The sequence below is a fragment of the Manis pentadactyla genome, chromosome 1 (assembly GCF_030020395.1).
Source record: "Manis pentadactyla isolate mManPen7 chromosome 1, mManPen7.hap1, whole genome shotgun sequence".
NCBI lineage: Eukaryota > Metazoa > Chordata > Mammalia > Pholidota > Manidae > Manis > Manis pentadactyla.
Window position 1 is genome coordinate 234,045,292 of NC_080019.1, and position 110,279 is coordinate 234,155,570.

The 110,279-nt window shown below is 56.9% G+C and overlaps 3 protein-coding genes across 13 annotated transcripts; 2 read left to right on the forward strand and 1 right to left on the reverse strand.

Moving 5' to 3' along the window:
* Positions 1-2,774: 2,774 nt before the first annotated feature.
* LOC118908461 (twinfilin-2) lies at positions 2,775-22,603 on the forward strand. Of its 3 annotated transcripts, none has more exons than XM_036877916.2 (9): positions 2,775-2,972; positions 6,324-6,401; positions 8,535-8,713; positions 9,081-9,176; positions 9,358-9,462; positions 9,541-9,666; positions 10,359-10,509; positions 10,606-10,727; positions 15,265-22,603. In XM_036877916.2, exons 1-9 carry the CDS (start codon positions 2,948-2,950, stop codon positions 18,355-18,357), a joined length of 3,975 nt encoding a protein of 1,324 aa, XP_036733811.2. In that variant the 5' UTR covers positions 2,775-2,947; the 3' UTR covers positions 18,358-22,603. The 3 variants fall into 3 exon arrangements, with proteins under 3 accessions (XP_036733811.2, XP_036733809.1, XP_036733808.2); XM_036877914.2 differs by lacking the exon at positions 15,265-22,603 and adding an exon at positions 11,126-11,685 and having other exon boundaries at positions 2,804-2,972; XM_036877913.2 differs by lacking the exons at positions 2,775-2,972; positions 6,324-6,401; positions 8,535-8,713; ... (3 more) ...; positions 10,359-10,509; positions 10,606-10,727 and adding an exon at positions 13,956-14,388.
* A 714-nt stretch (positions 22,604-23,317) lies between these two features.
* Positions 23,318-35,562, reverse strand: ALAS1 (5'-aminolevulinate synthase 1). 2 transcript variants are annotated; one of them, XM_036877917.2, is made up of 11 exons: positions 35,410-35,562; positions 34,252-34,469; positions 31,909-32,136; positions 30,973-31,122; positions 30,353-30,575; positions 29,267-29,451; positions 28,444-28,623; positions 27,937-28,101; positions 25,448-25,716; positions 24,676-24,838; positions 23,318-23,628 (listed from the first exon to the last, which is right to left on the reverse strand). In XM_036877917.2, the coding sequence occupies exons 2-11, from the start codon at positions 34,448-34,450 to the stop codon at positions 23,468-23,470; spliced, it is 1,923 nt and encodes a 640-aa protein (XP_036733812.2). In that variant the 5' UTR covers positions 34,451-34,469; positions 35,410-35,562; the 3' UTR covers positions 23,318-23,467. The 2 variants fall into 2 exon arrangements, with proteins under 2 accessions (XP_036733812.2, XP_036733813.2); XM_036877918.2 differs by lacking the exon at positions 35,410-35,562 and adding an exon at positions 32,559-32,652 and having other exon boundaries at positions 34,252-34,367.
* A 48-nt stretch (positions 35,563-35,610) lies between these two features.
* On the forward strand, positions 35,611-108,520 carry POC1A (POC1 centriolar protein A). 8 transcript variants are annotated; one of them, XM_057486869.1, is made up of 13 exons: positions 35,611-35,947; positions 37,063-37,154; positions 56,726-56,810; positions 57,774-57,945; positions 58,339-58,518; positions 59,689-59,796; positions 60,619-60,734; positions 68,888-69,021; positions 75,691-75,759; positions 77,942-78,037; positions 94,132-94,275; positions 107,872-107,961; positions 108,133-108,520. In XM_057486869.1, the coding sequence occupies exons 2-13, from the start codon at positions 37,140-37,142 to the stop codon at positions 108,328-108,330; spliced, it is 1,407 nt and encodes a 468-aa protein (XP_057342852.1). In that variant the 5' UTR covers positions 35,611-35,947; positions 37,063-37,139; the 3' UTR covers positions 108,331-108,520. The 8 variants fall into 8 exon arrangements, with proteins under 8 accessions (XP_057342852.1, XP_057342851.1, XP_057342857.1 ...); XM_057486868.1 differs by having other exon boundaries at positions 35,611-35,911; XM_057486874.1 differs by lacking the exon at positions 35,611-35,947 and adding an exon at positions 36,136-36,428.
* Positions 108,521-110,279: the final 1,759 nt, after the last annotated feature.

A 110,279-nucleotide genomic window follows, 5' to 3' on the forward strand; every position in this document is an offset into this window, starting at 1 on the left:
ATGAATGAATACAGAGTTTTATTTTGGAGTGATGAAAATGTTTTGGAACTAGATGAAGGTGTTAGTTGCAAAACAATGTATCGAATTGTCCACTTTAAAATGACTAACTTTATGTTATGTGCATTTCTCCTCAATTTTCAAAAGGGGGGCGTACACATTCATAATTTTGTAGATATTGTCCTACGTGAAGGTTGTACCAATTTACTCTCCTATCAGCCTATTTCCCCACTTCTTGACTATCAGTTTCTTATTAAAGCTTTAAATTTTTACTAACAGGACAAAAATAAATGCAAGTTTACCTTGATTTCCATTCATCTTAGTAAGAGAGGAAAGTCAATTTTTTTTACAGATTTGAGAGTATGTCCTTTTCTACGGATGGTTTGTTTACACCCTTTCCGAGTTTTCTAGTGGATCATTGTTTTTTTTCTTATTGATTTATGAGAGCTCTTTATATATAAGGGAAATCACCTCTTTATTTTGAAGTTGCAAGTATGTTGTTTGTAGCCAGGTGCAGTTTGTTGTTCATGTTTTGGCTTTGACAGTGTTTTTTTTCCATATAGACTTTTTATTTTTAATGTAAATGAATTTATTGATTTTTTTTTATGGTTTCTGGGTTTGGTGACATACTCAAAAGGTTTCCTCCACTCCAAGATTCTACAAACTCCTTCCTTTGTATCTTTAGTATTTTTATAGTATTCCAGTATTTTCATTTTTTTAACATTTAAATTCTTTGATCCACTAGGGGGTTAAAAAAAAAGGGGATGTTTTAATAACTTCAATGGCTCTTCGTGTTAATAAACATCAGAAAGAAAGGAGGACACAAACTGCTCCTGGGGACTCCGTTCCTCCCTGGATTCATTGGAGGAGCTGTGAGCTGCCTTCTCATCTTTCTGCCTGAAACCAGATCTTAGCTGGAGATGGAGTCTGTTTTGGGACCCTGCTGGCCCTTGGGCTCCTTGCCCGCATACCAGGCTCTGAAGCTGAGCAGGACTGGGCTTTAACCTCAGTCTCCTGAGAGGTTTTCTTCCCTGGTGAGCCCTTATCACTGAGGTGTGAGATACTGACGGAGGGACGAAGGCCACTGCAAGGCACTTTTAGAAAAAAGAAAAAGATTCTTATGCTGCATTTTTTTTCACTCCCAATGAAAATAGCTTTTGTTGAGTTCTGTATCTGTTCTTAACAAGATTTATTTAGATTTTTAAAATTGAATACTTTTGCACAACTCAAAATTCAAAAGGTATAAAGTATCTAGCAACAAGTCTCCCCTACAACCGTCCCTGGCCACCCAGTTCCCTTCTCATCCTCTGACAGTTCCAACGTTTTGAGTAAAGGAAACTAAGGTTCTTGGGGATAGTCACTACCTTGTGACCTTGATCAAATCACTTACCTCTCTGAACCTCACGTTCTTCATCTGTAAAATGGAGACAATAACACAATCCTCATAGACTGTCATGAGGATTAAATAAGTGTGCGCAGCATGCATAAGTGTGCAATGCAGACTGTTCATATATTTATTTGGCAAATATTACTGAACACCTACCAATGCTGGGCACTGTTTTAGGGGTTGGAGATACAGCAGGGTCAACACTTAGCTACTGGTGGAGGGAAGAAAATAAATAAATAAGCAGGTAAATTTATGCATCAGAAAGCAATAAAAAGAAAAAGAATGATAGAGGGAGGGGTCAGCCAAACAGCAGGGAGACCCTGAAGTTAAGGTAGTCACAATTTTTCCAGTGATGGGCACTTTTACAGGGAATGAACGTAACACTATCATTACTCATTAATCTGTTTTCTTGAGTAATTCCTGTTTCCAAGAGGTCGAGGATTTTATGGCTCCGTGGAATGCCAAGTGCCCCCACGGAGGTGGCCAGGTCTGAGAGCTGATGTAGCTGTGGCTGTGTCTCTGGCCTCATCTGGCTTCTAACAGGGCTTAGAGCAGAGGGGGCTCACCTAGGAGCTGTTCTCCCGAAGGCAGGGGAGGAGCACGTGAACAGGGTGCTCAGGCTGGGGGCAGGCACCAGGTAGGCCACACACTCGGTCATCAACCTCAGCAACTCCAGCCTCCAAAGCTGGCCTCCTTGCCAATCTCCTCAACCAAAGTCCCGAGACAGACTCTGACTGGACCAACTGGGTCATGTGCTCATCCCTGCTGCAGTCACAGTAGGGGGCTGATGCCAGTTGGTAAGGCTGTTGGGTTACAGAGCCAGAAGTTCATTAGGAGTTGGGAAGTTCCCCAGACTTAACAAACTCTAGCCCGCCTTCATTCAACCTCTGGGCCTTTGCACATGGCAGCTCCGACACTGACCTCCAGGTGTTCACTCAGATTTCATCTCCTATTGGCCCTTAGTCTGCGCAGCGCCCTTGCCACCACACTGTTCATTTTTGCAGGCTGCCTGCTAGATGGTCAGTCTGGTCTCCCGCCGTTGGTCAGGGACTGTGTGCCAGCACTGCTTTGGGGTACCGGGTGCCTCGCAGAGGGCGTTCAGGAACCGTGCCTCCGGAAAGGGGTGCCCCGCACGCGCGCGCGCGCACGCACACACACACACACACACACATATGCCGGCCACAAATGGGGGTCCGCGCCGATCCCACCGCCCTCGCAAACCCACCTGGGGAGCGCACAGACTCCCCACAGCACGCGCGCAACCCCCACAGACCCCGCTCCCCGTCACGGAAGGGCGCGCACCCGCGCCGCCCCACTCCCGGCCCCTGGCCCAGCCGGCCTCGGGCGCACGCTGCGCGCACGCGCGGCCCGAGTCCCGCCCCGCCGGCCTCGCCCGACGGGGGCGGGGCGCGCCGGCCTGGGTCCTGCGGCACCGCCCGGGAAGCTGCGCGAGGCTGGCCGGCCGCCGCCACATCCTCCGCCTCCTCCGGGTCCAGACGAGCCAAGCCGGGCCGGGGCCGAGCCGAGGGCTCCGAGGGCGCGGACGGAGCGCGGTGCGGAGCCATGGCGCACCAGACGGGCATCCACGGTGAGGGCGGCGGGCGGGTGGGCAGGGGGCCGAGGGTCTCCGCTCGCGGCGGCGCCCACTCCTCGGCGCTCGGCCCCGGTCTCGTCCCCGGCACCATCCTGGGGAAGCTTCCTGTTCCCTTTTGCCGCCGCGGGTCGCTGGGAGTGGGCACATCTGGGGGCGTGCAGACTTACTGTGCACAGTTGGGAGTGGGTGTACGCGTATATACGCAGCTGGGGCGGAAGTATCTGTGTACCCATCGGGGTGGATGTTCCCGTGTGTGCCCATCTACGTAGTTTGTGCCTTCCGGGGGTGGGGGTACCCGGATGTGCACATCTGGAGGAGTGTGCACCTCTGGATGTGACTGTACGTCTAGGGTCATTTATGCACATGCACTAATGGCTGACGGACGCGGGCGTGTGGAACCATCTTTAGACATCTGTGCTTCGTGACTGTGCACACATCTGTGGGTGTTTGTGTGTATGTGCACAATTTTGGTACATCTCAGTGTGCATTTGTTACCATGGAAGCATGTACCAGATGTGTCTGTGTGGGGTGTGTCTGTGTGAAGAGGGGGCCGTGACCTTTGGCTCTTCCCAAGACCCTCACACACTCTCAGACTGAGGAAAACCTGGGACAGGGCCCTCAAGGAGATATATAGAGTTACCAATCTGACCTTGACCTTTGATCTTCCTGCCATTTTCCACTCTGACGACCTGAGTCTGCCCCAGCCTGGGTTGGAAGGTCTCAGCTCCAGGCTGGAGGCAGAGAAGAGGGTCCAGACATGGGGTTTGTGGTGGGGATCCTGGTCCTACTGGCTCCCGGCCAGCCTCCTCACCCCAAGCATCTTCAGCCTTCTCCCCCAAGGGCCTGGTGTCCTCCTCACACAGGCTGGGAGAGAAGCACCGGCCAGGAGCCAGGTGTCCTGATCCCACCTCGGTTCCAGCATCCCCTCTGTCATTACCCTGATAGGGCTACCTGGCCTGTGGGGAAGACCCAGGCTGCTTGCGGAGACAGCGCTGTGGTTTGGCCATCAGCCACTCCTCCCAGCACACGAGGATCCCCCACCCTAGACTGCCACTATCGACCAGCCGGGAGGCCTGGGTCTCGGCCTGTGGTTGTGGCCACTTGGTGGCTGGACCAGCCTGAGAGAGTTCCCTGGCCCCGCCTCACAAGACCAGAAAAGGCAGGAGCCTGGGTCAGGGCCAGCCTCACCCCAGCAGGAGCTGGACGGAGAGCTTTGTGACTCAGCCCCACACAAGGGAAGAGCTGCCCACTGGACCTGCCCCTTCCTTCCCCTCTGTCTGGTCATTGCTGCTGCCTCCAACTGGCAGGGATCGGAAGTTAGTCCCCCACCCCTCTTCCCCCACCATGCTGACAGGCCCTGTGGCCTGTGGCTGAGCCCTGACTCGCTCCTTCATTTTCCACACGGTGAACAAGCCTGCCTCACGGATCGGCAGAGGCTGCCCCCCACTCCCAGCCCTCCTGCCTGTGAGCAGCCCACTTCTTCCCATTTCTGGACTGGGGAGGTGGCAGGAGAGGTGCCCTGTCCTGGCCTAGGCGTGGGTCTGCTGAACTCCCAGTACGTGTGGGGAGGGGCCTGTAACCTGAGGCTTACAGGGGGTGGCATGAATCTTTGATGATAGAGGCTCTGATGTCTGAGGCCTGGCCTCTGGATTATTGATGGTGGCAGAGAAGGCATGGAGGGAGATGTCTCTACCACTACTGGGGTGTCACTTTGTCCTGGTAACGCTAGAAGGCACATGTCAGCCTTTCCCTTAAGGAAGCTTCTTGGCTTCCCCTCCCCGGTCTGAGCATGTCCCAACGCCTGCCTGCTGCCATAGCGGGAGTGAAGCCTGATAGCTGTTATCAGTAGAAGCCCCCCATTACCAAGCAGCCACTCCCATTTACTCCTCACCACAGCCCTCTGCAGTTGGGAGTATTAGCTACAGCTGGGTTTGAGGTTCCGTGAGGTTAGAGGTCAGGAGAGGTGGGGCCCCAGAGGTCAGGCCCGGTGGGGCTGTGTCTCCATGCCATAGCCCTCTGTGCCTGTCATCCTCGGGTGGGACCCTGCCTGCCCCAGAGGGTGGCACGCAGCCTGAGGTCTCAGGCTCAGGGTTACCCCTCCCATGAGGGACACCTGAGGACATGAGCAGAGTTTGTTTTCCTAAAGTGCCCCCCACCCCCTACCCTGAGCTGCCCAGTCTGGGCCCTATAAATATTCTCTGACCTCAGCCCTCCAGCTGTGTTCCTGCAGGATTCTCCTGACCCCTGGGCAGCCTCAAGGTCGTGCTGGCCTGGCACTGCACACGCAGAGACCCAAGTCGGACCCTCCCCCATTTGGGCCTTGGTTTCCCCGTGGAACTACTAGTGGATGTGGGACTTCACTGGTTCTCCAGCTCTGACCATGACCCTCACCCCTGTACCTGGTGGTTAGTCCCCACCTACTGGCTCTGTAGCCGAGGGACCAAGCCAAGGTTTGTTTTGGGGAGTTCCTGAGAGCCGCTCCAAGCCTTCCCAGCTGCCTGGGGCTGTGAGCTTGTCGCTGCTGGCAGGGCTGTGCCCGGGCTGGGTTCACGCGTGGGCCTCTTGGGGTTAGGCAGCCAGCCAGGCTCGTGGGCTGGGGCTGGGGCTTGCGCGTGTGTGTCAGTGTGTTTCAGTGTGTACTTTGCACACCCTGTTGCCTGTACATGGGTCTTAGCCAAGCTCTGCACTTTGCCTGTGTGTGTGTGTGTGTGTGTGTGTGTGTGTGTGTGTGTGTGTGTGAGCACCCTGCGGACTGAATCCATGTGTGTTTGCATGTCTACATGTGCGTGTCTGTTTACATTGGACCAGGTCAGCATGTGTTCATGCCTAAGGGTGTTTGCATGTCCACTTCTGTTCGTCACATGCATGTGTTGATGTGTTTACACATGCTGGATGGAGCATGTACCTGTTGGCACATGCAGCATGAGACACGTGTGCATGTGTGCTAACGGACTTGGTGGTCTGTGCTCATGGGGCATTTATTTGTGTATTTTTGTCTGTGGATATGGCAGTGTTGACAGTGTCCCAGGCCAGCTCAGCGCTGGGCCTTCCTGGGGGTAGGGGACAGGTGGGGGCCATTCCCTCTGGTTAGCCTGGCCTGGCCCAGAGCCCACCCCATCGTTTCATCCCCACCCGCCCTGTCCCCACCCGCCTACCACCTCTCCGGGCTAAATTTGGGAGCTTGTGCTCAGCAGGCGGCTCAGGTTCCTAGTCACGTGGGGGGTCGTATTTAACCCGGCTCCCAGTTCCGCTGCCAGACCCACGGGACGAGCGGGCACTAAGTGTGTCCCTGCGCACACTGCTTACTCTGCCTGCTCACTCCCACCATGTTTCTTGTTCTTGTAGCCACCAAGGAGCTGAAGGAATTCTTTGCCAAGGCTCGGGCTGGCACCATTCGGCTTATCAAAGTTGTCATTGAGGATGGTGAGTGCCCCTGACAGGCTAGGGCATCGGCTGGGGGCTGGACCCAGCTGCTCCTCTGGGAGCTGTGGGAGCGTTGGCCTCCAGCCCCCTCAGGACCTCAGTTTCCCCATCTAGGAACAGGAGGTGCCTTGCAGGGGAGCATGGGAGCAGGCATGACATTACCCTTGTTACACCGAGCAGGACACCAAAGTTAGGGGGACAGCAAGGAGAGCCCTGCCTGGGGTCCTGCCCAGTGTGCCCAGGGGCTATGTAGGTATCAGATGGGCCTGGTCAGGGTGTGGTAAGGGGGCAGGGAGGCAGGCGCAAGCGGGCCAGGCACTGTGCTGTGTGGCTAGTGCCACCTGCCTCCCTCTGGGATCGACAGGCCTGGCTGGGGGGATTCCTAAAGAGAAGCTGGGTCCTGTCTTTGGGAAGTGCCCCCATAGTGGGGAGAAGTAGGACTGGGGGATTCCAGGTTTGGCTGGGCTTTGGGCCTGGACCCTGGGCACCTGGGCCTTAGGCAGGGGGCAGGGCTGGGAGTACAGGAGAGGTGAGCCTGAGCTGAGGCCGGACGTGGGGAGGGCTTGAAGAGGCAGAGGGTTAGACTGAGGCCCAAGGGGCTGGGGTAGAGGACTTCTATGGGCTGAGGGCCTGTCCTTGAAGGTGAGGGGCACAGACTCTGGGACTGGGGGTGGGCCGGGCTGCCCAGGTATCCTTCCAGCCCCTCCTGGTAGCTGTGCCGTAGCAGACCCTTCGGGGGGCTTCCAGAATGGGCTTGGTGCCGGGCTCAGTTCTCACGCATTCGATTAACTGGCTCACAGCAGGGTCTGTCCAGACCCAGGGTTCACCCCAAGCTTTAGGGCCAGAGCAGTGCTGGGCTATGTCCGGGGTCTCCAAATTCCAGGGCCCTCAGCCCTCCTGCTCACCTCCCAGACAACATATCCCTGCAGGAGTTTAGCAGGGGACCCTGGAGGTGTGCTCTCGGCTCTGTGCTGTTCCTGGAGGGGCCAGGCCCCTGACAGGCAGCCACCACCCATCTCTTACTGAGTGTGGCTTGAGCTTGGTTTTTCTAGAGAAGCCATGAATTCCCACTTCTTAACTAAACTTCTCAGTTTGAAAATGTTGGCGACAAATTAAATAACATTTGACTGCTGCTGGCGCTGACTTAGCCTGTGATGCTGGGAACCTGGGGTAAATGGGCTGTCAGAAGCCCACTGAGCACCCCAGCTCGCAGTCCCCGGACCTCCTGGCTTCCCCACTCATCCCCAAGCCTGGCGCCCACTTGCGCTGTGACCCTGCCTCACATCCCACCCTCTGTGGGCCCGTGTGGGTCCCGGCCTGCGGGTGCTACCTTCACAGTCCCGAAGGTTCCCAGCCTTGATCCCATCTGAGATCTGGGACGGTAGGTGAGGAGGCTGAGGCCCGCAGAGAGACGGCTGTGCTGGTGGCCTGGTGTGTTGGGGCACCTGGACAGCTGGGCCCCTTGCCCGCATCAGGAGGGCATGATGGGCAGGGCATCCCTGGCCAAGTGGCCATTGTCCCCTTGCCCCTGGTCTTCCTCCAGCCTGGGCCTGTGCACCCCTGGGCTGGTGCTTGCTGCCAAGCTAAGGCTAAGGCCCTGCGAGCTGATAGGTCAAGTGTGTGTCCAGCCTCCCTGCCCCATTCAGCCACTGTGTACCAGCTAGGGAGGCAGCAGGGACCTGTTCATACCATGTCTCTCTGTGTCTGTGGGTCCCTCAGGTCCCTGTGGCCTGAGCACATTTGTTCTGAGAAGGTGGGTGGGGCTTGAGAGCCGGGGCTGGCGGAGGAGGGGAGCCGAAGGCGCAGCAGGGGCCGTGCCCGAGCAGCTGTGCTGGTGGGTGGGCTCCGAGTGTGCGGGTGTCCAAGAGGGGGCTGCGCTGCTGGCGGCTGTGGCCCACCGGGCCTGTCTGTGTTAGGTCACCCGTGGGCATATTCGAGGCCATTTCTGTGCATGTATGTGCGGGGAGTGACCCCTCGCTGGCAGCTCTGTGCCCCCTGTCACAGGCACTGATTCACACATCTTGGTCTGTCAGGGCCCTGGGGTCCAGGGGCAGGTCGGGGGGTGGCCGGCAGGCCCACAGCCGGAGGGGGTGTGGGAGATGGCTGCTGGGCTCACCCGGCCTCTGCCCCCAGAGCAGCTCGTGCTGGGTGCCTCTCGGGAGCTGGTGGGTCCCTGGGACCAGGACTACGACAGAGTCGTCCTGCCCCTGCTCGATGCCCAGCAGCCCTGCTATCTGCTCTATCGCCTGGACTCGCAGAACGCCCAGGGCTTCGAGTGGCTCTTCCTCGCCTGGTCACCTGATAATTCCCCCGTGAGTCCTAGGGACCCCTGCCCAGCCCCAAGATCGGGGTGGGGAAGCTGGGTCTGAGCGAGGCAACAAGGCCCGGTCCTGGGGCATCTGAGTGGAGAGACATCAGGTCCTGCCCCGGGGACTCTGAGAGAGGGGCAGGCCCTGTGCCTGGCAGTCTGGGGTCCCCTGCAGGCCTCCCCTCAAGGGCCTGGCTCTGGGAGCCTGAGAGGTTGGATCTGGGAGGGGCTGGCTCACTGCACCCTTGCCTCTGTGCTGTGCTCTCTGCTGGGCACAGTGAGGTGACTGGGTCCCACCCAGAGCCCCCTGCCTGCTCCTGGAGAGGCAGCCCTGCCAAGAGGGGCCTCACGGCATGGCCCCTGCCCTTTAGGTGCGGCTGAAGATGCTGTATGCTGCCACACGGGCCACAGTGAAGAAGGAGTTTGGGGGCGGCCACATCAAGGATGAGCTCTTCGGGACTGTGAAGGTAGCACCCCCAGGCCAGGACCCACACGGGCCCACAAAGGGTGGGATGTGAGGCAGTTTCACAGCGCAAGTGGGTGCCAGGCTTGGGGATGAGTGGGGAAGCCGGGAGGTCCGGGGACTGCAAGCTGGGGCGCTCAGTGGGCTTCTGACAGCCCATTTACCCCTCTGCATCCCCTTGCCAGGATGACCTCTCCTTTGCTGGGTACCAGAAGCACCTGTCATCCTGTGCAGCGCCCGCCCCACTGACCTCGGCAGAGAGAGAGCTTCAGCAGATCCGCATTAACGAGGTGGGCGTGCCGAGCCGGCGGAACGTGGGCTGAGGTTTGGGCGGGTGAGGGCCTCGTTCACTCTTCACCTGTCTGCAGGTGAAGACAGAGATCAGTGTGGAGAGCAAGCACCAGACCCTGCAGGGCCTTGCCTTTCCACTGCAGTCCGAGGCCCAGCGGGCGCTGCAGCAGCTAAAACAGAAGACCGTCAACTACATCCAGCTGGTGGGTGCCTGCTCCCCACCCTGGGCTACCCAGGGTGCACACACCCCTAGGCTGCCCCCACAGGTCCCCTGTGTGCTTGTGGGCACGCACTGTCCCCCGACCCTTGCCTGTTGCTGCTGTGGGCACAGTCACCATGTGCAGTGGTGTACTCTGGTCCCCTGCTTCTGCACAGTGGCACCCGTGACGCTGTCCGTCATTCCACCCACCATGTGATACCCACTCACCCACTCACCCCTGGGTTCAGACCCCCTCTGCCCTGAGCCCCTTCCTGTCATGGGCTCCCCCTGCAGCCCCCATCACCCCTTCCCCAGGCAGGGTGCCCTGCCCCCGTGGTCCTCGCTGCCCCTTTCAAGCAGAGTGGCTCCTCCCTTCCAGAAGGGCCCCTCTGGTTCCAAGAGGATGGGCAGCCCACTCATGGCACCTCCCTGAGGCTGAGACCTGCCGCCCTCTCCCTGCGCCGCTGTCCTGACCCCACCCCACCCTTCGTGGGTCCTTCCTCTTCCAGAGCCTTCCTAGGACAGAATTAGGGCTTGGTCCAGAGGGGGGCTCCCAGGGCACCATGGCCACCGGGGAGGGGAGTCCTGGGAGAGGGAGACCCTGCCTGCCAGCCGATACCACCTCAGGGACCCCGTGTTGGCAGGGTGGGCCTGGCCCCCTCTGCCCTTGCCCTATACCTCCCTGCTGCTCGGCAGAAGCTGGACCTGGAGCGGGAGACGATCGAGCTTGTGCACACAGAGCCCACAGACGTGGCCCAGCTGCCCTCCAGGGTGCCCCGAGATGCCGCCCGCTACCACTTCTTCCTCTACAAGCACACCCATGAGGGTGACCCCCTCGAGTCTGTGGGTGAGTGGCCCGTGGGTGGGCAGGAGCAGCCCTCGCCTAGAGCTGGGTGGCCCTGCAGCAGGGGCCGGCCCGGGCTCACCTCCATGTCCCCGGCAGTGTTCATCTACTCGATGCCGGGCCACAGGTGCAGCATCAGGGAGCGCATGCTCTACTCCAGCTGCAAGAGCCGCCTCCTCGACTCTGCGGAGCAGGACTTCCTGCTGGACATCTCCAAGAAGGTGGGCGCTGCTCCCCCGGCCCCGCCTCCCAGGGCCCGGGAGTCCCGAGACAGTGGCAGAGCGGGGGCCCTGCTGCCTTGTTGAATGGATGGGGAAACAGACCTGAGGGCACGCGCATTGCGTGAGGCCACCCGGCTCGCTGGTGGCTGGACAGGCCCGAGCGCCAGCTGCCCGTGTCTCCCCTTTCCTGGTTCCAAAAGGAAGGTAGAGGGGGACCAGGATGAGCAGGGCAGCAGGCCCCAGGCTCAGTGTTCCCAGAGGTGGCATTCCAGGTGGGCGTCTGGGAGGAGACCAGGGCTGGGCTGTAAGAAGTCAAACAGGACGCCCCAGAGTCAGGGTGGCCGTGGGTGGTGCGCAGGGTCCCACCACTGGGGTGACTGCTGCCTTGCCCCGTGCAGATTGAAATTGGCGACGGGGCAGAGCTGACGGCCGAGTTCCTCTATGACGAGGTGCACCCCAAGCAACACGCCTTCAAGCAGGCCTTCGCCAAGCCCAAGGGCCCGGGGGGCAAGCGGGGCCACAAGCGCCTCATCCGAGGCCCTGGCGAGAACGGGGATGACAGCTAGGTGGCGCCAAGCCCTGCTGGCGGGTGGATTGGTGCCCTGCTGCGCCCAGCCCGGGCTCCCAGTCTGGGTTGCTTCCCGTGGGGCAGGGGGCCCGGCCACTGGGCCCTTACACCTTCTGAGGGCCACTGGGGTGGCACTTTGTGACCCTCCCCCATTGCTGTCACCACCTCATCTGTGTGCTCGTGGCCCTGGGGACCCTAACTGGCTGGCTGAAGGAAGCTGGCCACCCCCACCCCCACCCCCACCCCCACAAACTGAGACCGCAGTCCCAGCACAGCCAGGAAGCTTTGGCCACAAGGGGGTGGGGTTAGTCAGGGCTGGGGCAGGGGCTCCCTCTGGGACGAGATGGTTGAATGCTGTATTTTTTAAAGAATAAAATATTTTTAAATCAATACCTGAGTCTGGCCCTGGGGGCCTACTTCTTGCACTGGAGTTGGGAGGCGCTGTGTACGTAACAGCCTCCCCACAACTCAGACAGGGCCTGCCAGGCCGCCGGGTGGAGCCGCAGCCCTCCTGGCTGTGGCGGCCGTATGAGGGCACGAGCCACACTGGCCCGAAAGGCAGGACCGCCTCCACTGTGATGTGGGAATCTGGGTGTATTAATTTCTCACAGCTGCTGTAACAAAGTACCACGAGCTTGATGGCTTAAAGCCACACAAAATTTATCCTCTGAGAGTTCTTGTAAGTCTAACATGGCTGCAGTCTAGGCTAAAATCAAGGGGTCGCAGGCCTGGTGCCTCCCAGAACCCAGAGGAGAGCCCGCCAGCTTGCCCGTCCCGGCCTCTGCAGGCTGCCTGCCTGCCTCGGCTTGCAGCCCTGACCCGTCTGCACAGCCGGCCGTGTAGCACCTCATCTCAGACTCTGCCTCCCTATGCGGCCGTGGTCACGTGGCCTTCTGGGGTCAAATCTCCCTCTGCCTGTCTTGTAAGGACATGTGATTATATTCACCTCTTCCCCACAACATACTCTCCCATGTCAAGATCCCTAACTAGTCCTCCCTGCACAGCCCCTTCTGTTGTGTAAAGGAGCATATTCATAGGTTCTGGGGGTGAGGACCTGGGCCTCCTTGGGAGCATCCTCAGCTCACCACACTGGGTTTTCCTGCCTGGATTTTCCAGTCTTGATGGGGCTCATGCTTGGCAGGTGTTTCTGTGGACATCTGGATCTTGTGTCTCCAAGCGTGTGCGTGCTGTGTGTGTGTGTCCTACAGTTCTGCCCCTGAGAAGTGGGTGGAAGGTGAGGTGTGCAGGGATGGTTCCATGTCAGGTTGGTGACGATTCAGCTGCTGAATGGGCACTGTCCTTTCTGGAGGGTGTGTCTTGAGCTGGGGCTCAGGGCAGTGTCCCCTCCCTGGGGCCTATCTTAGCCCCTACTAAAGCCCCTAGGATTGTGGGGAAGAGAGCTGGCCCCCTACCCAGAACCCAGGGAAAGAAGCCTGACCTTACCTCCCTGCAAATGCTGGTTCCCAGGTGGGCAGGAAGACAGAGCCATCACCCCCAAACTGCTGAACCACCCAGACCTGTGTGCCGGCTGAATGCAGGCAGCTTGGAGCCTGTGTGCATGACACCCACCTGGGGGTAACATGGTGAACCAAGGTGGCAGATGTCCAGCCTGGCCTCCCAGCAGAAGCCCTTTTTATTTCTTCATTTACTAATTCATTCACCGTCACTCAGACACTCTGTGTGCCTGCCCAGAGCACAGATTCATCAAATACCAGGCACTTGGGGTGTGTGGAGCACTGTGCTAGGCCCTGGGGTTACAGAAAAAGACCCAGGCCCTCAAGACACTGACATTCCAGCAGGGGACTATGATGAGGTACAATGAACCATGAAAAATCAGTGATAACGGGTGTTAGCGGGTAAAAACTGCTACAAGAACAAAAAACAGCAGGTAAAGGATCTCAGGAGTGCCAGATCCGGTGTAGGATGTTTGAGGTCAGGGAAGGGAAGGCCTCCGAGGGTGACTGTGAACAGAAACGAATGGATGTGAGTGGCTGGAAAAAGAGCTTCCAGACAGTAAGTTCAAAAGGCAGGTTTGTACGCAGGTATGTTCCAGCCACAGCAAGGCCAGTGTGGCTGGAGACTGGTCAGGGGGGCAACGGGAGGGCAGATCCCACAGGACCTTGTTGGCCGTCATGTGATCTGTGGCTTTGACTCGGAAAGGCCCGTGGAGGGGTTGGAGCAGAGGCCGGGCCTACGTGACTTAGTGGTCAGGTGCAGATAACGCAGATAACCTGAGGGGCACGAGAGCAGGAAGCACAAGGCGTGAGGAAGCAGCCGCTGCAGCTGTCTAGGGGAGAGGTGACGGTGGCTCAGCCCGGGCTGCCCCATTTGAAGGTGGGGGCCCTGGGCAGATTCTGAGGTGGAGCCAGCAGGACTTGCTGAGGGTCCTGGGGCACCCCGAGGCTTTGGGCCTGAACAATTTGTTGTGATGGGAAGAGCCTCGGAGCAGTATGAGCCTCGGGGTCCCAGCAGGCCAGCCTCCTGGACCAGAGGGGAGGCCTGCTCCTGGACAGAGCAGCTGCCGTGGTGACTGGTGCAGACCTACAAGGCCAGCCGCAGAGCTCCAGGGCTGGCGCTGCAGGGACAGGGCAGGGCAGACACAGGGCGGCTGGCCTGAGAGGCTGCCTGCGGTGGGAGCCACTCGGGGGTGAAAGAGTCCTCTTGGCACCGGGAGGGCACTGGCATGGGCGTCAGTATCTGGGTCTGGCACAGCCCCTAATTCCAGTCTCCCGCTGACCCTAGACTGGGCTCTGGGCCTTCGTCTCTCCCCAGACTTCCCAGAGGACAGGTGTGGGGCCCCCAGAGGATGTGGTGGCGCGTTAAGCTAGGCTGTGGGGAGGCGGGGGCAGTGGAAAGAGGAAGCAGCCAGGCTGTCAGTCTTCTGACTATGCAAATGGCCTCTGACTCACTGTGCCCCCCAGGGCCGGTGGGCAGGACAGGGTGAGGGGGGCGCTGCTGGGCTGTTGTGAAGTTCTCACTTCCTCCGTTTTCCCAGCTGCTGCAGGAAGGGACCAGGAGCTCGAAGCATCCTTGTCTACAGAGGCTGCCCGGTCTGTCAGCCGAACGCCAGGAGAACCCCCACTCCCTGCCATGGTAGGACAGCAGCCTTCCGTGCCCCAGGGAGGGGGATAGTACCAGGTGGTGGGGAGAGAGATGCGTTTGGCGACTGCAGACAATAGTGAAAGGGGCTGCCACCCACATGGCCCTAGGGACTGTCACTGCCCCTGAAGACTGAGGCGTAGAAAGCCATCTCTGAGCAGTGAGCCCCAAACCCCTTGTGTGGATGAGGAGGCTGACCCTGGGCTGCACTCAGTGGGGCACAGGGCTGCAAGTGAGGTAGGTGCCCAGGACTGGGCTCTGTCTCCCCTCTGCTGCTCACCCACCTCCCATCCTATATGAGCCCTGAAGGGTGGCATGCTTGGGCTGGGTGAGGTGGGCAGAGAGGGAAAGAGCTGAAGGGTGCCCAGACTCACTGGGGCCCTGGGTGGTACCTTCCTGGACACGCTGTCCCCCAGGAGACCCTCATTTTGCCTAGGTCTTGGCAAAAGGGACAAGGTGGGGCTGGGGGTGCTTGGTGGAGGGCAGAGGGGGCTATTCAGAGTGGTAGAGCCAGATGCCCCCTTGCCCTGCAGGAAAGAGAAACAGCCTGAGGACAAGTGGGAGTGCGGGAGTGACCGCCCGACTCCCTGTCCAGCTGGGGTCTGGTTATGCGTCCAAGCTCTGGAGCATCAGTTTGGTCCCAGCTCTCAGAAGCAGTTCTAGTTCCAGTTTTGAGTTAAAGGCTGGGTCTGAGGCCACGTCCAAGCTCCCCATGCACCTCGGAGGTGGGGTGGGTGCTGGGCAGAGAGGCAGGAGACTCCCCGGAGAGGGCTTGGGCGGCAGGGGTTGGGAGCCCTGCTGGGGGACCCCAGGGAGTGGGTCCCAGGGAGGTGGGCCTGGGCTGTACACTCAGCAGCCCCCACCCCACAGGGCCCCCACCACAGTGCCCTGCACTGCCTGTCCCTCCTGGTCCTGGCTGCGGTGCTGGCCACGGCCCTGGCCCAGGGCGCCCTGCCTGCCTTCCTGCCCTGTGAGCTCCAGCCACACGGCCTGGTGAACTGCAACTGGCTGTTCCTCAAGGCCGTGCCCCACTTCTCTGCGGCCGCACCCCGGGAGAACATCACCAGTCTCTCCCTGCTCTCCAACCGCATCCACCACCTGCACGACTCTGACTTTGCCCATCTGTCCAGCCTACGGGACCTCAACCTCAAGTGGAACTGCCCGCCCGCCAGCCTCAGCCCCATGCACTTCCCCTGTCACATGACCATAGAGCACAACACTTTCCTGGCCGTGCCCACCCTGGAGGTGCTGAACCTGAGCTACAATGGCATCTCCACTGTGCCCGCCCTGCCCAGTTCCCTGGTGTCCCTGTCCCTGAGCCACACCCACATCCTGGCGCTGGACGCCCCTGCCCTCATGGGCCTGCGTGCCCTGCGTGTCCTCTACATGGACGGCAACTGCTACTACAAGAACCCCTGCAGCCGTGCAGTGCACGTGGCCCCAGGCGCCCTCCTGGGCCTGGGCAACCTCACGCACCTGTCACTCAAGTACAACAACCTCACAGCGGTGCCCCGCAGCCTGCCCCCCGGCCTTCAGACCCTGCTGTTGTCCTACAACCGCATCATCACCCTGGCCCCTGAGGACCTGGCCAACCTGGCCGCCTTGCGGGTGCTCGATGTGGGTGGTAACTGCCGCCGCTGCGACCATGCCCGCAACCCCTGCGTGGAGTGCCCGCGGGGCTTCCCCCAGCTGCACCCAGACACCTTCAGCCACCTGAGCCACCTCGAGGGCCTAGTGTTGAAGGACAACTCTCTCCACCGCCTGAGCTCCCAGTGGTTCTGGGGCCTGGACAGCCTCAGAGTGCTGGACCTGAGTGAGAACTTCCTATACGACTGCATCACCAGAACCAAGGCCTTCCGGGGCTTGGCCCGGCTGCGCCAGCTCAACCTGTCCTTCAATTACCACAAGAGGGTGTCCTTTGCCCACCTGCAGCTGGCACCCTCCTTCCGGAGCCTGCGCTCCCTGCAGAAGCTGGACATGCATGGCATCTTCTTCCGCTCGCTCAGCGAGACGACGCTGCAGCCCCTGGCCCGCCTGCCCGCGCTCCACACGCTGAGTCTGCAGATGAACTTCATCAGCCAGGCCCAGCTCAGCATCTTTGGGGCTTTTCCTGGCCTGCGTGTCGTGGACCTGTCGGACAACCGTATTAGCGGAGCTGCGGAGCCGCCGGCTGCCACGGGGGAGCTGGATGGGGGGCACGAGCTCTGGCTGCCGCCCAGGAACCTCGCTCCAGGCCCACGGGACAGCCCCTGCTCTGAGGACTTCATGCCAAGCTGCAGGACCCTCAGCTTCACCCTAGACCTGTCACGGAACAACCTGGTGGCAGTGCAGCCGGAGATGTTTGCCCGGCTCTCGCACCTGCAGTGCCTGCGCCTTAGCTACAACAGCATCTCACAGGCTGTCAACGGCTCCCAGTTCGTGCCACTGACCAGCCTGCGGGTGCTGGACCTGTCCCACAACAAGCTGGACCTGTACCATGGGCGCTCGTTCACCGAGCTGCCGCGACTGGAGGCTCTGGACCTCAGCTACAACAGTCAGCCCTTCAGCATGCAGGGCGTGGGCCACAACCTCAGCTTTGTGGCTCAGCTGCCCACCCTGCGCTACCTCAGCCTGGCGCACAACGACATCCACAGCCGCGTGTCCCAGCAGCTCCGCAGCGCCTCCCTGCGGGCTCTGGACTTCAGCGGCAATGCGCTGAGCCGGATGTGGGCAGAGGGGGACCTCTACCTCCGCTTCTTCCATGGCCTGAGAAGCCTGGTCCTCCTGGACCTGTCCCAGAACCGCCTGCACACCCTCCTGCCGCGCACGCTGGACAACCTCCCCAAGAGCCTGCAGCTGCTGCGCCTCCGGGACAATTACCTGGCCTTCTTCAACTGGAGTGGCCTTGCGCTCCTGCCCAAGCTGGAAGCGCTGGACCTGGCGGGAAACCAGCTGAAAGCCCTGAGCAACGGCAGCCTGCCCGGCGGCACCCAGCTCCAGAGGCTGGACCTCAGCGGTAACAGCATTGGCTTCGTGGACCCCGGCTTCTTCGCTCTGGCCACAAGACTGCGGGAGCTCAACCTCAGCGCCAATGCCCTCAAGACAGTGGAGCCCTCCTGGTTTGGCTCCCTGGCGGGCACCCTGAAAATCCTAGACGTGAGTGCCAACCCCCTGCACTGCGCCTGTGGGGCAGGCTTCGTGGACTTCCTGCTGGAGGTGCAGGCCGCCGTACCTGGGCTGCCCAGCCGCGTCAAGTGCGGCAGCCCGGGCCAGCTCCAGGGCCGCAGCATCTTTGCGCAGGACCTACGCCTCTGCCTGGACGAGGCGCTCTCCCGGGGCTGTTTCGGCCTCTCCCTGCTGGCTGTGGCCCTGGGCCTGGCCGTGCCTGTGCTGTACCACCTCTGCGGCTGGGACCTCTGGTACTGCTCCCACCTGTGCCTGGCCTGGCTGCCCCAGCGGGGGCGGCGGCGGGGCACAGACACCCTGCTCTACGATGCCTTTGTGGTGTTCGACAAGGCCCAGAGCGCAGTGGCCGACTGGGTGTACAACGAGCTGCGTGGGCGGCTGGAGGAGCGACGTGGGCGCCGGGCGCTCCGCCTGTGCCTGGAGGAGCGTGACTGGCTGCCCGGAAAAACACTCTTCGAGAACCTGTGGGCCTCGATCTACTGCAGCCGCAAGACGCTGTTTGTGCTGGCCCAGACGGACCGGGTCAGCGGCCTCCTGCGGGCCAGCTTCTTGTTGGCCCAACAGCGCCTGCTGGAGGACCGCAAGGACGTGGTGGTGCTGGTGATCCTCTGCCCCGACGCCCACCGCTCTCGCTATGTGCGGCTGCGTCAGCGCCTCTGCCGCCAGAGCGTCCTCCTCTGGCCCCACCAGCCCAGTGGCCAGCGTGGCTTCTGGGCCCAGCTGGGCATGGCCCTGACCAGGGACAACAGCCACTTCTACAACCGGAACTTCTGCCAGGGTCCCACGACGGCCGAGTAGCAGAGTGCCGTGGCCCCGATCTGTGTGCTTGCCCTGCCTCCCCACCCCAACCATGGCAGATAGAGGGCACTCAATAAATGCCACTGGCAGGTCAAACAGCTGGCCCTGAGTCACTGGAGGTGTGACAGGGAGGACAGAAGGGAGAATTGTCCTCAGGTGGGGAGTGCCAAGAGGTGATATGGGGGAAACTGCCCCGGAGCGAAAGGGAGCACCCGCAGCTGTGTCCATGGGCATCTCCTCAGGGACTTGGAGCAAGGGCACTAAACGGGGTCTCAGTCCTTCCCAGACTGCAGGCTGAGTGCCCTGCCCTCTCCACCTCCCCCTTGTGGCTCCAGGCAGCCCTGCTAAGGTGGGTGGGCTCCCCTGCATGGTGCACATTCTCAGCATCTGCCTCCCTTACCTGCTGGGCTGAAAGTGGCTTGAGGGCAGAGAACCTGCAGGCCCACTTCATTCCTGGCCCCTGGCACAGTCCTGAGTGGCAGCATCCCTGGGGAACGTCCATTCCCAAGCCCTGTGAGTTCCGAGGGGCGACTGTGCCCTCTGGTGGCCAACCTGTGCCATGCCCAGGAGGTCAGCCCAGGCTGGGGAGAGGAAGGCTTGTGGGTATAGCCCCACAGCAGGGTGCTGGGAGCCACTGAAGATTCTAGAGTGAGCTCCCATCCATCCCGTTCTATTTCTACCTAGCATGCATGTTGGATCTCTGTTCTGACAGCAAAGAGACACCTAGGGGAGCCGTCACCTGGCTGCGAAGGTGGGGCCTACCTTCTCTGTCCCTGCTTCTCACGGCTGTTTACACTTAGGTGGAAGACGCAGCCACCTCGGATGAGGATGGAGCATGTGTGTGTGTGTGTTTCTAGCTTTGATAGCCATTTAAACTTTGGGACATTGCTGGGAGCCCCTGAGGCCCATGTTTGGAGATAGCCTGTGCAGGTCTGCCCTCAGTGAGTGTGTGGAATTGGAGGGGTGAGCTCAGGCCTGGAGCCCCTGAGGTGCTTTGTCCTGAACTGGGTGCCTCACCATCCCCACAGCTAAATCTGCCCTTTGAGGAGCGGAAGAGACCAGTAAGGCCTGTGCAGCTGGGGCCTGGCGCTGCAAGAGAGTGGAACCGGCTTGGCTGGCCCAGGCCGGTCTAGGGCCAGCTCGGTGGGTCAGGGCCCCTGCGGCGGAAGGTCAGAGCTGGCTGCAGACTCGGCTTACTCTTGCCGCTGGAATGTGGACAGCCCTGTGGTGGGATGAGGCTGCTTTTGCCTTCCCGCCAGGGCACTGCTGGGAGAGAAGTACGGGCCACCCTCGCCTTTCTGACTTGGGCTTTAGGTGCTCCTGTGGCAGGCTGGTGTACTTGTTACCTGCTTGCCTGAAAGAAAGACAGAAGGACGGTTTCTGACCACCAGTCAGAAGCCCCACCGGGTCCTGTCTTGTCCTGCCGGAGGCATGGCTGGCCCTGTTTACTTCCTCAGCCTGTGACTGGGAAGAAAACAAGAACCATACTTCCTCTAGGCTGGAGTCTCCGGGGAGGCCCCTCAGTGAATCTGAGACTGTTGTGGTCACATCCAAGAGCAGGAACAGAGAGCAGGGCCCTGTGCAGGGCACCATGCTTTGCAAGTGGGAAGCAGTTGGCCTGATAGAACCTCCATGTACACAGCCGGCTGCTCATGCGCAGTCCTGGTTCATCTGGGACCTTGAATTCAGAAGATCATTTTGGAGGCCAAACCTGAGGCCTGAGGGAAGGGGGCTCCTGGGCTGGGTGGCAGTGAGTCTGGGGGGGTCCATGGTGCATGGTGTGACCCGCAGGGCAAAGCTCTGATGCTGTCTGCAGGATGGAAGGGGCAGTGCCCCATGACCTCAGGTCCTGAGGGAGGAGCAGGCCCGGGTAGGGTTGCAGAAGGTGGTGCTCAGGTCAGATAAGCAGGGTGATCACCAGCCCTGTCATTTCTGGTGTTTTGGGCCCGTGACTTCCCCTTTGGAGCCTCGGTTTGCTCATGGGTGAATGGGGATGGCCAGAGTTACTCTGCAGGCTGTCACAAGAACCGCGGAAAAGTGTGTAAAGGTCTGAGAAACCCACTGGTCCTCAGCTGTCGTCATTACCTAAGGGGCTGCTGCTGAGGCCCATCCACTGATGGGGCTTCGGTGTTTTGTCTCCCCTCCCAGAGGTGGATCCTCCCTAGCCAGGGGCCCTGCCCAGGGCGCTGAGCAGTGTTCGGAGGCAGATACGGTTGAATCAGAGGCACATGGAGCCAGGAGCAGGGCCAGGGGCCATCCGCCCCCAGTGTTGGCTCCTGTGATTTTTGCTGTCAGGGAGCCGTGAGTGCCAGACAAGCAGGGGTCTGGGCACAAGACTTTGGAAAACCTGGTAGGAGGAACACTATAATGTGAGGAAATCCTGCTGGCTGGGGTTTTAAATTACAACTCACCCATTTCCCTCTAGGACACTTTATTGAATGCCCTAATCTTCTAAATATTCTTGGAAAACTTCCAGGCCATCATACATTTTCACATGTGTTCTTATCAGAAACCACGCTTCTCATTTTTAAGCAGTTTGCAAACCCCATCCGCCTCCCCGCAGATCAGCGTGTCACCCCGGTGCGCGGTCCCCCAAGCTGCAGGAGCAAAGTGGAGCTGACCACCTGATGACCCTCTGCTCTGAGCTGCAGGAGAAGGAGGGGCTTGCCAAGTGCAGAGCAGCATTCCCCAGGCCAGAGGGAAGGCTGCCTGGGAGGAGGCGGAGGGCGGCAGGCAGGGGAAGGCCAGGACAATGGGGAACACCCGCCAGCTGGCGTGAGCGTGCCCAGCCGGGAGGGCTGAGGGAGGCCTTTCCCAGCAGATAGGAGCACCGTGACGTGACCTCCCTTGGGCGGCTGGTCTTATCCGACGGGACCAGGAGTCCGCTGAGTTCTCCCGGGTGCTGGGCCCGGAAGGGTGTGCGTGCCCATTCCCAGCCTGCTGGGTGGGGGGCCAGGACAACGCTCTCTCGAGTGCAGCACGCTGCCCCTTCTGGAGCTGAGGGAGGCTGCTGGTTTCTGTTCAGTTCACCTCTTTGACTTGGATGTTATCATTGGTCCCTGTTACGGGCTGGATGTGTGTGTCCCCCCCAAACTCCTGCGTCAAAGCCCCAGCCTCAGTGTGGTGATGTCTGGAGGTGAGGCCTTTGGAAGGTGACCAGGTTTAGATGAGCTCATGAGGCGAGTCCTCCTGGTGGGATTAGAGGTCTTACAGGTGAGAAAGGTCCTGTGGTTTTATAGCGAGAAGACAGCGGTCTAAAGCCAGGAAAAGGGGTCTCTCCAGGAACCCACTCTGCCAGCACCTTGGTATCAGCCTTCCTGGCCTCCACATCTGGGAGGAATCCGCGGGTGTTAGTTCAGCCACCCAGCCTGGGTGACTGGTTACAGAGCCCAAGCTGACTGCCCCTTTCCTTCATTGAACACACATTTGCTCGGTGCCTGGGCAGGTGGTGGGGATGCAGGAGTGAAGACAGGGCAAACCATGGACGGGGGGGCAGGGGGAGCACTGAAGTGACCCCTGGTGGTGACAGAGCTTTGAAGGGCACCGTGTTAGAGGCCAAGCAGTGGGGAGAAGGCAGGAGGGGCTGCTGTAGCCCCTGGGGCTCACGGACGGTCTCCTTAGGGACCCTTGTCCTACGTGAAGAGTGGTGGCTGTGCCATGATCCATGGTAGAAAAAATCCAGGAAAGGGACATGGTCTGGAAGCTGGAGAAGCCGGGGGATCTGAGGCCCAGGGGTGCGCACCAGCACGCGCCAGGATGGGTCCCTGAGCAGAGTGGTGTCCGCCTGTGCAAGGAATCTAGAGTTTAACCTGAGTGCCACTGGGAGACCCAGACGATTTCTGCATGGGACAGACATGATCTGATTTATATTTTTAAAAGCTCTCTTGGCTGCTGTGTGGGACTGAGGCGGGGGCAGGTGCCAGGATGAGGTGGCGTGATGGAGGAGGTGGAAAGTGGCCTGGATGCGTCTCATGAGAAGGACAGCTGACTTCCGTTTGAGAGGGCAGAGTTGCTGGGTGGATGATGGTAGGGCAAGGGTGCAAGCAGAACGGATGAGACACAGGGTGCCCTGTGCACCTGTGTGGCTCGAGGTGTGGGGCTGATGGCAGTCAGCAATGTCCAGCTCAAACTGAAAACCCAGGGCAGGGAGAGGCCACGTGGTGGGAGGGGAAAGGGTTATGTGCAGTTAGGAGATGAACCCAGTGGGCGCTCAACACTCACAGGAGGACCAGCTTGTGAAGGAGGAGGAAAATAACCAGAGGTTAGCAGCATGGAAGCTCAGAGAACGCCGTAATACAGACAAGGACAGCCTCCCGAGAACCGATGGAGGGAAAACAACCGGCCACTGGATCGGGTAAGAGCAGCAAGACGTGGCAGGACGCGTGGTCTGTCGGGAACAGAAGGAGCAAGGGGCGCTTAGCAGACAAGAGGCAGTATGGGGCGGCAGCAGCCAGAAGGGGCTGAGGGAAGGCTTGTCCACTTTTAGGATAGGTGGCCATGCCTGCTGCAGGCCCATGGGGGGAATTCACGGCAGGGAAGGCAAGAAATGGCTGCAGGGTGTGCAAGGAGCAACAGGACCCAGCACACAGGTGGGAGGAGCCAGGGTGAGGGGCACGGGCACACGGCGGCAGGCTGGGGGGTCCAGAGCCGGCCTCCCAGCTGCCCCTTTCCCAGGGAAGTGTATATAGGTCAAGGCCTCCGGAAAACAGAAACGGGAGAGAAACAGCCCAGCCTAGGTGAGAAATTTAAAGTGAAACTGGCGTGACTTCCTTCAGGACCGCACGGCTGCCGGCAGCCGGGTTCAAGCAGGGGGGATGTTCTGCTGCTGTGCCGGAGTCTGAAGCCACTACCAGGGACCAGTATGCGTTCACACATTTTATACACCTCAACAATACAGACCAAGTTTCCGGGGATGAAGAAAAAGGAGTTTTTGATTCAGTAGCCATTAACAGGACAACCATCACTTAAACAAGAATTTATTTTCTGGTTTATGCTTTTACCATAGCATATAAATTTAATATAATTTAATTCCCATATAAAGACACTTTTGGAGGCTATATGGACATGACATGGCCTGGGGTTAGGTGGAGCAACTGGGACCACAGGACGCTCAGGCCTGAGCAGACACCAGCTTGCTCAGGCCGGAGAAGTAGGATCTCTCTCTCTCACTCATCACCTCGAAGTGCAGCGGCCGCCTGCAGAAGTTGCACTCGGCGGAGGAATGCGGCTTGAGCTCCAGCCCCACGTGCTTCCACGTGGCCAGCAGATTCTCTGTGAGGAGAAACAGTTTGAGCAGGTTAAGGGAAGCCTGTCCCCAAAGCGGTGAAAACGTGCGCCCACACAGAGAGCCCGACATGAATGCCCACAGCAACACCGTTTTCATAATGTCAGATTGGAAATGCCTAAATGCCCATCAACTGGCAGATAAATAAAATGAGTGATCCACGCAGAAGAGGATTATTCCGTAAGAGGAATGCAGTTCTGACACACGCTGGACCATGGATGAACCTGGAGGCCCGTGCTGGAAATGCCAGGCAGCAAGGACCACATGTCACACGACCTTATTACATGATGTGCAAGTCCAGGCAAACCCACAGGGACGGGGCAGGGCAGGGGCAGGGCAAGTGTCTACTGATGGGTATGGGGTTTCTTCTGGCGTGAGAATATTCTAGAATCAGATAGTGGTGACAGCTGCACATTATGATGTACTTAAAAACCACTAAATTGTAGGCTTTGAAAGGGCAAAATTTGTGGTATGTAAATTATATCTCAATAAAGCTGTTTAAAACATGTTTTTAATTGCGGAACAAAACCCAACTCTGGCCTTATCTTACACGCCTACAGGGAAGAAGGTGCTCTCTGGCAGGGCTCAGAAGTGGAAACAGCATTCTTAGCCAACAGTCCTGAAGTCCGGCAGACGGTGGAACCCTCACGGGGCTGAGGAAGGGAATGCACCTGGGGCCCTGGGCCACACACAGCTGCAGAGCCCCACGGGACAGGCACTCTCACCGGGGAGCTGGGCGTGGGGCTGCTCAGGGAACCACACACGTCAGGGGGGAGGAGGAGCGTGACACTGAGCTTGGCAGGCCCAGGGCAGGCCCAGCCCCCAGAGGCCTCTCCCTGACCCCTGCCACAGCCATGCCATCTCCTTGTGCCACCCACCAAGGGGAAAGCGGGAGGATTAGCAGGCTCCCTCAACGCCCCCCACCCTCAAGTGAAGGGAACAACTAACGGCCCCCGCGGTCGGTGCCAGCACATTCCTGATCCCACGGGAAGAGAAGAAACCGATGGAAAGCCTCGCTGGCGGCGGGTGCTCACCCAGGAAATAGGCCATCATCTGTGGCGAGTGGTGTGGGGTGGGGGCGATGCGCAGGAGCTCCTCCCCGTGAGGCACCGTCGGGTAGTTGATAGCCTGCACGTAGATGTTATGTCTGCCCATCAGCTCGTCACACACGGCCGTGTTTTTAGCAGCATCTGCAACCTACGTTTGATGGAAACAGAAGGTCAGGCCAGAGCTCAGTGGGGGCACCGAGGGCCTCCTGTGGGGTTGGGGCTGCCTGGGCACGAGCAGCCTGGGCAGAGGTCACGTGCGGCTGAAAGGGCTTGGGGCTGATTGGTACGGAACGGAGAACCAGAACCACGCCAGAAGTCACCTTCACGTTCATCCCTCCCGGGCTTTGGGCGGGAAAGCACACGGCCGTCCCCACCAGCCAGGCCCCGTACCCAGGGATGTGCAGGCCTAGGGGAGGAAGGCAGCTTCAGCTCCAAGCTCTGCGAAGCTATTTCAGCATGACAGCAGGGCCACTGCTGCAGCAGGAAGGGCAAGACCCACTTTGGAATTAACCGAACAGAAAGCCACATTTCAAAGCTAACCAAGCTCAGGCTTCTGGGGCTCTCCAGATACAAGCTGTTCACCCTGCCAGGGCCAGTGCTGAGGAGGAGTCTCTGCTCCAGCCTGCTGGGTTCAAGAGCTCCGTTCTCAGCATGACACTACAGCCCGGCTCCAGCCCGTGCTCAGGGAGCCGTGAACCAGCAGCTCCGGCAGCGCAGAGGCCAGCCCCAGCGAGCGGAGCCCCAGGCAGGCCCTTACCCGCACGGGGATGATGTGGCTGGGGCAGTGGACCACGGGGAGGCCGGCGTCCATCAGCATCTGCCTCATGAGCTTGACATTGCGCTGGTGCTGGCGGCGAAGCGCCCGGCCCTCGGCGCTCTTCAGGATCCGCACAGACTCCAGGGCCCCGGCCAGCAGCATGGGCGGCAGGGAGGTGGTGAAGATGAAGCCGGCAGCGTAGGACCGCACAGTGTCGATCAGAGCGCTGGTGCTGGCGATGTACCCGCCGACACAGCCGAAGGCTTTGCCTGAAGGAGACAGCACTGTTCGCCACAGCCGCCACCCTGCGGCATCCCGGCGAGGCACCGCGGTGCTGAGAGCTTGCCGTGCCCGCGCCTGAAGTAAAGGGATGCCCGCCCATTTTGGAAAGGGAAGGCTAAGAACGTCATGGAAGCGGCTGGCCCAGTCACGTGGTGAAGGTGGAGGCCGGCGAGGTCCAGAGCGCAGGCCCCCCCGGCCAGGCCGGTCTGGGGTGCAGCGTATCAGCTGCTGCACCTCCCCGCCCGCCCTCCCACCGCCTTGCTGCTCTGCCAGTGGGCCAGGGGCCACCTGCACGCTCTGTGCCGTGGGAGCTCTGCGGGACAGGACCCGAGCTGCGGCGTTTGCACCATCCTCACTGAGAGCACCACCCCCGAGGCCCTGCTGAGACATTAATTGTTGTGGTGTGGCTGGTATTATTTCCTATTCCAGTAAACACAAAACTCTGACAAGCAGCAATTGCTGGATAAACATGAAAACTCAGAACCTGTTAGGGCTGATCTGGGGCCAGCCTCATTTTAAAATTCTTATTAAGTCGCTTTGTATAATCTGTATCTCCAGTTTCAGGATTAACGACTCCAGAAGAATCCTCCCAGATCTTAATGTTCTGTTCTGTAATTACCACTCCTGCTTGAACCCCATGCAGGGCTGGTTGGTACAAGATCTTTCAGCAGAAAAGTTCTCTCTCCAGCCTCTGCCATCTCACAGTGACCACACCTTCGAAGGGCCCCCATCATGAGAGCTCCTTAAAAAAGGGACTCTGGAATCAGAACACACAAGCACCAGCAAGGGTGCTCCTCTGGCAGGGCGCCGGCTGCAGGATCAGGGTCTGCATGGGGTTCTCCTGCCCCTCAGCGGGGCTCAGGGACACTCTGTGTCGCCTGCCCTGCCTTTACTAAGAGCAGGTTGGAAGCTGGCATTTTGGCTAACTGCTGTGTGGGCCCCCAACTGCCTCACTGGCTTCTGAAATCCTCCAATCTGTACAATTTGTACATTTCCTCTCTAGAGCCACCACAGGCAAAGAGAACATCCACTGAAGTTCTCTGCACACAGTTCATTCATTTCCTCCACCAGAGCGGAGGGAGGTTCTGTTACCCCATTACACATGCTTCCCCCGCTCGTGGGAAGTTCGTGTTACTCCCCTTGGCTTTCGTTAGTACCTGTTTTTGCGAACTGAAAGAAATCTGAGGATTTTCCCTCTTACGAAATAAGGCAAAAAGCAAAACGAGCATCCGGTGTTTGTTACAGAGGCCGCACATCCCAAGCAGCCAGAGCGGCCCCTCGAGGCCCCTTCCCCAGAAACACTCAGCATCGCAGCAGCACCCCGCCGGAGCTCCGACCTGCGACTGCGAGCATCTGTGAGCGTGTGTGCTGCGTCTGCCGTTATTTTGAACATCTGTTAGCAGGTTGTATCCTGAGGTATCAGAAAAGCCTGAGAGAGCTTATTTTTTGGGTCTGGGAATGCTCAAGAATTTTCTCATATAAATTAATGGTAACTTCTTTTTTGCTTTACTGCATTTCAGCTTATGAAAGGTTTCACAGGAACATGCTGCTTTTGGGGAGTGGGGAAACTTGTTGATGAGGAAGCTGAGGCACAGAGAGGTTCATTACTAGCCCGCGGTCACACAGCTACTAGTGGGCTATGCAGGCAGAGGTCACTCAGCAGGCGGTGTGGCTATGGAGTCCAAGGTGGGGCTCTGTGAGACCCTGCCTCTCAGTTCGGGGGAGCAGAGGAGATTCAAAGTAGCCGGGTGAACTGGAACAGTTCCTGTGAGGCAGGCACAGAGCTCAGCATCTCACAATGTTTGAACCCACAGGTCTTAACAACTGCTCTGGGAGAAATCACTAGAACTCCCTGCCCCATTTTTCCATATAAAGGCATAGTCTGAGGCATGGAGAGTAAAGGCTATGTCCGCGGCATGTAGCTAGAGCCACAGTTACGTATGTGATGAGCTCAGATGGCAACAGATGGTATTTCTGTCACGTCAGGCTGTGCGATTTGCTTTGATTCTGGGGGCTGTGCCTCCACAATTCAAGGGATTCTGCTAAGCTGTGCCACTATTCACGGAGAAAGTAAAAACTCACCCAGAACAGTGGCCCAGGCTTTATATGCTATCACACTGTCTCACCTGATCCCTCCCAGTGAGTCCTTGGTTTGTCAGGATAACGTGACGTCAGTGCAGCCAACAGAACGTATGAAGTACACATACCAAGTGTTCCAGAGATGATGTCCATTTTTGGCATAACTCCGTCCCGATCGCCAATTCCTCCACCTCGAGCCCCGTACAGCCCCACCGCGTGGACCTCGTCCACAAAGGTGATTGCTCCAAACTCATGGGCCACATCACACAGCTCTTCCAGTGGGCACACCGCGCCTGAGGAAAGACCACCGACCACTCTGAAAAGCTTGCTACTTCATAAATGTCTGTTCTGGCAGGAGTCAGTCAGAACAAAATAACTTATGTTCTAAGTAAGTTATTTTTAGTTTTGGGAAAAAAAAGGAACTTCCCCTAGTTTCTAGGTTATCTGTGGGCCTTAGAGCTTAATAAAAGCCAGAGTAGAAAATCGACATTCATCCAAATCTATACAAGGTCCACCAATCACAAAATCCTGGTAGAGTGTGTAAAGGAATTGCAAAAACAAAATAAACAGCACACTTAAAGAAAGAATTCAGGCCTAGTTTTTAAGGCTTCAGATGGGCCTCTATGTACACCTACCGTCCATGGAGTGGACAGTTTCAAATGCCACGATCTTAGGGACTGAGGGGTCTGATCTCTGCAGCAGCTCTCTGAGGTGCCCAACGTCATTGTGGCGGAAGATGTATTTCGGCACTCGGCTGTTCCGTATCCCTTGGATCATGGAGGCATGGTTCCCAGAATCAGAGTAAATCTCGCAGCCTGCCAGGATAAAGATGCTGGTTATTGCCATCTGCACCGAGGACAAACTATTTCCCAGACAGCAGGGACTGTACACTTTGCCCTGAAAAGGCAGCTCCGCCCAGCAGGGAGAAGAGGCCACAAGCTGGTTTCTTCTTGGCAGCGCAGCTGTACTTCTCCGTGGAGAAAGCTCCGAGGGGTAGGGTCACCCCAGGGTAGGCAACTCATCTGCTTTTAAATCTGGCTGCCTCACTCCAAACCCAGCCAAAAGATAACTACAAGTGGTGAAGAGAATTCTCCAAAGCACTTTCCTAAAACACAAAGCCATGTGAAGCAATAGGCCTATCGGCACTGATGATGAGCCTTTCAAATGTGATTCTTAACTGATGTCCTGCTCCTGCTCAATTTAAAAAGAAATACTCCCTGATGCTGTCAGAGGGAAAACAGCAACTTGATCATCACGATATACGCCCCTGGCTGCTCGCCCCACGAGTGTAGTCACTTCACTACCGCACAGAGTTGTTGCCACACTGTCGGTCATAGTCTCTCCGCCGCACTCGTTCCTCCTGACGGAGCGTTTCTGGCAGGCTTTCTGTGTTTTCAATGTCCCCGATGTTACTGAGACACCCCCAAAACCCTAAGGCGTCCCAGCGGGCTTCCTCACCTGGCATCATTTTGGCCAGAGTGAAGAGAGTCGAGTCGTTGGCCACGAAGCAGGAGGAGAACAGGAGGGCCGCGTCTTTCCCGTGGAGGTCGGCCAGCTCCTGCTCCAAGTCCACATGGAATTTACTAGTTCCGGAAATATTCCTAGTACCACCCGCTCCCGCACCATGCTGTTTCAAAGTGTCCCTTAAAAAACACAGGCAGACAGAGGATTAATCCCATGGTCTGAACACTATGCAAAAATCGATCCCTTCCAGCATCTGGGGGACTAAAAGCCTGCTGATCTGGCAACTCCCCAGCCAAGACCGGGGCCAGGAGTTCTAGAAGTTTCATCTGGAGACTAGGCAGGAGACAGACCCAGCACCTGAGCGAGGATACCCCTAGGGGGCACCAGGGACCCGTGTCCATTTAACAGTCACTAAGTTCTTGGCAGGAGCCGAGTTGACTGCCTAAGCCTTCTTCTCTCACATGAACATCACTCCCCAGTACCAACCTGTCTCTGGAGGGACCTTCCGGATAGTGGCTACCTAACCCTATACCCAGTCACATAACAACAGACCGCAGATCCATCTGCCAGCAAACCTCAGACTGCTCTTGTCCGAGTGCCTTGGAGAGGTGCTGAGCCTCCCTGGGGAGTCTGGCAGGTGACTCTCTCAAGTGTCCCCGGCCACGGCAAGCTTCAAGGACACGGGATGGGCTCTACCTCCTTTCTTAGTGTCCTTTCGAGGACGCTTTCTCTCCAGTGCTGCTAGATTTGTATTTCTCTGCCCACAGCCATGAGCGAGCATGCCTGTGAGCAAGACTGCTTGGTGTTCAGGCATGCTCATGTGTGGCGTGCCAGGCAGTGAATGGCCACGTGGCGCCAACGCGCCCATAAACTGGAACCCTCTCACACAAAGAGGCTCCACCAACTACTTGTGTATTACAGTTTCTTTAAAGTAATCTGTAGATATTTTAAAAGGCCAAACACAGTATTTTGCTATGGCACACTTTCAGCTACTGAGTATTCCAATAAAAGATCCAGTCCCTATAAATCACCAATGTTTTGCCGTATAGTGTCAGCATATGAGAGCTGAGGGCTACTCACATGACAGCCCCGCACACCCGCGGGTGGCGGCTCATCCCCAGGTAGTCGTTGCTGCACCACACGGACACCTGCTTTTTGGTGACGAGAGAGTCCGAATAGTCATCTGCCATGGGGAAGATGTGTGCCCTCCGGTTCACAGTTTTAAAAACCCGATAGGTGTGGTCATTTTTCTTCTCATCAATTTTCTTCTCAAAGAAACGATCATACTGAAAAGTGGAAACAGCTAAAAACCAAAGGACAGCACAGTCTGATGGTTAAGAAGCATCTGGGCTTTGGCAAAAGACCTCGGTTCCAAGCCCAGCTCGGTCGCTTAGTAGCAGGGAGATTCTGGACAAATTTTGGAGGTGCTCCTCCAGGCAAGTTACTTAAGGTCCGCATCTTGAGATGATGTACTTCTCAAACAGGATCATCAAGTGTTTAGCACAAGGCCCAGTGTGTGGAGGAAGAGAAGGCAGGCTGCCAACAGGACCTCCGTTCACTTTGACCAAGAGCACTGGCTTGCGTCCAGCAGGGGACATGGCTTTTGATCCATGACTCACCATGCAATTTTATGTTTACTCTCATGTACGTTTAAGTCATATATACTCTCTCTCACATCAACAGATACCAACACGACTTACATTTTGGCAAGTTATCTTGGAGAAGATGGGACACGCCTTCTGGCCTTTGCTTTCGCATGATATCCTGGAAATTCTTCAGCAACCCGCTCGGCTCCCTGCCTTCGGTCTTCACACCAATCATACTGGGGCTCACTGAGGTCTGGGCAACCTCTGTGGCAAAAGGGACAAGAGGCGAAGGAGACTTACATTCTACTCTGAGTTCACGATGCCTTCCAGACACACTGTCAAAAATGGCTTCCTGCCTCGTTCACAAAAGAGGCTGATCAAAACCAGTTAGCTGTAACTGAGTGTGTGAAGCTTCTCGTCTTCCGTGTAATTAGTTACTGTAATGGCCAATGTTTGGTATGGGTTTCAGAGCTACCAGCCAGCCTTAATGACTATTAAAGTCCAAAGCTCTCTAGCTGGTTGGTGCGCCTCCCCAGCCCCATGCCCCCAACCTAATCTCAATTTTCTTCACAGAAAACAATTCCAGCCACATGTGCCATTTCTGCTGGTGAGGACTTTTGGGGGACTTGGGTGCTCTCGTGGATACAGCCCCAACTGGAATGAAGGTTGCCACTCATTGACCTTCGGTAAGACACACAGCTTGGGAGGCCTAAGACCATCACTCACTAAGGTAACACTATTTTTTCCCTTTCAGTCACAAGACTCGGGGGAAGAAGCAAAGATCAGCTGCTAAGAGCTCATGCTTGCAGACCATCTTCAGAAATTAAGCAGTTACTGTAAAAGCTGGTCACCCTACACACGCACCAGAAAGTCCCATATTTTGCCAGACTACCCTCTGATTGTCTATCTTGGTGACCTTCCTCCTTGGCCCTAAAAGAGGAAGGTGTTTACACAAATGCTAGCCTAATAATAGCTCACACATAAATCTGAGGGTCCAAAGAGCCAAAAGGAGCTCTCCACTCTTCCTAATGGCCCACGTCGCCCACTTACCCTTCCTCACGGCATGCATTTCCTGCACGTCCTCCTGAAGCTCTAGGCTGGCTTTGCGGAAGACGCTGCTGCCCCTCTGGCTCATCTGGGCTGCCAGGAAAGGGCATTTGCTGGCAGTGCCCTGACTCGCGGCAAGGGAAGGGTGTCCAGATGGAAGCTGGGTGCCACCGGGAGCCTGCTGGGACCCACCGGGGGCCTGCTGGACCTCAGCCTTGGCAGTTTTGTCCTCTGAGAGGTAAACGGAAAAATTGAGGCATCAGATCTGGTTGCACAATTTACAAGAAAACCACTTGTTTCTTTTCCTCACTGCCTCAAACACAAACTTTATGTTTTTTTGACCCCACAATACAGACCCAAGTTAATTTTCATGAGGTTCTCCTAATTTCACTGGAAACAATGCCCCTGTGAAGAGTTAACGGGGCGCAGTCCAGCTACCTGTCAAGCCCATGGTATTTCTCATTTATAAATCCCCAAAGACATCTTCTCTTGTTCCGGACAGCCCGGAGTTCTTGAGTTGGATTATTTCCAGTATGTCCACCCCAAGTCCTCTTAGCAGACCTGATGAGAGGTAACTGCAAGTATTCGTACAATTTTTTCTCTGCTAGTATTTTCTAAACAGGTTCTTGACAAAGAAGCTTTCTGTTGCTTACCATGTAAACTACTGGTTTTCTTCTTAACAAGAGAAATTAGCCTGAAAGTGAGGTCTTTAGATTGTCATCTAGTAGGGTTCAAATTATTCATTTGCTAAGAGAAAAATCACAGGGATACCACCTTCAGATGCCTCATCTAAATGCACCAAAGAAGTTCACTGACAACACAGTTGGCTGCTAATTATGCTTCTGGTGACGATGATTCCCCGCCCCAATGCCCCCCAACCCCAGCAAATTCATTTCCCTTCCTACTAGAAGCCTTTCTTCATCCTTCTGGAATAGTCCTGAGTCATAGGCTAGCCTTTCCTGCCACTTGGGTAAGGTATTTCAATGCACTTTTTATTAAAACCTTCTGAAAAGGAAAGTAAAAAAAAATTGCTTTGAAGTTCATTTTATTCATTATAGAAGTAATACATAGTCACTGTAGGAAGTTTAGATAAAGAGTTTCATCATTCAAAACAAGCATTGCAGACATCGTGTATTATCTTTTCTCCCTGTGGACAGGTTTTTAAAAAGTTTTACTTATTCTGTATATCCTGGTTTATTCTGCCCTTTCCATTATAAAGATCTGCCTAAGATAGTCAGTTGTTTATGAACACCGTTTGTGATGGCTGCATGGTAGTCTATCTAGTGGATAAGTGACATTTTATGCAACCATTCCTCTACTCTAGTGACAGAAAGGTAAAAGAGGTAAGAAAACATAACTAACCCAAGTATGGTAAAGAGGAAAAGAAATCCTACAGAGGATTAAACCCTTTCTACTTAAAGAAAAAAAAAGTTATTTTCTTACAAGTCCACATCCAGAGAACACACCTAACAGGGACCGTAAGGTAAACTATTCTCCAGGACTAAGCGGAATCTGAAAAGCTGCATCTACTTTGGCATAGCCAGACCCAAAGGGAATTGAACTTTTATCTCTTTATGAAAAGCAAAATTTTTAAAATGCATATACAACATAACATACACATTTAAAAACATCACCCTCTTAACAAATTCCGTAGGATTTCACTTCTGTGAGGTTCCTATAAGCAGCCACACACATAGAAACAGAAAGTAGAATGGCGGGGGCTGGGAACTGGAGGGGGGAGATGGGAAGTTAGTGTTTAACGGGAAAGAGTGTCAGTTTGGGAAGATGAAAGAGTTCTAAAGATGGATGATGGTGGTGGCTGCACAAGAGTGTGAGGGGACTTACCACCACTGAACGGAACGCTCAAAACTGTTTGAGATGGTTAAGTTCTATGTTATGTGCATTTCACCACAAAAACTAATTTAAAGAAGAAAAATAAAATCACAACTTTTAAAGCCTAAAGCATCCACTCAGTTGTGCTGTGATCCTAAAACTGTGCTAAAAAATAAACTCTTAAAAAAAAAAAAGCCCAAGGGCCAAATATTTAATGAAGGAGAGGTTGACCTAGAACAATCTAACTTTTTATTTATATGAATGAGGCACTAACACTAAACTCCTAATAGACACTGACATGCAATCCAGGAACCTGTAATGCCAACACAGGCCAGTTTCACCTTCAAAGGTGGAAATGCCTGTCTTGTGGGGTTAGGATGACAATGACCAAGCCTGGCACGAAGTAGTCCCCCCGGGGTTAGCCCGACCCACATCACCACTGCGACCAGAACTGCTTCCAGTCTGCAATGGGTGCATCGCTGCTGCCCCTGCTTTTCTGTCGGTGACACTTACTCTCACTGGCCGGAGGGGTTTCTCTGACCTGCTGGCAGTGCCCTGTGGAAGTGGACAGGGCCCGAGGGGCTGGCCTGGCCCCCATTTCCATCATCTTAGGGCAGTTTTGGGCATAGAACAACAGAGATTTGCCTGCCTTCTGCAGAAATGCTTGAGGCACTCGAGATAAGAAGGGGCAGCGGCGAACAACAGTCTCCATTTCTGGGAGGCAACTGGTCCTGTAGAAAGATGAGTGACACCAATATTTATTATAATCAGGCAAAAACCATGCAGGGTCACTGGCTTCAGGGGTCACTTGCAGGGTATGGCAAGGGTACCCTGGGATACTAGTGTCACTTAAAAGTGTCTAAGGACAACACTGATTTGGGACTCGGCTGCAGACTGGTGACTGCACTCCACTCAAACCAGCAACATCTTCATTCCCCGCGTCTACACAAAAGCACCTGCAAAGCAACTTTACCAAATGAAGAAAATACCCATGATTAATAACCAAGGTGCTGGGACAGTGAGGGACACGTCAGGAACGGGTTTGGGAGGTCAGAGGCTCCTCCAGGCGACGCACAGTGCAGATAAGAACCTGGCACACACCCAGGTGGAGAAGTGAGGTGAGGGAAGAAGCCACTGTCACCCATCCAGACAGAGCCACTCTCAGGGATCCTGATCTCCTGGTCCCGGGAATACCCCCAAGCCCCAGGAAGGGATCCAGCCGGGCCCTGGGTCCCTGAGGCCGGGATTCGCCAGAGATGGTGCCCTCACAGGCCGGCGAACTGGGCGTAACTGGGAAAGCGGGGCATAAAGAGAGGAAAGGGTACGAGGGGAAGCGCTGTCGGTGCTCACTGGGGAGGGCAGGGGGCCACAACGCCCGAGGCGCTGGGCCTGGTGGTGGTCGGGGGCAGGGGGAGGCCAGAGGCGAACCGGGGGCCAGGGGCTCGAGAACGAGACGGGTATGAGAAAGGAACTTTAAGGGGGCCAGTTAAACGGGGAATGGCCGAGCGGGGACACTGGATGTCCCAGGGGTTAAGGGTCCTGGGATGAGGGCTGAGCCCGAGCGGCGGCGGGGGCGGTGGGGGATGGGGCCCCGGGCCGGGGCAGCGGGGCGCGGGCTGGCCGGGCACGCGGGGCTTCCCGGGCCGGGCCTACCAGAGCGCGGGCGCTCACCTGCGCGGGGACGGCGGCGGCACCCGGGCCAGCAGTTCGAACCACCCTGACGCCCTTGTCTGAGCAGAGCTGCAGGCCGCGGACGCCGTCGCCTTAATATATAGCGGGCAACCCCGCGCCTGCGCGCTGGGCGGGCCCTCCGCGCAGGCGCACCTCGTCGAGCTCGCGGGGCTGACCGGGCCAGCTGCTGGCATGGGGGCCGGCCGGGCGGCCCGAGCCTGCGCCCCCAGCGCTGGGGGTACCGCCAGGCCCCGGGGGGCTTTTAGGGCTGTAAAACACGTGCCGCGGACACAGGGGAGGGACGGCGGGCAAACGGCTTCGGGGCCGGGGTCTTGAGCAGGATCTGCCCCGTGGAGCTTGCTCTCGCGGCCGTGACGGAGGGCTTCCTGGAGGAGGTGGGGCTGGATGTGCCCAAGGATGGAGAGGTTCTGGGCTGACGCGCAGGGGGCTGGAGGGGTCCTCGGAGTGAAGAGGAGGAGCAGAAACGGATGGGCACTTTCCGGTACGGGATGAAGGGACTTAACCCGATGCCAAGAAGGTATAAGAATAGGGCTGGACGGAACCCATACACTCCGCAACTCTGCGCGCCCGGGGTCAGGGTTGTGGAGGCACAGCACTTACACATAGTTAGCGTTTGACACATACTGTTATTTTTATTTTAACTGGGGCTTGTCCAAAGTTCCCTGCTGGCCACGCTGGGCATGGGCCGAGTGGCTCAGTACCCCTTCCCAGAGTTCAGCTTGGGCTGTGCCCTCTTTGAGTCTTCTCCAGACCACACCTGCAGGGAAGGACTTGGCAAACCCCTCTCAGGAACGCAGGCTTGGCCTCTTTGCTCCACACCCTTTCCAGCCTAACTCAGGCCGGGCTGGGCTGGGCTGGCTGGGGCTGGCCGGGCCTGTGCCGTGCTCACAGCTGCCATCCTGCACTCTTAGGAAGGGGGCGCCCAGGTTGCTCCTTCCCCAGATGGGCATTAATAAGAGGGGCCAAGTCCAGAGTGATGGTGACCAAGGTGTGTCCAGGTACTTCCCAATTCCCTCTCTCTGAGTCTTCAGCCAGCTGCAAGGCAGGTGAAATGAGTCTCTACCTGCAGAGGAGGCACCTGGGTCCAGAGAGGCATGGGTACTTGGTCCAGAGGCCCAGGAGGAGGGCTCTCACCTGGCAGTCCAAGGCCCTGCTGTGCCCCCTCCTGCTGAGGGGCTCTTGGCAGTGCCCATTAGCTGTAGAGAGGCACGACAAGAGGTCAGCCCTTGGTCTCAGACCCCAGGGCAACTAGAAGTAGAAACGGTCAATGTTGTGTCGAGTGCTTTGCCCATCTGTGGGCCTCCCTTTCCTCATCCAGACAATGGGATCATAATTGCTGTTCTGCCTGCCTGCAGACAGCCCTGGGCCTGGGTTCCCACTCCAGCTCTGGATCTCTTGCCCTGGGGCAGGCCACAACCTCTACTGAGGCTCATTTTCCTCACTGTAAAGCTCTCCCAGGCCTGCCACTTGTAGTTGGCAGACGAGTCAGGTGAAGTCATGGATTTCAGATGCTTATTGTTTAAACCAACAAGTCTCCAGTCCTTTGGGAATTTCCTGTTTAACAGAGGGAAAGGTTGGGAAACAAAGCCGTATCACATGGAAAGTGAAAAAAAATGTTGTAAACAATTGCAGATGGAGGAGGAGGCCATTACTCCAACAGATGCTGAAGGCGGGATATCCCAGCCACCTGGAAGGCTTCCGGAAGACAGATGCTGGCCAGGAGAGTGAGTCTACATGGGGGTGGGAGGCTAGTGGCTGGAGCCCTGAGTGGGAAAGGCCCAGGCCTGTCCTGGGGGCAGTGTGAGTCAGCCCGAGTAGCCGGGCTGCAGGGGTGCAGCTTGGGCTTGGGGCCAGCTCAGACCAGAAAGGCCATAAAAGAGTCACAGAGCTTCGCAGCGTCAGTGCTCAGTAATACTGTCAGGGCACTGGTCAAAACGAACGCTCCTGGGCCGGGCCCCTTTGATTCTGACCCAGGAATCTGCATTTTGATCAGACTGTTGTCCTGGTAATGGGGGCCACATCTGGGGGCGCTGTGAGCAGGCCACAGCCTCTCTGAGGCTCAGTTTCCTCGCTGTAAAGCTCTCCCAAGCTTGCCGCCTGTGGTTGGCAGGAGAGGCAGGTGAAGTCATGGGTTTCACAGGCTTACTGTTTAAGCCCACAAGTCTCCAGCCCTTTGGGAGTTTCCTGTTTGATAGACGGAAAGGTTGGTATCTTGGGGGTTGGAATCCTGGGGTCACATTTTGGGAAATGCTCCCTGAACAGTTTCCAGTTTGAGACCTTGAAGGGCAAGGTCTACGGCCATGAGTTCTCATGCTGGCACTGCTACTTTCTGACCCTGAGCTCTTAGGCAAATGACCCCATGCCCTAAGGCTCAGTTATTGCATCTGTGATGTGGGAGTGCCTCACCTGCCTCATGGTGAGGTGGATGGGCCCCAGCGTTGCACAGTGGGGTCTCTCTCCTGGGTTCAGCCCTCTTGCTCCCCTTTTGATCCCCAATTCTTTTTCCTTCCTTCCCTCCACTCTTGCTTCCCTTTTCTCCCCACTCCTGTCTGCCTGCCTCACAGAGCTGCCGTACAGACTCATCTTATCACCCTTGGCCCTGAGAGCCAAGCTGCTGGAGTTCAGACAAGGTCAGGCCCCATTTTGGGGCTGACGCTGGGGCCTGGCCTCCTCCACTTCCTTCCTCCCGCCCAGTCTGCGTCACTGGTCATCGTCACGGTCAGGGGCTGCTGCGCACAGCACCCATTCAGTGGTCAAGGCTGAAGGACAGTGTCAACCCCAGCCCCACAAGATTCATCCTTTTCCACTCTGGGCCCCAGGAGCTGTTTTTAGCAGTGCCCCCCTGTGAGGGTCAAGTAGTGCACGGTCCTCGGGCAAGCTAACTGCTCTCCTGTGGGCTTCAGTCAGGCAGGCAAGAAATCCTACCGGCCTTCCCTTCAAGGAGACCTGGGTGGACATGGGACAGTTTGAAAGATGGTTAAAACTTTCAGCCTGTGCTGGTGCTTGGTGTGGGCTTGGCGCTGGCCTGGTGGCGCCCCTAGGGTGTCAGGCTCTGCCTGTCTAGTAGCGGGTGGGGGGCCAGCCTCCCACAGTGCAGGAAGTTCTGGAAACAGCTCCTCTCTGCCCTGGAGGGTTGGAAACATGAGCTCTGAGGTTTAGTTCACAGGGCCCAAGAATTGTCATGGAGATGGAATTTGGGGGTTGGGCAGGGCAGAAGGGATCTGGTCAACAACACCTGCCTTGTGCTGGCCCTGCCTTTGGAACCCTATCAGGCTCTGGCCCGCCTGGGGCAGGCTTGGACCTGGTTTTGTGAAGCCAGCTTCAGGGCAGGGGCTGGGCTCTGAGTAGCCAGGGGAGAAAGGGGCTGGCTGTGGTGGGGCAAAGCCATCAAACGTTCCAGGAGGCAGGTGGGGGGCTACACAGGGAAAAACATCCCCCTTTTAAAAGAGCAAACACTATCCTTCCCTCCTGAGAGCCCTGCAGGGCCTCTGAGCCTAGCCCTCCAGCCTAGAACCCACAAACTGTGGCCCAGACATGTTCTCTTTAACCCACATAGTGCTTTTTAAAAATATGCATTAATTGTCAACATTTAGCAGTCAGGAGATGGTTAAATTAAATTCAGATTTCCAGCTTTTCTGGAGGAGTCAGCAGGCCTGGGGCACCTGGGCTGGCCAGGCAGGATGTGCTCTCTCCCGTTCTCCCCCAGCCCTCTCTCAGTGTCCCCGACCCTGAGGACATGCGATGTCCAAGCAGTGGCACCTGGGTCCCACCTTGTAGGCATCTGGGGTGTGTCCTACCTGTCTTAGAGCCTGGGTGACTGAGAACCAGAAAGGGGAGAGGATTTGCTCAAGGCCACATGGCAAGTGAGGTTTGGGCCGCCACGGGATCGGAGTCACCAGCTCTTCTGCCCTCACAGCATGTGGAGGAGGGTTGGGCGGGGGGCCTAAGGCAGGGGTCAGCTGGGCTGTGAGGGGTTCTGCAAGGGACTGGGTTCCCCAGGGCTGGTTCTCATCCCCTCAGCTCCCAGCCCCTGTGTTTGGATCAGGCTTCTGTGGTGATGGGGGCTGATGATGGGGTGGTAGGATGACGGGGTGCTGGGGGCTGGTAGGGTGATGGACTGGAGCAGCCTAAGCCTGCCTCCTCTGGCCTGTGCCAGATGCACAGTGTGGAGGAGCCGTGTTCCCTGCCCTCCTGGGCTGCTGGGCCACAAACACCCTGCTGCGGGCAAGGGTGCTAGACAGAGAATGGCAGGGCAGGGGACCCACCCCAGAGCTGGCACCTGGTGTCAAGTTGATGCTGCATCAGAGCAGCCAGGCTGAGGGCCCCCGTGAAGGTCAGAGGAACCGGGGTGGAGGAGGGACATCAGGAGACCGGAGGGGCTGGAACTCCGAGGGAAGGAGGTGTGTGTGTGTGTTGGGGGGACGGTTAGAGTCCCAATCGCCTGCTGCCAGGACCCCACTGTTACCAACACTGTTGGCTGACCAACCAAGGTAGATGCCTTCATTTTTCTCTGGCCCTGGAGGTACTTAAATAGCCGCCCAGCTGTGGGGGAGCTGGGACAAAGGAGGTGGCGAGGCATGAAGAAGGCTCGGGGGCAGGGGCCCTGGCCGGACAGGAGCTGTGGAGAGAAAGAGGGGAGGACAGCACGGTGCGCAAGTATGGCCGCGAGAGCAGCTCTGCTCAGACATTGGCCTGGTGCTGTGCTCATGCTCACATGCAGTGTCAGGGGTCCTCAGGGCCACCCTGCAGGTCAAGGTAATGGTTTGGCCCACACACGGGAGAGAAGCTCCGAAAGGTTAAGTCAGTTGCCCAAGTTCACACTGCCCGCAAGTGGAGAGCATGGCTGAGCTTCTGGCCTTCACCTCTCGTCCGGTGCCCTCCGGGGAGGTTGGGGAAGCTGGGAGGACGGAGGCTGGCACTGTTGCGGGGGCTCAGGTCTCAGTGGAAGCTTTTCTGTACCTCTGGGTGATTGGCCCAGCTTGGGTAGGCGGATGGGGGCTCCCAGCCCAGGAGCCTGCCCGCCTGACTCTTAGTGGAAGACCCCACCTCCGGAAGCCTCTGGGCAGCCAGCCATGGCCTCGGGAGGCAAGACTCCCTCTGGCCACCCCCCACGCCGTGCACTCTGTCACTGTCCCCTGCGCCTGGTCGTCGGCTCTGGGCAGGGTGCATTGCAGCAGGGCTCACAGTCTGGTGGGTGCCTCCTGCCCTCTTCTCTCTCCTTGGGGTCCCTTGGGGCTGGGGGCTTTCTGCCCTGCGTTCTAGAGCTCATTGCAATGTGGAGGTAGGTGCATAACAGCCACTGCCTCACCGAATTCTGTCTCCACGGCAGGCATGGCCCCAGCACTTCTGCGTGGTTCCGCAGCTGATTCTCGCACATGCCCTGTGAGTAGCTGCCGTAGCCCCACTCCCCAGGGACGGAGGCAGGCTCCTGCTGGTGCTCAGCTCCCAGCTCCGTCCTCTGTGCCTGGGGGCCTTCAGCAGTTGGCACAGCCTCTCTGAGCTTCCACGGACATGTACGAAAAGAGGAATGCTCTCTGTCAGGCCTAAGTGTTACGTGTCACCTGTGTGGTTTGGTCAAACACCAGGTTGCTGTAAAGGTAGCCTGTACATGTGACTAAATCGACAGTCAGTTGAGCTTAAGGGAGATTCTCCTTGATAATGTGGATGAACCTCATGCAAACAGCTGAAGGCCGGAAGAGCAAAAAACCAGGGTTTCCCGGAGGGCTTGGCTGTAAGCTGTAACGCAAACCCTGCTGACTCCCCAGCCTGCTGCCTGCCCTGCTGAGGTCATACTTGCCAGCCTCTCCAGTCAGGTGAGCCAGTTCTTTAAAATAAAAATCTCTCTCTCCATATATACTGAATATATGTATGTATATATGTATTATATGTGATATGTATTACATATAAATGTGATATGTATATGCATACATATGTATAATGCACATATGTAGTTTATAATCTAAAGAGAGATAGAGACCTAGATGGGTCTTATTGGTTCTGTCTGTGGAGCGCCGTGGCAGACACTTTGTGGGCACAGAGTTGGCACAAGGCCTCACTGAGACCTGCCTCTGTGCTCAGGGGAGGCACAGCCCCCGGAAACAGCCTGTGTTGTGTTATCTGGTGGCTACAGGTGAGGGGGGATCTGAGGCTTGGGAAAGTGGCTTGTCTAGAGGTTCAGAGCTGGAGGCAGGCTTGGAGGTGGGACTGCCTTCCCACCCCTTTCAGCGTGTCCTTGCCTTGTCGGCCCCTCCTCGCCAGGACCCTAAGGCCAAGGTGCCCAAGGGGCCACTGGTGGCTCCCTCACTCCAGGGGTCCTCTGGGGCTTAACCAAAGCCCTCAAGCCCTGGCAGGGGTGATAAGACGGCAGGCAGTGTTGGGCCCTGGCTTGCACTGAGTTAACAGGTTCTTGTGCAAGACCGGGAGCCTCATGACATGCCAATGTTCACTGGCCCCAGAACTGTTATGGCCCTGCTGTGGCCTTCGGAGTCGTCGCAGTGAAGTCAGCGTAGGAGTGATGGCTGCAAATGACCCCTCACCTTAGGGAAGCCTCCTCAGCCCCACTCCCCACCCTGCCAATGTACAAGCTCAGCCCTCTGCAGCGCAGACGTGGTACCCAGATGGGGGAGGGCAGCGGGTGCCCTGGGCCCCCCGAGCTGAGGGGCAGCTACATCTCAGCTCCGGCCATCACCATCCTCAGAAACAGAGCCCGGTATGGCCAGGCCTCCTTCCCATTTTTAAAGAAAAGCCTCACATCTAGATTTTTATGTGTGCCCTTTGAATTCTTTGTGTTCTTTAATAACAAAAACATTTATTTGAGTAGATAATATTTGCAGATGGTCAAAATGCAAATAGTATGACATAGTAAGCAAAGAAATTCCCCTTACCCAGGCTTTTACTGGACACAACTACTGCTCCCAAGTTCTCATAGGTCCTTCCAGAAAGATTCCACCTGTCCATTCAACACTTACCAATTGATCAGATGTCCATCTACTACTAGATGTCCAGGCGGCACTTTTAAAATGCAGTCCTCCTCATTTGCTACTTGCTCTTGTATTTAACAGGATAGCTTGGCAAGGGCCCCATGAGTGAACAGGGCCTTCCCTTTTCTATGGCTGCATAGTACTCCACGGCTCCCGAGCTCCTGGCTAACTCACCTTGTCCCTTACCAGTTGCATGGTGGTTTCTAAGGGGTTTCTCCTATGAATATCCTTGAACTTGCCCCCTTGTATGGGGTGAGGACTTCTGTGGCATATTTAGAGATAGAGTCACTAAGTCAAAGGTGAGAATCTTTGATTCCAACTTTCTGGTTTTTCTCTTATATTAAATGTGTTTTTGTAAGCAGCCTCAGATCCATGTTGAAGTGGGGTGGCTCTTGGGAAACGGATAAATAGGTTTATTCACTCATCAGATACTTGCTATGCACCTATCATTTACCAAGCCCTGAACTAGGTTCTGGGAGGGCATCTGTGAGCAAGGCAGATGTGGTCCTGCTCTCAGGGGTGGACAGTCTAGTGGGGGGCAGTGCACAGCATGTGCAAGCACATGATCACAGTACAGTGAGAGTGCCCGTGGGTGCTCTGAGTGTCCAGGACAGGGACTACTTCTGGGGCTTGGAGAGGCCTCTGCGAGGAGGGGATGTTTGAGGTGGGTCCTGAAGGATGGGAAGGGGCCAACCAGGTGATGGTCGGGCGGGGAGCAGGCCAGGCTGGGGGTCCATGCTCTTGGCCGCCTCCAGCTGTATAACAGGAAAGTTGGGAGCGTCGGTCATGCCCAGTGCCAAGGGGGGATACGCATCATCATATCACCATTATTATTGACAAAATAGAGCCAGGAGGTGGGGATGGGGCACAGGGGGCGTGGGCAGCCCTTGGAAGGGGCTCTGGGGTCCTAGGCCTTTGAGGGCCCTGAGGAGGGAGGGTGGGAGGAGTCCCTGGAAGCCATGGGCCCGTGTAGCCGGTGGCAGGGGGCATGGGGGGCAGCAGAGGCAGGCTGGGCCTGACCCGGCGGCCCCGGGAGCCAGCCAAGATGGACTTTGTTCCTTGAGGTGTGGGTGGCACGGCTCTGAAGCCTTGGGGCTCAGCCCTGGCTGAGGCAGATTGGACTTTAGGCAGAGTGACAATGCCAGACCCCGCCAGGGGGCCTGAGGGGGCCGGGGGAGGGCAGCTGGGACATTTGCCCAACCCAGAGCCCATCCGGCTTGATGCAGCGTTTGGTTGTGACACCAGCTCAGAGCTTCCCTCCAGCTAACGGCCACCATCCCACCCAGGCCCCAGGTTCCTCTTCTGAGCAGCCCACGTGGAGATCCGTTGGGACTTTGCTGTCGTTGTTCTGACTTGAGAACCTGGGGGAGGGGTCAGCAGGGCCAGTGGCTTGCAGGAGGTACTTAACGAACATTTGTTGAATGAATGAATGAACAAATGGGTGCATGAGTGAATGAATGGATGGATTCCTCGTGGGCTGTGGGAATGCGTGTGTGGGGACAGACCTCAGGCCCCAGGTTCAGGGCAGTTTGTGTGCAGGTTGTTTCAGCAGAGAGGCAAGTGTGGAAAGTGGGAAGCAGGTGGCTGCTTGGCAGATTGCCCCGAGAGGGCAGGAGAGTCCACACGGGGTCATATCCCAGGCACCCGGTTGCATGGGCATCTTCAGAAGCCCGCCCAGGGGAGAGGTGTGAGTGCCTGTGTCCTGACACCCTGCCACGACCCTCCTCTCCTCCCTGTGCCAGCCCCCATGGGCCCCCAGGTGTCTGTGCAGGTGTCCGTGCCTGCCTCTGTGCTTTCCCTGGGCCTGGACCGTGGACTGTGCGTGTGGGAGCCCCAGCTGAGGCTCCATGGTGCTGACCCGACTTCAGGGTTCTGTAGGACGGACCACAGGGCAGGTGGCAAGTCTGCCCCATCCCAGACCCTAAGCCCCTCCTGGACCTTCTGCTGTGCTCTGTGGCCAGTACGCCACGTGGCTGTGGCTACACGCAGGAGGGCTTTCCCTTTATATCTGGGTAACTACGTTTCGAAAATGCTGTTCCCACAGCCTGCACATGTCCTGGCGGAAGGGAAACCGCTGCAGCTCTGAAGTGACAGTTCAGGTCTGGGACCTGTTAGGGCCAGGTTCCTGCCAGGCCGCCTGTTGGCCACATTCACAGGTGTACACGTCAGATATCTCCCAGATTCACATGCGGTCGCAGGCCCACAGGTGCCAGAGTCACTACCACCCCCTTGTGTGCGGCCACGTGCCCAGCCACTCTAATCACAGGGACAGTGACACCTGTACTGACAGCCACATGAAGCTGCAGGTGGACAGACAAGGCCGGCCGCAGTGACCGTGGTTGTGACACTGTCACACATGGTGTCACGCACACGCAGGTGGAGCCATGCGGTCACACGGCTATTCGCTCTGCACCCTGTCCCCCACCATGTGCTCGCTGGCTCCCTGGGACGTGACATCACCACCTCCTTCCTCACCCACACCCCGGATGAGGCCAGGGCTGTCACGAGCCCTGACTATCCCTCCCTCATCCTGCCTCCTGTGTGGCCATCCTGCCCAGGGATGCCCTGACCGCTCTGTGTACCTCCCCAAACTACCCAGTGTGGAGGCAGGGAGCCCCCTCAGGCATTACACTCAAGCTATGTGACTACAAGAGGCCCTTCTTTTCCTGCCTCAGTTTCTCCATCTGCTTAATGGGGGCACAGACCTGGTGGTTCCCAGTGTCTTCTGTCCCTCGTGATGGGGACAGCTGTGATCCTGTGGCCCCTCTGGCATTTCCTGGGCCATGGGCTCCTTGGAACACCCAAACGTGGCTCCCGAGTCTCTGTGTGAACCTCACGGCCAGATGCCTCCTGCCAATGAGGGGGCTGCCAGTGAGGTTTCCCCGGGAGCAGAGGAGACCCCCAGCTACACTTGAGGCCTCAGAGGGGCCCCTGAGGTGGGCCTGGTGCCCGACTTCCCCAAGGGCCAGAGGAGGTGCTGCCCGGCTTGGAGGCGGGGCTGGCGGGGCTGACTCCCCAGGCCCACCAAAGCCTTCTCCAAACAGAGCCTCCTACAGAAGCTGCTTTGTACCTCCCTGAGGCTCAGGCAGGGTGGGTGCTCAGACCAGAGCTGATTTTGCTCCGCAAAGGCCAAGGTGTAGCCCCTCCCTCTTCCCTTTCCCGTTCTGACCCTCCCAGAGCCCTGGGGTCCCAGGGCAGCCCAGGAATCAGTGTGTCCCCCCGGGGCTCCGGAAAGGTCAGTGGGTGTGTGAGTCACCCAAGTCCAGTCAGGGTCACCGCGGGGAGGTTCCAAAGGGCAGTTGTTGAGCAGTCACTGCGTGCCAGGTGCACCTGGAGCCCAGAGCAAATAACCGGCGAGCACCTGAAGTGACATGTCAGCGTGCAGAATGTTTAATAACATTCTCTGGAAAAAAAAGTTCTGTGGTCAACTAAGTTAGGAAAGCGCATTGTATAACTGCTGGGTTGGACAAAGGTGAAGCTTGTGGGTTTTGGCAGGCCTTTAGCAGGCTATGTCCTGGGCCGGCATTCAGGGCAGGTGGGGGCAAGGCTCGCCCTTCAGAGCCTCTGGGGTGGGAGCACTTGAACAGTGCCACCCGAGGGCCCCAGCACTCCCAGAAGGGCTCTGCGCCCTGCCCCAGGGAACCAGGTTCAGCAGGTGCCTGAGAATCTCTACTTCTCCAAGTTCCCAGGTGCTGCTGTGCGACCACACTCGGACAATGGCTGAGTCTTAGGGCAGCCAGCTGGGTGTCTCTCAAGCTAAAACTGCGTGGCGCTCCTCCTCTGCTCGAAGTCCTCCTGTGGCTCCCCTTACTTGTTAGAAGCCAAATCCTCTTGGGAGGCTGCAACGTCCACCTGCCTCAGCAGCCCTCCTGCCACCTGCCTGGTTTCCTGCCCCTCCAGTCCACCCAGCCAGTCCCCCGGCGGGCCTTCGACGTGGCCGACCCTTCTGTCCCATGGCGCTCTGTCCCCAGGCCATGGCACCTCCTCTTGCCTTGCGCTGCCGTGCCCGCCCTGAGCGCCGTCCTTGTACCCCTGCTCTTCCAAGAGGCCCCCCATGCGCTGCGGCTCACGCAGCCCTATGTGTGGGCTCCATGAGGGCAGGGCTGTGCATTCTCGCTTACTGCCCTGTTCCCACCTCCCAAGTGCTCGGCAAAGATGCGTGTGTGTGGGGAAGAGGGGTTGGGGTGCTGTTCCGTGAACGTCGCAGAGAGTTCAGGGCCCAGCAGAGCTGAAGCTGGCCTCAGCAGCTGGGAACTGCCCATGGGAGGGTGTGGGACAGGGCTCTCTGATCCGATGCCAGCTCTTATGCCCTGGGGGCGGACGGAGAAGAGGGCAGAGGTTTCCCCAGGCTGGGGCCGTGGGGAGCAGCCCTGTGGCAGCCAGGCTTTGTCCCTGGTTCTGAACCTTATCAGTGCCGACCTGTGTCCTGTCCTTGCACACTTGGTGTTCCTGACGCATCTCCCCAGAGGTCAGAGCAGTGCAGATGAACTGAGCTCACAGGGTGTCCTGTGGCAGAATCCAGGGGCTCTGAGGAGCTGGGGCTGGGCCGAGGGATCGACCCTGTGGGCAGCCGCAGGAAGGAGTGTTAGCCCAGGCCCGTGTGACAGGCAGGGGCACGGGAGTTAAGGGGACGCAGTGCCGGTGGCTGCCGAGAACCTTCGCTGGGGCCCATCTGATTCTGTGTCCTGCCTCTTCCCCAAAGTGCTGTGTTGGCTGTACCCCCACACCCCTCCCCTATCACGAGTGGCCCTGGTCGCGGGGGCTGTCCGTGAATTTGTGCATGGTGCCAGTGGAGACCCTGCTCAGGATTCCCAAGGACTCTTCTGGTGAGCAAGGCTTTGGCTTTGGGGTCCTTCTGTCCAGAAAGCTGACATTCGGCCCTGAGCTGGCTCTGAGTGGCCCTGGCTGGCAGGTGGGACACCTGTCCCAGCCCTCCTGGGTGTAACTCCATGAGCAGTGTTCTGGTTCCCACCCATTTGTGTCTGCCTGGACACACATCTATGTGCACATGTGAGTATGTGGGTGGGTACCTACAGATAAGTCTGCCCGTCTCAGTTCCCACCACTGCCCCCTGCCTGCCTTCTCTTCTAAACTACCATTTATTGAGAGTTTACTATATGCCAGGCTTGGGGTTTTATCCTTGCAGCAACCCTGTGTTTAAGTTCCAGCCCCCAGTTGCTGTGAATGTGACTTTATTTGGAAATAGGGTCTTTATAAATGTAAACAAGTTAAAATGAGGTCACACTGGAAGTAGGTAAGTCGTCCTCTCTGCCTCGTAGAGGGAGATTTGGGCACAGAGGTGTGGGGAGAAGGAGGGAGAGACTAGAGGGGTGCCGCCACCAGCCCGGGACTCAGGGCTCCCAGAAACAGAGAGGTGAAGAAGGGTCCTCCGTAGGGCCTTTGGAGGGAGAACGGCCCCACCCACACCTTGACTTGTGACTTTGGGCCACCAGAACTGTGATGACCTTCTGTGGTGTCAGGCCACCCACTTTGCGGCCCTGTGTTTTGGCAGCCCTAGGAAACTCACGCACCTGCCTTCTGTTCTGATCCCCATTTTAAACGAGGAAATAATGTTCAGAGAGGTTACACTCTTGTCCACAGTTACATAGCAAGTCAGTGTTGCACCCAGGATCGGAACCCAGGCCTGCACAACGCCAGCCTCTCCCCTAAGGATGCCCCGATCTGTCACCTTCTCCCTTGTCTCCATACCCTGACCTTCTGTAGCACACCCCCAGCAGCCTTAGGGGAGACCCCACCCCCTCCCTGCTGCCCCCCACAAGACCACAGCTGGCTTGCCATTGTGCTGACCTTTCCCTGGGCCCTCAGAAGCTTGCACAGAAGAGGTCCTTGGAGCACCTGCATCCATGAAGCATCACAGGGCACCAGCACACGCCCGCAGGCATGGGCACACAGCAGAGCGGCTTGGCACTCCGCCTGGTCCCCTCCCACTCAGCTCTTTGTGCACATAGCCTGATTTCCTCTGCCTGTACCCCTGGGCTGAGGGCTTACTTTGCCCCAGAAGCCCCTTGGCCTGGTGTAGGACAGGCTGGAAGTGCCAAGAACAGGTGGATAAACCCCTGCGTGCCCTCCCCCATCGGGCGGGATGTCCTTGAGGTGTGTTCTGTACTGCGTCCTAGGCTCTCCAGTGTGACGGTGACGGTTCCGGTCACCCACAGTACTAACTTGTCTAGTGACACAGCCTTCCCTGGCCACCTCCCTTCCCTGCCTCACTTCCCCTTCCCTGCTGCTGTGTCCTAGAACCACCTCCCAGATAATGAAGTACTGTGGAGCCCTTTCTCAGGGTCAGTATCTGGGGGAACCCAAATTAAGATACCCAAGTCCAGCTGCATACATAAAGTCTCTCATGGGCATGCACTTACGTGCAGCAGACACACACGGCCACAGAAGCTCTCAGAGGCACAGCCAGGCACGCACAGCCAGCCAAACCCAGACATGCACACGTGTACATGGAGACACACACACGTTTACTCTCAGTCATGATGCACACACACCTCCATCCATGCCATAGGCTCCAGAGAGGGAACTGGCGTGAACTGACACATGGGTGCTCAGGCAGAATGAGACCCAGCCCCTGTGGCCATACAGGGGGGAATCTGGCCTGAGGCAGTCTGAGCCCTGTGGGGTACAGTGGAGGGGCAGCCACCCCTTCTGTGTATGGAGGGTGTCTGAACAAAGTTAGAGGGCAGGGTTGCTCCCTGAGGAGCAGACCAGGCACAGTGCAGTGGAGTGGGGTGCAGGGTGAGGCTGGAGGGGAGCAGGGGCGGAGTGGATGGGCATGGGGACCTGCCTTCCCCCGAGGGCGTGGGGAGCCAGGAGGGGTTGGCAAGCCCCAGGGAGTAGAGACAAGTAGACACCCCCATGTCTAAGCCAAACCCCTTTCCTCCTCCAGGGCCAGAAGCCCAGCCTTGTCCCCTCTGGAGCCCAGTCTCCCCCTTGCATGTGGGGGTGCCACCCTGGCCCTGAGCATGTGAGTGATCTGTGGGCGCTGAGCCTACCTGGGACCCAAGGATGCCTCACTACAGGAGACCTTTGTCACCTGGACGGACTCTTGGCTCCTGGCAGCTGGGCTGGGAGGGGAGCAAGTGGGTAGGCAGGAGGCAGGGGAGGCAAGTCCACACCGGGCGGGCCTGTCACCGCCCCCCGCAGTGGGAGCAGCTGTGTCCTCTACCCCACACCTTCCTCCTCTGGGCCTTGGCTGCCCAGGGAACTCCCCTGGGGAGCTTTTAAGACACTGCTGCCTGGTCCTACCTGCAGAGGTTCTGAATGGCAGCCAGGACTGAGAACTGCTTCTCTGAAGCCCCATCACATCATCTACTGGGAAGGTCAGTAGCTTTTGGGTTCAGACCTCCTGTGAGCATTTGTCCCCCCTCCCCAGCCCATGTGTGCAAGGCCTCAGCTTTGTGCATCACAGTGGGGCTGCCCTGGACAATGTGAAATGGAGGCCCAGCTCTCACAGGGTTGCTGGGGACTATAGAAGGGAGAGCGTGGGTGGGGGGACTTGGCATACAGAGCCTTCCCATCGGACCTGGGTGCCTAGTGAGCACTGTGGTTACTGGCCAGCTCTTCACTCCTGGAAACTGGTCTCAGTCCATTGACATTACTGTCCCCAGGAATCGCCGTGGCAGCTCCAGTCATGCTGTCTACTCTTTGCAAGGGGGAGGACAGGTTTAAGCTGGATGCTTGCCCAGAGGAGCTCCCCGTTGTCCCCACCCAGGGTGGGCTTCCTACCAGCATGGCTGCCACTGTTGGATGGAGGAGCAGGGCTGGCCATGGTTGAAGCCTGTGTCTCCATTGGACCTCTTCCTGCCTTGGGGTGTGGCCTACCATTAGAGGAGGCTGATATGCAGGGGATGCCCATTCCCCAGTGGGCACTTCTGAGGCCCAGAATTGCAATGGGACTTGCTGGGTAGGATCCCCCAAATGGCAGACCTGCTACCATGGGAGTCTCTTGACTCACCTCAGCCCTAAGAAGAGACATGTGGCCCCCTGATCCTTTGAGACCAATGCCTGATTCTTGCCTACATTTGTGGCCTCATAATCAGGCCCTACTTCTGAGCCCCCCTACTTTGTCCCTGCTCCCCAGATACTCTACGCCCAGTCCTGTCCGCAGACCTTGGCCTGGTCTGCTGCCAGCACCAGAACTATCCTTCCTCTTCTCTCCTGCCTACATAGGCCCCCACTCGCTCCAAAGCTCCTGCCCCTCAGAGAAATTTCTCCTGATTACTCTGATCCCTGCCCTTTCTGTCCAGCTGAGAACAAGGCCTGCCCATCACAGACCCCATTACCATCAATGAGCAATCTTGTCATGAATCATTTATCTATCTGGCAATGTTCCCTGTGGCCGGGCCCTGTGTTGGGTTCAGGAGTATGGTTTTGTCTGTCTCCTGGAGCTGACTTCCTTGGAAAAAAGGGAACGAACCAACATGTCCCCTGGGTCAGATGGTGACAGAGTAAAGGGAGGGTGGCCTGGCATATTGAGGAGGATGGTCAGGAAAGGCCACACTGACATGATGACGTTTGAACAAAGTCCTGATGGAAGTGATGGGTCGAGGCAAGTGGACTCAGGGACAATAGCCAGTGCAAGAGTCCTGAGAAGGGAGCACACGGCTCCAGGAGCAGCAAGAAGGCCAGTGTGGCTGGAGCAGAGGCGGGGGGAGGTGGGAGGAGAAGTAGAGAGCTGTCGGCTGGTCGTCAGAGCAGAGGACACACGGGATGTGACTAAGGCCCTAGCAGAAAGCCAAATGTGTTAAGGGCTGCTCAGTGTCAAGTTCTGACACAATTTAATAGCTCATGGAATCCTTCCTTCCCTATTGTGGCAGGTATATTATAATTATTTTACAATTAAGGACACGAAGGCTTTGAGACATGGCGTGACTCCTGCTAGGTCAACCAACCTGGAAGTAGCAGAGCCAGATTCACCCCTAGATCTCCCCAACCCTGGGCTGAGCTCTGAGCTGTTCAGCTCAGAGGGTCAAGCCCAGGCCACAGTGCAGGCTGACTGCATTGACGGGGCTTTCCCGCGCAGGCTGGACTGGGCCATGTGGATGGGTGCGATTCCTGCCTTGCATCCTTTTTTCTCTGTGGTCTGGGAGCAGTGACAGGGTGAGAGGCTCTTGCAGGATGGACTGCCTCTGGGCTTTATACCAGGACAGAAACATCCCTGCCATAGGGGGGCTTCACAAAGTTCTATTCCAGCACCTCCCACCCCCATATGGAGGTCCTAGTCAGAAATGAAATTTGATCTGATAAGGGTGGCATGGGGTGGGGGCTGCTCAGTCAGAAAGCGGAGGCACCAATCTTGGTTTATGCAGGTTGGCCAGGGGGTGGGTCCTGGCTTGTCTGTGTGGTTGGAAGAATCGACCTCTTTGCATTTTTTTGAGAATTAATGGAAGAGGCAGTGGAGCATCCCCTGCTTCTCCTCCCTAATGGGTGTAGAGACAGTGGGATCTGGAAAGACTAAGAAAGATGAGTAAAATTTTCCAGCACCTCTCCCTTTGAACAAACCTGTTATTTGAAAATCATTTTACAGAAGGTTTATTCTAAATTCAGTTTTGTAGATTATGTGCTCCTGTCGACCAGGGGTATTCCATAACCAAAACTGACAAAACAGCAAAACAACAGAACAAAAAAACCCCACCATCCAACAACAATGAAAGAACCCTAATGGATATTTTTCTGTATTTAGTTTTTTCTTCCTTGGCTTTTTTTTCATTTATTTTATTTGTTTTATTTTGGTATCACTAATATACACTTACATGAGCAACATTGTGGTTACTAGATTCCCCCCATTATCAAGTCTCCACCACATACCCCATTACAGTCACTATCCACCAGCGTAGTAAGATGCTATAGAATCACTACTTGTCTTCTCTGTGCTTCTCTGCCTCCCCTGTGCCCCCCCACTATATTATGTGTACTAATTGTAATGCCCCTTTTTCCCCTTCTCCCTCCCTTCCCACCCATCCTCCCCAGTCCCTTTCCCTTTGGTAACTGTTAGTCCATTCTTGGGTTCCATGAGTCTGCTGCTGTTTTGTTCCTTCAGGTTTTGCTTTGTTCCTATACTCCGCATATGAGTGAAATCATTTGATACTTGTCTTTCTCTGTCCGGCTTATTTCACTGAGCATAATACCCTCTAGCTCCATCCATGTTGTTGCAAATGCTAAGATTTGTTTTCTTCTTATGGCTGAATAGTATTCCACTGTGTATATGTAACCACATCTTCTTTATCCATTCATTTACTGATAGACACTTAGGTTGCTTCCATATCTTGGCTATTGTAAATAGTGCTGCGATAAACATAGGGGTGCGTATGTCTTTTTGAAACTGGGATCCTGCATTCTTAGGGTAAATTCCTAGGAATGGATAGCTGAGTAAGGTGTGGATGTTGGTGAGGAGGCTTGAAAAGTGTCCTTTGAAAAGGGTTGAACAATTATGGGGTGTGTGTGATTGATACTATGCTTGTTGTTTTACAGAGAATTTCAGCATCTACGTTAAATGAGCCTGAACATTTCTATCATAAAGGAATTAATTCTATGCCAAATCACAATGAAGATGGGGTTAAATTTATCTTTATTTCTTGCGTCTAGCCCTAGACCTTCCAAGTCCAAAGGAGAGATCCACTGCTATACTTGCCAGCTCTCTGTATGTGCCAGTTTCTGAGTTTACTTAATTGGGTGCTGGTCTGCCGGTCCAGGTAAATCCCATCTTAGATCTCAGGTTGTAGTGAGAAACCTCTGGGCCTGGCCAGATCCTAATGAGTGTTGGAGTCTGGCCAACCTGGTTCACCCAGGGGAGGCGATGTAAGGTCCCTGAATCTTGCAAAACATCCGGTCCAGGTCAGTTCCAGGCTGGGAGGCCGCCTGGAGTGGGGTTGGGGGTGTGTGTGTGTAAAAAGGTCTAGGGACAGCCCCCTGACAGCAGAAAGTGAGCAGGGACGGCCTCTGGTGGCCAGGCCTCTGGAGTGCCTCCTCTTTTAAATATGTAATTCATAACGGTTGTGGGGCCGAAGGGTCCTGAGAGGGCCAGGCTGCATCACTCTCTTTCATATTACAAATGGGGAAACCGAGGCCCACGAAGCGGAGGTGTTTTTCCCGAGGTCATACAGTGAAGCAGGGTGACAGCTAGAATCGAACCTAGGTTTCTCCACTCCATAGATGTGACTAGAGTTCTGTTTTAAGCGCGTTCGGAGGAGCGAACCCTTTAAGCCATCCCCAAGGGGCGCACAGCTGGCGCCTATCGGTGTGTTGAGCTACAACCTGGCCCCCAGGGCGCTGCTGGCGGACACTCACGTGTGCCCCACTTCCGGGATGCTCCACTCTCCCCCGGGGCTGGTGAATCCGGACGTGCCCTCAGAGCATCTTGGGAAGTGTAGTTCTGCCGTCCTCCGGATCCCCGGAGGCGGTCGCCTAGAACTGCGTTTCCCAGAAGACTGTGCTCGCCGTCTCGTTCGCCGGGCTATGAGCTGGTGGGGCGAATCGCTCACCCTGGGCTATTTAGTTTCTCAGGGGATGAGCGACGGTGGGTGGAGGTCGTTGACGGTGCCGGTCGGACGTGGCCGGACCTGGCGGAGCCGGCCAGACCGCTCTGCTTCCGGTCCGGGGGACAAAAAACCGAGGCTCCGCGTCTCCTTTAACCGCAGTGGGCGGGGCGCGGCACCGCGACGGCGTTGCTATTGGCGGCGGTTGGGGGCGCGCAAACTGAACGGGCCGCGACTACAGCCGCTGACCGGTCGGCTCCCTCGCGCCGTGGGCCCGGTCCCGCCATGGCCGCGCCCTGCCCTGTAAGTTCCTGCTGGCAGTTGCCTCCCGCCTCGTTCCCTCGGGGGGACTGGGCGCCTGGCCCGGGTGGTGGGACGCCGGGTTCCGAGCCGGCCCTCTCCTCCGTGTGCCGTCTGAGCGGGCGCTGGGCCGGGGCCTCTGGTGAGCGCCTCCGGCGGGCCGGGCCCTCTTCGGGCCCCCAGGGGAACCATTCGGCCCCTGCCCACGGGCTGGCGTCCTAGTGGGGAGACGCTAGGTCGGTCTGACTGGAGGCGTGACCTGGGCCCGCGCTGGCCTCTCTGGCCTCCGCCCCGCCGTCCTGAGCAGCGGGGTGGCTGGGTGGGGGCTTGCTGAGGGTACACCCTGCCCCGACGGGTGGCAACACCAGGCCCCGGGGATGCCCTGGGTCCCAGGTTCCTCCAGAGGCCAGAGGGGAGCACTCCAAAGGCCCCCTCTGAGGGTTGTTTCGGACCTGATTGGCCTTCTGACTGGCTTGAGAGTTGGGCCCCTGCAGCCGTCTCTGGGGACTTGGACACCGAGACAGGGATGGGGCCTTTTGACCCCCGACTAGTGCTCTTCCGACAAGTACCACCTTCCCCTTTCCCCCATATGTAAACCATCGTTGGAGGAGATGAACCACAGAATCGGGGAGAGGGTGCTGGGAGATTTCAGGGGCCCTCTGGTCAGTGGTGGTCCTGAACTTGCTTCTGCCTAGGGAGCCTAGAGGTGAGCACTGTTCTACCCGTTCATCCGAAGGGCTCAGGGCCAGTTGCTGCTCTCTTGGGGACCCTCACCCAGCTGCCACTCCCTCTCCTGTTGAAAGGAGCGCTCTGGCAGGTGTGTTAGGGTGGAGCTGGGCCCAAGGCCAGGGGGCCTTTGTTCTTGCTGTGGATGTGGTGGCTTTTCTCTGCCCCAGTAACTTTTTTTCTCAAGAGGAGACTTTGCTGGGCTTCCTGGTGCACCCAAAATGCATCTTTGAGATTCTGATGTTTGGAGTAGGGGCTGATGTTTTCATAGCTGGGATATAACTCTTGCGAGTACTAAGACATGAGCTGCTGTTGTACGGCGGAGGGAATCACTGCAATATTAGCTACATGTTTTCCTGAGTGGTGTCCTGTAAGACTGCTCCTCTGACCCTGGGTGGAGTGGAGATGGTGGTGATGTCCCCCACCCCCACCCGGGGAGCTGTCCAGGGCTGATCTTGACCTTTGGGTTCCCTGTCCAGTCTGCAGTGGGGCTGAGGGTACAGGATCTGAGATGGGGGATGCCGAAAGGCCCCATTTTCTCTCATTGGTTCTTTTTAAAGAATGATTTTATTGAGGTATTCACACCATAAAGTTCACCCCTTTAAAATATAAAGTTCATTGGTTTTTAGTACATTCACAATGTTGTACAATCATCACCACTAATTCCAGAACATTTATGTCACCCTCAAAGGAACACCTATACCCATTAAGGAGTCACTCCCCTTCATCCCCATTTCTCCCCTTGCCCCAGGCTCTGGCACTGCTAATCTATTCTCTGTCTCTATAGACTTACCTATTCTGGACATTTCATATAAATGCAATCAGACAAAACGTGGCCTTTTGCATCTGACTTCTTTCATTTAGTGTCATGTCCTCAGTGTTCATCTACCATGTATCCTGTGTCAGTACTTTGTTCCTTTTTATTGCTGAATGCTATTATGTTGTGTGATTGTACTACATTTTATTTATCCGTTCATCTGTGATGGTTAATGTAGGTTTGTCTGCCTTTTGTATAGTATGGATAATGCTGCTATGAATATTTGTGTACAAGTTTTTCCTGAGAACATGATTTAATGGGGTATTTACCTAGAATTTCTGGGTCATTTGATAACTTTAACTTTTTGAGGATCTGCCAGACTTTCTCTACAGTGGCTGTTTTTTTGTGTGTTTTCAAAGATTTTTTTGTCTATTCTGGCTGTTTCACATTTTCCTATGAATTTTAGGATCAGTTTGTCAATTTCTGCAAAAATGGTACCTGAGATTTTGATAGCGACTCTGTTGAATCTGCAGATCAATTTGGAGAGTATTGTGTCTTAGCAGTATTGAGTTTTCCAAACTACGGATGTGGATGTCTTTCCATTCTGTCCTTTTCAATTTCTTTCAATGATGTGTAGTTTTTGCCGTGTTTTGCCCTTCTTTTGTTAAGTTATTCCTAAGTATTTATTATTTTTAGTGTGTGATAAATGTAATTATCTTACTTTTTTAGGGATTGTTCATTGACCTGGGGGTTCCAGTAGATTAAGAGGAAATTGAAGTCATTTTTGGTCTGTTTTGGGGACCTCCTCTAGGCTGGGGTACAGAAATAAAATTGATTTTGAATACTGATTTTGTATCCTGCAACATTGCTGAACTCATTTTAATAGTTTTTAGTGGCTTGCTGAGGGTTTTCTATGTACAAGATCTTGCCTTGAGCATTTTTAAACCCTCCTGGCTTTTATAGGAAGAGTCTTGGCCCTGGGGAAGCCCCTTCCTCATCCAAGCTTCACACATTTGACCCTGGCTCTCCCCCAGGAGGACCCCTCGCTGGAGAGGCATTTTAAGGGTCACCGAGATGCAGTTACCTGTGTGGACTTCAGCCTCAACATGAAGCAGCTTGGTAAGAGGAGGCATCTTGTCCTAGGCACTAGGTTATGAGTTGAGAAAGCTGTTTCTACCTGGGAGGTGTGGGGGTAGCAGGGCACAGTGAGGACCCAGGTGCTTTGTCTAGACTTGCATCTTGTTACACCTGGCCAGCTCTCTGGGCACTGGGCTTTGTGAGCTCCATTCTCCATGTAGAGTGTGAGGCTCAGAGAGGTTGGGGGCTTTGCCAACATTCCACAGCCTTTAAATTTAAAGGTTGAACTGGGTTCTGGGCTTTTCCCTGCACACCCCAGCCACCGCTTGGGTCTGGCCTGTGGAATGGGCCCCAAATAGTGGTTCCTTTTCCTTGTGTCTGCTTTGATTCTGTTGCCCCCGGTAATATGGGAGCAGCTTCTTATTGAAGATCCTACTAGTAACAGGCTGGGGACCAGACCCAGGTTCTCACCTCACCTGCTACCTGCATGCTGCAGCTGAGTACCACTGCTCCGTGGCTGCCTGGGGGTCAGACACAGCTATCATAGCTGTGGCTTTTTCATTTCTGTGGACGAGGTTCTCCTTCATCCTCCGGTCAAGGTCCCCTGCCAGAGGTTGCTGACCTGGGGGTTGCAGTAGATTAAGAGGAAATTGAAGTCGTTTTGGGGACCTCCTCTAGACATCTGATTGAGTTGGACCCTCTCAGTGCCTAATGTGGGAGGAGTATTCTCAGGGACCCCACTGGGATGAGTTTTCCCAGAGACCCCTGCGGTTGTAGCCCAGGGCTGGCATGTGAAGGGCATCTGTTGATCTGGTTCCCATGTGGGCTGCTGCTTGGAGGGTCGACAGCCCATAGACTTCCCTGCTCACAGTCACTGGAAGTGTGGCCTCTCCTCATGGGGAAGGATAAGGGAATGCTGCTCCCTTGACCCTGCCACCCCAGTGTCCTGGTGGAGGCCTGAGACCTGCTGGAGCTGAGGGTTATGGGGTCCCTACCTCTCCTCAGCCAGTGGCTCTATGGACTCATGCCTCATGGTCTGGCATATGAAGCCCCAGTCACGTGCTTACCGCTTTGTGGGCCACAAAGACGCTGTCACGTGTGTGAACTTCTCCCCTTCGGGACACCTGCTTGCCTCAGGCTCCCGAGACAAGACTGTCCGCATCTGGATACCCAACGTGTGAGTTGAAGACTGGGAGGGGCTTGTGTGTGTCTGAAGCCCTGGTGCCAGAGCTGTCCACACCTTCGCTCTGGACTGGTCGCAGTGGGAGGTGCTGTCAGAAGCTGGGGCTTCAGTGGGGGCCCTTCCCTCGGGGTTGGGGAGAGGCTTCTGGCTTGCCCCAGCCATCTGGAAAAGGATCCACCTGCCATCATCCACGTGGGTGGGGCAGGGGGTGGGGGGAAGGCCACGCTCTGCGCCTGCTGGGGAGGCTCTGGCTCCCTTTGTTGGGGCTTGTGCTCAGGTCTGCATTGACTTTGGGAGGGGCTCCTGAGGGGTGGGAAGAGCGTCCGTGTGCTTATGGGCCCTCGTGTCACTGTTCTGGGTTTGCTGACTGGATACTTGTGCCTGCAGCAAAGGCGAGTCAACCGTGTTCCGTGCACACACGGCCACAGTGAGAAGCGTCCATTTCTGCAGTGATGGCCAGTCCCTCGTGACAGCATCTGATGACAAGACAGTCAAGGTGTGGGCCACTCATCGCCAGAAATTCCTGTTTTCCCTGAGCCAGCACATCAACTGGGTCCGCTGTGCCAAGTGAGCATTGTCCTGCCTGGAGACCTCAGGGCGACGGGTTTGGGGGCACAGAGGCGCTGCCCCGGGCCACTGTTTAATATTCCTGAGCCTTGGCTTCCTTATCTGTGAAATGGGAACAGAGGCTCTTAGGTTGTAAGTTGTTGAGAAGCTCCACGAGCTGCTGCATGACTAGCTAGTTCATCCATCGCCAGGTACGGTCGGCTGCCTGACATCTGTTGCAGCCAGAGCTAGTCCAAGGGGCCACTGGTTAGCAGTGGGAACAGCGGCAGCAAGAAGCGTCACTGCCACCGCTGTCTGTTTCCCTCTGTCTCTTGTGGCGCTCCTGCAAGCTGGGGGTTATCGTTTCTGTTTCACAGTGAACAGTGCAGTATCTTGCCCCAGGGCACATGGTGACTTAGTGGCTGAGCTGGGATTTAGTCCACGTCAGCTTCTTAGAGGCGGGTTTTGCTATAGACCCTGATCAGGTGGGCACCCAGGCTTCTGAGGAGGGTCGACCCTTCATTGGTGTGGGAGCAGTGCCTTGGGGACCTTACAAGGTCCAAGAACTGTAGGCACCGATGTGCCTACTTCCAGCTTATTGTATTCTTTTCAGCAGAGATATCACATGTCAAGTGTCTGCCCCGGAGGAAGAGATTGGGGGGTGTCTGGGGATGCTGGGAATCCCTGGGGGTCAGACATCAGGCACTGTTGCAGTGTTGTTCTGGGGACCTGTGCAAGTTACTTGTTCTCTAGGGCACCCAATTCCTTTCTCCTGGGAGGCCCCTGATTACCTAGGAGGCCTCACTGTCAGACTCCAGAGAGCAGGTGTCTTATTGACTCATTCTCAGAGTCAGAAGTAGCCTTGGGGGGCCTGCGAACAGGATAATGATGCTAAAGGACAGGTTCCAGCTGCTTTAAATGCTGACAGCACTGGGAGGCAATGTGGACACTGCCAAAGGCCACAGGCAGTGCTGGGGGCCCTAAGTGCATGGTGCTGTTCCCTGTGTACTGCTGGGTGGGCACCAGTCTTACCCATCGTCCCGAGGGAAAGCCCCTTGCCCAGGGTCACTCAGGGTCAGAGCAGGGCAGGTGGCCCTGGCTGGTTTCAGTGGGCAATGCATGAAGGTGGCTGTGGAGGACAGTGTGTGGTGCCTGTGGCAGGTGGTGTGATGTGTCTCCAACCTGGTTCAGGTTCTCCCCTGACGGGCGGCTCATTGTGTCTGCCAGCGATGACAAGACTGTCAAACTGTGGGACAAGGCCAGCCGGGAGTGTGTCCACTCATACTGCGAGCATGGCGGGTGAGTCCCCAGACCTGCCTTCTACCTGCAGCACTCCAACTCACGGACCTAGGTGTGCACAGGCCCAGGGGCCTTCTGTGGGGGCTGTACTTCTTCCCGTGTGGGTGGAAGGCTCAGCCTCACCCTTGCCTCCACATATAACAGGCGCGCTTGACCTCAAAGCATGTCTTTTTTGGGGCCTCCCTTTTCCATTCACTTTCTAGTTCACAGAGTTGGGACACGTTTGACTGAAAGCAGCTGAGCCCAGATCCCCAAAATCATGTTAGCGTGTCACTTCAATGGTGATGACTCTATCAGTGAAGGGCTTACCAGGTTCTCGTGGTGGGTGGGCTCTTCACATGTGCTGTGCCATCACGGCAGTGGGGGGCCTGCCCTCAAGCGGGGACTTAGCCGTCTTGGGTTCCTAATGGACCCCAGCTTCTGCCCTCAGACTGGGAGCCCAGGTGAGAGGTCTTCCTGGGCTGACCATGACCCCAGCCTGTCACTTGTGGGTATACGAGGAGATAGGTGAGCTGGTGGCCCTGGGGCCCTGCTGGCCCGGCCTGGCCTGCCTACGGCTCTGACTCTGAGAGCCCTGGAGCAGCCTGCTGCCCACTTCTCTGCTGGTACACGAAGCTGATTGATGCTGGGACTTGCCTCTGGCAGTCCACCTCAGGGCACTATAGCCGCTGTTCTCCACCCTCTCCTTGGTCTCCCTGGGCCACCTGGTAGTGAGATGGGGCAGAAGGGAGGTCTTCTGGGTTGAGGGGGCAGTTGAGCAGCAGGGAGAGTGCTCTGAGCCAGAGCAGCCTTCCTCTAGCACGTGCTCCCTTGTCTTTCCAGCTTTGTCACTTACGTGGACTTCCACCCCAGCGGCACATGCATTGCTGCCGCGGGCATGGACAACACAGTGAAGGTGTGGGATGTGCGGACGCACCGGCTCTTGCAGCATTATCAGTGTGAGTGTCCACGAGCAGCTGTGGTGGGACAGTGGGGCCAGCTGTCTGGCTCATTGCTGTGGTGCTTAAATGGGCCTGAAGATGGCCCTGGTCAGTGGGGGATGTCCCAGGTGTGTTGGGTTCAACAGGGGTGGGTAGTCTGTGGTTATCTTGGCATGGAACCTTGGCCAGGAGATGGATGGTGTTGCCTCCTGGCATCTACCACACCTCGTGGGGCCCATTCATGAGTTGACAGTCACATGCATACTGCAGGGCCAGATGGGGAGTGCCTGTGGGTCTCTGGCCTGGGCTCCTCCCGAGGGCCACTTCTCAGGGGCAGCCCATGCCACTCCCCTCCAGGGCCAAGGTGACAACTCTTGACCTATGGTGAAGGGGGCAAGTCTGTCAAAAGAGGTCAATGTTGCTGGGACTTTAGCCACCCAAGGTCCCACTGTGCCCCTCACAGAGGTGGAGCCATGAGCCAGAGGGAGGGTCAGCTTAGCCAGGCACCAGCCTCAGGGCAGCCCAGGGACTGTGTCCCATTTCATCATAGCCCTTGGAAGGCAGGCAGCAGGCATTGACATGGGCCAGTGTCAGGCTGCAGGTGGGCGAGGGTTGGGGGCAGACTGGGGTGTGATTAGGGTGAGACAGCTTCAGGTACTGGGGTCTGGGGCTCTGCGAGAGCAGGTGCAACTGAGCAGGGCCAAGAGTCACCTGGTGTGGGCATGGGATGCAGGGCAGGGAGCTGGGGAGGGGCCGCAGGAGGGATGGGGAAGCAGGCGGGTATGTGGACTAAGGTCTTTTGAAGACCTGCAGCCACTGACTTGGGATTAAGTTAAAGTGCATGGACTCACTTCCAAAATTAACACCTGAAAATGGGAAGGTCTTGTTGGGGCAGAGGTGTAGGGCCTGGTTCAGAGCTGCTCTGCTGATGCCTCTGCAGCTCCTCCTGGCGGACGTTTGAGGACGGCACTTTCTTGGGGTAACTGAAGTGAGCAGATTTCCCAGAAGGGGGAGTGGGTCCTGGTCTTGCAAAGCACGGTGAAGGGTGTGCTCTGCAGCCAGCCTCAGCCAGCCTCAGCATTCCTGGTTGTGACGCTGGGCAGGTCACTTGATGTCCTGGGCCCTGGAACATGGATGGGGCCTGTCTCACAGGTGATGGTCCCGCCAAGCACTTGGAGGTGCCAACACCAAGCAGGCCCCAGGTAGGTGTGCATCCTGTGCTGATGGTGCTGGGTGAGTCCCAGTCCTGGGGCCAGGAGGCAGGTCTGCCACCTGCCCTGTTGGTTTAGGCCCGCACTACCCTTCACCACCACTAGGTGGCAGGGGCCAGCCGCAAGAACCCTTCTCTCCCCACAGGTTCCTGGGGTTTGTGCCTGATGCTGCTTCAGAGCTTCTAGAACCAAGCAGCAGTGGGGTCTGCCCTCTGCGTGGAGCCCACACTTCTCCCTCCGCACCTTCAGGTGCCTTTCTCCCACTCTGGGCTGGGCTAGGGTGGAGAGTGGGCACGCCTGCCCAGCTGGCTGGGCTTGTGGCAGGTGGGTGCCGAGTGCTGGAGGGAAGGCCTCCTTTGAGTGGGGCCAGGAGGGAGGGCTTGCACAGGGAGGGAGGGGCAGGGAAGGTGGTGAGGCAGCGCGGTGGTCAGGGGTACTGGCTGTTTCCTGTCTGTAAAGGGGATGGTGGTCAGGCCTCCCTTACAGGGTTTGTGAGGATGTGAGGGAGAACCCATAAGGACTCTAATGAAGTACTGGGGACATGGTTTGTGTTATGTGGGAGTTGACACTGGGAGGAGAGAGTCTATAGGTGACCCTGGGAAAGACCAGGCGCTCCTTTAATGGGTCAGCAGCCTGGGCTGATGTTTGCAAGCAGCAGGTACCCATGAGGGAGGCCCTTGAATGCCAAATTCTGGACCAGGTCCTGAAGATGCAGCCTGGCCGGCTGTGCTGGGTCAGCTCTGGTACTAGTGTGGGCATCAGAGAGGACAGTAGTGCTGAGAGCCCTCCTGGGTAGGAAGCCTGGAAGGAAAGGTCCACAAAGCAGACAGAGTGAGTGGGGGGCCTCCCCCTGAGGGGGTGCCCTCCCCCCCCTGCACTGGAGGGCAGAGCCCCGGGAGTAAAGGAGCACTGACTCTAATGAAGAGGGTGGTCAGGAGGTGGAGTGACATGGAGCCGCCAAGGGGAGGGGGTTGCAGGGGAGAGGCCCCGGGGTTCCTGAGGGAGCAGGCTTGGCAGTGGGTGGGGTGCCAGGTCAGTGACTGGCAAGGCTAGGGACAGGCTGGGTGGCCTCAGACAGCATCAGGGCCAATTCCTGAGGGGACCTGCAGTGTGTGAGACTGATGGGCTCTGCAGAGAGATTTCAGTGGGTTTCTGCCAATGTCCTTTTCTCTAGTGAAGAGCCACTCAGTGAGTCTGCAGCCTCTTGTTCCTAAGCCACCCCTAGTATAGATCTGAGGCTTTGGGGGGCTTGGATACCCCATAAACAACCGGGTTCCCCCGTGTGCCCTGCCCAGTGCGTACGCATGGTGGGTACTTCCAGGGCAACAGACATATCCCACCCCCTCTAGGCTCATCCTCTGGCTCAAGGAGAGCCAAGCGGATCTGCCTCATTGGCTGGGGCGTGCCCTCACCCTCTGTTGCCGGAGGGACTGGCCAGGTCTGCTTGCGTCTGGCGGCTTCTCTAGAGAGCTCCATGCCTGAACCTTTGTCTGAGGGGCTCTCCAGACCTGGAGGAGCAGCTGCTCCCCATCTGCACAGGTGCAGGGAAGCTGTGTGGAGGCCGAGTCCTCAGGAAGGGCTCCCAGCCCTCTGGCAGGAGGTGCCTGGGCTGATTTCTGCTTCTGAGCCCTAAGAAACCCAGGGGAAAGTTTTTAAGGACACAGTGACTTGCAGTGTCTCCTGGTGGCTAGATGAGCACCAGGCACTCCTGAGTCGGCTTTGGGCATATGAGGCTGATGGGCTCTTCTGAGAATCTGGTTCATGATTCTGCAGGGGACATTCAGCTGCCCCATGGTCACACTTCATGGACGGCACTTCCTGTCCTGTGTGGAATGTGGCTTTGCGCTCCAGCAGGCAGCTGCTGCCATTGGCTTCAGGCAAGGAGTTTATTGGCTCTGGCCTGCCACTGTGAGGAGCAGTTCTGATTTCCCAGCTCAACATGGAGTCTGTGGGGTTGCCGGGCCTGGGAGTGCCAGTCCTGTGGAGGTGTGTTAGGCTCCATGTGCTCCAAACCCACGGTAAGACTTTGCAAACACCGGTTCCGGAACCCAAAGCATACTTTGCAGTGTGTAGGCACATGCAGGTCCGTCATCTGGTGACAGGCCTGGGTGGCCAGCAGGGCAAGCTGCTCCCCATTTCATAGATGGGGGTTTGAGGCTTGCCCACGGCCACACAGATAAGAAGCTATGAATCTGGGTCTCCATCTCAGGGCCTTTGAGTCCATCGTCTGTCCACCATCCCACACTGGGTTCCTTATACTGTGTGGGCTCTAGCCATTTACTTCCCCAAGGCCCCTGGGAAGGCTTGGCCTGGACCCCTCCAGGAACTCCACTTAGAGCTCAGAGGCCCAGGTGCTCTGTCTGCCTGTCCTTAGCACATCCCTGGAGCCTCACCCTGCCCCAGCTATGGTCACAGAGAGTTTTAAGGCAGCTGTGTAGCCAGCCAGTAGGCAGGCCTGTGCCCTTTGCATGGTATTTTGACCCAAAAATGTTGCTGGGGGGCGGTGCACTATCCTACCTGGTCTGGCCAGCTTATTGAGCCATTACCACCATCCTAAGTGGGCAATTTATATGACATTTGCAAAGAGGAAGTTTTTTTTTTTTTAATCTATCATTTTCTCTAAGGTATTGTTGATATACACTCTTATGAAGGTTTCACAAGAAAAACAATGTGGTTATTACATTCACCCTTATTATCGAGTCCCCCCCCAAACCCTATTGCAGTCACTATCCATCAGTGTAGTAAGATGCCACAGATTCCCTACTTGTCTAGCTGACTTACTGTCTTCCCTGTGACCCCACAAACACCATGTGCACCAATCATGATACCCCACAATCCCCTTTTCCCTCCCTCCCCACCCGTTCTCCCCCACCCCTCCCCTCTGGTAATCACTAGTCCCTTCTTGGAGTCTGTGAGTCTGCTGCTGTTTTTTCCTTTATTTTTGCTTCTTTGTTAATACTCCACAATGAGGGAAATCATTTGATACTTGTCTTTCTCCACCTGGCTTATTTCACTGAGCATAATACCCTCTAGCTCCATCCATGTTGTTGCAAATGGTAGGATTTGTTTCTTTCTTATGGCTGAATAGTATTCCATTGTGTATATGTACCACATCTTTATCCATTCATCTATTGATGGACACTTAGGTTGCTTCCATATCTTAGCTGTTGTAAATAGTGCTGCGATAAACATAGGGGTTCATATGTCTTTTTGAATCTGAGAAGTTGTGTTTTTTTTGAGTAAATTCCTAGGAGTGGAATTCCTGGGTCAAATGGTAGTTCTATTTTTAGTTTTTTGAGGAACCTCCATATTGCTTTCCACAATGGTTGAACTAGTTTACATTCCCACCAGCAGTGTAGGAGGGTTCCCCTTTCTCTGCATCCTTGCCAGCCTTTGTTGTTCCTTATCTTTTCTATGTTGGCCATCATAACTGGTGTGAGGTAATATCTCATTGTGTTTTTAATTTGCATTTCCCTGATCATTAGTGATGTGGAGCATCTTTTCATGTGCCTGTTGGCCATCTGAATTTTTCCTTTGGAGACAGTTCTGTTCATAGCAAAGAGGAAGGTTTTGAATGTCCTGTGCTGCTGACGTCAGAGCACCTTCATTGTATGAATCCATAGCCCTTTGTAAACCCAAAGCCACGTGTCACTGGGAGGGTGCATCACGACAACCTACCCTGTATGAAGGGGGCCAAGCCCTTTGTTGGAAATGGCGGGGGGGGCTTGGCCCTGGCATGGCCTGCCCCAGAAAGTTACCCCCTACTTGGGCACCTGGGGTTGCTCTGGATCCCTTGGCCAGTTTGGAGCCCATCGGGCAGTGGGCCAGGTTTGGTGAGGGCTTCTACATGCAGAGCTGTGTGGGCAGAGTGGATCATAGGTACCCAGGTGTCTCTGTAGGCCACTTGCTGCCCACAAGCTGTGGCCAGTTCTCAGTGCTTAGGGGTAGCATTTGCAGCAGCCGCAATCCCTCTCTGGACTCCTGGTAACCTGTAGAATCTTGACGTTGGTATATATCTGAGCCTGAGTTGGAGTCCCTTGTTTGGGGTAGAGGTGGGGTGGGGGGATAATAGCCAGGGGCCCACAGCTGCACCCAAATGGCAGTCTGCCATCTGTTATCACTGCATGGAAGCAAGAGAGGGCCTTTAGCTTGGGGCTTGAAGAAACGTGGGTTGTTCATGAATGAGTAGTCACTGCTCAGGGCTTTGTGACAAGAGGCTCACCCTCTGTGCGGCAGCCCAGTCTGCATGGAGGACTGGCATGTAGGGATGACTGTTATGAGGAGACCTCCCTGGAATGGCCTTATTGCCCCTACAGAGCCAGCGAGGCTGCCCTAGGCTGGCAGGGGCAGTGGATGGGGCAGTAGAGCCAGTGGGGAGAGGCGAGGAGGTCCTGGATCTGGTGCATCCCCAGCGGCCTGGCATGCCTGGCTGAGCCCTCTTCTGGAGTAAACGTCTCCGATGACCCCACCCAGCGAGGAGACCTTTGATATTCCTGCCATTTGTCGGTGCTCGGCTTGTGGGGCCCTCCTCTGGGGAAGAGGCCCTCCCTTGGGTGGGTCTGGCACGGTGGGAGGTTTTGATGTGATGTCAATGCCCTGCCCACTGTTGCTGGGCTAGCTGTGTCTCAGCTGGGGCGGGTGGCACCGATGCCCTGCTGGCTGCCAGGGGCTGCGGAACGGGGAATGGCGCGCCCCATGGCTTGGAGGCAGGTGTGCCTGAAGCGGCATTTAAAGAGGCCCAAGGGTAGACGGGGGCGTGGTGAGGCCCTGGGGACTGCTCGGGCTTCCCTGCTGTGGTGGAGGGGGAGACTTGCCCGTGGGACTTCACATGGTTTCTGTCCCCCTCCCACCCCACCTGACTGCCAATGCGAACCCGAATTCTGGAGAGCGTCGCTGGCCGCTCAGCCTATAGAGGCACTGGCTGAAGGACCTGCAGGACCACGATGGGCTAGACATGCTTTCCTGCCCCCGAGCGGAATGTGCTCTTGCTGGGGGCAGGAGACCTTCACTTTCCATGCTTCACTCTGCTGTGTAATCACAGTGACTGGATCCTGATGGTCACACTATTCTGCAAGTACGTAGAATGACAAGTCCCCTGTCCCTGTCCTCCCCACAGATGAACCCTGTTCCCCATCTGGAGCTTCTATCCCCACCCCTCCGCGGGCCTGCACACTAGGTGCGCCCCTCTGCGCATGAGCAGTGATGGTCTCCCTCTGTGTGTTACTAATGTTCTTTCTGCTCTGGCTTGTGGGTAGTGTCCATTTTATTCCTGCTGGCATCGGCTATGGCTTTATTCCTCTGCACGCCATGCCCCAAATTTTGGTAAACACTGAGGGTGCTGGTCCCCTCCCCCATGGCCTCGAGTGTGGGCAGTGTGCCAGGCTGTGGGGGTCTGTCCTCTGCCTCCAGGAGTTGGCTGTGGAAACCCTGTGAGCCCTCTCCAGGCTGTCCCTCAGGGGAGCTCCTGCTGGCTGGAGTGGCCAGGCATAATGCTGTGTTATGTAAGGCCCTGGCTGCTTTCCCTAGGTGTGCTTGGGACCATGCATCCACCCCCCCAGGGGCATCAGCACTGCAGCCAGCCTGGTGTCTTGAGGGGTCTGTGCAGCCACGGGACCTGCTGAGGGCTGTTCCGTGGTGGCTGCATTCACTGGCCCACCCGTGGCTGGGAGCCTCAGAGTGCCAGGATGAAGGGTTGGCTTTAGAATTTGCTTTTACATGTTCAGCAAGTCTGCCTTGGCAGGGTCATGGCTGTCTCAGCCCCACGGGGTCCCTCACCAGGCCCGTGGTGATGGGTACAGAGGCCCTGGCATCTTCTACAGCTGCTCTGAGAAGCTGTGATGCAGCTGGCCCTCACACTGCCGTCCTGGGTGGCTTGCTGGGGCACCGCATCCACTCACCCACTGCCTTCTGAGTCCACCCAGTGTCAGGTGCTGAGCCGGGAGCTGAGGACCCACACAGCCCCTGCCTGACACAGCATGTGGTCTTGGGAGAGACCCAGCCCCGAATCCAGCTGTACATACACGCAAGCCTGCTGTGAAGAGCATGCTGCCCAGCAACTCATGGTGTTTCAGGACAATCAGGGGGCCCCAGTGGGCAAGTGACCCTGAGCAGGGAGCTTCAAGGTCAGGGGAAGACATGGACAAGTCTCCCAGGCCCATGGGGAGCAAGGGGTGGAAGGGCCAGATCTTGGAGAGTAAGAGACACCAGGATGGACAGTGGGGCTTGGGTTGAGGCAGTGGGGAAAGTGTCATGGGTGGGGTTGAGCCACTGCATGGGTAAAATCACAGGACTGGCCTGCACGGGATGCTGGGGGCAGCAGAGGGTGCCCGAGGGCTCCCTCTGTGCAGAGGCCTCACAGGCTTAGCCTGGCAGCAGCCTCTGAACCCCCAGCACTTGGGTGCCACGTATAATAGGGAAGGAGAGACAGGCTCAGTGTGGCAAGGTACTTACTCAGGGTCACAGGGAGGACTTGGGGAGACTGGGATTGGAACCAGGCCTGCGTGGCTCCTGAGGGTGCCAGCCGTTGCTCGCCTGCCCCCACATGCAGGGGCATCGTCTTGACATTTCAAGGGTCTTGTTTTCTATTTGGTTTCCCTAAGTAGCAATGAGGAAGACAGATTGAGCCCAAGGCTGAGCACTCTGGTTTGCTCTGCTCAGCTGCTCAGCTGCTCAGCGTGGTGACAGGTGGAGGGATCGCTGGATGCGTCTGGCCTGCCACATGTGCTCCCACCTGCACTGCCTTCTCCTCTGTCTGCCTTTGGCTCGGGCTGAGTCTCCCTCTGTCCTTCGATCAGGACAGAATCCTAGGCTGCTCTCCTAGGAAATCCTTGGGGGTCCCCAGGGCTCCTCTGAGCCGCAGCCACCCTGTGCTGAGCCTCCACTGGCCTCAGTCACCTGCCTTGAGGCTGCAGCTGGGCTCTTGGGCCTCCAGCCAGTGCCTGATCGAAGTCCTCTCCCTAGTGCACAGTGCAGCGGTGAATGCCCTCTCGTTCCACCCGTCTGGAAACTACCTCATCACGGCCTCCAGTGACTCCACCTTGAAGATCCTGGACCTCATGGAGGGCCGGCTGCTCTACACGCTCCACGGGCATCAGGTGAGGACGCCAGCCTGGTGTTGAGCGGCATGCAGTGGCCAGAGACCCGTTCAGGGCTGGGTTCACCTGAGGTGGCCCTGCCCTTGGAGCCCACTGGGGGTGGTTCCTGCATCCCCTCATATCCTGAGCAGTGGGGTGAGATGCAGAAGCAGGTTTGCTGCCCACAAGGCCTGTGGCCTCCAGCAGAGGTGCCAGGCCTGGTGCTGTAGCTGAGGAGGGAGGACAGGAGTTAAGTTGGAGGCGGTCTGGACATCATTGGCAGACCTCCCCCGGGGGCCAAGTGGAATCTGTCCCCTTGTGACCTCAGGTGTCCCTTGATCCGGCGGTTGGGCAGAACCTGGAAGCCATGCCCTGAAATGCCATCGGGGCCTCCTGGGGTTCTGCAGAGACTGACGCCTCTAGAGACAGAAACAGCAGGTGTCTCACAGAGGCAGGCATGAAGGAAGGAGGTCTCCCTGCACATTAGTTGGAGAATGCCTGGGATTGAATCAAGGGAGCTCCTCTCTCAGTGGCCTTGCCAGGGCATCTGGGGGCCTGGGCTCCCTGGGCGGGCAGGCTGTGGTGAGGTGGGCTGCCTGCGGCTTCCTGGCAGCTGGCCTGGATGCGGGCCTCACCCCCAGGAGGTGTGAGCTGTCTCTTGCTGCGAGTAGGCATCAGAGTGTCTCCTGTTGGGATGCCACCTCCACACCCAAGTGGGCCAGGAGGCTGGGACCAGTGCGTTTCAGTTTGTCCCCCCTCCACCTGTGACCAGGGGGCAGGCAGGGTGGAGAGTGGGGATGGGCTCTCGAGGCTGGGGGAGGCCCTGGGTGCATGTGTGTCTTGGGCTGGCAGCCAGATGTGAGGTGTCTAGCCCAAGGCTCTCCGGATCCCACTGCCCACTGAGGTGGGGCACATGGGGGCGTTGGCCATGGCTTGGTGTAGGGTCATAGGCCTTTCCTGCTTCCTTAGGACCTAGTGGCTGCTTGCTGCCCTCAGCCCATGGTGACTCTCGTCCTCCCCGTTAGAACCACGTTTGATGTACAGGACCAGCGGCCTGTCCCCCCAGGGACCGATACACTTAAGTGTAACACATGGCCGCTGGGGTGGGGGGACTGCTGCCCTTGATGTGAGCTGCTGGGGAGCCCCCTTTGTTAGCTCTTTGGCAAGCCAGCTATTTAGACAACCCCGAAACCAGTTTGGGTTTTATAACTGGGGGCATTTGGAAACCAGGAAGCAGCAGCTATACCCAGAAACGTCATGCAGACAGGTGCACCCCAGCAGTCGCCGAGGGCTTGTTCTCCTTTGGGAGGGCTCTGGAATGGCTGCCTCCTCAGCCTGAGAGCCCTCGCCATTCCTGGCTGGGCAGCAGCACGCACAGAGGGGACCTGTTTCCATAGTCCTGCAGGAGTTAAACCACATGCTGCATGGCTGCTGTTGCACATGGAAACGTGGGGACTAGGCTGAGGGGCGGCTGGTGGGAGGGCTCACACAGCCTGTCTGGTGGGTGCCGGTGCCCAGCCTCCTGAGGAAACACCCCAGTGTTTGCAGGAATGACCAGCTCTCACCCTCCTGGTCCTAGTTTGGGAAAACCACGGGTGATGTGTTCTGAGCTCTAAGAGACTATAGTGGGAGGAGAGGGCATAGGCGTTGGGGTCAGAGTCCAGCTGTGCCTACTACCCTGTGATACTGGGCACGATGTTGACCTTGCTGAGCCTTTCTCACCCGTAAGAACACTCCTGTATCTGCCTCCTAATGGGCAAGGATGTGTCTGTGTCACCCAGCTCCCCACACAGTAGGTCCTCACAGATTAGGACCCCTTCATCCCCTGGAAAATGATCCCATACTGTGGGTGAAAGGCTGTTTTTGTTTCTGTTACGGGCTTGGTGCTGGCACCATGCGTGGGCAGGCAGTGTGTGCTGGGAAAATGAAGCCATGGTAGGGGGCTCTGATGACTTGACCCTAGTTGATGGGCACGGCACCATCACCATTGGCTTCTCCTTCTCCAGGATGGGGATCCCCATTTCCCCAGCTCCCACTCACCCATGGGTGGGGTCTTTCAAGGGCTGATCTGGGTTTTTACTTTGTTTGTGGTTCTGTCATCTCTCCCAGAACATCCTCTTGCTTTGGCTTCTGTTGTCACACAGCACCTGAAACTTGTGCCCTGGTGGGTGGCTGCTGTGACTCCCTCGACCCACATGTGTGTGCCCCACCGGCTGCCCTGAGCAGGTTTGGCCTGCTGCCCCTTATTGGTTCTGCCCATTGGGTCATCTTCTCCAGGGCCTGACTCCTGGAGGGTGGCACTTGGCTTCACAAGGTGCCAGTGCCCTCCACAAGGCTCTGAATGTCTTGCTGTGGGGATTTGAGCAGGACAGCTTGCTGGATCCGGGACAGGCTTTGGGGTGTCTGGCTGCAGGGGATGCCAGGGAAGGGCTTTCTTACCAGCTATAGCTGCCATTCAAGCCTCGTGCCCTGAGCGAGGCCCCCATGGCTCTGTGTAGCAAGTGAGGGGGCAGTGTGCTAGAAATCCAGATTTATTTTTCTGTATTTTTTGAAACATAATCTCGAGCCATGCTCATTTGGTTTAAGTCCCCAGAGCTATTTGGGAGAGGATGGTGGGCGGGTTGTGGGTGGGAGTTAAATCTGGTGTTTGTGGCTGTGCAGTTAGTGTTCGTGTCACTGCGGAGCGACTGAACTGCACAGGAACCCATGGCACATGGTTCCACGTGGCCCCAGCTGACCCCCAGTGCAGTGAGCAGCCATTGCTGAGGTCCCAGAAACCCAGACTAGGGCTGCTGTCTGCGCCCAGGCCTGTGCTGGAGGCTTGGTTGTCCTGACATCACAGGCTCAGAGCATGGGGTCCACCGATGGTCCTGGGAGCGGCCATGCCAGTGTAGGCGGGGGCCAGCCCGCGAGGAGGAGGGGCGGCAGTGTGGCAGAGGGGCTTGGGGGCACGTGAGCCTCATCCCTCGTTCCTTGGAGTGTTCTGCAGCTGTTGGGGGGCCCTTTCATCCTGGGGAATTCCTTCGATGCTTGGGAGGCTCAGACCTGGCTTGGATGGTTGGGTACCTCCTGGGAGAGGTGAAGGGATATCAAGAGGGAAAGGAGCTCATTGGCTCTGACCCAGGTAACCAGGAGGCCAGCTTGGCCCTCTGTCCCCGGCCAGCAACCCAGGGTTGGGGCTGGGAGTAGGTGTCCTCGGCCGTGGTTGGGAAAGAGCATCGGCATTCTTGGGCAGCAGCTCCTCCCAGAGGCCACTCCTTGTGCACGGGGCCACCCCTAGGACACAATAGGCAGCCCCCGGCAGCCTCTGGTAAGCGGGTGTGGGAGGCCCCCCTGGGTGGTGGTGGGGGCTGCGGAAGAAGCGGTCTTCTGGGCTGGATTGCTGTTTTCTGCCTGAGCACAGGGGTCAGAGGCCACAGCACCCACACCCGAGGCCTCTCAGGCCTTGGTGTCCGTGTCTGTTTGATGGCCACTCTTCTTTTACCTCTGACTTGGGCATGTCGTGTAACATTCCTATTTATTTGCTGGCAGCCAGTGAAAAGCATTTCAAAACCCTTGCAAGGGGTTGATGGGTGGGAGTACCCACCTGGGCCTTTGCTAGCACAGCTATGTGGACACAGCGGTCAAAGTTCAGGCATGCAGGGGCCTCAGGGAGTCAGGTGAGGGGTGAAGACAGTGGAGAGGTCTGGCCAAGCTGCAGGGGCTACGGGGTCTAAGCACTGAACACTCCTTTGTTTTTTAAATTCTCTCCATTGACACTTGCCGTTTAAGAGTGATGAAACCAGACTGTGCAGGTCCCTTGGGACTGGAGGTTGGCAAGGCAGAGGTGGGTGTGGTGAAGTGACTGAGTGTGGGTCCAGCCAAGCTCAAGGGCCAAGTGCAGCTAGGTCTGGAGGGAGAGTGGAGCAGGAAGCCAGGCTGCGTCCGGCACTCGTGATGGTCAAGCAGGGTCATCTCATGAAAGACTGACAGGCCAGAAGCAGAGAGGGAGGGAGGAAGGGCCTGATTGAGCCTGTGAGGTGTCCCTGCCAGTGGGCCAGGCCTGGAGCCCGATGAGGGTCAGGACCTCAGGCAGGTGGGCACCTCTGGAGATCGGGGCAGGTGGGCTTCACATTGAGGGAGGCCCTGCCAAGAGGTAATGCCCAGAGTCATACCAGGAGTTGCTGCAGAGGTCCCCGGGCTTGTCTGTGGGAAGAAATGACTCGGCAGCACCCCTGCCCTAAGCTGGTGAGCTAGGCATCAAGAGTGACTAGTTAACTAACAGGAGGAAGCTACCGTGCAGCCAGGGTGGCCTCAGAGACACCAGCGCGCCCAGGCCCTGAGATTTGGAAACTAGAAGGCATTCCTAAAGATTGCAGGGTTGAAGGGAAAACTGCAGTGGAACTCAGCACTTGGTGGTGAGTGACAGTGAAGATACAGCCTGTGGGGCACTTCAGGGATCTGTCTAAGGTGGTAATCAGAGGCCAGTTTGGAGCCCCCAGTGATGCGACTTAAAGCCAAGAGAGGTTGGAAATCACTGAAGAGCCCAATGCAGGAGCCTGAGGAAAGAACGTGGACAAAGAGAAGAGCTCGGCAAGCTCACAGCGCCCAGGGCCCACCATTCTTTGGGTGCCCTGGGCTGCCTTCCTGGGCCCTGGGTAGGTGGGCAGGAGTCTTTGTGGAAGGCCGCTCTTCCCAGGAGCACCGAGGTGCCTGGCACGGGAGCCGAGCGGGCCTCTGGAAGCAGGGTCTGTCGGGGAGGACTGCGGGCGCCTTCCCCAGAATTGCCTGGCACTTGGAGCTTTCTGGGGAGGCTGTAGCACTTCTGACCTGGGGGGCCCCCCCGCACCGCCCTCTGGTCCTGGCCGCCCTGCTGAGTCACATTCTCTAAGTGTGCTGCCACTTGGCCTCCAACATCTTGCTCCCACCTGGGCATCTGGTGGTTGAGTGACAGTAGGGAAGGAGGCCGATCCACGAGTATTTCATCCCGTAGCTGCTGTGCCTTCCTGGGGGGCAGCTCCCTTGCTGGCCTCTGGACGGGCAGAGGGCCCAGCTGCCTTGACACGCCACATACGCTCTCCTCTTCTCTCTCTTGCCTGATTTGCTTTTCCTCAGAATGAAGCTAGCTTGTTGTTTTATTTTCCTGTTAGGGCAGCAGTGCCATATACTTGTTAAAAAAACTCAAAAGGCTGGGAAATTACAAAGACTTCCAAGAACGAAGGAAAGGTCACCTGAGATTGCAGCCCCCAGGTCCGTTAAGCCTTGGTTGCCGTCCCCCTGAAAGGGAATTGGAGTGACGCACGCTCTGCCCCCACCCTGCACTCAGGCCCTGCACAGGCAGCCCCGATGCCTCGCAGCTGCATCTCACACGCACTGATGTAATGCATATTGCTCCCGCCAGCAAGAACGAGTCTCCTTCGTCCTGTTGGGTGGCTGCACAGGACTCCGGCTGCTGTGGTTCCCAGCCCCTGGGGCCCAGCTGCTAGAGGTGCCGCACGAGGCACTGGTTAGGCCTCTCAGGCACTGCTCTGCCCTCTTGGGCTCATCGCCCTCAGGCAGGGTAGACATGCAGACAGCATGCTGAAGAGTCGGTGGGTTAGTCCAGGGGAGTGACTGAGCCAGCCGGAGTGCCCTGCGTTGGCTGGCCTGGCGCTTCCTGTCCCTGCCATCACGGGCCCCTGGCGGGGGAGGAGCATGATAGATTAGGGACATGTGGGTGGGCCCAGGCCCCGGGGCAGCTCCGCCTGCCTCTTTGGGACCATGCTCCGTGGCCTCAGGACCCCTTTCCTGCCCACAGCTTGTCGGTCATCGCTAGCACTGACTGGAAGGTGCTGCCCAGCACCCCTCTTGTCTGTGTGCTGCTGCTCCTATCAGCCCCACTACCCGAGGCTCCTCATATTGGGGCTCTCTTGCTGTTCCCTGTGCTGGTCTGGAGGAACTGTGGTGGCCTTTGTGACATGTCCATGCTGTCCTCATCTGGGAGAGAATGTCTTTGATCTTTTATCTGGTTCTGCCTGGGGAACGCCAGGGCCGCTGTACTAAAAGCCGGCAAAGAGGAAGAGATGGCTGGTCGGTGGCGGTGTGCTGCGCAGATCCTTCTGTGTGCACCTTTCTGGGATGGAGCTCATGCTTGTGGGGAAGAGCCCCCTCTTTACTGGGAGAACATGCTGCCCTCCTCTAATCCCTCAGAGCGTGGCCTGGCATCAACCTTTGAATAGTCATGTGGCTGTTCAGCAGCTGGGATGCCAGAGTGGGCACATCTCCTCCCAAAGCCTGAGCATAAGGATAATGACATGCACGTTAGCGGGATGTGTCATGGTGCTTCTCTGCCCAGTGGCCCCCCCTGGGGCTCTACACTTCTTTGGTCAGCTGCTGGGTGTGTGGGAGAAGCAGGGCCTGGGTCAGGGGACCGACTTCTGGTCCCAGTGCTGGGCCTGGAGCAAGTCAGTGTACCCCTCCAACCTCCAGCTTCTTGGGAAGTGGGGGTGGTGATGCCAGCTCAGCAGGCTGCCAGCATGGACTGTCCTGCACATCCCCCTCTGCCCGGAAGCGGTGGCGCTCAGGTCTGGCCACCACAGGTCCCTTGGCCAAAGGCTGGGGGTGGCCGTGGGCCAAATGAGGCCTTCAGCCCTTCCCTGCCGCTGCTAAGCCAGGAGCTTCTGATTCCTTTTGCAGTGACCTTTGGTGCTCTTCTGGTGTGTTCTCCTATAGGGTCCAGCCACCACTGTTGCCTTTTCAAGAACAGGGGAGTATTTTGCTTCTGGAGGCTCTGATGAGCAGGTAAGTAAGGAGTGGTCCCCACTGATGCTGGGCTGAGCAGGGCAGGTGGTGCACACGTCTGGGCTGCCGGGTGTCACCAGCTTCCCCCATTGAGGCTGAGGATGGGGTGGAGCGCTCAGACCCCAGGCCCCTGCCTCCCAGGCAGTTCTCCTGCAGGGCTGACCCCTGGCTAAGCCAGCCTGGGTTGTAAGGAGTCTGAGCTATCATTGCCATGAAGAAGTTAAGACAAAGCTTCCCAGTAATTTCTTTTTCCTGACTATAACTGAGTAATTAGGTAACTGTTGGATACCCACTGCGGCCCGGTAATGTGGGCAACACGTGCACACCCCACGTAGCCTCATGCCCGCCCTGTGGACAGGCCCTGGCCACACAGGTCTCAGCCTGGAGCCCGCCATGAGGCCTGCGCTCCATCCCTGCTGCCCTGGGCTCCCCGGCCTGCTCTTGCTCTCTTTGTGGGGCCAGCCTGTTCCGACTCCGTGGCTGCAGGGAGGTGACGTGAGAAGGTCCCCTCCTGCTTTGTTAGCCCTTGCACTGAGGCTTTCTGCCTGTCAGTCCAGGCGCCTCCCACCTAGACTGCTAGTGCTTGTCCCCAAGTGGGCTCCCTGCCAGGCACCTGGGAGGCTTTGGGGCATTGAAGATCCCACCTGGCAGAAACCTTTCTCCACTTTCCCACGTGAACTGCATCTCCCTGAGGCAGTGATGGGGTGGCTGCTGGAGCCGCTGTTGACCTGGTGGGCTGTCTGCAATGTTCACCCCACTGATGCTGGACCTCACAGCTCTGCCCAGCCCGGGGAAGTCCCACCAGCCTCCAGTGAGCCCCCGCCCCAGCCCCACGGACCAATTGTGGCTGCATCTCTGTTAGGCGAGCAGTACAGCCTAGATGGGAGACAGGAGGTGTTTTCCCACACCGGCAGCAGTCTTGCACTCCCCGGAAGAAGGGGAGGCCCTGGGCTGGGCCTTGGTGTGGAAGCCTGGCTGGCTGCTTAGAAGTGAGATGATAGAAGGGAAACTGGATGGCGGTGTCATGCCGCACAGAGTCACAGGAAGGGAAACTCATGTGGCACAAGACACAGCCTGGCAGGAAGCAGGGATTCTGTCCTCCGGGCCCTCAGCTCCCTGACGGCCTTTACTCCTGCTCCGAGACCTTTCTTGGAGAGAAGTTGGCTCCTCTTGTTTCCTGATAGCCCTTCTGCTCCAGGCATGTGGTCCGCAGCTAGACCGCACAGTTCCACAAGGATGCCGGGAGCAGCGCGTATGTGGTGCTCTGCAAGGGGACCAAGGAGATATCCTAGTGCCCATCACTGGGGGGTGGAGAGCTGTCTGCTGCTCCGGGGTGGTGAGGAGCCCTCCCAGAGAACTGGGCTGTTGGCTGCGTCCAGTGGGGAAGGCATCCAGGCCATGTTGGGGCTTCTGTTTGTATGGGTACAGTGGCTTTTCTGTGGCCTCAGTTGACGGCTGGCCCTGTTCCACAAGTGCTGTCATCCTGGAAGTGACCCTGGAAGAGCAAGCGCATGGCTGGCACTCTCCAGCAGGGGTCGCTCTTGCTCCCAGCAGGCAGTTCGCCGCTTTGTGGAGGAGCCTCAGCGTGAGGTCCTGTGTGGATGGGGATGATGGGTGTGTTCACCGACACTCCTAGGCGCGGTGTGGGTGCTGAGCCTGGTGAGGTGGGCACTGGGATTGTCCCTATGCACAGATGAAGAAACTAATGCACAGGGAGCCACCCTGTTGTGTGGAGCTAGGATCTCGACCCCAGTGTCTGGGCTTGAATGTGTGCGTTAACCACTTCTCATGGTGTGGCAGGCCAAGGCCACCCTCAGGAGCTCCCATTTTAGTGGGAAGACAGGTGGTGAGTGTGGCCAAGGACTGATTCTGTGACAAAGCTGGAAGGAGGGAAGGCCTCTGGGGAGGTGGACCCTGGAGCCTGGACACCCTGGCAGGGGACCAGCAAGTGCAGAGGCCTGGCAATGGCACACAGGATGGTGCATCCTGGTGGCACGGCCACATCTTCTCAAGGCCTGTCCCAAACAACCTGCCCTCCAGGGAGGTGGGTATCAGGTGGGGCCACAGTCCTGCTCCTGGCCCAGAGCTCTGGGGGAGGCCTCTGGGCCCGTTTTCGCCGTGAAGGAGGACTGGCCAGGGAGAGGTTTCTTTGCCCTGACTCTGTGCTTTTTGGTCTTGGCAGGTGATGGTTTGGAAGAGTAACTTTGACATTGACTGTGGAGAAGTCAGGAGAGCACAGAGGCCCCCAGCCGTGCTGGCCGGCCCCTCTGGGAATCTGGTAAGTGGCTCAGCAGGTGAGTCCCGAGCCCTGACTGGTGGGCTGGGCTGTGGAGAGCAGCAGCAGGCTTGGGGATGCGGGGCCTGGCCCTTAGGCCAGGCGTGGGGAAGGGGCTCGTGCTGTCTTGGCATTTACCAAATAATACTTAGGCACTGTGCTTTTTTCAGATCTAGAATGAACAAACGTGATGGGAAGCGGCTGCTAGCGTAGATGCTGGGTGCCCAGGGCCCGTGCCACTTGGCGGGGGTGTGTTTGTGTGGGTCATGCTCTGGTTGGTTGAGGCCTGAGGAAAGGAAGGACGTGTCTGTGCTGAGCCCTGGGCCACAGGGCTTGCGACGCAGAGTTCCTAGAGGGTGCAGGGCCTGAGCCAAGCTGGGACAGACGGGAAGGGCCCAGCCCTGTTGCTTCACTTCCTGTGTTTTTTTTTTTTAACCATAAAAAGGAAGTTCCTCAACCACAAGCCATTTTTAGTACCTTTGTTGGTAAAAGGGCATTCAGTGTTCCTGAATTAAAATGGTTAACAATATTTTTTGATAAATATTTGAAGGGAAATTGGTAATTGATAAGGGATCGTTGACTGAGGTTGCATGGTCTTTGGCTGAAATAAGCACTGAAGCCAAGGATGTGGAGTGTGAGGCTTTTGAGCTCCAGTGGCCAAAGGCTGTTCAAATCTCTCCCTCCTGGACCCTAGAGGCAGTGTGGCCCTGCCACCCATGGGAGCTGGTCTGAACAACAGGAAGCGGCTCACCCGAGGCCCCCAGTGAGTCAAGGCTGGCCCGGAATAGAGCCAGGAAGCCTGAGTCCATCCCAGGCTTTCTTCGGCTTCAGCAGAGGGACACCCCCACATCCACGCCCCTGTCCTGTGTGTTGGGGCAGATTCTGGGCGTGGCCCAGGTTGGGACTTCAGGCTTTTCCTCCAAGGATTTCCCTTGGCCGAGGGATGTGTATGCCTTCCTTCCGCATTTGCTAGTGAGGGGCTTGTTCTCAGCTTCGGGTTTGTTGGGGGATGATCAGGTTGCCTGGCGTTCTGTTTGCTGCCATTTCAACTTCCAGTAGGAAGGCCTCTTCCCAGCTACAGGGCTGGGGTCCTCTGAGGGCCCTGCCCCTGGGGCTCCCCATCGGTTGGACACTTACTCTGAGCCAGGCCTTGAATGCACTGCCCTGTTCCTTCCCTCAGCGGGCAGAGTGGGTGCAGCCGCTGCTCTCACTTGAGATGACACACCTGGGGCTTAGTCACCTGCCCAGGCTCCTGGGCCTGGGGGCTCACCGGGCCGCTGCTGTGAGCAAGGCTGACTAAGCTGCAACCTGCAGGGTGCAGAGGCTGCCCGGCAGCTCCTCTCATTGCAGGGGTGGGCGCCGCTACCTGCCTCTTCAGAACGGTTAGGAATCACCCGCGAGGGGAGAACGCCAGGCCCCTTCCCTTATGGTCGCTAGGAAAGCTCCTTGGACAAGCTGTGTCTTGTGCCTTGAGTCCCACGCAGGGACGGGGTGTGGGCACCCTTGCTTCCTGGAGCTGTGGGCCTTGATAATCTAGGGCAAGGCATGTGGGGTCGGCGAGGGCAGCAGGGCAGAGCAGGCACAGTGGGGCTACAGCTCAGTAGGGCTCAGGGAAACCACTTGTGCCCTGTGAGCCCACAGTAGGCCTGTTGGGGCCCAAGTAGCGGGAACGGTATAGGCTCCAGAGTCAGAGAGCCGGCGTGAACCCTGGCCATGTGGTCCGGGCACAGCACCCCCTTCTCCCAGGCCTGTTTCCATGCTGGGCCCGGGCATACCCTGTGGCAGGCTCTGTGGACCCTGTGTGCCGTGTAGGTGTCCTCTGCTGACCCATGCACTGAAGACTTGTTAATCCTAGAGTCATTTTCTGTGAGGGCGCTTCCCTCATTTGTCACAAGCCCCTGGAGACTGAACAGACATAGGGGCCCCCATCACCATCGCACCCAGGCCGAGATGAGAGCTAAGTGTTCTACCTTATCTACTTAAGATAAAATTTACAGTCTTAACCATTTTTCAGTATACAGTTGAGTGACATTAAGTGCATTCACACTCTGCCATCATCCACGGGATTTTGTCATCTTCCCAAACTGAGGAAAGCCAGCCGGCGTGGCACTGCTCAGTGGCTAGGTTTTCCTGGGGCGGGAAGGGAAGCTGTTGGGTGTGGTCTCGCCCTTCCTGTCCAAGGGCTTCTCTGGTGCTGAGGTAGTGCCTGGTGATTGACCATGGCTGGCCAGGGTGTCCTAGCTCCCCAGGGAGCCTTGAGCTTGCAGCCATGACCAGGTGCAGTGAGTGGGGACACCCCGCCCTTTCAGTGGCCCAGGGTCTCAACCTTGGCCCTCTTGATTCTTTGGGACAGGTGAATCTTCCTGCAGGGGCTGTCCTGTGCTCGGCAGGATCCCTGGCTTCTGGGGACTTGATGCCAGGAGCACTCCACTACCAGCGGTTTTGGTGGCCAAAAATGCCTTCAGTCACTGCCAAATACCTCCCGGGGACGATTGCCCTCCCCACCAGGAGCAAGGAGTGTGGGGAGTGGGCCTGGGTGTCTGCGCAGCGGGCAGAGCAGGCATGTGGCCCACCCTGAGCTGAGGGCAGAACTCCTTTTGGCTCCACTGGTCCAGGTGTGGCCTGGGTCTCTCACCTCCATTTCTAACACAAGCCCGTTTTATAGGAATGTCACTTGGCCTGTCAAACTTTGGAATCTTCTGGAGGTAATGGTAAATTACAAAAAAGACCTTTAGCAACTTGGTCTTTTCACTCAGAGTTGGAGTGCTCTGCCGTTCCCACCTGCGGGCTTCCCTGGCTCTGGGATGGTACCTGGTCACTGGGTGGGGGCTGGCCAGGGTGGCTTGGCTTCTCAAAGAGCCCATGAGCAGCACCTGTGCCCCAGAGGCTCTTAAATCTAATAACCAGCTCTCCAGCTCTCCAGCTCTCCAGCTCCCTCTCCAGCTCTGTCTACACACTGGGCCTTGGGCCCTAAATCCACATGAGACACACCTAGGCATTTGGGGATTTTAGGAAGCCATTGGGCCAGGTGTTGGGTCTTGAACTTCTGACGCTGAGCTTATTAGAGTATGGCAGTATAAAGCCAGGGTTGGGTCCTGCACGGCCTGCTCTGCTCACCCATCAGCAGATGGTGACAAGGGCAGCCCGTGAGCCTGTGACAGGCCCTCTGCCCCAGAAAGCCCCTGCCCAGGACCCCCGCCCTGACTGCGGAGCTCCACTCCCACTCCTGAAATGAAGGCCACCGCGAGCCCACTCTGAATAGAGCTTTTGCTGCCAGAGCTATTTTCAACCTCTGCTTGAAATTCACAGCTTATTTTTAGGCACATTTCATATTGGAAAGCACAAACCATTTCCCAGCCCTTCAAAATGAGAATAATGGGTTCCATTTTCCCTCTATTCTTGGCTGAGTTGTGATAAGGAGAGGTTCAGGGCTGTGGCTGGGAGCTTTCTCTGTCTGGAAGGCTGCAGAGGAAGGACTGCAGCCCAGCCTCTGGGCTGAGGGTGGGCAGGGAGCTGTGCGTCCTGCCCCGGGACACGCTGCGGGTGGAGGGAGGTCGGAATGGAAGGTCTCCCTGGGCAGCCGAGTGCCTCCCAGGGGGCTTGTGCGGGGGCCCCTCGAGTTACCTGCAATGGTTTTTTCAAGGGTCTGGTCCCAGCTCGGGTTGTGCCGCGGTGCAGGCCCCTCTGCGCGCCCCAGGCAGGTGCTCCCTCCCCGCTTCTGTCCTTGCTTTGGGGCCTGTCCCTGAGGCAGCAGGACTACCGTGTGGTGGCTGACATTGGGTCTGGCACCTGCCCCTCAAGACTGACTGCAGTCCCAGAAACATTTTTAAACCACTTTTACTAGCAAAGATGCATTTATTCTGACTTATTCTTGCCCTGCTTCCAAACATCTCAGAGCCCATTATGCAGTTGGAAGGAAGGCAATGCCCGGTGGTGGTGGTGGTGGTGGTGGTGTGGGGGGAAGAATGCAGAATCGTAGATAGCTCAGTAAAATGGAAAACCGCTTCCTGTGTTCCTGGGGCCGGCTGCCCTCCAGTTCAGACAGTGACCCCGAGCTCTGGGGCCGAGGGCTTCTCTCCACTCCCGTCAAACAGGGAGACACTGGGCCTTCCCTTGTGAGACTTCTCAAGGCGGCTCGTGCCAGGCAGGCACTTGGAACTGTGTCTGGCACATGGCAGGTGCTCGCCAAGCTTTAGCTATTCTAAAATGCCCCTCTTCCTTGCTCTGAGAGCTTGAGGAGCCCCTGCCCAGGCAAGGTGACTCGGGTACAGAGCCCGCTGGGCTGGGGGCAGCGTGGAGTGGGGAGGGTCTGACCGGGACCACTTCCAGGGCTGCCTCCTCCCTGCAGGCCGTGTCTGTGAGGTCCAGCGGGGCTTAGACCCTGGCAAGTATTGGTTGTGCTCCCTGATGAGAGACCCTGGTCCTCCGTGCTCCCAGATGCAAAAGCAAATCTGTGAGGTGATTGGAAACAGGCCTCTCTTCCTTCCCTACCCTGTGATTCCTCAGGGCAGGGCGCCCAAGACCCCCAGGGCCTCAGTGCCAGAACTGTCCCCAGGAGGAGGAGACCGGGATAGCCAGCCCTGTCTGACCCGAGGGTGAGGCTCCAGCCACCCTCCTGCTCCACATTTCTGTCTGGATGCACTACACAGGGCTGGGCTTGACTGGGGTTCTGATCCTGTGCTATGCTAAGAATCAGGGAGTCCTGGGTGGGGGCTTTGGACTGGCTTCTCACTAGCAGCAGTCCCCTCTCCTGCAGTCAGACTTGTCTCCCGGGAGGCTGGGGCCTGGGCTGCCCCGTGGTGCCTAGCGCATGTCTGAGCACAGAGCGCTAAGGAAGTCAGCTCACTAGACACGTGGCTGCCTCTGGGCAGCGGGGTTGAGTGTGTGAGGCTAGAGCCAGACTCTGACTCCTTCCTTTTGACATTTCTGACAGTCCCAGGCTACTTGGAGGGAACCGTTTTCTGGCCAGCTGGTTAGTCTAGGGGCAGGTGGCATGGGGTGTGGGCAGTGGAGGGGCTGCATGTTGGGACTAGAAGTTTCAGTACTGCTTTTCACTTCCTATGGAAAAAAGTCCTTTGTAGCTTCTGTTTTCCAGATTGGATGGCGGCATTGCCCATGTGGTGCAAGGGTGTTGGATAATGCTTGTGTTTATGTTCTCATTGGTTACCATGGAAAAAATCAGAATAGATGGTTTCCGTGGAGATTATCTTAAAATTAGTTTCTTTGAAGGTCTGGACATGACTGCAGGGTTCACTGAATGCTCTTGGTGCCATCAGGGGTTTCATGTGGCAGTGCCTGAGGCTGATCTGAACAAACATTCAGACCCATCCTGCTCCTGTCCTTGGAGACGCTGGGCCACCAGGGTAGGGGACCTCCATGACCCAGCTCCACTGCTCAGTCCAGCCGACTGGGAGCTTTATTTTCTTAAGAACACCTTTGCATAGTGGAAATTTTCAAGCTAGCACGGAACGCAGTGACAGTAATATGACGAACTCTATGTACCCTTTTCCTAGCTGCAACATCTTACCAGTCTTATTTTACTCATCTCCCCCACATTTCTTTGGAAGAATTGGAGCATTTTTGTTTAATTCCAGATATATTGTTTTACCCTAAATAAGGACTTTTCTTTGTTATGTGACTGCAGTGCTCCTATTATATCCAGCAAAATCAGTGATTCCATAACATCAAATCCTGGTCCATATTCACATTTCTGCATCATGCCACAGTTTTCCACACTGTAGACAAGTCTCCCCTCCCCTCCGTGGTCCTGATGCATGCAGAGGTGGCACCAGGCTTCGAGCTGCAGCTGGACTGGACAGGAGAGCGTTGCGGGTCCACCTCCTACTGGCCTCAGGACAGTCAAGTTCTGTGAGCTCCAGGATGCCCTGTTCTGGCTGCCACAGGGCAGCTGCTGCCATCGGTCCTGGGCAGGCACCGCTGGGGGTTGCGGTCCCTCTTTGCAGCCTCGGGGAGGAACAGAGAGAGGTGAGGTAAGGTTGCTTCACAACAGCTGTTTGCAGCTTCATTTTCCAGGGAAGGAAGGCTGTGAGACCCCCGTGGGACACACCATTGCCGACTCCTTTGGAGTGTGAGGGCTTTGGTCTGGCAGGGCCTGCACCTCTGCATGGTAGCCAGAGCCAGTTGTGATTCTCTCACCAGGCTTTGCCCATGTCCTGGGATGCTGCACGAAACATGAATTGCTGAGCTTGGGAGTGATGCTGGGTGTGGTCGGTGTCTCCAACACTCTCCATTGAACTAAGTGCAAGGAGAGCTTAAAATAGCCAGCCTTTGTTCCAGGGTTTAACAGTTCAGCTCCACTAGTTACAATGAGCTGTGTTCAAGTGGATCTATAAATAAACTGCTACTGTTCCTCTTTGTCACCGAGAACTCCGGCGTCTTCCTGAGACATCGGCTCCGCTGCCTGTCTTCATTAGATGTCTCTCGTCTGTGGGGCAGCTGCAGCCATAAGCAGGCTAGCTGACAACTCAGAATTTGTAATGACAGCAACACATTCTTTTTAAAAAGCCACACTCCCCCAAGATCAACTGCACAGGGAAAGATATAACTTTGCTGTGGAGAAACCTGGCAGAGGGTCAGCATCACCACTGATGAAGGTCAGCGCTACACGTCAACCCTGTTCCGTGATGTCATGCATGTGGGTGTGTGGTGTTCCTGTCAAAAATGTCCCAAACTGAGGGACATTGGAAAGCATACCTGATTAGTACTCTTCAAAAGCATCAAGACCACGAAGGACAAGGGAGAGCTGAGGCAGACAGAAGGATGTGCAGCCGAAATGACTGTGCAGCGCAAGGTCCTGGGAAGGATTCTAGAATGACAGGACCACAGACATCAGTAGAAAAACCAATGAAGCTCCTTAGTTTGGCTAGTGGTCTTGTCCCAGCATTAATTTCCTGGTCTGATCGTTGTACCGATGGTTAGGTATGCCAGTGTCCCTGGGGAGGGATGTACAGATGCACTCTGTACTAAGTCTAATAAAACTAGTTCAAAACAGTTTAATTTTTAAAAATGTACAGTGAGCACTTGGGCTTTATCAGAGCCTTGATCTTACTGCCAGGGTGCCTGGGGTCGGTGTCTCCTGGCAGGCATAGGGGACCCTAAAGTACTCAGTGCCCCATGCAGAGGCACCTCAGCAGCGTTCATGGAACCAAGCTGAGCAAATGCTGATGGCGGAGAAAGCCAGTGGCCTCGAGGGGCCACTCGCCAAGGTGTGGAGCTGGCAGGCGGCTGGTCGGCTCGCGTGCCTTTCTAGAGTGCTCCGGAGGCACTTGGGCCCTGGCTCCCGGGTGGGCTGTGCTGTGCACAAAGCAGGTGACCCAGAGGGTCTCAGCCCTGGAGGCCTCCGGGGCTTTTCCTGCTCCCTCAGAGCCCCTGCGGGGGGGCCTGGGGTCTCCTCAGCCCAGGGAAGGTCACTCTGGTTGCTTCTTCTCCCCTCCCGGTTGTCTCCCGATGCTTCCCTCTGGTAGGGAGGCCCTTTCAGTGGGACTGGCCTTCCCAGTCCCCTGTCTCTCTCTTGGGAAAATGTTTGGACATAGGGGTGACTCCCTGTTTCCTGTTTACCAAGGCAGTCCTGTCACCCCTTTGGAAAATGTGGCTCTGCAAATCAGCCCTCTTGTGGGCAGGGGCATACCTAGGAGACTGCTGGGGGCCGGGCCCAGGTGGCTGACATAGCCCTGGAGGGCCTTGATTTCTTCGGGCCAGGGCGAGGAGATGGGGCTCCTCGGTTGTGCTTTTGGCATCTCCCACATGCCAGGCAGGCCTGTGAGTGACACTGACGTGACAGGATGACAGAGACGCCTGTGGTCCCTGCCTCAAAGGGACCACTCTGAGGGGAGGACAGAGACAAGAGTAGGCCGGGCTGCCTGGGGCCCTGGGTCTGCATGAGAATCCAGGGGTGGCAGGCAGGTGGATCCGTCATCCTCCATGTTAGATGAGTCTTTTGATCTCCTCACAATTCTGGACACCCTGCCTGCTTCCTATTGGGGGAGCCTGTGGTCAAGGGGTGGCTCTTGGGCCCTACTGACCCACCCTCATGGCGCATCCTCATTCAGTTCACAGGCTGTGCCGTGCAGGGCCCAGTGTCCGCCCTCCTTGGGAGCCTGTGTGGAGAACACGTCGGGGCACCCTGCACATTTGTACTCTAGATAAAAGCCAGTAGCAGTAACCAGACCCCATGCTCAGGTTCTTCGAAGAACATGGGCAAGATTGCCAAACAATTAGGTGATTTTAAGAAGCCAGAATTCCTGTTGGGTTCAGGGCTATATTTAGAACCAGAAGTTTCCTCTCTTGTTGGACCCCAGGCTGGAACCCTAAATTAGAGGGCAAACAAGGCCATGATATATCTAGTCCACAGACACGTGTGGTGAATACAATGCCAGGTTTCTTTTGCTCTGTGATTTAGACAACAGCCGTGCCTTTTTCCACATGGGAAGCTGGAGGTGAGGGTGAGCCCGGGTGAGTGCTGTCCTGTCCCTGCTACCCTCACCAGGTCGGGGTTAGCAAACAGGCAGGTGGGCAGACACAAGCACTGATTAACTTTTTATGAGGGCACATTGGCAAAGCCAAAGGGCCTGAGGCAAAGACCAGGGAATGTGTCTGAATCTCTGCAGCTGCAGCAGACTAGGCGGTGAGCAGCTTGCTCATTGATTAAGCTGAAAAGATGAAATCATGGGGTTTCTTCCAGCTTTGCACTCAGCCCTGCTTTGGGAGCACAGTGATGTGCCTTGGTGGACAGGAGCTGGATGGGTTGCCCCCCTGGGTCTGTACAAAGAGGGCCTCGGTGAGAAAGCCCGGTCTTGGGACTGACCGGGTCCCCTCCCTTTCCCCTTTTTGGCCCGGACTCAAGCCATGGACCTGTTCCTAGATGATTTTGTCTGTTTCAGAGTTTTAGTTGACGGAGCAGGCTGGGCAGGGGACTTGGTCCAGTGTTAGAGATTAAAAGAAAAGGAGAAATTTCTACCTTGAGCAAGTGTTAATAGTTGACAACCCCACCCACCAGAGGGGTTGTTCTGTGGAGCCAGCTCACAATGTCTGCAGGAAAACCGCAGCCCCTCCTGGCTGTCAGCCGGGTGTGTGCCAGCCTCCAGCTCATGACTGTCAAGGGCCCTGAGCAGCGGAGGCCTGATGTCCCATACACTGGGCAGCTCTCCACTCTTTGGGTAACCCTGCCTGGGGGCATTTGCTGGTGACTGGATATTGAGGCTTTGGGAATTGAACTGTATTGAAATGTGACTCCGGCGTTCTGCGTTTGGCAGCCGTGATCCCCAGACCAATGGTGGACCTCACGTGCTTCACGTCGGGTCTTGAGCTTTGCGTTTTGCCCACTGGCAGTGTCGTGGAGAAGCAGTGAGGGGTGGTGCCAAGTGCAGCTGTCATGTGATGGGCAGGTTGGGCTTCTCGGGGCATTTCAGTTGTAACTGCATCTTTTAAAGTTAGGCTTACTGATGTACAAATAATAGCATTCACCACTTTAAGAAGTGAAGTCTTTTGTGAGTTTTGACAGACACATACAGTCATGACCTCACCACCATGATCAAAGTATAAAATATTTCCATCATCCCAAAAGTTCCCTTGCGCCTCCTTATAATCAGTCCACTCCCTCCCCCTCCATCCCCAGGATCCTTCTCTGGACCCTTATTTGTCCCACTGATCTATGTGTCTCTCCTTTCACCAATGTGATTGCTATAGCTTAGCCTTAAGTCTTGAAATGAGGTAATGTGAGTCCTTTAATTTTGTTCTTTTGTTTAGAATTATTTTGCCTTTTCTGGTGCATTGCCTTTCCATGTAACTTTTAGAATAAGCTTCTTGATTCCTGTAGCTGACTTCAGTGACATTGACATCGTAGCAGCACTGAGCCTTCAGTACATGAACATGGTCTATCTCTTCATTGATATTGGTCGTCTTTGATTTTTTATCATCCGTGTGTCACAGTGTATTTTAAACATACAGATTTTCCATATATGTTGTTAAATTTATTCTAAGCATTTTTTGGTGGGTTAAGTGGTGGCCCCAACAAAAGAGATGCTCACATCCTACCCCCCAGAACCTACATACATGACCTTGTTTGGGAAAAGGGTCTTTGCTGATGTAATTAAGTTAAGAATCTTGAGGTAAGAGTATCTTGGGTTGTTGGGTTGGCCTTAATCCAATGACAAGTGTCCTCACAGGAGACACATGGAGGAGAGACACACAGAGAGGAGAGGAGAAGCCATTGAGGAGGGAGGCCGAGCCTGGAGTGATGCAGCCGTGAGCCAGGGAACCCGGAGCCTCCGGAAGCTGGAAGAGGCGAGGAGGGGTTCTCCCTTGGTGCCTCCAGAGGGAGGGTGGGCCTCTTGGCCCCTTGGTTTCAGACCTCTGGCCTCTAGAACTCCAAGAGAAATTTCTGTTGTTTTAAGTCACCAAGTGTGACAATTTGTTAGAGCAGCTCTAGGAAACTGGTGACACATGTCATGGTTTTCTGGTGCTGTTGAAAAGATAATGGCTAAGGAATTTCAAAAAATAATGAAAGGCATCAAATCACAGATCCAAGAAGCTCAGAGAACTGACAGGCAGGTGGAAGAAAAACCAAAACCAAACCCTACACAATCGATATGCAGGCTTCTGAAAAACCACAGATTAAGCGCAAACATTGGCAGTAGAGAAAAGAGACACATTATGTACAGAGGTGCAAAGGTGAGAATGACAGAATTCTCAGATGAAGCCACACTATCCCGAAGGCTTTGGAGCAGCGTCTTTAAAGTACTGAATGAAAAGCTGCCGACCCAGCACCCTATACTCAGCAATGCAGTCTTTTTTAGATGTGAAGGAGACATACTTTCTTCAGACAAATGGAAGCTTAGAGAATAAAATGTGCGCTCTGAGAAATGTCTCTTTCTCTCTCTCCTCTTTCTGGGGTTCCAGTCACATGTGTGTTTGGTAATTCAGTATTGTCCCACAGCTTGCAGATGCTCTGTTCTGGGTTGTTCTCTTTGCGTTTCAGTGTGAGGAACTGATCTACCCTTATGGTCATTGATTTATTTTCCTCAGTTGAGCTGAGCCTACCAATAGCCCATCACAGCCATTCTTCATCTCTGTTATGGGGTTTCTTATTTCTAGCATTTCCATGGATGTACCATTTCTACCTCTCTGTTGAAATTCCCCATCTGTCCCTATGTGTTGTCCACATTTTCCAGTAGTCACAGTCATTTTAAATTCTGTCTGATAGTGTCAACATCTACATCATCTGAATCTGATTCTGCCGATTGCTTGTCTCTTTTGACAGTTTTTTTTCCCTTGTTTTTGTGTGTGATAATGTTTGGCTAAATGCCAAGCATTGTGATTAGGACAGTCAAGATGGAGGTAATCAGTTTATTGGGTTGAGCTGAGTTTAGTGTTGCTATGTCCTTAGGGTGGGCCCTGGGTGTTGGAGGGCCTGCTCAGGGCTCCTGCTCTGCTGCCAGCTTTCGGCCTTCCTGCAGGCCTGCCCCTCAGTGGGTGTCTACTTCCATACTCTCACGTCTCCCCCAGCCATAGGCTCTGCTGCTCCTTGGGCTCTGCTGGGGAGCTGGGGAGGTGCTCAGGTGTTGTAGAGGCTTCAGTCTTAGGCAGGTCCTCTGTCCCTAGGTCTCGGTGGTCCTGCCTCTCCCCAAGGGCAGGGGGGTTTTATCTGTGTTCTTCCCCCAGTAGCTTAGGATTCTGTTCTGTAGGAGAGAGAGGCCCTGGCAGGGCTTCATGCCTTTTCTGTCTCCCCTCTTCAAGGTCTCTTCCCCACCCCCAGTGCCTTTCTCACCAATCCTCAGGCAGGTCTGCCGAGAAGACACTGTGAGTGGGTGCAGAGTCCCCTGTGTCTGTGGCTCCCAGGGGCTCCTCACTTTCACCCTGTCCACCCTGAGTCTCCAGCACTTTGTTAAGCTTGTAACACAGTTCTTGCCACTTGGGCAGCTCAGTGTCCCTCCTTCCTGCCAGAGGTGAGCTGATGCTCGCTTCCTGTTTGCCCTGGAAGAGTCTGTCGTTCCTTAGATTTCAGGCTACTTGTTTGCCCTCTGGCCTCAGCTTTCTAATGTAAGAAAAATAATGATTCTTTTAGAATGTTAGTCTTTCTCTTACTCGGATGAGATTAGTGCCTTCCCCAGCTTTCTACATCTGGGTGGAAGGTCTTCATCCATACCCACATCCGGATGATGAAAAAGTGAGACCATAGCCAGTGCGGAGACCAATCAAAATGTTAACCCCAGATGAGTTGATTCCTTGTCACAGGAAAGACTTGCAAGCTGTTTTGTTTTGTGTTTGAATGAAAATTTATGGGTTGGTTGCCCATGTGCCTGAGTGGCTGAGATTAAATTAACCACAGATATGTAGGAAGTTCCTACCGACGTGAAGAGCTGTGCTCCCAGAGACTTGTGACCGGCTAGCAGCAGCTGAAGCAAGCTGAAGACTAACCTGCTGTGAGAGTCCAGGGACCCACAGCAGAGTAGGGTGAGGGGTCACCTACAGACCCCAGTAAAATCCGCAAAGTCACACAGATTCATCCAGTCTGAGTTCCACCTTTCTTTCCTCTTGATGTTAAGATGTTCCTGTTTGGCAAAAGTGTAAGCCCACCCTCGAGTCCCCTTCTTATCTGTGCTTTATCACGAGTGCCAAGCCCTTGGGAAATGCCACCTCTCCCGAGTGTTGGGGTGCTGGTGAGTGGTTGCAATGCTGTGCAGGGCGGGGCTGCTGGCCCTTTGCCTGCAGAAGGTTTCATGGCCCCGGAATGTCACCACGGTGGACTTGGCTCTTTGAGGCCAAGTCAAGTGTTTGCAGAGGGCCCCACTCTGTTCAGCTCTGTGCCAGCAGGCATTCCAGGGCAGGTGGGTGAGGAGCTGGGCCCTCATGGGGATGCAGGGGAGAGGTGAGGTGTACGGAGGCAACCCTGCATACAAGAGCATCTGACGTCAGGGACCTGCCAGTACTTTGGGTTCAGATCCCAGCTCAGTCACTTTCTGGTTGTCTTCAAGTAAGTTAAGTGCCCTCTCTGAGTCTGCTTACAGTAAGCAGTCACTTCCTGTCTGAGCCTCAGTTTCCTTTGTTGTGAAACGGACTCATTCTGGGAGAGCTGGGAGGAGGTGGGGGAGCATAGTGGTTCCTGCGGGCCTCTCCTCCCAAGGCTGCCCCCACCCCAACCCCCCATCAGGCATGTGGCTGCTGTCCTCAGAACTCTCGAGGGCTGTCTCAGCTCTGGTTCAGAGGGAGAGCTCCTGTCATTGAAGTGCATGGTGCTTCCCCAGCACCTGGTCACCTTGTGGCCAAGGAGGAGCCTGGCCTGTCAGTTTCTGGGCCCTTCTGCCGGGACTCAGGATGACATTCCCTCCTTCCCAGGAAGCGGGCAGCACCCAGGGAGCCCCGGGGGCTCTGTCTCCAGAGGAAAAGCTCGTGTGATCACGAGGGGGCGGTCCTTGGGGAGCAGTGGGCCCAGGACCTTGAATGCTTCTCAGGGAAGGCCTGCTGGGGGTTTCAGATGAGTGCTTCTCACCCAGCCCTCTGAGGGCAGGTGCAGTCATCACCCCGGTCACAGAGAAGCAGAGGCCCAGAGCCAGGAAGCCCCTTGCCCCGGGCCCCCAGCTGGTCAGTGGTGGAGTGGGAATGCCGGCCAAGGCCGTTCTAAGTGGCTGCCAGCATCCGGGGCCGCTGCGATGAGGTGCAGGCAGGGGAAGGCTTCTGAAATGTTTCCTTTTGGGGTACACTTCTGATGTCGTGTGTGGTCTCAGCTGGTCAACAGCCAGTGTTGTGGCTGGACCAGCCCTTGTGGTTCTTTTTGACTGCAGGATACCCTTCAGCAATAACTATCAGGAAACTTTGAAAAATAGAGGTTTATTATGTATAGGACCTGAAAATTACACAGCACATATGGGGCCACACAGTGCGGCCGTGGGGAGAGAGCATGAGAGTGGGCGGGCCTAGGGTTCTGCTTTATCAGTGTCGAGGGTGGAGGCCTAGGGTTTCAAGGGCTCACTCCTTATTGGTGAATTTAAAACATAAGAGCGGGAATTTTAAAGTTGAGGAAGAAAGAAAAAGTTTCCCAAAGGGTCCTGTCAAAATTAACCAAGATCTCTAAAAGAGGTGCGTTGCAGGGGAGGTGGCTGGCTCTTCAGTCACATGGCTGGCAATGTGTTTATTCCAGATAGCCTTCTTTGAAGTGGATGCCTGAACAATCAAAGCTCAGGGCAGGCACTTGAGTGACAAAAAAAAGGAAGGAAAAAAAACCAACTTTCAGGGCTGACACTCTAAAAAGTGTATAGATCCTTGGAGGACTGGAGCCCTGCCCTTGGGCACTCCCACCCCTCCAGGTCTTACAGAATGGTCATAGCACCACAGCAGACACGCCCACCCTGGGGCTTGTGTCTCACATTCAAGTTCTCTTTAACCTCAAGGCCTGCATTTTTCCAAGTTAAAATCAACATACACTGTAGAATTGTTACCTATGAGATCAGAGCACGTTCCTAATAAAGGAAAATATGCAGGTGGGTCCATTTGCTAAACTGCCCTCCTTCGCTGGTTGGGAATCCTCTCTTGAGTTGGTTCTCTTTAAGGACTCTGATGCCCAGCCACGTGAGCACGGCCAGGGCAGAGCATCTTTCCGAGGCTGGGCCGCTGTGGATTTGTGTGAGAAACAGGGAGACTTGGAGCTGCATGCTGGAGATGTGCTGATGGCGGGGTGCAGGTGGCCTAGTGTCGGCGCCAGGCGGTGGGTGGGTGTGCAGGCCGCCTAGGTGAGCCCCAGGCATAGCCTGTGTGCTCCACGGACCGGCACTGGGGGAGGAGGGGGCTGGGTGAAGTAGCCTTGGCTCTGGTGCGTGGGTAGCTGACAGGCTTTGAGCCCAGTGATGTCATGGGTTTAGAGGGGGCAGGGTGATGAGTGCAGGTAGGAGACAGAGGGACACAAACACTCGGGCAGGTGGCAGGCTATCCCCCTCGTGTGCTGACCCTGTGGGTGCAGTGGCCAGGGGAGCAGGGCAGGGAGTACTGCGGAATATACCCTCACGGGGGGTAGGGGGAGTGGAGGACAGGAAGCTGGGAGCAGGAAAGGAGGGGTGGGGCAGGCAGGCTGGAGCAGGGGGCTTGTCAAGGGTCAGGGAAACCTGGAAGTGACACAGGGACACTTGGAACACCCATTAGTAGGGTTGTGGTGTGAAACCCGGGGCCCCAAGTCTGACTGCATTTCTAGGTTGCAGGGGCTTTGGGCCTGGCTGAGCACGTGAGCCTCGCTCAGCACAGCATTCCACAGGGAGCAGGTCCACAGAGGGATTGTAGGTTCCAAGACCAAACTGGAACATGTCCTCAGGAACCAGGTGGCCCCGGGAATCCAGCCCTGCTGAGCACAGCAGGACACTTCCTATGTCAGGAGACGCCTCCATCTGTGTGCAGAGTAGGGCCTGAATTTGAGGGGACACACCTTGGACTGGAATGAATCCCCTTAGGAAATCACTCGTCCTCAGTAGTGAGGGGGTAACGGAGGATCTGTGTTTGGGAACTAAAGGATTCTAGGCAGAAACCTGAGTTGCTCATGTTCTGTGAGTCCTGTCCTGTGGATTCGGACCGTACCAGCCGTCTTGCTAGAACGCTCCCCTGCAGTCTCCTGCTTCCCAGGGAATGTGCATGAGAACAGGATTGGACCATCCCCTAGTGCTGGGCCATCCACGTGCTGAGGGTGGGGATTGGCATGGAGGATACCAGGGGGAGGGGTAACTTCCGAGCCAGGCCGGGCTTCAGGGCCCCTGCCCTCTGAGAGGCCTGCTGGAGGGCGCAGGCTGCACGGACAGTTGGCAGCCGGCATGGCTTCCCTGCGGACCCTCACCCGCCCACCTGCACATCCCTGCCCAGCCCCCTCCTCCCCCTGCTGGGTGCTCTGATTCTGTTCTCATCACGGCCTCCGCTGAGAATGGAGGGGGCGGAGGGGCCCGGCTGAGGGAGAACTGCCACACTGCTGTTTCCCACCATTTGGAACTTGTCTCCTCAAGTTTGCTGGGGGCTTCCAGGTACCCCCATGCAGGGGCTGTCCTCTCTGTGTTTCCCCAAGCACTGGGTTGAGACTGAGGGGCCCTCTTTCTGTTCACTGTCTTTAGCCAGAAGTGGAGTTCCTGCTCCCAGCAGGCAGAGGCAGGAGTCAGGAGTCAGTGCAGAGCCGGCCCCGGGAGCCCGTCAGCACGCCCCAGACACTGACCAGCACGCTGGGGCACATCGTGGGCCAGCTGGACGTCCTCACTCAGGTAGGTGCTGCTGAGTTCACCCCATCGTCTGCACTTGGCCTGGCATTCAGACCCCTTGAAGTTGTCCAGCAGGTGCTGGATTTTTAAAATACATAATTATAATGGGTCCATCTTCCAGCCTGAATTAGTGAAGTAGCAGTGCCGGCTGTGGGGTCCTGGCCCTCAGAGCCATCCCCACCCTGGTCAAGCCGCTGGACCCCAGCATCACCCACAAGGCATCCTGCCAGTGTGGGCCTGCCTGGAGCAGGCCTGCTCGGGGCAGGCATGGGCCACAGAAGAGCCTTGAAGGAGGTGCCGTCCAGTCGTCCCCCTCTTTGCTGGGTGGACACTTCAGGGACGTGCCAGGGGACCCTGAGCAGTGAGTGAGTCCAGGCACCCAAGAACCCAGCTCTGGGTTCAGACTGACACTGCTGCTTATCATCTGGGTGATGCTGGAGAAATCCCTCCAGCTCTCTAAGCCCTGGTGTGTTAAGCTGTGCTGTGTGGTGGCCCTGGGCTCTGACCCCCACATTTGTGTGAGGATTGGAGGAAGTGGGTCCATGGGAAGTGTCTGGTCTCACCTGGCCCCAGGTGGATGCTCAGTGATGTCAGCTGCAGGGCAAGGCAGGTGTGGGCCCCACGCTTTGGAGTGTGCGTCCTTCTGGCAGCTCGTTCACAGAACTGGAGGGTTTCAGGAGTTCCCAGGATTGCCAAATGCCCTGACAAGAAGTGGCAGCCTGCCAGAAGGTCTGGAGGGAGTCCTGGGCACATCCAGGCCCTGCTGCAAGCCCAGCGTGGCTGGTGGGGGCATACAGGTAGTGGTGTCCCAAGGCAGAGTTTAAAGGTCCTCAGGCCCCTTCTCTCCTCTCCTTGGCTCTGGGTGCAGCCCCCACTCCCTGTACAGCCTTGGAGGTAGAGCCAGGGTGTGGGGGGAACACAAAGGAGGACCCATAGTCTCATGGAAGTGGAGCTGAAGTGCGTGGCACCCTTCCATCCCCCTGGGTCTGGGCCCCGGGAGGAAGCTCCTCCGTGGCATGTTGTGTGGCCGATGGCATGTCACCACATCCCAGCAGGCACACCTCGGGCTCACTGAAGGAGGGCCATTTGAAGGGAAAGGGCAGGTGTCAGTGACTGGGAGAAGGCGGGACTGAGCACATTGTGCAGACGTTTCTGGAAGCCCTTTAACCCTTGAGAAGGAGGCATTGCTAGGAGATAGGAGCAGCGTGCCGAGAGAAAAAATCCTCCTCAGGCCCGTCAGAAACCACCCAGGCTGCTCATATTCTTGACAGCCTTGTCAAGTGAGAGATCAGGGGAAGCGAGTCAGTTAGAACTTCCTAGGATAAAATTGGAAGTCAAGTCTGAGAAGTTGGTTAAAAATAGCTTCATTGGATCCAGAGCAGTTAACACTAAACAGCAGCCCTGTTGCCATGCTCGGGGACATGCACAGAGCTGCCAGGAGTGTGATGGCACCCGGCCTTGCAAGGACTGTGCTGGGGTCTGGGTGTGTCTGTGACATCTTGTGCCCTTGCACACCATTCAGCCCCTTGCCAATGCAGATGGCACTGCACCCGACCAGACGCCAAGGCCATCAGCTGGTCACCTGCTCTACCAAACAGGGTGTGTTCCCGAGTGCCAGAAAATGAGGCATGTTTAAACCTGGGTTCCACAGATGGAGACCCCAGCTGCGGCCTTCCGTCTGCGCTGACTCATGAGCTCCCCTTGGGCTTGGGGCCACTTGTTTTCCAGACCCCCCTCCTCTCCTGGAGTCGGGCCTCTAGCTGAGCTGCCACTCATCTTGGGACTGCCTCCCCCAGGCCCAGAGCCAGACGTCCAGAGCTCCCCGTGTGGGCAGCCCAGCCGGGCCCTGAGCCTCCTTGGCCTGCGGGTGTTGGCCTCAGGCACTGTCCTTGCCGTGGCGCACTTCGCCGTCCTGACGTGCCTCTGTACTCTGTGCGCAGTGGGGGCTCGGCCACCCAGCACGAACTCCTACTTCAGAGTCGCCTCTGAATCGTGCTGTTCTCCATCCTGACCCTCACTTCCCTTCCCAGCTCCCCTCAGGAAGTCTGCTTCCAGGAGGCTTAGAGGGAAACTGCCTTCCAAGTCCTTGGGGCCTCTGTTCTGCACAGCATCCTTCCAGGGAAGAACTCTGGGAGCTGCAGTGGCTGGGGATGCTTACTGAGGGGGTCTCAGGGCCGGCAGCCCCTGGGTGGCTTGAGCAGGGCACCCCACTGTGGAGACTCACGGCCCTCAGAGCCTGGCATCTTGCCCAACAGGCTGGCTGTGGCCCAGGAACAGAGTCCTTTTCTCTGGATGTCTGTAGCCCACTTGGCAGCAGTCTGAAGGCCGGGGGCCCAGTCTTGTTCCTCTTCAGTGGCACCTCTGTGCAAGGCAGAGGTCTGGCGATCAGGCAGCTGCGTAAGCCCGTGGAGAGAGGCGACTCAGAGCTTGTTTGGGTGCAAATCCCAGCTTCCCGCTTCCCAGCTCAGTGGCTGTGGGCATGTCACTTTAACCTCTCTGTGCCTCCATTTCTGAATCTGGAGCGTAGCTGATCATGGTGCCATTTCATGGGCCTCTTCTGAGGATTAGATATGCCATGGTGCATGGGACTCTGAGCAGTCCCCACAGTGTCACACGCTGCCACCCTTGTAATTCAGGGCCAAGCTGGGCGGGCATGGGTGCTGGGGGATCTTCCCAGGGCACCAGAAATAGCTGCCCCAGTTCCTCCCTGCCTCCCTGCCTGGGGAGCCAGGCCTTAGCCCTCACAGTGGGGCTGGTGGGCCCGCACATGCAGGTTCACTGGGCCCTTTCTGCGGCCAGGGCCTGGTGCAAGACCCAGTCCCACCTTTGGGAAGGCCCAGGACTGACTGCTGACGGCAGAGCCAGGCCTTCAGGAAGGAGCAGGCAGCTGGGACTGTGGGAGTCGGCTGGGAATAGTAGGCCAGGTCTCAGAGGCGGTAAGGCCAGGAGGGCCTGACCCATGCTGAGGGTTGGGGGTGGAATGGAGATAGGGACACAGAGGCTGGCACCTGAACAGGGGGTGGCCTTGTCGTGGTCCTACCCCAGGAGGCACCTTGTGCAGCTGCCCTGGCGTGGGATCAGCTGCAGGTGTCACTGCAGGAGAGAGGCCCCTGGTCTCCAGAGTGAGACCCCAAGGAAGTGAAACTGACCTGGAGGCGTGTTGTAGTATCTGAAATCCAGCCCTTTGACTCCCCAGTTGGGGTTGTGCTGTTTACTTTTTTTAGGAATATCTTTTTTATAAAGTGCATACATTGTTTTACAAAAGTATTTATTCAGGGAAATAAGACTTTGGGGGTGGCCCTGCAAGGTACACAGTCTCCGCCCGGCTCCCGAGCAGGCTGCCCTCGGGGTTGTCCGGCTGCCAGGCCCCCTGCAGTGTTGCTTTAGGTGGAAAGTAGAGTGCAGGGGCCATGTCTTCATCATAATTTCCTCCTCCTCGTGCTTCTCTGAGGCCTCAGCTTGCCACGGGCTCCCCTTCTCGACCCTCGTGTCACCCTCCACCTGGCATCCAGCAGCCTGCACGGTGCAGGTGCAGAAGCGTTAGCGGCAGCTCGTTGTGCCTGGGCTGCTGCATGCCCACTCGGCCTGGGCCTTTCCTGGATGCCAGGTGACCCTGAACTTGACCCAGTTTCCCTCGCTAAGCAATTTGGGTGTAGTCAAGGGCAATTTCATTGAGAAGCTCATCCACAAATCAAATGGGATCTTCCTGGAAGTGAAGGCCAGAAGTTCCTGCTCAGAGCAGAGCAAGCCGAGGTCCCTGGCCAGAGAGCACACCCTCTGTCCTGGCTCTTTTGTGGGAAGACGCTTCCTCACCCCTGTGGACTTGCTGTCTAGGGCTTCACTGGGTCCTCCACTGAGTTCCTCGGGACCCTGGTCCCAGCTGGACACCATGTTTGTTCAGCCTTACACGTCCCTGCCAGCTATGGGGAGAGAGGTCCCCCTCGGTTCCAGGGCTGCTCTACCTTAGCCCACTGAGCCACCTGCCAGATGGGAGCCTTGAACCTGGACCTAGGTTTCAGGGGCAAGACTGAAGCTCTTCAAAGATGTACACTTCTCATGACTGCCGTCCCTTGAATCTAGCTACTGTAATGGTTGCTGGGGAAAATACATTTCCTAACAATGAAATTTAAGTTTTTCTTTGGGAGACTTCCTGCTCCTCAAAACCCCTTATAGGAATTGTCAGGAGCTACTTGGGCTAACGGAAAGAGTGTGGGTGCGCGCCCCGCTGCCCCACCCCCGGCCTCCCGTGAGCCGTCCTGAGCCTCAGGAGAGGGTGCTCACCTGTCCCAACCTCCCAGAGCCTGTGACCCGCTGCGCCCGCCTGAGTCTTCTTTTCCTAAGAAAGCTGCCTCGACTTCAGAGGCCTGTGGGTCCTGGAGAAAAGCCCAGGCCAGGGCTCAGAAGCCTCAGCTGCTCTGGCCAGGCTTTGCTTTCCATCTGCGTGGGCCTGAGGAGGCCTTGGCTTCTGCCCCCGAGGAGACCTGGCCACCTGTCTGTCCCCTGGGGTGGCAGCAGAGATCAGCCCCTCAGGTGGCTGGGCCTCTCCCCTGTGGCTGCCTAGCCGAGAGACTAGGGTGGGCCCCAGCCTGCCAGCCCTCCCGCTTGGTACTGGGCATTCAGTGGGTATCCAGTCAGAGGCCCTGACCTCTCCCCTGGTGGACTTGTGGGGTTCCACCAAGTGATGCAGGGGCCCCTGTCACAGATGCTGGAGAGCTGTGCAGGGAACAGGGAGAAGCTGTTTTCCACAACTAACGTTCCTGCACCAGCTCACCTCCTGGGTTGGCCCTGCCGCTCCTTCAGGGCTTCCTGAGTGACAGGGCTGGGGGGCTGGGTGCGCCCGTGTGGACAGCACCCAGGAGCCAAGGAGGCTGCTGAGGGGGCCCGGCCTGGCAGGCAGTGGGGGGATTCTGTCTCAGAAGCCCACAGCACAGTTATTTTTGACTCCAGTTTCACGTCTTGTTGCTTCTTAAAAATACCGAGCCATGAAATTCCTGCTCCAACTGTGTGTTTTTATGGCAGCCAAGCTTCAGGCTGGCCCCAGCAATGCCGTGCTGTCACGTTCAGGCTCCTGTGACTCATGGGGCCTGCTGGGCCCCGGGGACTGAAACGTGCATGCAGAGGGAAGGCGGTGCAGGAGGCCCGCCCACCCTGCAGGTCCAAGTCCCCAGCCTTTGAGTTCGTTAAACACCCTGTTGTTAACTCGACTCATCGAGCCTAAGGGTTTGTGTCTGTTTGCTTTGGGGAGTTAGGTAGAATGGCCTGTTTGCTTCGGGACGCCCTGGCCCTCCCCTGCCATGGTCCAGGCAGCTCCCTATTTGATGGGCTGCTCAGGTGAGTCACCCAGTTCCATGCGGGTGGGGAAGGTGGGCGCACTGGGCCGCCCAGAGCAGGCTTGTTGGGAGGATGTAGTGAAGGTCACACACACACACCGCCAGTGGGCCCCGTGTCGGGTGGCGTGGCTCGCACACAGGCAGAGCTGAGGGCTGGTGGTTGGCTGGTTTCCATGCCAACATACCCAGCCACCTGGCCTGTATAGTTCAGGGTGGGCTTTGCTGGCCACCTTATGGTCAGGGAAGGGTGGCCCTTGGACCACAATCGAGTTTGGAGACAAGAGACTCGTTTCCCTCTGTTAAGAGGCTGCTTCCTGGGGACAAGGGACTCAAGACACTCTGGTCAGAGACGCACTTGGGGTCTGCCTCCAGCCAGTCGTAGAGGGGCTGGGCCCTGGCCTTCCCCAGCCCTGTTGGTCTCTTTGGCAATCAGTCCGAACGCAGAGGCATGGGGCGGCTGCATGTCCCCAGCTCCAGGTCTGCTGCTCTGGCGGCACTCGGAGACAGGCCAGCTCGGGTTCGCCATTGCGGTGGAGTCGGGGAACAGCTCAGCTAACACGCCATCTGTGCTGTAGCTACAAGCATCCCCTCCCCAAAGAAGCTGCACATTGAAGCCCCCGCCCACCAGGTGGGCTCAGGGTGGCTGTGGTCATCCCAGGGGCCTGGGAATGCTCATGGCCATGAGGTTTCTCCTGTGAGGCTTGAGGAGCCCTGGAGCTGCGGATGGGGTGCGGGGACATCTCAGGCTGACTCCGGGATTACGCTCAGAGGAGGGAAGGAGGGACTGCTGCGTGATTTGTCTGCGTTCTTCTGGGGCCCCGAAAAGGGCCCGTGGACATTCTGGCTGTGACAGGCCCAGGTCCCGGCCACGGGATAGTCTCTCTAGAGGTGCTGCAGGCGTGAGGCCTGCGCCTCCCTTGGCCTGTTCCCTCGAGGGCCCTCTCTGGGCCTGGGCTGTGCGTACAGACCTTCTCTGTATACTTCCATGCTAGGTGGAAGGGAAGAGGCAGAAAGAAGCCTCAACAGGGCATGGCACTCAGTGGACTGGCTCTCTGCCCTCTGTTCTGATCTGGGCCTAGCCGGTGGCTCCAGAAAACTGGCCGAGATGAGAGGCCAGGCTTCCCCCAGTGGGTCGGTGTGTACCTGGCAGGGCAGGGAGCGCCTGGGAGGCCCTCCTCATCCCTGAGGTGGTTCTGTTGGCGGGAGGCGACAGCCTGACTTGGCAGGTTTTCTAGGCCTTCGGCAAGCTACCAGTCACTCTCTCTGACTTGGGACAATGTGTTTTATCAGGTTTGGTTTTGGTAAATTAATCTGTTTTATGTGGATCGTTGGAAGAGGCAGCCTCTGAAGAAATGGGATGCAGAAGGTGACCAAGGCCGAGGTCCCCAGCCCACGCTCACCCTGTTTGGACTCGCCCTGGAGTCAGTACAGCCGGGCCTGTGGCTGCGCAGTGACTGGGGGCCTGCACTTGGGGCCTGTCACTGTCAGACACTCGGCTTCCCTGGTGACCTGCCTGTGGCTGATGAAGAGGTGACCTTGAACCCAGGCCAGAGTTAGTGGGTGTTTGTTTGCTCAGGTCTTCTCTCATGGTGTGGGTAGCACCCCACAGGTCCCAGGAGCTTTGGTTTTATAGATGGTAGTGAGTGGATCCCTTTTCATAGCTTCTCCTTTAGGGGTAAGCAGCTATACGGAAAAGCCTGTGTTTTTTTAGAAGGAGTTGCTGTAAAGCCATAAGGAAGGCAGATTAGCCAAGATTCCTTAATCCTGTGGCTCATCCACCAATAGAAAATAGTGTTTCCTGTACTTCCCAGAGAGGGCCCATCCTCAGGAGAAGAGGGGCTGGGGTGAGAACCGGCAGAGAAACCCTATATCCCTGAGATAATGGGGAGGAGAATGCGGACCTCAGCCCAAGGGACAGAGGCTCATTTTGTGCCGTTAGCAGCCAGCTGTGGGCAAAAGGGGCCATGAAGGCAGTTACTGAGCCCAGAGAGATTGGGAGGGTTTCTTTAGAACCCTTTATTTTTGTGCATCTGCTGCGTGTGACCCTGGGCAAGTGAGCATGTCAGGTGCCTGCATGAGAGGCATCCCCAATCCCTTCCTTCTGAAGTCAAGGCCTCAAAGCCGCTAGTCCTCACCAAACTGGGCCCAAGGGATCAGGGCAGGGAGGGGCTGGCTGCTTCCCGTATCTGCCCCACCTTGTGCACCCCAACTACCTGGAGGCCAGAAGGCTTCCTTCCCCCAAGGCCAGCTGGCAGGGCCCCTTTCCATCCACCTCTCTTCCCCTGCCATCCCCTCTGGATACCAGGCCCAAGGCCTAAACTGGGAGGAGCATTCCTCATCAGCCATGCAGGCCCATGACCAGAGTAGGGCTACTGCCAGGCCTCAGAGGTGGGCTGGCTGGTGCAGGACCTGAATTCTCTGCATCACAAGGCGCCCAGTGCCTGGCATTTGTCCATCCAGCCTTTAGTGTGTACTGCATGTGCCTGGAGCCAGAAGACAGTACTGCACAAGAGTAGACAAAGCCTGTCCTTGTGGTGCTGTCATTCAGATGGGTGGACATCGACAGGCCACTTGAGGGCCCGCATTAGCACCTCTGACTCAAAGTCACCTGTGCCACAGACCATTAGGCACTGGACAGAGGCTGGGGCTGAGAAGCAGAGCCTGGGGCCGTGGAGAGGACCAAGTTCAGACCAGCAGCCCCCGTCCCAGGGCACCAGCCTGGCCCCTCTGGTCCCCAATCACCCATGAGTGGCAGTGGGTGGGCCAAGGTACGTCAGCAAGACCAGGGCTCTACGTGTGCACACATGCATTCACGCGTTTGTGTGCGTACACACACATGCACATGCACACACCAAGGGGCAAAGCTGGAGCTGGCAGGAGACGAGGCCAAGCTGGGCAGACTCTGGGCCCAGCAGCCCCACTTTGTTTGTATAGCTTACAAGACCCCACAGCAATGAGATCCTCCTTTTATTGCATCTGTTTTAGATCTTTAGAATTGGAGTTACTGCAGGGGAGATTAATTACACATTTTTCCATCTTTGCAATGAAACCAAAGGAAAAGTTAAGATGTGTGCATCCCATTTGAGACAGGGGCATTGAGCCGATGGCCAACCCCAGGACATTGGCTGTGCCACCAGGTGACCCTGGTGGTATGGCTAGGCAGCTGTGCCCTCCCTCTTCCTGAGACCCAGGGCCCCTGGACCCTCTCTGGCTCCTGTGTGGCAGAGATGGGAGCACCCCAGCCTCTTGGGAGACCGCTTGGAGAAGCCCAAATCAACCGCAGGCCTGGAGATGATTAAAAGGAACTTTCCGTCACAGGACCATAAGCAGCAGCCAGACCTCTTCGGGGCCTCATTAAGCCCCGTCCACGCCCAGCACCCTGCGGCAGCCCAGAGCTCAGCAGGGGCCCCTTGAGCTGGGGCGCTGTGTTGCCCTCGGGGTACCCCTGGGCCCAGGACAAGTGCCGCACAAATATTAGCTGTTAACATGGTGGAGAGAGAGAGATGCATTAACACAGACAGGAATTTGAAGCCCTGAGTCAGATGACTTGCCCAAGGCCACTCAGCAAATTAGTGGCCAAATTCAGATTCAGACACAGGCAGTAGAGCTCCACAGCCTGTGCTCTTACCCACAGGACACAGGTGGGGACCAGGAGTCACAGGGACAGCATTTCCCAAGAGCCCACCCCAGTCGGCAGCCTTGACGTGCTGGGAGAGGACACAAGAAGGCACCCAAGTGCTGGGGCTGGCACGGCACCTAGAGGGAGGAGGGCTCCCGGGAGCCGGGGCTTTGGCTGGAGGGGATCACGGGGGAGGGCCCCGTCATCTGGCCTTGGCAGAAGGAAGCCACCTGGCCCCAGCGGGAAGTGGGGCTGCACAGGGTGGGCCAGGAGTCCGGGCAGTGGGACTTGAATGCCGTGAGAATGCCATGCTGAGAGGTCTGGCCTTCGCTGCTGAGCTCTTAGACAGAAAGGGACAGCAGAAGCCCTGGAGGTTGGGGCCCAAGTGCTTCCCTCTCCACCCCAGCCTTTCTGCCTCAGCCTCCTGCTGACTGGTGGCCACCCTTCCCCGCTGCTCTGCACACCTCCTGCACCTTCCTGGTGGCCTCCACACTCTTCCCCACTCAGGCCCTCCCCACTCCAGGCCAGACACACTAGCCTCCCGACAGGTCACATGTGTGCCACATTCCTCTCTGCCTCGGAGCCTTCCCCTCTCGGTACCTTGCGCTTGGAGCACACTTCCCTGGGCCCGTCTGTGTTGTCTCCTCAGAGGGCCTCCAGGCTGCCTGCCAAAGTTGCCACTGGCTTTCCCAGGACGGCCAGCCCCAGAGCAGGTGAGCCACACTGGGGCCCAGACTCCACTTGGGGTTCAGTCCCTGTGGGCTAGACCAACACACAAAGCATAAAGGGAACAAAAAAGAGGCCAAAACAGGAAGCAGAAAAGAGGATCGGGGAAGAGCTGAGGAGAGATGCAGAGCAAGCCCAAAAGAGGTCACAGGGGGACAGTGGGTAAGCCTGCGAGGCCTCCCCGGGGCGAGTACCTGCCTGACCCTGCGTTGTCCCACCACTTCCGAGGTGGGGGGTTCATTCTCTCGGCAAGCCCCGGCCCCGCACCTCCGCCATGTGCCCACAGAAGATCCCTTCCCTGACCCACTAGTCTCAGCCCGCACCACCCAGGCCCTTGCTGCCGCCTCAGAGTCAGATAAGGCCGCTCAAACCCCTTTGGCCTCGCCTCCGACACATCAGGAACAGAGGCCACCCCCACCTCCAGCCACCTCGGGCCAACAGATCCACCAGGCTCTGTCCATGCAGGGCACTCAAGCCGGCCATTGGCAAGCGCTAGGGAGCATGTGGGGGCTTGGACTCAGCCGTTCCGCGTTCCGGAGCCGGAGGGGCCTTGGCAAGCACCTGATTGGTCACTCGATGCCCAGACAGAAAAGGCATCTGAGGCAGTGTAGGGCGGAGCCCAGGTGTCTGTCGGGATGTCCCCTGTGTTGGGTTCTCTCCCACCCGGAGTCGGGCACCGGGGGCCAGACGTGTTGCTGGTGTCGTGCCAGGACCACAACCGGGAGCACAGGAAGACCAGTTCAGCCTCTTTGGGCAGCGCTGCACTTCTAAGGGGACAAAAAAGGCTGTGCCTTTAGAATCGTTCTCACACCACAGCGGCAGGCCCCTCTACACGGAATGTCCCAGTTATCTGGACCTGAGCGAGAGAAGCCCCGTGCCCTGGTCGTGGTGCCTCAGTAGGAAACAGGTCGGCCTTCCCACGGCGCCGGAGAGAGGCTCTTGCTCCGCTCCCCTCAGGGGCAGCCGAGTCGTGCTGCCCACCCACTCCTGGCCCAGGCTGGTCTCCCCGTGCTCCCAGCTGTGGTCCTGGCACATCGAGCACCTTCCTCCCTGTTGGGCCCCCTGCTCCGTCCAGCCCCGCCCACCTGCAGGCAGGGCCCTGTGGACTCCCTGCTCCCTTTGCCTCCCCCTCTGCCTTTTCATAGCTCAAATTGTGACTTTGATGATAATCCGAAACCTAAGCATTTAGGCTCTGCTTCGTGGGGATTGGGGGTGTCTGAGGCCTGGGCACTTCTTCTGTGAGTGACCTGGGGGGTGTCCTGTCCCACTGCTGCTCATTGAGTCTGGAGCCATCAGGCCAGGTGGCCTGGACAGGACCAAAGGCCACTGCCAGGTGAGAACAGGGTCCGTGAGCTCCTCCTCAGACTGCTGGAGTGCAGCCAGGCGGTGGGGGACACACAGGGTTCCAGGGTCACATGGCCAGGAGCCCTTGGGCGTGGCTGGAGTGAGTGCAGGGAAACAGTAAGGCCAATCTTTCCTCACTTGTGCTCAGTGGGGACAAAGTTAAGGTCCACAGTTCCCAGAACTTTGGCCTTAACTCTGGAGCCAGGCCTCCGAGGCTCACAGCCCAGGTTTGTCATGTATAAGCTGTGTGACTTCAGACAAATTGCTTAATGTCCTGTGCCTCGGTTTCCTCGTCTGGAAAAAGGAAAAGGTTGCTGCCTGGGAGGGTGTTGAATGAATGCGTGGCACAAGCACTCCATGAACACCGGTGGCCGAGAGCAGCCTGGGAGCCGTGTGTCAGGGATTGTCAGGATGGACCCCAAAGCCAAGTTCTGGGTCCTCCCACTGGTCTCCCCTCAGTCTGGGCTGCGCACCCCAGTTACAGAGGGGAGTTACAGTGAGCTGCTGGGTGGCACAAGACAGGGAGAAAGAATGAGCTGCCTGGTCTCTCCAAGGCCAGCGGACGGGGGGTGTCTGTGGATGAGTCAGAGGGAAGGCTTCCCAGGAGATGGGCCATCTTTCCTGGCCACCTTGCTCAGACGGGTCTGCCCAGCCACCAGAACCATGGACACCTGTGTCAGGCAACACCATTTCCCTCCCTGGCACCTGCCGCCAGTCCCAGCCTGCAGCGCCTTGAGGGCTTCTGAGAGGCTGGGACCAGCCTTGTGGCCCTCTGTTCCTCTGGACAGAGAAGGTGAGAGGCCATATGGTGAGGGGCTGCTTGGACAATCAGGTCTCACTTGCCCTTGGACAGAAGGAAGGCCAGGTGGTTGGGCTGGGAGAATGGCCTCCGAAAGAAGGAGGTGTCTGCCTCTACAGCGTCCTCCTTACCCTCCAAGGTGGTGTGGCCTTGTCTCCAGGCCTCGGGGGGGTGGGCCCTCTGTCGCAGGAGAAGTCCCAGGACCAGATCCAGAGTGTGAGGCAGGTGAACACTGGGCAATGGGCTGTGGCCTCTGGGCGCTGAGGCAGCATGCATTTCCCCCAGGGAATGAGAGATCGGGATTTGCAGGCTTCACTTTATCGTGAGGGATAACTGGTTTCCATGAAAAGGCGGTCCATGCTCATTGGAGTAGGGTCATTAAGAAAACCTTGTGAAGCAGAAAATGCAGACAGCATCTAATGTACTGAAATCCAAAAGGTGTCCTCTCCCTGGCCCATCCTTCTGCCCAAAGCAAGTGGGATGGATCAGATGTAACCGGGAAGATCCTTGGATGGTGGCTGCCACCCAGCATTGGGGCAGAGTAGGCTGGGGTGGGAGGTGTAGGGAAGGTGGGCACCAGACATAGAGATGACATAACTCCAGAAGCTCAGCTGGGAGAGGGGAATGGCAGGTTTGGGGGGTGGTGGACTTGTTTTAGGCCTGCTTGTAACACGCTATGAAGCACCCAGTAAAGTTCCTAAAGGAAGGACCCATGCTTGGACTGGCAGCCTCCATTCAGGGGCCCGGGTGTGAGACGGGCAATGCTGTTCTGTTCAAAGGAACTTAACCACAAATTGGATGGCCGTGTTTCTACCGAACTAAGTAGGGGCCCCCCATGGAACTCAGGAGAGGCCTCCTGGAATGCATGGCACCCCTGGTATTGACATTTGCTGGGCACCCACTGCTTCCACATTTGGACATTCTGTGAAAAGTTTTTAAAAAGTGGAAGGGCAGAAAAGGAAAAGCAGGCTGGCTCCCCCGCTGTGGCCTGGAGTCCAGGGCCATTGGAAAAAGTCTGGATGAAGAATGATTTCGGAGCTTGGCTCAGTGCAAGTTTCGCAGCAGCCAGTGGAACCTTCCAGGAATGCTGCCCTGGGCCAGCCGGGGGCTGTTTCCGCTGCCACTTTTATGAGATGCAGACCCCTCCGCGCTGGCCGGCTAGCATAGGGGGAACGTGACTGTCTCTGTCAGCTCAGCTCTGCTGCTCAGGCCACAGTTCATATTCCACAGAGAAGCCACTCTCTGGCCCCTGCCCTGTGCCCTGGGGCTCAGAGCCCTTGCAGCCTGGCCAGCTCATTTGAAAGGGGCCAGCGGCAGAGGGAGCCATCTCCATGAGCAGCTGACTGCCGCGCGGGATGTCGTGAGAATTCAGAGCAGCCTTACAGGGGAAACTCCTTCCCAAAATGTTTCAGTGTATTACTAAATATATGAAAGGAAGGTTCCCTTTCCACTGGACCAAGGCCCTGAGCTCCATGGAGCCTCAGGGAAGGTGGCAAAATCTCTTGGGAAAGCCCGCAGACAGACGGGTAAAATTAATAGAGAAGCTTTGTTTCCTAACCTGACCCTTTTCTCACGCTGGTTGCCTACTTGCCCTCCCTGTCCCCCCCGCCACCAACATCAGAGGACAACCATTCAGAGTCAGGAGGGGTGGACGTGAAGGCAGGAGCTCTCCTACCGTCACTGGAGACAAGGGGCCGGGCAGGGCCCCCGGGTGGGAAGAGCCGGTGCCGGCAGCGTGGAGGCGCCCCGTCCTCTGAGCCCGACCACCATTAATTTTGCAGACGGTCTCCATCCTGGAGCAGCGGTTGTCACTGACAGAAGACAAGCTGAAGCAGTGTCTGGAGAACCAGCAGCTAATCATGCAGGGAGCGGTACCGTGATCAAGGGAGCGAGAATTAAGAGCTCAGTTGATTTGGGGGTGACAGGCCAGGGGTTTGTACTGTGGAACTTGGGTAAATAAAGGGGATTCAGCTCGGTGGAAGTCCCATCCCTCCCTGAGCCCCAGTGCTGCGCCGATCTGCCCTTTGCCCTTGTTTCCCCAGAGCTCTCCACCCAGCAGAGAGGCCCCCAGGGTGGCCACACATGCGGAGTGCACCCTGTTTAATGTGAAGGAACCACCTGGAGAGGTTTGCTGCCTGGGAGTCCTAAGGGGCCCTGGAATCACAGGGGCCTGCCAGGGGATAGCCTCAAGCCACCTTGCTTTCCAAAACTCACCTTACCGGAACCTTTCTGCCCTGTGACACCCGCCACAGCTCAGAAGTGCAGTGCTCGTCTGACAAGAGGCCCAGCATGGGCCCACCCGAGCCGGCCTTCTCCAGAAATGAGCACCCGGGGGTGGCTCTGGTTGCTCCACATGTTCCCTGGGGCCTGGTGGCTTCCTCTGCATGGGCGAGGGCAAAAGAATCTGAAATTAAAACAGACTTTATTGAACTTGCAGACATGGCTTGTTCTGAGTGAGTCCTAGTCAGCCCTCCCATCCCCAGGGCCCCTGCCGAGATCCCCTCTGAGGGCCAGGAACCCCTTGTTTGCAGCTTGGGGTCTTAGGGGGATGAGAACAGCCAGAGCCCCTGCACACCTCCGGCCGGCCCCAGCTGGCTTCCTGCATTGGGACCTGGAGGCCGCAGGCACCGGCATTCCCACTTCCTCACGAGGGTTTCCACGGGCTCCTTCCTCTGCCTGTGCGGGAAGGCCAGGGAGTGTTTTCCGTATGTCTGGGGGGTGTCCATGCCTTCAGCATTTGGCTCCTTGGGGCCCAGCTGGGCGGAAGGCATTTGTCCTCCACACCTGTCCTGCCCCGGGGCTTGCAGGGCAGTGCTAGATCTTCTCAGGAGCTGTCAGTACTACAGGGCCACAAGGCTCCCAGCCTCTGGGGCTTCCGGTCAGGAGCAGAGCCCGAATGCCTAAGAGCTCGGGCTGACCAGGAGGCAGCCTACGCTGAGTCCAGCCTGCTGGGGCGAGAGCTGCGTCCTGGAGTCAGGCTCAGGCTCTGCCTTTGGCCAGCTGTGTGACCAGGGCCTCTCTGAGCCTCGGGTCCTTGTTGAAGTTGTGGTAAGCACCCCTCCAGGTGGTCACAGGTAGGGGCTGCAGGAGCCGGGGTGCTCCGTGGAGGCCCACCGCACTCCTGCTGCCAGCGACACACTCCCTGTGAGCTGTAGGTGGGGAAATGGCTGCTCGTGCAGGAGGTTCTGGAGGCCTCGGACCTGCCGCAGTTCCCGAGTGGCCCTCCCAGTATGTAGTAGGCCAGCTAGTCTGAACTGGCCGGCAAGGCCCTTAGCCTGCTTGCGACATCATGGACTCCCCATCCCTGGAGGCTTTTAGGCAGGCTGGGCAGCCCTACATCAGCCTGCTCAGAGGGGACGCGGCCTGTGGGGCCGCACCTGTCATCCCTTCCCATGCTGGCTGTCCCGGTGTGGCTTCTGGGGCTGCAGCAGCCAGCCCAGGGCAAGGTCATCTCCAAAGATGCAGATGGTTCCCCTGCTGGGAACAGCAGGGCATGAGCAGGGTCTCCCGGGCACTAAGTGGCGGCTCTTGCTCGTAGGCCAGGCCAGGCTTGCTATCATTCCTACCTCAGTTTACACCAGGATCAAGTTTTGAATTTTTTAAATCAAGCTTTCTTTGTGGGGGAAATGTGGATTTGAAGGCACTGCTCGTGGGAGGCTTGACCCAACACCTCACTGGTCTGAGAATCCAGGACCCAGGTTGCTCCTGGGGGTGGGGATGGGACCATAGGGTGCCCTGACTACTCGGGACTGTCCATCTATCCTCAGTGGCTGTCCCTGGAAGTGCAACCCCAGTTAGCAGATGGAGACAGCCCCGAGTGGGGACTGGCCCCCGCACCACACACCTTGTCTTATAGAATGACGTCTGGATTATCTCGCATCTTGGGACAGTGGACCTGAGTGTTCCCAGATGGAGGCAGCCCCGGGCTGCCCAGGAAGGCATTGCTGGAGTGCCCAGGCGGCCCTCCTTCAGGGTTTCTGGCACACACCTGCCTTGCTGGACCCACCAGCCAGACCTGGGATTTGGGGAAGGTGGTTCTGGGAGAGCAATGCTTATCTTTAAAATGCCATGGAGACCTGCCTCCTGCAAACCCGGGAGTCAGTGTGTCACCACGCCGAGGTGTGGAGGGGCTCAGGCTGCCATCTGGGCCAAGTTCTTCCCCAAAGTGCACCTTTATAGGAGGCCTAAC

What these genes read in the sequence shown, in the direction of transcription:
- LOC118908461 (XM_036877916.2), top strand. Translation starts at nt 2,948, where the DNA reads ATGGCGCACCAGACGGGCATCCACG. An exon ending in GGTCACCTGATAATTCCCCC is followed by an intron (nt 8,714 to 9,080) that starts GTGAGTCCTAGG and finishes CCTGCCCTTTAG; the next exon opens with GTGCGGCTGAAGATGCTGTA. An exon ending in TGCTGGACATCTCCAAGAAG is followed by an intron (nt 10,728 to 15,264) that starts GTGGGCGCTGCT and finishes CCCACCCCACAG; the next exon opens with GGCCCCCACCACAGTGCCCT.
- ALAS1 (XM_036877917.2), bottom strand. Translation starts at nt 34,450, where the DNA reads ATGGAGACTGTTGTTCGCCGCTGCCCCTTCTTATCTCGAGTGCCTCAA. An exon ending in AACTGTCCACTCCATGGACG is followed by an intron (nt 28,102 to 28,443) that starts GTAGGTGTACAT and finishes GTCTTTCCTCAG; the next exon opens with GCGCGGTGTGCCCACTGGAA. An exon ending in GCCACATCATCCCCGTGCGG is followed by an intron (nt 24,839 to 25,447) that starts GTAAGGGCCTGC and finishes CATCAAACGTAG; the next exon opens with GTTGCAGATGCTGCTAAAAA.
- POC1A (XM_057486864.1), top strand. An exon ending in GCTCTTGCAGCATTATCAGT is followed by an intron (nt 60,735 to 68,887) that starts GTGAGTGTCCAC and finishes TCCTCTCCCTAG; the next exon opens with TGCACAGTGCAGCGGTGAAT. An exon ending in CTGGAGGCTCTGATGAGCAG is followed by an intron (nt 75,760 to 77,941) that starts GTAAGTAAGGAG and finishes TGGTCTTGGCAG; the next exon opens with GTGATGGTTTGGAAGAGTAA.